Genomic DNA, 143,479 nt, shown 5'->3' with positions numbered 1-143,479 from the left:
CATTCGTGCTGGAGCTGAGAAAACTTTTCTCCAGGAAATGGTCGTCAAACTTCTTGCATTTTTCTGTAGTTTATTATTGTGTAGTATTGATTGTACTGAAACAGAATTTTTCTGCTCATCCTCCTTGAATAACCCCCTGCATTTTTCAGATCATTTCATCACTCTGTGGGCTGTTCCTGAGTTGCTGTCTTCTCACCCAAAAATGTCTGCAGGCAGGAGATGGACATGGGATGAGGGGAAGCAGGCAGGACACTGTTGAAATATTCTTTTTTTTACATGATGTACCTATGGCCTTTGACTTTCTTCCTCTATTTTCCCCACTTCACTGCTGCCACCAGCTCCTCTGCCCAAAAGAAGTGTTTTATGGCTTTCCTCCTGGATTGTCCCTTATCTGTCCTGAGGTGTCTGCTGGACAAGCTTCTCCCTAAGGTCACTGCAGCATCGTGGCTCGTGTCCCAGCACCTCTGGGCACAGGCAGCCGTGTGGCCCAGACATCTCCCCCGAGGCGGTGGCACCACGGAGCTGCCAGCTCCTTCCTTCTGGTGCCCTCCAGTGCTCCGGTCCCTTACAGGGTGCTGCAACAAGTCCCTGCAGGAAGGGGACAAGTCCCCTGCCCATGCTTTCTGATACTTCTCTGGACACACATGAGGGTCAGACACTGAATTTAACTGAAGTTTCAGTGCAGTCTGCTAGAGTAAGCAGTGTACCATCTACTAAAAGGAAGGAATTTAAGCACCCAACTGGCATTAACCCAGGGTAAAACAAACTTTGCTGCATTCACTTTAATTCAGGAAAGCAATGCAGTGTTTGTGCTAGCTGAATGGCTCTTCTGGGGTGCTGCCTTAACAAAGATGTTCACTGTACAATCATTTTCACTTTATTTAAAAGATAACATTAGGATACACAGGATGAGAAGCAGTGATTTGTTCTTTGCCTGGTTTAAATGATAAGAATGTGAGTTACAGGCTGCAAGACTTTTATTCTGTATTTTTTTTTAGTTTGGATAAGTAACTTTGGCTCAGAATAATCCCACACATAAACAGCAAGAAGATAAAAGCAGACTGTTCCTTTTGATTGTTTCTAATTAACAGCAAAACTCTGGCCCTACTGATCCTCGTGGCTATTCCCACATTGCCACAGGGGGATTCTGTGTAAGGAATGCAGGATGTCCTTCTGATTTTTTGTCTTTCATTTCACAGAAAGCAGAAATATACCAATTTATACACCTTTACAAAGGCTTTTAAGTTGGCATAACAGACACCACAAATCTATGAAAGACCTGCAGCTAAATTATGGATTATTTAGGGAAAATCAGCTTCCTCTAAGTGAATGTTTCACTCATATTGAAGGAAAATGATGGCATAATAAGCTCTGAAATATATCTGGAATACAGAACAGTAAGTTTTCTCAGACTCTCAAGTAACAAGGCAAATGCTATAAGAAATAAAGGATACAGCTAATGTTTACTTTACTACATGCTTTTTACTTTAGTGGTGCTGCCAAATAATGCATTTGGCAAGACTTACTTAAAATCTTTGTCTTTTATACCATGGTTTATTTTCAGTTATTATTATTTTTATTTTTAGTAGCTTTTATCACAGAGATCCATGGCTTGACACAGGCACCCTGTTTTTTGCTTCCTCAAAATTATCCCTGGACTTTGATCTGCTTTACTTTAGCTCCTGGCAATGATCTACATTATTCTTTACTTTTTTTTTTTTTTTTTTTTTTTTTTTTATTCTTTACTTTAACACTACTTAACATCATTTCTACCCCAGCTACTTGAACTATTTTGAAGATTACAGCCAGAAGACAAAGGCCCTGCCAATTCAGAGACAGCTTCTAAGCTGTTGTGATGCTCTGTTAGTTTCTATCTTTCCCTTTACAGGCAAACCCCAGATGATCATTTTACTCTGCTCTTACCAACAGATCGTGGATAGCTGCAATGCTGTAGAGGTTCAGGTTGGAAATTTAACATTTCTTTCCTGTTCCCCTCTCTGGCTTCAGGAAGGAGTCATCTAGTGGTAATTCATGCCAGCAGCATATTTTTTGGCTTTTTTGTGGCGGGGGCACAGCAGTACCTCACTGGCCTCACTCCCTCCTTGAGGTCAGGACCGGTGTGCTACCAGCCCTGGCAAGAGGTCAAGGGACAGCCTTGCTCTTCCCATTCTGCACAAGAACAGGTCGTAATCCCTGTCAGGCTGCTGCGATCTCGGTTATGTTTCTTTACAAACAAATGGTAAAACTTTATTTTGAATAGATTAATAACACATCCTATACTGGGTCTCTTTCTAAAGCTTATGCCTCCATACAAAGAAATCTCCTTATGCCAAGCACTGTCCTTTTCTCCAGCAACATCATTCACACAAAGAGACAAATCTGAGACTATCAAAGATTCAAGGCCAATATCTGAGGATCACTGGGAAATGCTTTACCAATAAACATCAACACTTCATGCTTGCTGGGCAGAAGAAGTTCTGCGCCCACGTTCCCTGAATCTTTTGCTTTCTGCTCCACACCATTAGCCAGGTGAAATAAAAGCTGCAAGCTCTGGGGATACATTTGTTCCCTGAGAACTGTTTTCACTGCTTTATTTACTGTGGTAAACTCAGATATCATCACTTTGAATAGATTTCTCCCTGAAGGAAATAAATGTAATGCTTGCACTTAGCATTTGAAAAGCTTTCTTGTTAGGATTTGAGATAGGATGGGGGGAACAGCAATGCAAATTTTGATGATAGATTTATGTAGCGTAATTACAGTGAGTTATATTAATTATAATGCATAATTTAGCAGACCTTCTTGCATAAGAGCTTCAGCACATTTGAAATGCTGTAGTTACCAAGGACTAGTGGGACATGCCAAATAGCTCTGGAGGGAAACATTCAGACACTTGAGTCCTGACCTTCAGGCTTGATACACAGCTGAGCACACCTGCAGTCAGGTAACATCTTTTCAGGCGACCTAAGGAGCCCAGCTGCTGCTCTAGATGTGCAGGGGTGCTGGTTCATGGTCAGCAGCCTCATCTGGGTGTCTTAGATGCTCCACAGAATCCCATCCCAAATCATGCTTTGAAGCAAGCTCTTGGGGTCAAAACACAGGGAACACTCTTTACCACTTCAAAACCTCTCATCAGTGGCACAGCTTAATTGCTTTTCAGAATTGTGACTAATTTTTTTTTTCCTTGAAACTTATTTTTTTTTTGTTTCAATTAATATGACTTAGACAATCAAAATGAAAGCATGTTACATTGCTAATCAGACATCTCATCTGTTTTCATGTCTTCTTAGACATTTTGATGATGAAAAATGACTGTGAAATGCATTGTTAAAAGAAAGTTGTCCTTGTGAAAAAATGAAAAAGACAGGATAAAAGTGGCTTCACTGTCATCCTGTGTGGCTCATTGTGACGGTGGTGTGACAGCCAGGGTCTAACAGAAATGCCAAATAGCTGCTCTGAAAACAGTGACCAGCACGGGGCTCGGAAAACAAAGGAGATTTGAACTGCAACCAGGCGTTAGCCAGGCAGAAAGAGAGTCTCAGAGTTTCAAACTGATGTGACAACAAAAAATAATTTTTTTGCTCTACATGTCAACAGTTTTATTTAAAGCATACAATGAAAAATACTGACATGCTGGTTTATTCCTCTTAACAACAACTGCCGCACCACATATTTTAATTTTTAAGTAGTAACATTCTCACATGACATGTATAGATTTTCCTGTTGAAATATGTTCCCTTGTGTTATCACAGTCCATCCTTAAGGTGTGTGATTAGAAAACCTATTTGTATAAGCAGTATGTCGAACAGTCAGAAGCCAGGGAAATGCTTTACACAAATAAGTTGTATTTTTAACTTTTATTGTTGACAACAAAACTGCCAAGGCAGCACCTAGTGTAACATCCAGTGTATCTAAATGTGTGTGTTCCCATTCTTACCAACAGATATCAACTATGTCTTCCTCGTAGGTTTACCAACTGCCTGTATTGTTATTGAAAATTTCATTTCCATTGACACAATGAGCTCATACCAGTCTTTTTCTTGGTAAAGCTCTCACTCAAGCTATATTGAATTGCACGTGTTTTATTTTTTAGGGAACTGCTGGGAACAGAGCTCTGAGCAGTGCCACTCTTTCAGATGAGATCCAGCGACTCGCTGTTCACCCTTTTTTCCCAACGGGCATTTCAGAATGTGACCTTTTCTTTACTGTGGCTAACAGCAAAGAGATTTTTTGCATTAGATTCACAGATGAGCTTTTATGAGCTCTACAGCTCCATGCACTACAAATATCTGCTTTGGTAGACTGTGAAAGAGTCACTCAGTTATGGACAAGAGAAGAGAAAATGTAAAGGATAAGGCCTCATTGTGGCCTTTCAATATAATTAAAGGGGTCTTATAAAAAGAATGGAGAAGGACTCTTTGCTCAGGTGGATAATGATAGGACAAGGAGGGGTGGTCTTAAACTAAAAGAGGATAGATTTAGACTACGCATTAGGAGGAACTTCTTCAATATAAGGGTCGTGAGGCACAGGAACAGGTTGCCCAGAGAAGTTGTGGATGCCTCATCCCTGGAGGTGTTCAAGGCTGGGTTGGATGGGGCCTTGGCCTACTCGATCTAGTGGGTGGTGTCCTTGCCTAAAGAAGGGGGATTGGAGTTAGATGGTCTTTAAGGTCCCTTCCAACCTGAGCCATTTTATGATTCTATGACAAGAGATACTCCTCCTGCATGGAGGAGTCAGAGATACAAATCTATTCATTAAAATGTTTTTGTTTACTTATACAAAGTAGGTCTTTGACAAAAGGATGAGAAGATTCATTACAAAAAGGCCAGGAGACTGTAAGGGAACTATTGAATTCTCCAAGAAGGCAGATTCAGAACTTAAAAAAAGATCTCCCAGCTTGGGTGGGCCCAAAAAATAATGAAGTCCCTGGAGCCTACACAGAATTCTACTGAGCAGTTAACCCCAATTAAACAATCCTTATGGGGAAATCTAGTCCCTAAAAATTTCAGGTATAGCATGATAAGTAGGTAGCTGAATGGTAATATTGAGTATCAGTCTAATACCTCCATGCTGGCCTTCCTCATGTATTGATGCTTGTCTCCCCATGGATGTAGTTCTTGTTTTTTACTTTGCAAATATAAGTGCATAAGAATAACTGTATGTAAGAGAAGCCCCACTGAATTCAAGATGGTTTGCATGCTCATACGATTACATGTATGACTGTTGGGTTTGCAACCAAACCTAGCCATCAGTAGGGAAATACTCCCTCTAAACCCAGCATGAGTTTTGAGAGTTAAAACTGTAGGCTCAATGAATCTAGGTTTCAGGGTAACATAGTTTTACTCAGTCATTTCATTCATTACATACTTTTCCCTGCAAGAACTGCTTTTTAAAAATCTCAGCACAGAACACTTTTTAACACTTTGTAGCTTTGGTTGATGCTAATTTTGTCCACTTCCGTCTTTGATCAGCTGGATGTTGGCACTTTATCTTACTGAACTCTTCACTCATACATAGATGATCTTACAGCTTAACTACAGGAAGAGATTAAACAACTGTGGTCTCATCTTGATTAAGAACTATGCACAAAATATTCCTTTCAGCATAACTTTGCAACCCCATCACACACAACCTTATAACACACTCTCCCATGCACCTATACAAGCACAATTAAACAAGAAAGTAAAACATTATCAAACTGTTTCATTCACAGGCTGAAAAAAGATCATTTTCAGATTTGAATTCCTTGGAAACACAGATGTTGTAGACCAAAAAAATGCATAGGCATAGGCATAATTTTGAAGATTTTTTTTTTCTTTTTTCTTTTTTTTTCCTTTTCTATACATATAGCATTAAAGCAGATCCATATAGTGTTTTAGCAACCTGTGTCTCATACAGTTGGAAATTCTGCTTTACTTAATATTACCATGTCCAGTACTTCCTAAATTGCATTTTAAAATTTCTTTTCAGCATATACAATATTTTAAGTTCCAATGAATAGTTCTTATTAAACATTTGGAGACTGAAAAAATGGTACTGGACAATGGAAGAGCACTGTCCCATAACACATAACATACAAACCACTTTTTACAGTTCTAACAAAATGAGATTGTACATAAAAATGTCACACTTAGCTCAATACATTGGTATGATCATAGTAACATTAAGTTCAGCTGATATTGCCATATATTAAAGGCCAAATCCTGGCTCAATGTGCAGTTGAAGCCTAAACAGATGTTTAGAGAAAATAATGAAAATAACACACTGAAGTGCTATACTGCTAACAATACCTTTTCTTAACCTACCTAAGATTTTTGGCCTATGGTGTGTTACCTAGTTTGTGCAATAGAAGCAACACGTGGCCAGTGGTGCTTGACTCCTGTCCTAGGACACCTCCTTACGGATTTGTCGTGGCCAAGGGCAGTGAGGGCTGAGATCAGTCTTCCTTCTGGGTATGACAGTTTTGGCAGGCAGCTCTATGTATTGTTCTGCCGGAATTTGGCCAAGAGTCTGAAATCCTATACATCTTATTCAACAGTCCCAGTGAAGTCAGTGGAACTTTTTTTTTGAATAAGATGAAAAGGATTTGGCCCCCAAAGTTTTTAACCCTTTAAGTAGTTAAGAGAATAGTTTCATTGCACTTAGCCCATCATCCGCAAATAACTTTATATCCAAAAACAGAAGATCAGTGTTGATGTAGAGGAAGCATTGGTTCATAGAAGAGGAAAGTGTGCAGCAACACCTGGCTACTCATACCATTTTGGAACTGAAATCCTAAAGGAAAAAAAGTGGCACTTGCATATGACACAATCTTATCCTATATTTTTCTGAGGCCAGAATGACTGTTTATTGAATTCCTAAATGCCATCTTAATGGGTATCTTAGAACCACTAGTGTATAAGTAGTAGTATGACTATACACCATAACTAGTGTATCTAAACAGATATAAATGAATTTGTGTATATGTGTCTTTATTGACCTGGGTAGATAAGCAACTACATCTAATAGTATTACAATATTACAAAAATTATTGGAGCAGATGGATATTTTAAAGAGCACCTCATGTATTTCCACATAGAACATGTGGTCGTGACTTTGGGAAAGGTTGGACCAGGTGAACTGCAGAGGTCCCTTCCAACCCCTGCTATCCTATGAGTGCTTTTGACTGGAGTGGGCAGGAACAGCATTTCTGTATTTAAATCACATTGATCGTACATTGTTATACAATTCCATGTTTTGTTCTGTGACTGTAGATTTGAATTACTATTATTTGGATTAGACAATACAAAGGATAACTATATGCAAATTAAATTAATCAAAACAATATGACTGCTACTCTGACTACAAGTCATCGCAATGCAGTATGATCTAATAGCATGCAGTACTCAGAAATAGAATTTGGGATTTAAATTTGTGTAGTCAGGATGCAGACATGAATTCTAAGTCAGAACTGGAATAGGACTGAGTACCATGCAGTGCAATCCCGAAGGACAGGTGAATCACATCATCTCTAATACTGTGTCATGCTCCTTGCTGATGCTCAGTATGTAGCTGTAACAACTCCTGTAAATGTTTGTCTCAACAGAAGTATGCACATACAGACAAATTTATAGCATTTCTCTTTTGCAAATGACATGAAAGTTTGGCTGTCTTGTAAACACTGCAAAGAGTATGCCTTCCCATTGGCACTGGGACCTGGAGGTGTCAATTATAATCCAAGGAAACTGCATGAGAGGCCTCTATGAATTGGTTGAAATGAGTGAACTTCTACTGTTTTGGTTATATTAAACCATCTTAGTTCCTTGTATTGCCTCTTTCCTTCTCAAACAGAAGGATGTGGACATTTTGTACTGACAGCACTCCCTCGGTATCAAGTACTAAGGGGACATTATGGGCTGTACGTCCCTTTGCTTAAGTGAATAGGATTAGGTTTCATACTTCACTCCTCCACTGCATGCTGAGATTAGGAAAAAAATGTTCTTGGAAAATCATCTGAGTTGATCAGAGACTTCACTCACCAGGAAAACTCCACAGGATTCAACAAGCACAGCATTAGTCTAGCCTTTGGAAAAACCTGAGTAAGAGCTCCTCAAAATACAAATGAGGCTTCAAAAGGAGGTACCTAACAGTATGTCTAGAAAAAGGTTAGTTTGGGTGATGGTGTGTCTACACCTGGTAAGAAAGGTGTTAAGGTACCTCTTTGTCACTTCTAAGGAAAGCCTCTTTGATTTCATCCACTTTTCCATTATTCACTGTTCTCCATATACATACCCTATGCTTAAAGGCAGATCCTGCAGTCTTTATTCAGACTGTTCCTCACTGCACTGGGAATTTTTCAGAATACTACAGAGTAGGAGAGATGCTCTATGCATCTTCTCCACCCTCAGAAACCCGTGAGCCTCGGTGCCTCTGGGCATGAACCCAGCTTCTAGATTTTGCCCCTCTTGTGGTACCTCCTGGCTTCTGGCTTCTCAGAAGAGAAGATAACCCCGAGGTACATTCCTACACAGATGGGTAGAGAAGGAACAGGAGACAAACTGTGTGGCCTTCACACCTTCCTCTGGGAGTAACAGGAGAGCCTTCCTGGCAAGAGAAGAGGACAGGGTGGCGGTCTGCTCCCTGGTGTACACATGGGGGTCAGAAGAGGTCTTTGGCACCCAAGGCAGACCTTGGGACTTGCCCATAAGGCTTGCAGGAGCTAAAGTATTTTGTGGATTCAGGTCTTGAAAAAGCCATGCTACAGCATTAGAGAGGAGGATTAAAAGGTCTCATGGCAGAAGATAGGGATCTCTTTCTAGCTTCTGAAGGAGAAAACATTGTGAAAAAAAATCTGTGAATATCACTGCCCCAAAAGGAAAGCATGTATATGTTATATGCAATTTTTTTTTTCTTTCTTTTTTTCTTTCTTTTTTTTTTTTTTTTTTTTTTTTTGTTTATTTAAGAATAAAATGCTTAGGAAAGAACAAAACTGATAAATTGTATAATGACATGGCACATTTCCAATGTATATTGAGATTTATTACTACCAATGTTTGGCTTTCATTTTGAGTTCTGAAAGCGTTTAAAACTCAGTATTAAAAAAGCCTCACAACAATCTTCTGAAGCAACTTTATCTCTATTTTACAGGTAAGGAAACCAAGTCACAAATAAATTATTTGCCACAGATAACACAGTGAGTCAGTGGCAAAGTCAGGAACAGAATAAAATTCTCTCTACTGTTATGGCTTAACTCTTTTCCTGCTAAGAAAATTCATCTTATCCCTAGTATGTTGTTTCATGCCACCTGTCTTAAAGATCAGGAAAAATGGCCAATTTGCACTGTTAAAATTGTTGCAAAGCCAATTATTATTATTATTATTTTTTTCCACATAAGCACAAAAATGCTACTTAAAGGGTTAATTAAACTGCTGTGCTGGTAAACATTTTTACCGGTTGCTGGTCTGACCAGGGTTTAGATACTGACTGGTACAGAAGAGACTGAGCTCGCCCTGGACTCCCTTGTCTTGGTGTTGGGCATGGATATAGTACAACAGGATACTCCCACAGTGGCCTCAGGCAGCTCGTCTTCCTCTGTCCACTCATTGAGATCCGGGTTATAGCACTGAATGCACTTCTTATATTTTTTCTCTATCTCATTCCAGCCCCCCACCAGGTAAATCTTCCCGTTCAGCATGGAGGCGCCGGCCGTGCTCACTCCAGTTTGAAGGGGCGCCACGTAACTCCACTGCCCCGTGTAAGGGCTGTAACACTCCACGGGGAGGACATCCACCCTTTCCCCTCGCCCGCCCAGCTGCGACCCACCCATGACATAGACCCTCTCCAGCAAGGACACGGCGCAGTGCCACCCTCGTGGGGTGCTAAGGCTGGACTTATCCTGCCAGCTATCGTTGCTGGGGTCATACATGCACACTGAACGGGAGTAGGCGCTGTTAATGTAACCTCCTGTGACCAGGATCCTACCATCCACCACAGCGCTGGCGTGGCAGCAGCGGGGCACCTCCAGGGGTGCCTTCATCTGCCACTGGTTAGTGGCAGGCACGTAGCACTCAACCGAGGAGAGGCAGCCCTCTGAGTTGCGACCACCCACTGCGAAAAGGAGGCCATTGAACACGTTCAGGCTGAAGTGGGTACGCTTCTGGTTCATGCTTGCCAGGTGAATCCAGGTGTTGAAACGGGGATCGTATCTGAAAGCATTAAAAACAGAGGGTAACCATCTCACGTGCAGCTATGGTAAGTTCTACAATCCTACTTCTGTCCCACTACTACAGCAGCGGAGGATTGCTAAATCTCTATTGTGTTCAGCTATTTCTTCAGCCTTGCATAAGTCAGCGGAATGACACTGGCACTCCTGATAAATTTAAAAATAAATTTAGTTCTTTATTGGAGAAAACTGTGTTTGTACTATTCACATCCAGTACTATTTCAATAAAGTAATTCTGTCTCCTTTCTGTAATTTGAGTTTGTACAATAACCTTATAAGAATATTGGAAAGCAATAATTTTAACCTACAATAGAAATTTTAAAATGTTTGCAATTTATGTCTACAGCAAAGATGACAAAATTTACTCAGACAGCCTTAAAAAGTGATTTAGGTGGTGATTTATACTTGCACATTTTTAGTACTTTCTAAAGGGTAAGTGATCTTTCCCTGCCACTCCTACCAAGTAAGATTTATGTGGAGAGGATATCTTTGTTTCTGAACCTATGTGAAATAATATTCTCTGTCCTTGACATTTCAACAAGCAATTTAGGAGTAGCAAATAGAACATAACAACTCCTTTGGACAAAGGAGTTGGGTGAGGTGCATTAGTAAACCCATACATTTTTTCCCTTTGCATGCTGAGGGGACCAGAGAATCACACAAGAAAGAGACCATGAGAAAGTGAAGTGTAATTGCTAGCTGTTATATGGCATTGTTATCAGTAGCTCTGAAAGCAAGTTCACAGACAATTGATGTGAATTGACATGGCCAAGGATAACGGCAGAAGAGGGACCAGAACACCAAGTGGAGCACAAGGATTCCCCCACCTCCTCCACACAACCTGGGTGTGCAGCAAGCACACAACTTGCTGGAGAATGTGAGGCTCAGCTTCGAGGCAGAAGATTGGGAGAGCAACAGTATCGTCTCCTTTACGTGATGTATTTTTCTGACAAAGTAGATTACAAGACAGAAATGACCTATAGAATTTTCCTTATTCATTATCTTTGTGTGTTAGTGGACCTCTCTGGGAGAAGTTATCTTAATGTTCTTTTCCAGGAGCAGAAAAACAATCACTGGTAGGCTGCATATTGGCATTGCTTGTCCACAGTCTGTTACATGGCCTGTTACTAGATAAACGATGAGTTTTCTCACCTCCAGCCTTTGCTTCAAGCAACAGTGTGCCATCAGCTTTTAGCCTGAACTAATCAATAACTAGCACCATTCATCTGACTGCTGCATGTTAGGCTATGGACTCTTTTGCCCTTGCTATCACCAGTACGGTTCTTAGATGATGACTGATAAGAATCGTAAGCAAGGTATTGTTTGGAGTACCTTGGAGGATAGAAATGTAGTCTTCAAGAGGCTATGATGTAGTTTCTAAACTCGTCATAAATAAAAAAGCCAAAGGATATGAAATGCAGTACAAGAGCTGTTAAAAATACAGTGAATGGTGCACAGAAAGGCAAGATTATAATAACTCAGAGAATTTTTTAGAACTTTCTGTGAGGCATCATCAGCTCCTGAAATTTAAAAAATCTTGCCTGATTTCATGCATTTAAATGTTACCTTAGAAACTCCTAGAACTCCTGTTTATTCTCCTATTTATTTCCTCCACTTGGAATAAGTTTTCTCAGTCTGGCCACTTCCCATTGTGCATGGGTAACCATGGTGAAGTTCTTACATATTTCGGTTGCATTTTTCTGTTCATTCAAACTTCAGTACGGAATAGCGTCCGTACCTCCTCCACCCTGTCCTCCTTATAGGTACCTGATCTGATCACATCGCACATCACAACCCAGCTCAGTCTTCTCCCTGCACTGTATGGAATAAATAAATAAATAAACATTTTTAAATAAATAGTTACCTGCAGAAATTGCTGACTGCATGCTTGGCTTGGTTCCTGGCATCGTTCTGGTCTTCCCCACCAGCCACATAGAGAAATCCATCCATCACCGTCACGCACTGGTTAAAACTTTTAGCAGGCATCTCACTAAGCTTCTTCCATCCCTTTTCAGGATCTCTGTATAAGATGTCTCTGCTAAGAGACTTCTCTGTTAGAGCAGGGCGTCCCCCAACAGTAACTAGCACTCTGAAACCTCCACGAATCCTTGTTCTTCTGGACTGCAGTGTATTCTGATGATACGGAAGCAAATGATAATTCATGGCATCCACCAGGAGCTTATGGCAGTCGGCATCTTGCATCATTCTCGGAACAGTTTGAACATAGTTGACAAGGTCTTGAGCCGAGATGGTACCAAAACGGATGTTGCCTAAGAGATCAGCAGCAAACTTTACTCTTTTTTGGTCAAATTCCAGCCATTTTATTGCAATCTGGAATGCAACAATTTCAGAAGGAAGCTGTAAGTCATCATCTGCAAGAAGTTCATTAATCTGATCAAAAGTAAGTTTTAAGAACTGATCCGTTTCTGAAAATTCAATGAAGTTGTCTCTAATAAATTTGTGTGCCGCCTCCTTGGTCGTTTTTAGTCCGTATGTTTCTGCAATATTGGCAATGTACATACAATTCTCAACACTGATTTCTTGGATTAGAAAATCACAGCACATCTTTACAAGGGAGTGAATCTGAAGATAAATTGCTGTGGAAATAATACTACCTATTGTATAAAGCGAGAGCGTAAGTTTTCCAGTGTAAGCATAGGTGATAACAGTAGCTAGACCCAATGGGGACACATCATTGAGGTCTACTCTTTGGGTGGATGGATCTTTCTTCAAGATGTTGTGAAAGTAGTCACTGATTGAAGCCATCACCACCTTATGAACACTGAAGGATTTGGTTTTGGTACCGATAGTCAAATCACAGAGAAAATTTTCTTGTCTCATTCTGCTTAGACCTTCCAAGAGATTTGGGCTATATGATAAGTCAGAAACTTCAGATGAGATGCAGCTTAAACCATTGCCTCCTTCTAAGAGTCCATTCAAGCCATTTAGTTTGCTGAGGGGACCGTCTTCCACAATGATAGTTGTTTCATTGATATCTGCTTTGTTCTTCTTCACATTCTTCTTCTTAGGTGCCATGACTGCAATGAAATATTACAGCCACGAGCTCGCTAAAAATAAAATGAAAAAGTTTAGAGCTACACTGCAGTTGTGAAATATAATATCTGAGTGGTTATGCAACAAAGCTAACCTTTGTCAATACATATAAATGCCACGAAAATAAAACTCGTGGGATAATCTACCTCTCTAAAAGCTATTTTACGGTCCTAAATTGTAATGTGGCTGCTTATTCATAACAATGGATGCTCAAATTATGAAGAATACAAGTAATTCCAAAATTCATTTTTTTAATAACAAGATCATAAAAGTAATATTTCCATATTGTCATCACATTCAAAGAATTAAATTCTCTTCCTAAACCTTAAACAAGTTTGCCAGAGTGTAAAATTTTGGAAATATATATTTAAGTCAGCCAGGCTCTAGATCTGAAGCATAGGAAAGATATGCTCCAGCTTTGTTCTAGGGCTAATACAGATTTACAGGTAAGTGAATTCAGAGTTTGACCAAGAAATATGAAGAATGGGGGAAATTCTTAAAGAAAGAGTAACATAAAACGTAAAGGAGAAAGTGAATTTTGGGTATAGTTATCTTGATTTTAGATTTAGGATCTGCTCCAAATTCCTTCAGTTTTTTAGACTTTAAACTTTAGATTTATGAGACTAATGATATTCTGTTTCCCATGACAGATTTGCAAATACCTTCTACTCATAGACCCTTTGCTTGCTTTTCAATGTCAGTAATCTGAAACTATTTAAACTTAACCTTCCTTTTAGGATTTTGGGGATATTTAGGGAGAAGAGATGACGTCTAACTTTTATCTGAAAAAATGTCATGAAAACTGTAGTAGAATGTATTACCTTAAATGCGTTCTTCATGTGTGAAGGAAATAATTGTTGACATATAGTTATCTTAGAGATAGGGATTTGAACCACACTTATCAACTCTAGGCAAGTTCAGCTCTTGCTGAAATGAAGACCCAGGTTTTTGTCAAACACAACATGAGATGGCTCTTAAGTAATTCTCAAAGGGCCTATTTCAAAAAATATGTGTAGGCAAACACACAGTGAAGGAAAGTGCTGATCTTCAAGAACAGAGTTAAAACAGAATTGCTGAGATCAGCAAGCAACATATTCAAATATAGCATTTCTCTTTGATATATTCATTGATTTTTAAAGAATTTACACAAGCTAAAATTCTTTGTGATCCTTGTGCTCAGGAAAGACAGAAGATGAAGAATTGCTACTTTATGATAAAACAATCTGGACTACTTCAGATCAATTTTCAAAAAGTCATATTTCAATGCAGTCACACTTCAATCTGAAATCTCAGCACATCAATTTTCCCTTAAGCCCGCAGCCCGTAACAAAACGGTAATTTAATTATAGAAAGGAATGGTTGCTGCCTGTGAGTACCAGGATTTTTTTTCTTCTTTTGCCGGGTGATGACTGCGTGCAGAGCAGCAGAGGGAGAAGGCCATGTGTGCTGGAAGTGTCAGTGTCAGCGCAAGCTGACGTGAGCTGCGGGCCCCGAATGTCTGGGTGCCAGCACAGGGGTCAGCTGCTCCCCGCCTCCCCCCGCTCCGGCTGCATTCCCAGAGCTGCATCTGTTGAGAGCTATCAGAGTCACCTCCGAGAATAGCAACCTCCTAGCAGCTTGCCATTTTAAGACAGGTTCAGGCAGAGGTGCATCTGGCGCTTCAGTCTACTTCGTTGTTTAATGCAACTTTTTGCAATAAAATTGTGTTATCTCCCCTGCACTGTATGATTCCTGACACAGAATAAAAGCAAACCAGAACTTTTGGATGTCTTTGTATGTCAGCCACATAGTTATAGCTTTTCAAATTAATAGCCACAACTTCATAGCTGGCAAGGGCATATTTGTTTGGCAGTCATATTGTGGTTTTATGTATTTTTAGAGACCCGTAACTTAAAAATTTTAATGCATGCACCACTTAATGTTTATTGCCTCACTAAATCATTGCGGAGCACATTTAAATATGTGTCATTTGAAGCTCTCTGTTAAAAAATGTCCACTTTCCCAAGTTTTTTCCTGAGCACTACTTTTCTGTCAGCAGAAACTGCACTAGCTAGTTTAGTGTATAAGTGCATAAGTGACAGGAAATGCAAAACCAGTGAAACAAATTAAGCAGTCCTGTAACAAATCCAAGCTACTGAACTTTGAAATCCCTGGATGGTCTGGTTTCCTATAGCTGTTTGCCTTCCCCTAATTTCCTTTTGCTTTACCACAACTTATTCCTAAGGAGATTGAGGGTCCCAAACCAATGCATTCAAACACACAACCTTCCCCCCTTTAATATGCTATCTTCTAAACACTAGCAAAGTGAGGCGTTAAAAACCCCTTACCCTCCTCAGAAAAATGTTGTCCCAGAGCTGTCCAAGAAGCTGTCAGTGAAAATGCCTCTTCCTAAGAAAAATGAGAAGACAAAGAGACGAAAAATGGTAAAAAGAAGAGAGAAAGATCGGAGGCCACTTGGTATGTCCCAGCTTGTGGTTTCTAGTGTGACCCTTTGCTGTCACCGTGAGCAAAAGAGACCGGAGCCTGCGCTCGGTGCTCTTTAAAATGACCCCTCCTCTCAGTGCCTTGCTCTCTGCCTCTGCCCAGCCACAGGAGTTAAGTTTCCCTGGCCTGCCTGGCCTTCAGAAACTAGGGGAGCAAACCTGGGTACTTGAAATGTTCCGGTATGAGGCAGAAAAGGAGGCAGATGAAAATGGTGGACCCACAGCAGGCAATGATTGTGCTGAGTAAGCGTAGGGTGGACCATCAGATGCCCCATCTTTGAGTGCCTGGGCTCCCTGAGCAATGCTGGGGGTGAAGTCTAAGGGTGGGATGTGAGAAATCCAGTATGCTCTGGGGGACACGTCTAAAACAACCAGCAGGTAACACCACAGAGAAGGTGGCATTTCAGTTCCACTTTTATTTGGACTGAGGTGCTTACCCCTGGGCAGAGGGAAGGAAACTGACAGACAGGGATTCACAGTCATGTCCTATTTCTCGGCGTTAGCTCACTGCTTTCATATAGGCTTGTCTCGGCTTTCAGGGATACTGGCTCACAACCCCTGATACATTTACACAGAGATCTGAGCTCTGATCTGTCTCTCAAGAAGGTATCCCGACTTATGGGTTAGAAAATACACCGGGGTGTTTTACCTTCAAGACCTCTGGCCAGAAATCCCCAGGCAAAATTTAAAGCCAAGTCTCCACATCCCAGAGGAATTTCATACCATGGGGGTGGCAAAGGGGGTGGGAGTGACTGCATGGGGAAGGAGGGACATCGGGGGATACGGACAGCACAGAAAGGGAAAATTTTCTCTTGGCTGGACTTCATGTAATGCTTAATCCGATAGATTTATTAGATTACCTTCTGGCTTGGATGGGTTTTTACAGCAACTGCTGCAAAATAACACTTGTCATTTCGAACAAAAGGGCATTGCTGCGCTAGCGCAGTTACATGACAAAAATGAAAAAGCAGAATGGGGACTGGGATGTTGTCAAACTACTTCTAATAACTCATAGCCATACTTTTATCAATTTGTATAATTAAATGATGCCCTAAAAAGCCAACATTTTTCAGAGATGGAATATCTTCTTTGTTATTTTTCAGTTAGTTAGTTTGTTAAAAGGGGCATTTATGCTCCAGAATGAATATGCTATCATGAGCTGTAGAAAATAAAAGATCACTCTAATTTCAACACCATATCATAAAAACAGATTTGCAAGTTGTAAAATAAATTTAAGTCTTATTCAGAATCTAAAAATATATTTCCAGCATCCTTATATGATTCACCGTGGAAAAAAAAAAAAAAGCACACAAACTACAAAAAGGAAATATTTCCCCCGAGAATACAAAACTAATGTCTAATTTCCGGAAAACACTGAACACGCTTTGAGCTGTGCTGTGCCGTATGGAGATAAGCATCACATGAGGCATGCCTCAGCATTTCAGTGTATTAATGCTGACACAGTCAAACATCTCCCATATTTCTGAAACTCTGGTTGTACCTTAGGGCAAAAACATGAAACTTTAGTTACTTGGTCTTCAAGATCAGAAGACAGCTGATACCACATGTAGCTGTTACACGGCATGCAAGCTGATCTTGGAACCTGTCATTCTCATTTTCCATTAATTTGCATACAGAAAAGTCTTTTCAAAGGTAAACTGTACTAGAATTAGCCTGGCATTGTGATATGTTTTTAAAATACAGACTTTAATATTTTTTTTTAAATGCTGTTATAGTTAAACAGATGTTCTTAATATTATTTCCTTCAAATAACCTGCTATCTTGCTGATTATTTCCTTTCCAATGGGATAGAAATTAATTACTATGAAAATATTTTTATTGTCTACAGGAAATCTAAGTCCCTGCAAACCAGTTATAAATTATTTTCTCATTTAAAAGAAAGGATAGTACATATTTGGCAATATTTTAAGCTTGTCAATATGTGTCTTTTTAGCTATAAGTAAATCTCATAAAAATTGAACAAAAAATAAATAATTGCTTTATAATCAGCTGTGTGAGTGACTAAGGACAATACAGTCAATCCATGCAGCAGTAGCACATCATGTAGTAATGTTTTAACATTCTTTAGGGAAAAAAACACACAAATGTTTCAAGAGATTTGCTCATAGCCCAATAAACAAGAATAATTGTTATTATCTGCTCCATGCACATGAGCCAGAATTAGCAATAGGGAAGGATCTTTTATCAGCAAACATAAGCCTCAAGGCAATTACAGCAATTATATCCTTTCTAATCCATGTGCAATCAGTACTGCACTCTTTCTGGTAAATGTAAAGCCTTCTCTCTAAAGTCAGCATGTCTCAATGTGTTTGTGGAATGCTAGCACCACAGCCATGGCTACATGGAGACCTACCTTGTTCAGCTAAAACTGTTAATAAAATTATGGCTGAGCTTTAGATTATTATTGCTTTCTTGGCTCTGAACCATTTGTGTATACTCAGCCAAGTATTATGCACCTCAAAAGCCCATATTTATTTAATGATGATAATTAGTTACAAAAGATATCTTTAAATGCAATAATCTGAACGTATTGAGTAATCATAATGCCTTCAGGAAGGCTGAAGCTCCTTCTGCAGGTATCTTTCTGGAGATACCATGAAAGCATATTGAATTTCTGTTGCAACTGCAGTCTTTTTAATAAAATGATGGAAAAGAAACATACATTTTCTTGGTTAGCAACAGAATAAACATAGGATAAACCATCATAGTGTAAAATCAAATAACCAGGCTTTGATTTCATGGATGGTGGCTCAGAGAAACCGTGTGCAGTAAACCAACCAACACCTATTTGGTCAGTCAGATCTCCCTGACCACACAAAGCTCCCATAATACTTGATCATTGCCTAATTTTGCTCAGCCAAATCTCTCACATCATTTTCAGCCCTTGGTACTCCTCCCTAGCTGTTCTTAGCTCATACAAAGCCAACTTCTCTTCCTGATTTCACAGTTTGCTCAGAGCACAGCTGGCAGCACACCACTGTTCTCTGGCAGGTAGTGACATGGAACAATTACCAGAGCAGCTGTGTGCAGCACCCCCCACTTCTTCATTGCAGGAGCTTCTCTTTGCAGTCAAATTAATCTTCATGACAGTTGGTATTGGAGGGCTTTCTGAAGGACCAAGTAGGCTTGTCACTTCTCTCTGCAAAAGTTATGACAAGTAATATGAGAAATTTTGCAGTTACACCTAGGTACGACACATATTTCTTGTTCTATTAATGTTTTTGAGATCTTGCATATTTTATTCTTCACTGGCATGAAATTGTGATCTTTCAGAAGACTTGTGCAGAAACACAGGAAGGAGATTTTCTTCATTCCACAAAACCCAGTGGCTTGATAATTAAGGCTTTCATACAATGTACGGGAAACCCAGCTTCAATCACATCACTCATGTGATGACCTCAGTCTCAACTTCCCTACTCAAAGATGACTTTAACCATAATGCTGCTGTGGGTTGAATCTCTTTCAAGATTTACTTCTGCATAAATTCCACTTTGTGTAAGTAATTGAATATTATTAGGGGAAAAAAAAAAAAAAAAAAAAAAGAGAGAGAAAGAGCAACCAGTTGTGGGTGGCTGATTCTAGGGCAGGGTTAATGAAGCCTGTGTGCATAATGAAGATGAGCTGATTATTTCTGCAAAATAAAAGATGAGCATGTGAACTGGAGAGCCGGTCCATGATAGGAAAGTGGATCTGTTTTTTCCATATACAACCCGAGTGCTCTACCTACTGCTTTGCACTACTGCCTGTTTTGGTTTCTCTACTGATAAATTTGCTACATGCTGTGCCAAGCTGTAATGAGATCTATTTTGCAACGCAATGTGCAAATACCAGACATAAAGGTAATCCTCTTTTGCCTACTTAAAATTCCCCTGTAATTTAGACTGGATACACTTTTTTAAACACTTCTCCCAAATGCTGTTTTAAGGAGTGAAAAGTGACCTACATATCTAACTATTCTAATTATATCTACAATAACCCCTGAGGAAATATGGCAAACCCACAGATTTTTTTTCAGAAAGACTCATTCAGCCTCAAGTCTTTCAAGTGCTGAGCCCCAGTAAGCTCTGTGCCAGAGATCCCATTTCACTTTCGCAGTAGGCAAAGACAGATTCCCTGCGCAATGTTTTTTGTGACCTTATGTACCTTTCAAAGAAGCCATGCTTCAAGCTGAAGGGCCCAAAAGTGTTTTGTCCTTCTGCAACAGCTGCATTAACTATCAGGCTATAAATAAGGAAAGACAGAAAGACAAGTACGATGCTTTCTCCAGCCTGGCTGCTACCTTTACCTGGGGGATAAGCCTGCAGCACTGTGCCTGCTGGTGCTGCGCACGTCTTCATGCACTTGGCCTTGCTATTGCTGTGTTTGCCATCATACTTACCAGCCACTAAGCAGCCTTATGGCCACACACACACAACAGACACACCACAGGCCTTGAAATGACCTGCAGGTGACCAAAGAAGTTTGTGTGGGCAAGTGCAACTGCCCCAATGCTGCGTCCCATCCATCAGCTGGTGCAGTGGGGACTACGACCACGCACCCCTGCAGGGTCTATACTGATGTATTCGTGCTCTTGGTGCTCTTGAAGGACATGTGGAAGTGCCACCATAGGTCATGGGGCAGGCTGCTGCTCTCCCTCTGGCTCAGAGCCGCAGGCATACTTGAATTATAACTTTTTGCTAAGTACCAACCATAGTGTGTGCTTAAATAAAGGCAAAACTGAGAGAGGCAGCACAAAGCAAAGCAGCTAGTCCATATTACATGCTGATAACAAATATGTGCTGGTAATAGCACAACCAGGTCGACCACAACCACCATCCCTGCAGCCAGCCCCGCGGGGCTGAGGTGCTTTGGGCAGGACGCTGTCGGCTGTGCCCTCAGCAGCAGGACAGGGGCATGAGACCCTGCAGGACACGAGGATGAGACCCTGCAGGGCTGAGCCTGGGACAGCCGAGGGCCGGGGCATGGCACTGGCAGCTGACTGAGGACATGGAGGAGCGGGATGGCGGCGGCGCTCCCCCCCTTGGCCGGGGCGGGCACGGCAGGCAGCCGGCCGCGGGACGCCGCCCATGGCGCCGCTACAAGAGGCCCGAGATGGCGGCCGCCAGGGGCTGCGGACCATGGCGGAGGGGGCGAGCGCGGCGGGGAGGAGGAGGAAGATGGGGACGAAGAGGGTGATGGAGCTGAAGGAGCGCCTGGGCCGCGCGGAGCAGCCCGCGGAGGTAGCGGGGGGCCGGTGGGGGTCCCCCCGGGTGGCCTCGAGGCTTCGTCCCCGGCTTGGGGCGCCTGGAGGGGGCGATGTGCATCAGGTCCCTTTGGCACCATGAGGTCGGTGTATGGCCGGGCTCTGGCTGCGTGGTGTTTTAAATAGGAGCCTGAGGGGTCCTGTGTAGGATGAGGTGACAAAAATCTGTGTCTTAAAGGTAGATATAACACTGTGCACCAAACCAGCTGATGGATGGTGCTGGGTGTTACGTGTCTTGTCCTGGCCAGAAGCTCAAAGCTGAGGTGCTGAGCTCCAGAAGAGGTTTTTATAGTGGAAAAGGTGTTCCTGCTGTGCTGCAGTGGTGCAGGAAGGGCACCGCATCCTGTGCTTTGATTCCTGGTAGGAGAAGAACTAAGCTACGCTTATCTGAAATAAATGAAGCAACCTGTAGGAGAGCAGGGCTCTCCTCGGGAGCTGCAAGAAGTAGATAAGGAGGGCTTGAAACAAGAAAACATCCTCTGTGAGGTGGGGCAGAGCAGCCGAAGGAGGCTGAACCTGGCACTCGAAGGTACCAAGGTGCAGGGAAGGAGATGTGCAGGAGGGAAGGCACTTTGCTCCAGCAAAGAAAGAAGCCCCAAATTTGACATACTGTTTGCTAATGAATCGTGTTTGACCAACAAAAATATATTTTAAAGGGCTTTTTTTTTTTTTTTTTTTTTTTTTTGAGGGGCTGAATTCATCTTGAAAGTACAGAACATGCTTAGTGTGGTAGATTTCCTGAAGCGTTATAACTTGATGCAAGTTTGTGGAAGTGTTTGCAAACAGAGGGCTGGTATATCATTTAACTTGCTTTGTACTTTGTGGTTAATAAAACTTAAAAAGCATCATTACTACATTCATATTTATTGTGTGCTTTCTAAGTGTGTGCTTATACATGTGCAAGAAATACCGATTTTCTTACCCACTAATGGTTTGTCTTCATCTGCTGGTGCTGTAGGCTTTATCTGTGCAAAATACAAATACCAGAGTGCAGGTACTTCTTGAGGTGCTATACCTTGCAGTTCAGTAAAACTAAAATTTCTGGTGTTCTATAAGTGGTCAAATTTTACTCTATCTCTTTTACTCTTTTTAATCTTTTAATACTAGTGTTTGGTGATTATATGCTATTATGAACAGGAGATTGAAAAGGAAAAGAAAACAACAACAACATCTCTGGAATTGTTTCTAAGTGCTCCCAAAGCATTAAACTTAAAAACACATTAATCCAAGGAGAAAAGCACGTCTAGTCCTGGCAGGTTTGCCTCTGTTAAAGAAGGAGATGCCCTACGTTTGTAACATAACCAAAAGCAGGTGCTGCACAAAGTAGGTCTAATGGTGGTGCTGTAGCACTTCCACTGTTCCTGGTAAAGCTGTGTCTAGTGAAATAGAAACAGTTATGGGTAAGGAGTGGAAGGGAAGGGAGAAACTGATAACTAGAAATTGGCAGTCATGAAATGCACTACTAATACAAGATAAACCTAGTGTTGGAAAACATGTAGTTATGTTTAAAGGCAAAGAGAGGCTTCAAGGATGTGCAGAAAGAATAATAAATCCTTATTATTGATACATATGTCAGTAAGTGTTTGTGTTGTCAAATATTTCTGCTCTATAGTTGAGAATAAACTTTGTCTAATTGTGTCACATTTTTTAATAACCACTGGATACTTTGATAGGCACCAGGGAAAAGATACAGAACATAAATTGTTCATATCAAAAGCTTCTTAATATGCAGGGTTTAATAGCTACCTGGTGAGTTTTCAGAGAACTGACCGAAATTAACAGAACTGATGATTTAGAAGTTGAATGATCCTCAAGATACTAGGGAAGTTCAGCAGCTCTGGAAAAAAGGTTACCATGAAATGAAATGAGCCCTGTCCCTGAAGTCCATGAAGCGCTGCAATGAGCAGCTGCAAAATCTTGCATGTAAGATGTAACTGGTGTAGAAATAAAGGATGGTACCATGAGCCAGTGCACTCAATGAGACTTCATGTAGATATGTACTGCTAAATTTAGCTTGAATTTATCTTAAATTATATTCAGCTGACACTAGCTGTCATAAATATACATAAGTCTCTTAAGGAATTTGACTTGCTGCTGTATGATGCTGATTACAGCAGCAATGTTACGGGCCTGATGTAACATCTACAAAATGGATTGAAATTACAGTCAGCAAAAATAAGTGACAATCCTTATCAGAAAGCAATGCTGTTTATTTTTTGGGGAGGGTGGGAATAGGAGGGGGAGCAATTATCCATCTCATCTTGACATGGTGTTACTCAAATCTTTCTTAATTTAGAAGACAGCAAGCAGTGCGGGGAGATGTCACAAGTACCAAAGTAATTTGTGTCAGATGAAGAGGACTCTTCTAGAAAAGGCAGCCTTGGTCATGTGCTAGGCTACATTCATTTGAGCGGCCTGCGTTTCAGCATGGCTCAGTGGAAAGTCACAGCTAGGAGCTGTGAATATAGGTCACTCAGGATAGGAGCCTGTATTTTGGAAAGCATTGACTCAGAAAATGATTTGGAGCTCTGGTGTATTACCAGTTGAGCATGAAATTGCAGTACAAGGCAGTGGCTTATGGAATAACTGCTATCTCCGGGTAGCTTAGCAGGGTTGTGTTATTACAGCGATGTAGTATTAGAGGGGCAATTACAGGAATATTATGTCCTGTTCTGGGGGCTGTTCTTAAAAACAAGGCTGCCGAGCAGGGAAGATTTTAGGACAGCAGCAGAACAGCCACAGCTCTGGCCAGCGTAACTTACCGAGGCTCAAGAACTTTGTCTGGTTGGCCCTAAAAAAAGACCAAGAGGTAATGTGTGATTAGTGTTTATATTTGAGGGTTGCATAAGATGTTTGAGAGAGGACTCCCTTTAGTTAGCAGGAAGAGATGATGAGATTCAGTGGCTGAAAACAAAATCAGACATTTTAAAGGAAACTTTTTAAAGTGAGGGCAACTGAGCATAGCAGTGACTCACTTAGGGTTGTGTTAGACTTTTTAAAAGTGCTGTCTTCAAAGATCTGATGAGGTAGCTAGCTCAGCCAGGAGTTAGGGACCTGGTGGGGTCTCACCACCCAGCTGGGTCCCATCCTGCCTGAGCAAGGGCCCAACTACAGGAGGCGAGGTGATCCCAAGGCTCACGCGGAGAGGCTGGAGCAGCACTGGTGCAATGGGAAGGGACAGACCTGGCACAGCTGGGCCTCTTCTTATCATCCCTCTGCTTTCGGCTTTCACTCTGGAGAGCTGCTTGCTTGCATGCTTCTTGCCTGTTTTTCATTGCTTGGACCCTCTGCTTTCCTTCCTTCCCTTCATCTTATCTTGCTCGTGCTCCTGTTGGCCCTGTGCTTGTGTCTCAGGCTGGTGTGTGTGTGCTTGTCCGTGAGGCTCTGGTTATGCTGCACACGGGGCTGTCTCTCCTTTAGCATCCCCGAGCAGATATGACTGCTGGGCTCACTGCAGGCTGAGCTGTTCCCAGCTTTTGGGAGACGGGGATCACTGCTTTTAACGGGATTGTTAGTGTTTGATCAATGCTTTCTACCTAACGAAACCCTTCTGTTTGTCTTAATTTGCCAAATGGGATACACATTTCAGGAAAGCAAAATGAACAGTGTGGGCTTTGGTTTAAAAATTGAAAGTTTTGTCTTACATTAAAACATGTTGACTGCTCTCAGACATGCTTGTCATCCAGGTACTTTTGTAATTTACCCCCCTGTTTTGAAGTTGCATGAATAGTAATTGCTTGCTTCCTGAACCCATTTTAAAGATTCTTCTGTAATGAACTCAGCTTCATGAACTAACTTGGTCCAAAACCCATCAAATCCTCGTTGTTTCTGTAGCTTGATGAAAGCATCGTTTAGCATTCTTAGTGCAGGACTGTCTCTGGGCTGTGGGATTTATTCCCAGTCTGTTTATACTGCTTGAGTAGCCAGTCATCCTACACGGCAGAGCCCATCCACTTAGCAATGGGCTGATTCCTTCTGATGGCAAAATTAGTTAAATGCCTGGGAATATCACTTTAAAAACAAAATTAACTAATTTGACACTGATAACTTAGTTTCTGATGCTTGTGATTAACACTGTGGTCTTACTAATATTACTTTTTTTTTTTTTTTTTTTTACTTAACTTTGTAAGCATCTTTGCAGCATATTTTCTTCCTGATGGGGATTAGTTTGGGAAAGCCTTCATCTCATAATATGTGTAGTCTATGCCTGTGAAGTGTCTGGAAAAAGTTAAATGTTAAGCTACTACTGCAGGGTGGATGCCTCGCAGGAGAACCACATGCCAGGCATATGGATGGAGCCCACTGTGCACAGTGAGATTTAGGAGGATTCAATTTTTAATATATTATAGGAACAGTGAAATTTAGAACTGTTGCAGAGAGAAGTGACTATTATTAAAGCAATTACTAAAGTTTAAGAAGTTTTGGGGTTGTCGTCCTGCATCCCAGCAGGTTTCTGCCATTGCATTTAGAAGTGGCAATGGTCTGAAAAAAAACAGAAGTATTCCAGGCTTTGTTAGCGCCCTATGAAATGCTGTTACTTTAGTTGCACATTAATTCTGTCAGCTAGATAACATAACTTACATAACTGTAGAAATCTGTCAAAGATGATGCAAACTGTGTGTAGTCAACTGCAAGACTCAGGTGTGCTGCACTCCCGTTGCCAAATAAGTTCATACTCTATTTATAAATGAAACTTTTGTATTATTAAAAACCTCTCAGAGTAAGATAAGCAGTTTCATATTTGAAAAATACTCTTCTGTTTCTATGAAACTCAACGTTTTAATCAAAGATGTATATACTTTGCCCGTGTGAAACAAAGCAGCTGTTCTAGCTTGATTTGGTCTTGTACAAATAGCAGTGAAGGCTTCAAAACCTGACCGTCTTCACAAGCTGAACTCCCATGGGCTTTTTTTTTTTTTTTTTAATTCTTGGCCTTTAGTGGTGCTGCTGGCTGGGAGACCTTGTGGGAAGCTTGCCTTTTTTTTTCTTTTTTTTTCTTTCAGGACGCTGCTTCTGCTTAATTCAGCCTTTGAATCAGTTCTGTGCTGATCGGTCACTGGTACACCAGGAGTGAGGGCATATTTGTAGCCTGAACTGCTGCACTATTGATTTATTGATCTTTAATGTAATCTCTGTAGCAGTAAAGTCAAACCTGTTGGGGTTTCTGCTATTACTGCTGCTAGGGGTATTGCAGAACAAATTTCAAGCATAGCACTTACGTATAGTGAAGGAGGGCTTACGTTTTCCTGGAGTTACTGGATCTTCTTCCTGTCAAGGTTTTTTGGATAAACATGGGAATGAGGATGAGAAAAGCAGGATAGTACTTATGCATATGTTATCTAATTAAAAAAAATAATCTGCTTCCTTTCAGATTCTAAAAGCACTTAAGGTACTACAGGATCTGGATATATCACTGGATATTCTAGTGGTAAGTGACCAATAATACATTACACAGTCGTTCACTATGAAAAGAGTTTAAGGGGTCTGCAATCCCAGAAGCAGTGGGCATTGCTGCATTTGGGAATTAGGACTCTTAGCATGGTTCATTTAGAGCTCTGTATAAGAAGCCATGGAGCCTTCTCCAAAAAGAAGCTGGGCTTAAAACCTAACAAATTCAGCATTGTGACAAGTGTTAGTGGTGAGCAGTGATCTGAACATATAGGGAAAACTCTTACTAAATCTGCTTTCAAATCAGTGCTTAAGATACCCCAAATATGGGTGATCTGTTCTTTGGGCCAGTTGTCTAAATCTTCTGTCTCTTATTAGCTGGTCAAGGTGAGTTTCTTGCATCTAAAGAGCAGCTATCCCAAGTTACAGAGTAAGAATACCTGTGATTTGTATCCTTTGCCAAGGTGCACCCTGTAAAGTTTTATATCTGAAATTCTTAGTGGTTTGGGAAGCTTCGGGTTACTGTGAATAATGTATCCATGTTTTGGGAAGAAGATTTTGTTTTTTTAGATAGTTCTTTGCAGAGCAAGAGAAAAATATGGTAATTGGAATATTTGGCCAGCTTATTTGGGCAAAGGCACTTGCCTGCCTAAAAACAGATGGGCCTCTATTATAATCCACCAATATTTTTACTGAGAAATGAAGTAATCTCATCTCAGCTGTTAGAAACGACAAAGGGCTTCCTCAGATAATTGTTCTCAGCATACTTGCATGTTACAGTGTGACAGACTATGATGGAAGTCTTCAAGTGAGGCAGAGGAAGAGATGCCTTAAAATTGAGGTTTCTGCATATTTTAAAGCACTTCTAGGAACATAAATTTCTCACATGGATAGCTTTAGGAAATCCTCCCACCAGTTTTCTCGCGTGTATTGCAATACACTGAACCTCCAAACCAGTGCTCCTGAATGATACAGAAACTGAATCTCTAAAGCAAAATTATTTTTCTGAAGCTTTAAGGAATTCCCTTCTTAGGCCTGAGCTGAGCCCGGAGGAGTAGTACATGCATAGTTCTTACTCACACTTCACAGGAGTATAATTTCACTGGCTAGTGAGAGCATTAATGGGTTGCTGTTGGCTTCACAAATTCCAGGGTTTGCACACAAAAATGTATCTTAAAAGTGGGGGTTTATGAATTGGAGATACTAATAACAGGATTAAAAAAATTCACCTGTGATATTTATATACCCGCAAAGTCTGCAGGGCAGTTCTACTTCTACAATGTAGAAATCAGAGCAAGATTTGAAGACACAATGATAATGTGAAAATAAATTTTATGGTGGGTGAACAGAACAATGAACACGACATCTTAAACATCAGGGGATTTTTCCTGTGGCTGAGACTTGAGTTTAGTTACATGAACTCTGTTCATCTGGCACCTCTGCCCCATGGTACTTCATGTTGAGGCTTTTAGATTACAATACACTCATCATTTGTGCTCTTTAATATGCTAAACCGTACCTGTATAAATAGAAATATATATAAATTGATTAATTCACTTTAGCAGTATGCATTTTGTGGGCATAAGCATTCAAGCCAAGTGAGGTTTCTGGATTACATACATTTAATGGGGAAAAGTAGCTTCTTTTATGAATTCAGGCTGCACTTTGTTCCCAGCATTTGGTTATAATTATGATTTTCTTTCAGTCTGTTTGTAGACTGAGAACTGTGTTTACTTCTTTAGCTGCTGTAAGACTGCTCAGTCTGCTATGCTAATGCTGCTTGTAGCAGTTTTAGGGAAAGCTTTTCTTGGGATGTTAGTTGTGATTTATTCCGCCCATCTTTCTTGCACCCTTTTCAACAGGAAACTGGCATAGGCAAAACAGTGAACAGCTTTAGGAAACATGCCACTGCTGGGAATGTAGCTAAATCCCTGGTGAAGCGATGGAAAAAGCTTATTCCTCCAGAAAATAAAAGGTAGGTATGGACTCTTTCTACAGGATTAATTGTGGTGTAGCATAACTTAATAAAATACAACTTGGAAATATTAGAATAATACTTGGAATGACAAATATGTGTTATGAAATATAGATGAATGGTAGGAATGAGTCTTTTATAAATTACTAGGAGACAGATCAAAGCAACCAGGGTTGGTCAATTAGCCAGCCAGCACTCAGACTTCACCTGCCTTTTTGACCAGCACAGGTTCTTAGGTACCAGCCGATGTGAGCAGCACTAAGCTGGTGATGGGCAGTGCTCTCCTCCCCTCTAGAGAAGTAGGAAGTTTGCTTTTTTTTTTTTTCTTTCTCAGCAATGTGGCTGTTGTTAAATGAAGCATCTCTTTAGTGATCTGGTTGTGTACAGGACTTCCCTATGGTATTTCTGCAGACTGAAAAGGGTTTTGTGTGTTGGAGCAGGTACACTCGAAGAGATGTGATTCCTTCTCAGGAGTCAGCCTCCACCACTGCCATCAGCAGGCTGACTGTGCTCTGGATGTTTTGCAGCCCTCTTGACAGTGGGAGAAGTTGATCTGAGAAAGCTGAAGCTTCAGATTGACTAAGCAGTGCATGTTAAATTTGAAGCTGTTCCCACAACAGGGAAGTGGCATACCAGAGCACATGGGTAATAACAAAGTATCCAGGCTGATGTTTTGTACTCTTACCAACCACAGAACATGTTTTAAATTCTGCCTCCTAGTTACTTCAAGTACCATCTCTGTATTATAAAACTTGCAAGGAAACTTGTATAAAAGCAGTGGTATCTAAAGCATTTTGAACAAATAGCACTATGTCAAACATGTTTTTCTTACTGATGCTTATGTCCCTACTCTCCATTTGGGTTGCTCTCAATTTCTTGTTGCAGTAGTTAGTGATGCTGGACCAAGAGCGACTTCCCTCAGATTCTGTGCTGATGTGGAAGCAAAATTGGAGTGCCGTTCTGGGTCCTGTAAGAATTATGCCACATGGTGTGATTTAAAGCTTCTGGTTTCACTAATGTAAATAAAAAAGATTGATTCTTCAGGAATGTAGCATCAGATGTAGTGTGGGATGTATTTTTTTCCTTTGTGTTGTAGTGATCACAGAGGAAGAAAAAATGCTGAAAAAGATGAGACAAAATCTTCTGTTTCCAAAGGAACTAAGCCTTCAGAGAAGCCCAAAGCATCTGTATTGGCCTCCAAAAGTTCCAATAGCTCTCCCATTTCGAAGGAGTTGAATAAGCAGCATACTCACAGGGAAAAAAAGCACCGACATACAGGTTCTGAGTCTCAAAAAGAACGTGATAGTAAAGAATGTAGTAGCAGTAGTTCTAAACGTGGCTCCCAGGGTACTGATCCTCAAGCTAAAGAAGGAGACTTGAAAGAGAGAGCCTCCAAGGACAGCAAGGAAGGTTCAGAAAAGAGGTGTTCCTGTGTGGCCAGTAAGGACATATCCCCCACAAACGAAAGGCCTGGTAAGGATGCTCCCAAACAGGAAGATCCTAAGCATGTGAAGAAACCAAAACAAAAACCTGTCACAGGAAGCAAAGCTAAATTACCTAGCGATGAGGAATTTGAGCCCCCTACTATGTCTTTTGAATCTTACCTTAATTATGATCAGGTTACAAAAAAAAGAAAGAGGAAAGCTTGCTCTACAGGTGAACGTCCAAAGAAGTGCAGCGAACAGAAGAGTAGCTCAGTACCACAGAAGACTACAAAACTTCCTCACGCAGATGAGGGAGAAGAGAAGATCCAAAACTGTGAGGATGATCAATCAGAAACGCCCAGTAAAAAGGTAAACCACTGCATGCTTGGAATAATAGCAAATAAACTGCGGGCAAAGGAGTGTTCTGGTGTCTTACTGCCAGCAAAATTAATCTGTGCTTATTTTAAGCAACAAATGTGTGGCTTTGACATAGGCTGCATGGCAATGGCAAATAATTTTAATTGGGGCAAAAAAGGTTATTTACTGCATACTGACAGTTTACAATCAGTTTCTTATGTTTTTTACGATAATTTTGTATGCAGCAGTGGTCTTTGATTGGTATCAGCTAATTGACTTTTTACCTGTAACTTCATTCTTGACCAGCTTGTTTTCTGACTTAGCAGATGCTGGCATAGCACAGCTGTTTTGTTGGAAGCTGTGGTCTGCTCATTACGGTCTGTAGTGGAAATGAACAGACTCTTCTTTCAGTGCATTGAAGTAAACCACATTATTGCATGTAAGGGTAGCTTATATGAATTGTTAAAGTGAAATACCCTAGTCCCTTGAAGTGGCAGAAAGCTTAAGTAGCTCCTTTGAGCTGAGGTAGAGCTAAACGTGCTTACTAATTAGACTCTTTAAATGAAGCCCTTTGTACGCAGGGAATTAGAGGTCTCTTCAAGTCTCTTATCTTTGCTGTGACGTGAAAGCTCCAGGCTTTATTTATTGTGCAAGGTCTGCGATAGGAATGTCTTCTATCCCAAACAGAGGAATATTAACGGAGGGGCTTGTACATGATAGCAGCATCTAGGAACTAGGGAACTGAGGGGAATCTTGGTGAAATGGAGAGGAAAATGTTGGCTGTTCAAGTTGCAAAAAGTTCTTTCAGATACCAAAATGAAGTTTAGGGAGATGCAAGTTTTATAAGTGCCTGGCTTATGACTGGAAGACACCCAAGACTTAATTTAGATACTGTATGCAATGCTGAGCATTTGCAGGAACACTTACCAGGCTCCTGGAATCTTTAAGTCACTTTTTAAGGGGATATCTGGAAGAGTGTATTGCTTATCCAGCATGATGCAGGAGACGAGGTAGAACCAGGTATGAAGCTGTTTCTTGTCTTTCAGGATAACATTTAGCTTGCCTTTAAACATCTAACTCTGGTTTTTGTCATCTTGCAGTTTTGTTTCATTTGCTGCATGCCTCTAACCTCAGTAGTGATTTATCTGAAAGCCTGTTAGCTGAATACATCTGCTTCTTCCTTTAATCCCTATTATGCACTGATTGCAGATACCCCACTAAGTTCCTTTTGTGATGTAGTACTGGCAAGTAGAAGATGAAGGAATATGCTGAAATATGGGAGTAAATCCTAGTTCAGAAATGCAATAGTTTTGGTTATCCTAGGTAATTTTTGGGCTTGCTTAATTTATTTTGTAGTTTATTTTAAGCCTCAGTAAATCTGAATTTTTAACAATGAAGCAATATTTCCTTGACTGTGTGCAGACCAAGGTGGCGTCCCTTCAAGATCTTCTTAATACTCCACTGCCTAAATCTCTGCCAGGCATTTTAATCTCATCTCTCCCCTATGCTGCTGACTTTAAGGGTAAGTAGCATGTGAGGCTGGTAAATGTGAAGCACTGCATGTTTTTACAGCTCTGTCTAGGGTAGTCTTCATCCCATTTCCTAATAAACTATAGTAACTCATCTGTCTGTGGCAAAGAAATGTCTTCACTTGCTCTCCTGTAGAAATCATTTTGAATCTAAAGAGATATAAAGGCTTCCCTCTTACAGCTTGCAAGTAAAGAAGTGCTGTGAAAGGTTTCCACAGATGTAGAGGAGGTGTAGATCCTGTAGTCGTTCTCTGGGCTCCACTTATCTTTATTCCTGTCTAGGCCTTATGTAACTGGAGTAGAAATTGTCACCAGCTGTAGCTTCAGCCTAGAAACTTGCTTGCATTCCTATTCATAGGTGGCACAAAGTGCCAGTGGTTTTCCCTTGCAGCTCCTGTGAGGTTTCAGTAGTTTCACATCTCTGTAGGCTTGAGACATCATTGCTATTGCAGTTTCCCTAGGATAACCCTGTAATGACAGCAGCATTTGGTGGCCTGGTAACTGAGGATATCTAGATCTCAGTACAGCTCATGTAGATCAGAGCATCCCTGTTGCAAGGGGAAGGAAGGCTCAGAGCCCAGTCTAGCTGTGGATCCAACTCGTGTAGATCTGAGGTAATGTAAGGCTGCTATGGGTACATGTAGATTAATTCAATGTTTTGCTTTACATTTGCAATGTACTTGCTGTATTGCACTTGTATGAGGGGACTTCTGTAACAGAGTACCTGTAAGGGATCAAACTCTAGCAGAACAACATTATATAATCTTATATTTCAAGAAGCAAAAATATATTTGTCCTGCCAGGCATGTTCCTCTGAATGTTTAAAGCCCTGTAAAATGTCAGGAGGCAAAGAAACCCTGCCTGATGTTTTGTTTGATTTCCCTAGCGCCTGTTGTGGAAGCACCCCAGCAAGTCAGCGAATCAGTTCAGTTCACGGGACGGAGACAGAACTCTAAAATGCAAGTTTACTCTGGCTCCAAACAAGTCCATCTTTCAAAGATGCTTACACTGTATGAGCAGTGCATCCGTGTGCTTCAAAATAATATTGATTGTGAGTACTTCAAGGGCTTTGTAGCAGGCTGTACTGAAAGACTATTTGATTTCTTTGTTTCTTCCATGCTGGCCTACTAGAAGGTAGTGTTCCTCCCTACAGACAGTGACTCAGAGCTGGTCAAAAGGCATTTATAAAACCAAACTTATGATCATGCTGAAACACAGTTTTGTTTGGAGGCTTACCTTTTTTAAAGCTTCAACTCGTAGTTAAAATATAATGTCCTATAAAGTATAAGCCAAAAATCCTGCTGACTTTTTTTGCCCCTCCAAAGTGTGTGTTCACGTAAACTGGAATGAGTGATCAAGAAATTATTTATTCCTTTTGTGTAGGCAGAGAGGGGAGTGATACAGATCAGTAAAGATGGGGCAATAGCCATTCCAGGATGCTTTCTCCATCCTCAGATATAACTGCCAGTTATGAACTGCTGATTTGTAGCTTCATACCCTGACTTCAGAACATGTGTTCTGTAGGTATTTGCTGAAACTGATGTCTATTTTTATTTTTTAAACTGTTGTTAAGTGGTATTACACTTACCAACAAACAAATGAGCTACTAAAAGTGCTGTCCTCTTTTGTAGCACTGCATGAAGTAGGAGGTGTGCCCTTTGAAATTCTTGAGCCTGTGCTAACACGCTGCACACCAGAGCAGTTGTTTCGAATAGAGGACTGTAACCCGGTAAACTCTGCCTTGCTAAATTCAGGGAACCACAGAGGACTTTAGGCACCTGTTCTTGCTTTCCTTGCACCCCTCTTGATAAAGATTCTAAGTGTTACACTGCTTTTGTGTCTTGTATACCTGTTTCTTTGAATTCAGCTGTCATCAAGCCTCCCTCTCTGTCAGGATGTAAAGCATCTGGGAGGTTATTACTGACGACTAAGTGAAAGCCACTGTGGGTAGAAATGGTGCTATTTCTGAAAACAAGAGAAAACAACAAAGAAACAACATTTGCCAGGCACAGTAAGAACAAATTTAAGCCTGTTTTCAGGCTTAAAAACGGTTGTGGCTGCAAAGCGTACATGAAATCTCACCCCAGGTATTTCTGAGTTTGCATCTGGTAGATTTTTTATCTATAGTGTTAAGACTTCAGCTCCATGATGCATTTGAACACTGATGTTCTGAGTGTGTGGCACTCCCTAGTGCAAGCTGGCCGTTTCTCTGCATGCCTGAAGTTGAGAGCTGGTGTGGCCTGAGCCTGTGCTGAACACACACATCTACCCTGTAAGCGTGGCTCATGAGCTCAAATATAGAGCTCTGCTCTCTGAAGCTACGTGACTTCTAGACTGACGTTGACATCTCTGTGTGGCATTGTATTGCTTCATGGTGGAGGTACCAGCGAGGGCACCTGGTGGGATTTGTTCTGAACCTTCCTCCACGGGGTGATTGGGCTTTGTCGGCAGGCTCAGCCAAGCAGGTAGTCTTGGAAATGTTACTCTTAAATCCTTGATCTTAAAATACCTTGTGTTCAAACCAAGACGTTTACAGAAGTGTCCGACCACTTGTGGAAGAAACACTGCCAGAGGGATTTTAAAAATGAGAGGCTCCTGGAATATGAATCTTGGCGTGAAATGTACTTGAGGCTCTACAATGAGAGGGAGGAGAGACTGAAGACGCTTACAAAAAACATTCTTTCAGCGCAGGCTAAGAAACCAAAAGGTAAAAAAAAAAAAAAGTATGTGAGTAGCCTTTTGGTTTTCAAAACCCAGTCTCTTCTGTTCTTCTTGACACTTACTGTGTGGTGTTTAGTGGTCTGTTTGCACTGATCACTGATGCTGTGTCTCAGGGAGAAGGCATCAAGTAAGGATGCTGTTCCTTTTAACTTACAGGTTGCACACAAAGTGAACATATACATTAATACAGCACATTAATGCATAATCCTTGCAGCATGCTGTACACAAAGGTTACCTTACTGGTTAGAATGAGGGTTCTAGGCAACCACACAGTGCAATTTTAATGACAAATACCAAAAAATACAGATGCAATTGCAAATACCAAAGTTAACGTGAAGGAATGCTGTATGTGACTTGCTGTGGTTCAGTTACTACTTTGCTATCATTCTTGTTTTTTGAACAATTACTTTTTGCAATTTAAACCTAGAAATTGCCACATAACCATCTTCTCAACTGACTTTCAAACATAAGTAAGGAAAAATCACATCCTCTGCTCCTTGCTTCTGTATTAGGCCGGCAAGTAAAAATGGCTTACATGACTACTGCAGCAAAACCACCCAGGAATATTCGCCGAAAACAAGAAATCCATGGGACAGCAGGACCTGTCACCCAGCATCATCCCACGGAGAAGTGCAAGTAAGTGTCCTGTGCTGTGCTGCGTGTTTAATTTGAGATTAAACATCTCTGTCAGTGCTAAAGTTCGCTGGTGAAGTATTTTGCTGTTATAAGTAGCTCTTGGTTTACTCTACTTTTTTTTAAGTAGCTAGAAGCTAAGTTGCCTTTTAAGCCTTGTGTGCTCCCCTGCTGTGTGTGTATTGTCACCACGTGTTTCTCCAAGTGCCAGGGATGAATTCATCTTCCCTGCTAGTGAGCGAGCAGCCACTCTTGTTTTCTTCCAGATCACATTAATGCTGCTTGACATCCTGGGGAGATCCCAGTGTTGATGTTTGGTGTTCATAAACCTGCCTAATAGTTTCACATGTTCTCCTGTTTTCATCAAATCCCCAGTGAGCTGTCCAGAGTGATAGAGCTGACCAGAGTGAATCTCAGCAACTGTTAATACACTGGATTGTGGGCTTCTACTTTGGCAGCTTGAAGGAGTGTCTGGAACAGTCAGTCAGTGGCAGTAGCCAACACTAATCACTGGAGGAACACAGAATTGGGATTCCTCAAATATTTTCTTCGTACAGCACAAACCCAAGGTCTCCTCTTGACAGCTTAATTCAGGGTAGTTCAGCAGCCATGGGAACCGAAGCAGAGATGTGGGATTTGTGCTGTCCTGATGAACTCCTCTTATACCCAAGAGCATGCAACAGGGAGAAAAAACAGCTGTAGCACCAACTTCCACCCCCTTTTCCCTTCTCAACTATGTGGAGAGACTTCTTTATGTTTGTATATCTGTTCTAGTCCAAAAGAAAATCAGCAGTTTGGTTTAAAAGCACCCCATGGATTGATAAGTCTGTGTAGCAGCAGATGGACTGTAAAAACAGTGGAGACTGCTCACACTGCCTGGATGTGGGTGTCTTGTGCTGTGGTCACTTACTTCCATGTGAGGAGCACCGTGCCTTCCCTTCTCCCCATAGCTTGTGGGTGTTCCCTTGTTGGCATAACTGCTCTGCAGCTGCCTGCCTCAAAAATGATCCTTTTGAGGGGGGGAAACTGTTTTAATTGATCTGGGTTACTCTTGAATTAGCAGTTAATGCAGGCTGACAAATATGTAAGTGGAAAGTGACAGGTAGTTGGGGAGTATAAAACTTCAGCTGTTGCAAAGATGATGCAAAACTGACTGACAGTTACTGAAAATGTCAGCAGTCATTGTAAGTAGTTTCTGTCCTCGTGCTGCAGGGCCTGCAGTTGTGCTGAGTAATTCTTCATGTGCCTAAGGCTGAGCTGACCTGGGCTTATGGGAGAGGGGAGAAAACACAAAAACAACAGAAACTTGTGGAAGTGTGTGTATAAATATATATAAATATATTTTTATATATATATAAAATCAAAGCCTGCTGATTTCAGGAACTTGATTTACAGTTTAGCTGTCTACTGTATTGCTCAAGACAGTGGTGGTATGGGGCAGGAATGACAGCCCACATGTTGGAAACCCTTAAAAACAGCTTTTACACTGGAGATGTAAAAGCTTTTTTACAACTGATTTTACAGCTGCACCTTTTAGGTGATCAAATTGCGAAGCTTCTTTCCAGAGTGTTGCTGTTACTGATGCAAAGATGGTCCAACACCAACGCAGTAGCTTAAGGCGCTTCAAGTTGGGCTTCTGCTTTCGGTTACCCTGTGGGAGGTTGTATCTGTTGTGACAGACTAGCCTTCCAGTTTGTGCTTCAGTACAGTAGTTTAAGTGTCCTATCTGTCCTAGTAACTGAATAATGTACTCGAAGACAGCATATTTTTTTTTATGCATCCTAAATTAGGACAAACTGTTGTTGTGTGAAAGGAACTGCAAGGAGGGTTTGCCTTCTCGAGAAACAAAACTTTGTTCAGGCATGATGAGTTAACTTAGCTTCTTTGAACATGTCCTTTGAAAACCTTCTCTCAGCTTTACTGTGTACAGCTGAAATTTTCACTAATGAAGCTGGTCTTACAAGGGCTAAGAAGGTCCTGTGGCACACATGCAGGTCCCTAGCAGGCTGTTTGTTGTTTGCCATGAAGTGCTTTATGTTAACTGGCAGCAGGCCTCAGTGACTGGCTCCAAGGTGTACAAGGCTGCCCAGATTGCTGGGCAGTTAAATGCTGTGTTGATTTAACTGTTCTACACAGAGCTGATGCCTACTGCAACCGTCCCAGTCCTTGTCCTATTACTTGGTGTTTCCAACCTAATATTTAGGGCTAGTTATTGTGCCTTTTCCTGGGCATTTCTAACTTAAAGGAGAAAAACAAAACAGACCTGAAAACTCAAGTGTGAATTTTTCCTAATTTTCTGGCAGAGAGACAATTAGTAGTTCAGCTGTATTCAAATCCAAACAAAAAAATCACAGACCAAACTAGAACACAGGCCAACAGCTTATTAGTCATCATAATAGCTCCATCTGTCGTAAATTCAGATCATTTTACTTTAAAGACAAATAAGAGGTATCATATCTAATGAATGGAAAAATTGTGCAAGAATGGAAATGGACTAGATGACCTCAAGAGGCCCATTTTAACCTGAATTATTCTATAATTTTAAACGTATCACAGTACTGATAAGGAGACAGACTTGTTAAAACACTGTGATAGTTTTTTATCAAAATGTGATGGAGTGAATGGCAGTTCTTCTTTTTAAAAAAAAAAAAAAAAGGGTAATCTCTTTATTTCCTGGTTTTAAAAGAACACAGATTCCAGAAAGCAGAGACAGAAACAATAATTCATCAAATCTGAACCCTACTAGCTACAGTGGAAGCTCTAGCTCAAGTGGAACAACTCAAGATGGAAAGAAGCCTACCAAAAGTAAGTGGAATTTCCTGAGGTTATCAGGATAATTGCTTTAACTTGCTGGTTATCAATGTATACCTAATATTATGCTACTATAACTTTGTCCTTCACATTATGCTGTAATCCTAACTTTTTTTTTTTGTTAAAGAAGTTGCACCAATCATGAGGAAAACTTTAAGAGCACTGAAGAGTAGAGCTGGACGACGATGAAATGAGGATGCGTATTAGAAGCTTATCTGAATATTTGTATATCGTGCTATAGCTAATGGAAGTAACATTAATGTAAACCTTCCCCAATTTACTGTGGATAAAATAGTTATCAAATGTTACAGGAGCAAATGACTTGCAATAAAAAAAAAGCCCTGGAATCCCTTTGTAGTGCTGCTTCCTTCCTCATAAATAAGGAAAACTGAATTGAAATAAGCTCAGTACATGCTAGTGACCAGTCAGTTCGTGTGGGCTTCTAGTGATGCTGTCTTTATCAGTTTGTTGACACATTTGAATGAGCTTTTGATGAAAGCACTTAAACAACCTTAGCAAAATACATCTATGGCTTATCTCTTAGGAGGAGCCACAAGGTATACTTAGATACAACTGCAAAGAGGTTTTAGTGTCTCCAGCACAACAGTGTTTTGGAAACTTGATATTTGTTGCCCTAAAGGTTTCCACAGGGAGCCTTCCATATGTTTCTTTCTGCTAACACCTGGTTTGGTTGGGTTTTAATTTTTCCTCTTCTGGATAAAGACAACCTGTCTTATAAGATGCTCCTGGAACTCTGCTTCTGACCTGGTAGAAGAAACTGCTCAGGATGGTATTTTTTCAGAATGGTATTTTTTTCCTAGTTTCTATGAGACAATGAGCCTGTAAAGGAGAGGTGGGAGGAAACAGTGTTTAATTTGAATTGCTTTTTTAAAGCAGGATTTATAAACTGCTGGGGTAAATAGGGCAGGCCATGACAGTGAGTTAACGAAAAGCCACATGTCATTCAGGAACTCCTGGTTTGGACATTGTACAATAATGAAATACAGACCTCTCAGTGTAAGACCCACTATGGGCGCTAAGACCTTGTGTTGTGAGGTAGTGTTTTTTTTGGGGGGGAAAAAAGCAGAAGGGAGGGAAGCCATCACTGTCATCAGCTTGATGTTACAGCCATCCTGTAGGAATCTCACTGACTTCAGAATAATCCCTTTGAGTCTGGAGATCAGAGAAGATCTGTGTTATGCTCCAATCTGCTACTCTGAGTATGCTATGAAGAGACCTAGCTCACAATCTTGAGGATGGGCCTCTTGCGTTTGAAGTGAAAAGCTGACAGGTGTTTAATAGCTGTCCTTTCAGGAGACGCAGGCTACTGAGGGTTGGTCTATGAATGAGCTTGCTTTTAGGAGTGGGATACTTTCTTGTTGCTTCATCTAAAACAGTTCATTTGCACGAATCGAAAGTCTGACGTTGTCTTAAGGACATGGCTGCCACATGGAGGGATTCTTTCTACAAACAGTAAGCAGGCTTTGTTTCTAACCTCGTACTTCTGTAGGACTCTGCATTCTGAAACAAAGGGTAAGACTGTCATGAAACCAGCAGCTGTCTCTTTTTCAAGAATCCTTGTGTGTGAATTTCCTCAATATTCTATTTTTTAATAAAAGAAAAATGTTGCTACTAAAATTGGCTCTTATCAGACTGATAAGGTAAGTCACCCATACATAACAGCTTGTGTAAATGCTCTATTTATAGAGGGAGTTGAAGTCAGCAGGTGTGCTGGTGTGTCATGGTTTATTGGGCAAAGGAACAAGGACAGATTTTTCTTTGTGTGTTATAGTTGCCCTTTTTAGTGCAATGAATGAAAGATGAGAACAGGAATGTTGACCTGCAGGCTCTTGTGCAGAGTTTTTTCCATCTCTGGACTCAAATAAGCATCGACTAGTAGGAGGGCTGTAGTGCTTGTCATCCACATCAGTAAAGAAAACCTCTGGGAGGAGCTGTTCAGGATTCAAACCCGGCTGAACAGTCAGTGCACTGCCCTTTGTCCATCCAGCACTCTGCTCATCATATGGTTGCTGATCAGTTGGTGGCAGAAGTTTAGCTCAACTCCAGGCTTGTATCACAGGTAGAGTGAGTTGTTGGAAAAACTCTGGTTTTATTTATGCATTTTTCCTGAAGCACTTTTTATTTGCTATAGATGTTAATGGTATCCTTTTATACAAGAGACAAGAATGCCATAACAAAGCCTTTTTTTGGACTTGAGCCTTAAAGGACACAGCTGTTAAGCCAACACTTTGCACAGCTGTAGATGACAGCACCGCAGCCCCAGGAGATTGAAGATAAATGGTTGTTTTAACTGGTAAGCCTGTTAGTTGCAGGGCTAATTGAAGTAGGAGAACTCTTCCTATGCTGATGGCAGAGCTGTGTGGAGGGCGAATTTGACTTAGTCTTAAATGGCATTTAGTCCATCTTTACAGAACCTCTATGGAGATCTCGCTTTCTCTGACTTCAAAGGGCATAGACCCATCTCTGGTAAAAAGGTTATGTACTTTCACTCTTTTCTCCTGAACAATTTGTATATTTGAAAATACTGCAGACAAGCAAGTCCTTTTACAGCAAGGTAGTCGGGTGCTACAGTCACTTTAGACGAGGGTTTTTGTTCCACTTCAGACTTGCTTTGATCTGTTCCTGTGGACTGGTTGCCCAGCTCAGACAGGTGCGCTCTTGGAATGTGTCTTCCTCTTTTTGTGGTTTGACACTGCTTCATGGTGCAAATCAAAGTTTGCATGGAGGTAAGTAGAAAGCTTACTGCGAAAGCTTACCCTCTGAATCTGAACTAACATGCTGATGTTGATGTTTTCTTAGTCTCTTACCTTCCATGCTGTTTGCAGTTATGCTAGTAAAGAGTAGCTCCTAGCTCTGCATATTCTTAGCATCTAACGTACCTAACAGCACAGTGTTACTGGAGTATATTGGCCTGTGGCACATCATCTTCCTTCTGCTGGATCCATGGAAAATGTTGTTGCTTGTTACCTGCTCCCCAGTCTGGTTGTCACATCTCTCTTCCTGGTAAGTCCTGTGCTCTCCTGTTGTGTGTTTGACCTGTTTTGTGTTCCTGCCTATGGCTCTGAGCTCCCAGGTGGAGAGCTGAGCCTGACTGAGGGCAGCTTGGAGGAGGAGACGACCTAAGGTCCTCATCAGGTAAGCGACTGCTTTGATGGAAAGTGGAAGCATCCTGAGTGTGACGTTTCTAAGGAAGAGAAGGACACTGCAGCTCCAAGTGCTTCTGGAGTTTCTCAGCAGCCTTTCGCCTTTCATCCCAGCAGCAAAACTGCTTTTTCCTCCATGTCAGGAGCAAGTTTCAAGTTCACTTCTGACAAAAGTAAATGGAGAGGAATAAAAAAAAAAAAAAGTTGCAAAAGGAAAGCCCCGTTGTTGTGGAAAAGACCACAAATGAAGGAGGCTTCTTAAACTGTCCATTTCATGCATAAAACCCACTTTCCACATCCTGCCAGTGTTTCACAGTATTTACAACGTTTGCCTTCTGTCCTGTTAGTGGTTGAGCCCAAGCAGAAAGCTCAGCCTGCCTGCTGCCCTATTTTAAAATAAGGGTGCTTGATCTTGTAACAGACCTTATGGTAGGAGGAGAAAACACAAGTTTGAGGTGGAGTCTTCTTTCTTAAGAGACCTTGCTCAGGGGGGGTGTAAAGCTCTGGGAGCCGAGCTCTTCCAGGGACCACAAATGTTCAAACTCTAGGTTAAGTCCTATCCTAAAGCCAGGAAGAGATTTAGGATTTGGCACGGTCCTTCTGGAAGAATTTGGATGGTTCAGCAAACGCAGAGCCCTGTGTGTAGTCTCCTCAGTTGTTACTGTCCCAAGGATGAGTGTTTGAGGTGCTGCTAATGTGCTGCACAACTGCCATTGTACCTGGGGATTTTTTCAGATCTCTGGTAGCCATGGGATAGTCTCATTGGAAGGAAAAGGCTTCCTTTCATGCGATGTAAATCTCAGACCTGCCCTCTGAAAGCTCAGGATAATGTCTATAATGTCTGTGCCAGGATTTAGTGTGGTGCAAAATACTGCTGGGTTGCAGAGAAAGAGAGCACCTTGGAGCGTGTACTGCAAGAAAATGTGGCTGACTTTTTTTTTCCTTCACTGAAGGGAGAAAAAGAAAAGATAAAGTGAACTGGCTTTGCCTTGGCTATCTGCCCTTTCCACAAGACCACCAAGGTGTTTGGGAGGGCAATGAGAGGCTGTGGTTAGATGGCCTCCAATCTCCCCTGCAGCAACCTCCACTGCTGACCAGAGGTCTCCCTCCTCCCATAGAGCTGCTGAGGTCCCTGCTGTGCTTGCAACCCGTATCACCACCAGAGGAGTCAGGTCTGTTTTTTTTTGTAGTTGCTTGTGGCATGCTTAGTCCTGCCAGGCAGCTAAAGGAGTAGCTTATTCTCCTGGTTCACCAGCAATGAGAGAAATAGCCTGCCTTGTTGTTCTTTACAGCCTGAATATACAGTGTTTCCCCCCCCAGTAAAGTTCGTATGAACAATTCTTCTCTCTAGCCACCAAGCTATTTCCCATCTGATTTGCTGACTCAGGCAGGGACACACTTTTGACTTGGAGTTGCAGGTTTTTCAGAAAATTGATATAATTTGTGGTAAAATGGGATTCAAAGCAACAAGAGAAAAAACCTTTGCAGCTACGCAAAGGAGTGTGTTAATCCCAAAAGCCTTGAGAAGACTGCTCCTGCAGATGAGTGTACAAAGCCTAAATCTCAGCCTGGAACCAGGTAGAGCAGCAAAAATTGGTCTCTGTAAAATGGCACATCCCGGGAATGTCCTCGGATCTGGTGGCTAAAGGTCATGTACATCCAGCCTTCCTCAACTCCCTCAACAATGTGGTCCTAGACAAATACAGCATTAAAGCAAAGCTCAGAATGGCCAGGACTGTCAAATAAAATATAGCATGAGGCTGTCAGTTTTCCAGAAATGAAGCATCTAACATTTAGAAAATGGCACAATTTTTAAAGGTTTCAGCATCCAGAAGTCCTTCAGATTTAGAAGAAGAAAATATTCAGGTCAGGATAGTGGGGAAGCCTTCTTCCTTTTTTCCCCCCTTGAGATCAAAGACTGAAATCCCTGCTTTAAACATGAAACTAAAAGTCACGAGCATCATCTTTGTAGATTAAGCCCCAAATGGTGTGCTTGCTGTGGGAGGCACCAGAGGAAGCGCTCAGCACAGTATGTTTTGTGAGTCCTGTTTACAAATAAATTGCCTATTCCCCTCTCTGGGGACAGACCTAAAAAAGGCACTAGCTCAGGGAGAGGGCTGCATGGCTCTGGAAATGCTTACATAGCCATCCTATAGAACTGCAGGTGGGAGATGGAGCTCTTTGCCACTTCTCCTGTCCCTATCCCTGACTCTTTGCAGGATGCTGGAGCCTGCAGGAAAGGAGATGGTGCTTGCCAGAGCCTGCAGAAGCAGGGAAATAGGTGTGCGGGCAGGAACAAGGAGGAGCAAGCTGCTGCTTGCCTCGGGGAGAGGGAAGGAGCCTTCCTTCAGGACGGGGGGAAGCTGCTGAGACACAGCAGGGGAGCTGTGTTACCTCTCTTTGAGGTACTGACCTCTCTGAGGGGAAGAAGTTGGAGCCATGTCCTCATGCTGCTCTGTTCCTTAAATTTCCTAAGTCCCTTTTCCCCACGTGAGGCACTTTCCCTTCTTACAGCTCTTCACAACACTCGGTGAGCTCTCTGCTTTTCTCTCCCATGGCTGTGCTCCAGCCAGGCAGCTCTCTGCAAAATACATTTCCCATAGTTACCTATGTTGGCGTGCTTTTCTGTGCTTTCAGACCTCTCAGGCTGGAAGTTAGACAATTAGTCTGTCTGAAATTTAGATAAACACTAAAGTGGTGCATTAAAGTGTGACTTCTCAGAGCATTAGTATTGTGCCAGAGTGGTGCTGACAGCTGAGATCTGGGTTTGGGTGTTCAGAAAATCGAGGCAGAGAATGAAATGCTGCAGAGAAGTCCCAGGGGCTCATGCATGAAGCAGCAGCTCCAGGTTTCCAGCGAGCCTGAGACCTCAGCTTGCTTGTGCTGTTAAGGGGTGACCTGAGCGGGGCATCAGATCTCCCTGGCTTGACAGGGAATCACGGAATTGTAGGGGTTGGAAGGGACCTTGAGAGGTCATCGTGTCCAATCCCTGCCAGAGCAGGTTCCCTAGAGCAGGCTGCCCAGGTAGGCGTCCAGATGGGCCTTGAATATCTCCAGAGAAGGAGACTCCACAGCCTCCCTGGGCAGCCTGTCCCAGTGCTCTGTCACCCTCACCATGAAGAAGTTCTTTCCCATGTTGGTGCGGAACTTCCTGTGCTCCATCTTGTGGCCATTGCCCCTTGTCCTGTCCCCACAACCCCCTGAAAAGAGCTTGGCCAAATCCCTCTGCCTCCCACACCTCAGGTATTTATACACGTTGATGGGATCCCCTCTGTCTTCTCCAGGCTGAACAGACCCAGGTCTCTCAGCCTTTCCTCATAGGAAAGATGCTCCAGGCCCCATATCATCTTTGTGGCCCTCCGCTGAACTCTTTCTGGGAGATCCCTGTCTTTTTTTTTGTACCAGGAAGGATAAAATACTCTGCGTGGCTCTGAAGCTGTAGGATGAATACGTTGGTGACCTCATTACAGCAAGGAGCTAGGGGCCCTGTGGTACAAGGTTGTGATGTTACCTGGATGGTCACGAGCCAGTTCATCACCTGGGCAGCCTTCTGAGCTCCCCTCTTTGGTAAGGGCCATTGCATTGTTGGGAGGCGAGCAGCCTCATTGACCTGTGTTTTCATAACACAAATGATTTTTTTGCTTCAAGGAGGGGAGGAATACATGAGGAAATAAGGCTCACGTTGCTGCACAGGCCTTGTCACTGACTCTTTTCTTCCAGCCTAATGAGCTGGGGAAAGGAATGTTTTCTGAAACCTGCTTTCCCCGCAGCTATTTGGAGGGTAAATACTTTTAGAAGAGGCAAAAAGCGGAAACATTAAGAAATTGCTTTATTCTAGGAGTCCTAATAAGGGACTTGGATTCGTAATGACCTTTAGAACATGTTAAATTTTAATGTTCTCAGAAAGATGCTGGTGCCTAACAAAGGCAGTGTCCTCAGTCTCTACCAAATGCCATTTCCAGGAGTCGCCCCGTCTGGAGAGCTGCACCAGTGTGTTTCCCCTGCTGTTGGATGCAGTACCCTGCTTTTCATTACCAAGGGCTTGAAGCTTTGGCCTGCCTAACAGGAGAGGCTCAGGGAAGAGGTTGCTTGAGAACACCTTGGGCTGGGTCTGCTGCTGAGTTTTACTTCATCATTCAGTGTTATCAAAACTTCCAGTGCAAAATGCCAGAGCATCTTGATTGCAATCTGTATCAAGAGTTCTGTGGAAGAACTCATGTGCTGTGCATTAAGCATTTGTGTCAGCTGTTTAAGACAGCTATATTTTGCATTTAACATTAAAACCAGTATAATTTCCTCTAAATTATGGCACTTACGGCACAGAGGATTTTCTGAGGAAAAAACAAGTATATGACAGACCGTGCTTTTGGTGCTGTGCTGTGCCCGACACTCTGCTTTACGTTCTTCATGGCTTTTGGTAGTTAAAACCCACTGAGATGCTGAGCTTGTATGGGATAAGACACCCATTTGTCCCACCAGGCTTTTAATTCCTGCTCTGAACAGAGAGGGGCTGCCAGCCCATTGCAGTGACCCATGTGATGGAGAAGCTCTGCCCCGTGGGCTGCCTTCTCCCTGCAGCCTCAGCTATGGCCTACTTACCTAAGCTTAAAGGTGATTTTATTTTTATTTTTAAAGGCTGTCATACTCCAGTTTCCAGGCAGCAGAATTTGGCAAGGATTACGACAGCAGGAAGATGACTGCGCCGCTGTGTGAGCACAGCTATGAGGAGGATGAGAAGGGAGGCTGGTGCCTCTAACGCCTCATGAAGCCCACCTCGTGACTCTGATCCTCTGTCCTTCCACTTCCAGCCACTGCCCCCAGGGCCTGCAAGAAGGGCCTCCTGGGTCAGCAGGGCCTGGGTGTCTGCCTTCTGCTCGAGCAGTTCAGGAGAGCTGGCAGCTGGTGTCCCGCTTCCTCCCGAAGTTTGTCAGGGTTTGGTTCTGCAGCTCCCTCGAGCAATTAGGCAAATGGAAGTCCACGTCATTTCCTCCTAACAACCCCCTTGTGAGCACCCTGGCGTGCAGCTTGTGAGTTGTTTTTTCCTCTCAAGATAGATGCCAAACCACAAGCATGGGCGATCTTAAAAATCAGAGAAACATCAGGCTAATCCCCAGCCGTGAGATTAAAAATAACGCTGTTTTTTTGGTCTGCCATCCAAAATGCTAATGGAGCTATTAGCAGTGCCAGCTCTCCCCATGGCACAGAGTGAGATATTTTACCTCCTTTCTGCCCAAAGCCTCCTGGCATTTCCAGCCTCTCTGGGGAACCCAAATGCCGATTAACCCTTGTGGTGCCGTCACCTTTACCATCCTTGTTCCTCCCTCTTGCTCTCTGCCTCTCCCTCGTATTGCAACCCCTCTTCGTGCAGCTCCTGGTGCAGTACGGCAACACAATGCCATGTGAAGGAAAAACCTTTGCAGGGTGCCCTAGTGTGTATTCTACCTCTTTTTGCATTGAGCACAGTTGCTTTTCTTTTAAATTCCCTCATTTTCAGGGTGCTGCCTTAGCTCCCGTGTTGAAAACGTTCCCTGTTCCACAGCACGGGTAATTTTACAAATGTGTATCAAGTGGCATTTCCCTTCTGCAGAGAGCTCCTAGAGGAGGTCAAAGCTTCCCAGTTCAGAGGCTCAGCTGCCTGCTGCATAATGTATCCCAAAATAATCAGGATGCTGTTGATGTTCTCAAAAGCCAGGGTATGTTTGCTATCTCTGAGTGTTTGCTCTTACTTTTCCAGGCTGCTAAATTAGTTTTCTTCACACTTTGGCTAGCCGGTTTGACGTTCAGCGTGAAATAGGTGGTTGTGTTCCTGAGTGCAGATGCCAGGCTCAAGCTCAGACTCAGAACATCTGATTTAGTCTTTGAAAATGGGACTTTTTTTTTTTTTTTTTTTTTCTTCTTCTGAAGCCTGTGTGTGTAGGCAGAAGAGGAGCTGGAGCTGTGGGGGAGGCAGGGAGGCTGAGCCGAGCATCGCCAGCATCATACTGGGAGCTCGGATGCCTTTTTGCAGCTTTTTAAAAATACTTTTTCCTCTATGCTGTTTTATTTAGTGGGGATGAGATGGCTTGGAGTGGTGCTAGCCAAACTGATCTCCCCACAAGAGCAGTACCAGACCAGTTTTTTGGAGGTATGGTGGCTGTGGCATGTTCCTTTCTGGACATGTAGACACATACAAGACTAGAAATCATCTTCTGAGCTCTAATCAGGTATCACACCAGTCTGTTTCTCCATCACTTCTTGTTACTGTTAAATAGGAGGAGGATTTGCTAGGGGGAAGCATTCCTCAAATGCCTTCCAAGAGCATCATTGCTTGGCACCTGGGGTACCTAAATGCATCCTCTTGGCACACCTGATCCTGTGGTGCAGCCCTGTGATTTGCAGTGTGGTGCACCAGGCAGGAAAAGCCTTCCCATCTCCTTCAGGGTGAGGCAGCAGTTCCCTGGGGAGCGCTGAAGATGCTCTGCCACTTTCCACTTAGGAAAATATGAGCACAAGAGGCTGAAGGAGAGTGAGGCTGCTTTCCAGATATGACACCATGCGTTTGTGTTGGGGCTGTGAGGTTCACTGCCTGTCTTCGTGGGGAGCCCCATCAGCTCTCTGTGCTTTTCCTCTTCACCAGATGCTGTTTGCTATCCAGAGCAGAAAGTCTCCTGCTTGCATGTGACAACGCTATTGACAAAACAGGCGGCTCTGAAAGTCAGAGAAACCTGATGCTGCCAGGCCACAGAGGTGGTCATTCTCACTTTATGGGAATGTCCATGGGAGTTATCCATTAAATCTCCCAGACTTTGCAGATTAAATGCGAGTGGAGATGTTGACTCCTGTGCTGTGTTGTGGATGGATGGGGGAGGGCATGCAGGATTGAACTCAAAAAAAACAAACAAACAAACACAAAACCCTAAGCAGAACCATTTCATTCTGTGCTAATAAATTCAGCACTTGCAATTTATTCCGCAAAATTTGCGCTGGAACCTGAGAAAAATAGGAATAGCAACATCCACTTAGGCAATCAGGCAAATTGTTTATTTTGCAATATTCGCAGCCCATTAAGTCCAATAGTTGTACAAAAAATCCACTGTCATCGATCTGGAAAAAACAAAGCTCCGTGATGCACATCTGTTATTTCTCAGCATGGTAAGGATGGTTGCATTCAATAGGACTCCAAAATGCAAGCTGCTCTGGTCAAAGTTAGATAAATCTCTTCAAAACACAGCATACATCCCTTCACTAGTTTCAGACCTCAGCAGGAACCAGCCAGCAATTCTCAGCCGTATATTTTTTGTCTTATTATGGACAGCTGGTTTTCATCCAGCTGATGGGCTTGGGGTGGTTCAGAGAAAATGATATTGTAGAGTCTGGCTTGTTTAAAAAAATAATAATCCAAATTCTTCCTTTTCAACCTATGGAAGATGAAGCATGAGTTACTATTTTATTTTTTTTTAAGGTATTTAACTAAAAAGAACATTTGAATGCCTTACAGAGCAGAGGGAGGAGGTGTATTTTGGTGCCTCCCCAGACATAAGAGTTTTATGCTAGTGGTAGTAGTATCTATGTCGATTTTGTGCTATTGGTAATACCAAAATACGTATTTGCTGTTGTTTTTTTACCTATGGTACTTACGCAAACAACTTTTTTTTAACTTGAAGTAGGAAGGAGAATATTTTCGCCCTTTTGCCTCACGGCTGAAAGCAGGCATTTGAGCAGAAATTACACAGATGAGAAGGAACTAATGTGGCTGTTTTGTCGTTTCCAGTCTGCGTACAGTAGGGCTTCTGTCTTTGATGGACTGGTGAAAGGAAGGGAAGGATGAATTGCTTGTCACCGTGTAATCTGTCAATATATAATTTGTCAACATATAATCTGAGTCAGCCTCTGGAGAAATAACTACATGCTTCGTGGTTGCATTCATAACGAATTGAATGAAATGCAGATATCTTGTACAAAGCTGGAACAATCCAGATGTAAGAGTAAGCTAATTGAAAAGATCTCTCTAATTTCAGGATGAAGTTCGTGTGTGCGGGCAGGGGCTCTGCATCAAAAATTCAGCAAATGGAGCCATTGTAGGACAAAACGAGCCCCGAAGCTCCTCTATTGGCGATATTCACTGACTTTGGCAATTCCCTTGCATTGCAGCACAGGTTGCAACACCTCTCGGAGCTCCGAGCCACTTTTCCCCACCTGTCCCTGCCTGCTGTCTGTAATTTAGCTGCTCCTCATGAGCTGCTCTGCGAAGTTTATGTAATTAAAATTACATTTGCAGGGGAACAAAGAGGAAAGGCAAGCAATTCAGTTTGACTGGGAACCTTGACTCGACTTTGCTTAGCACACTGTTCTAAGCATCTGCTCCCAAAACAACGTGACTTTTACCAATAAGTAAAATCAAGTCAGTAGCTGTGTATGGCACTAATGGCCCAGAACAGATATGAGATATTAGAGAGGCAGAGAACAGCACCAGTAATGGGGAAAATAACCTGAATTTCTCACTCTTGCTCTTTGCTTCCACATTACGCTGTGAAGGATGTCAAGAGTTTATGTGCTGTTAGCCAGAAGGCATGGCCACCCCAAATACTGCCTGTAACACAGGAACTTTTAATATAAGGGTGCAAAAATCCATAATGGGATTCTCATTCTGCTCTTCATAAGCCCCAAGCGAGAGAAGAAAAATGTGCTGTAATCCGGGAAGTCAGTCCTAGAAAACTACAGCTCTTCTTCAAAGAGAGTAATGGGAGTGCTCACCATGCTTGTAGCTCTTTTTTTTTTTTTTTTTTTTTTCCCCTGAGCTCTAAATAGTTTCCAAGTGCTAAAGCTGTACATTCTTAAACTCTAAGATATGGCAACGTGAGCTCATCAAAACTGGCATTGCTGCAGTTTCTTCCCTCTTGCCATATGTTCCAGGGCCCCTGTTTGCATCAAGTTGAGTGTTTTCCTGATTTAGCAGTGAGCCAACTTGGTGGCATTTTTTTTTTTTTTTTTTTAAACCCTCCCAAACTGCTGACCAAATGTTTCCACCTCTTTTCTTGAATCAGATCTAGTGCGCTTGTACTACATGGTATGTTGATTCAGCATTCAAAGTCAATGAAATAAAAAGCTCTCTTTTTTTATATTTTTCATACTCATTTGAACTACTGTGCTGCTTCAGGCAATGCCCAGGAAAGCCTGGGCAAGGGGAGATGAAGGAGAAGAGTATTTTGTTTGGCAAGCAGCCTACAACTGAAAGGCTTAGGCTGAAGTCTTTGGATGGCCAAGTGATCTGAAGCCCTGTGAGAGGTGTCCCAGCTGTGATGGCAAGCCTCGGGGCTGTGCTCTCACCTCTGCTGACCACACAGGTGTTGGGTTCAGTTTCTGACAGCAGTTTGCACCTAGCTTGACCGACTACTCTGGTCAGCCCAAGTGAAAAAGAGAAGTGAGAGAAAGTGGAGACCACACGAGTCCATATAGCATATGACTGATTGTGCTTTCAGTCATACGGCATGAATTTTTGGGTGGTGCTGTGTGGAGCCAGGAGTTGGACTCGATGATCCTTGTGGGTCCCTTCCGACTTGGGATATTTTGTGATTGTATGATTCTGCCCTCTGACCCGCACCACACATGCCATGCCAAAAGCTGCCGCTGGGACAAGGTCTGGAGCTCTCTTGTTCCCTGGGCCTTCAGTACTGGACTTTGTGGGTTCAGAGTTTCAAGTTGTGTGAAGAGCTACCTGACAAATCTTCAAGGAATTTATCTGGGACGTATAAATATAGTCCTACGTGACGCTAGGTCAAATCAACTTTTGAAGAAGTTGAGGGTTTTGTTTTTTCAATTCCGCAATATCTGTTTTTAGGTGAGCTGTTACTGCACACGATATTGTACAGCCAATCTCCAGGGAAAATCAAGGCCTGTAAATGTGCAAAAGTGGTCTGCTTTCTGTAGAAGTGGCTCTAATTTTTACATATCTTCATTTATTTCTGCTGTGGTTCACACAAGGCACAATTTTCTTGTCCCGGGATATTTCTGAGGTATCAGTCACTGCAATTTCATGACGAAGCCTGAATTTGATCTATTAATATTTTAGTTTCTCTCCTACAACATACATTTGGAAATGCGATTAATTGCTGCAATTGCTCTATAAATGTGACAGTAGCAGGAGCTAGGTGTAAATATTCCAGCTGGGGTACCTAAGGCTAAATTATTCACCCTGTGGTGCAGGTTGCTTGCTGTACTGATTGGTTCCAGAGGGACTGGTTACTTACTAAGGGATTTCTAACACTCACAGCCATGTTTACTATCTGTAGCTAAATAAGAGATTTAGAGGCTAGAAACATGATGGGTTTTTATTATTATTTTCTTAAAGATGTAAATAAAAGTGCAAGTGTGTTGTCATAGCGAAGCAGAGAAAGGAAGGTGAAGCAATATTCTTGGCAATTTCTCGGCAATACGAGACTGCCCCAAAAAGCTTGCTGCAGCCACAAGCCTTTTATTATGAGGAATTTACCCCAGTGCAGAGAGTTTATGTAAAAGCCTTTACTCCCCATGCGACCTACTTTAGGTCTCTGTGCAGAAATTTGGCATAAATGGTCAGGTGTTCCTGCTACGACACAAATCCTTCATGAAAATCCCTGCTATGGTGTTCAGCCACTGGATGTCCTCGTTTTCAAAGGCCTGCCTCGGCTGCTGGGCTGGAGAGCCACATGTTGTTGACGGCTTGCAGAGTGTTGCATAAAGATGTTCTGCGCCTGTTGCACATTGCCAAACTCCAAGCTTACCACCCATAAAGCAATAAACTGGGTTTCACTTCTCAGGGCTATTAAACTCCTACTGCATGCAGAGCATGTGTTAGTCTGCTCCGACTTTCTCTCTTTTTGATGACTGAACTACTTCTTTATGTAAAAGCTTGCTTTGCAGGACTCTCGCATGCTTAAAGCTCTACATTTCTTCCTCTTTGCCACGCTACGCTTGCCAGAGGTTCCCACAGCTTTTACCATGCATTCTGGCCACAGCTTGATTTTTCCAAATTCCTTTTCAAGGGTGTACCTTGCTGCTGGCAGAACCTGGTGTTGCTGACAGCAGCAGCAGCAGTGCCGGCACCCATGGGCAGCCCTGATCTGACCCCACAAGGACATCTGCACCGATAGGTGATGACTTTCTGCCCATAGCAGAGCCTGCTTCTGCCCTTGCCATGAGAGCCAGGCCTCTCTTTTTCTCAGAAGGCCTCCTTCCTCCTGCAGCTGGCAAGACATCACCACCCACCTTTTCTTTGCTTCAGGCTCCCGTGCCTGCACCATCATGGAGGGTGCTTCAGCCTGAGCTTCCCCTGCAGCTAAAGCACCCACCCAGCCTCCTCTTTCTCTGTCTTGCAGATCTGATGGGATCATCCTTCCTGCCAAACATTCCTGTCTCCTGATTATTATTTGATATTGCTTGTCAAACGCTCTCCAACAGTTTATAATAATCTAAGATGGGGGAAAGGTTGGCAAAAGGATGTCTGTAGCTGCGTGTGGATTTCATGTGTGTTCATAAAATGTGAAGAACATGCTCATGAAAAACCTCACTGTTGTTTTTTTCAGTATTAAGTTGCAAGGAAAAAAAAATCTACTTAGCTTTCAGCCTTTTAATTTTTCTAACTTAAGCCACTGTTAAACCACATTGTCTTCCCAACAATGGGGAAGCTTGTGCTATGTAAACACATGCTTGAAATTGTGACAGCAAGTTTTGCCAGAGGACAAACTCGGTAGGAAAATTAAGGCTGGACTTCTTTTCCTTATAAAGAAAACTGTTCTATTATAAACAGACATACTTGCACCAGCTACGTTTGCTTCATGTACCAGCATGGTAGTTCTGCTCTTCCCATGCTGGTGCATGAGGCTTATCTCCTGTAAGCATCAGCCTCCATAGCTGCTGAAGTCTCCTCAGGTGACTGGCCAGGCGTGTGTTTGTTTTTCTACTTGGTAATCACTCTTTTTGGTGTTCAGCATTTGATGAGAGCTTCAGTAAGAGGTAAACATGTTATCTTTCCAAACACAGCTCTGCAGGACTGCTATAGATCCTTGTGGAGACTCATTCGTACACACTGGAAGAAGAAGAGTTCCCAAAGCTTCCCATGTGGGCAGAGACTTGAGGTGCACCTAAGAAGACTCTGAATCCTGGGATTTTTCCCAAATCAATAACCATGCTGGTTTCCAGGCTCTGAAACAAACCTGGCATTCAGGGAAGCAGGGAGAAAGATTCAGAAGACTAGAAAATACAGAGGAAGAGAGAAAATTCCCATGGCAGATCCGGGGGATGTGATGCTGGGTCACGAAGTCATTGCCTTAACCCCCAGTACACACCAAAACTTCCCTAAGGTGGAAACTAGCAGAGTGTGTTAGGAGCACACTGCTTTGCCAGCACAGCAAAGGAGCAGCTTCAGAAGGAGCTGTGTGACAGACAGAGTCACAGGATCACAGAATGGCTGAGGTGGGAAGGGACTTCTGGAGCCCATCAGGTCCAACCCCTGCTCAGGGTGCCCAGGCCCATGTCCAGGTGGCTTCTGAAGATCTCCAAGGAGTTCTCCCATCCTTTGGTAGCTGAGGAACAAGCAGAGTCTCGTCACTGTGCTTGGCTGGAAGTGAGCCATCTCTGCTTCTGTTGTGGGACTAATCAGGCCAGGGGAACAAATTAAATAACATGTTTCTGCCCTAGAAACTGTGATGCTGCTGTGAAATTTGCTTGCCTTAGGCTAATGATGCTGTAGGTGCATCTAAATATTGTCTCAGAAAATTCTGCTTTTAAACTGCTTGGGAAGTGGTGACAACCTTCAGCACACTCAGATGAGGTACTCTTGAAAGAACAGATTTATTGAACCTTTTCTGCTGTTCTCAAGGGCAATTGGGGCCATGCTAGCAGTGGTGGTGAATATGCATACAAAGAAGAAGTGGGGCTGGAGCCCATCACCAATGTTCTGAGAACAGTCTGTGGGCAAGCTGCAAGCTTTTCCTTGTTGCACCCATGGTCATCCCTGAAGAGCTGAAGCCCACTGCGATTTTGGGGGACCCACCTGCTCTTTCTTCCTGTAGCTTTTGAAGATTCAATTAGAAAAAATGGGATGCTGTTTTCAGTCATTTTGAAATTAGAGAAATGATTTGTTGTGCTGGAAAGAAGTAAAAGGTTTTGCAAGCAGCAAACCCCAGATGTACAGAGAACACAGGATTTTTTTTCTGCTTACTATGAGAACTCAGATGCAGCTGAAATGAAAAATCAATAATTGATCTACATCCATTTACAGATACATCAACATTTATGTAGGCTGGGAAACCTTATCCCTGTGTGCACATTTTCCTTTTAAGCAGCTTGTACTCCGTCTGCCTGTGAATACATCTGCTCTCATCACACAGGGGATGCTAGGTTCCTTCTAGGAATGAGCTGGGGGCCTTTTCTTTTTTCCCTCCAGTAAGAGGACTGACAAGATAAGCTGCTGAACTGCTACACAGCTCGTGAGATAAGTGTGGAGTCCTTTAAAGCTCAGGATGCAACCAGGATTTACCACTTGAAACACAGCAGCTTGTAGCTGCTGTTTAAACAGCACAAAGTCACTTGCATGGGTAACAAAATCTGCCTCAAAACAAGCAACACAGATGTGACCTGTAAGGTCACAAAAATCAAAAATAACCCATTTCTTTTTTCTTTTTTCTTTGGTTGAGATGCTACAATATGGAATGAGGCTGAGGAAATGTACTGTGATTCCCCATTTGCTGCTCGGTGTCACAGATCACAGGCTGTGCAGCCACGCCAGGCAGCAGGTCACGTGCCTTCGTTCCCTAAATAGAGAAAGTTCCCTGCTACGTTGTGACATATCTGAGAGGACTTTCACTTTTGCTTCGTCTGGTTAATGAGCAAAGTGTTTTGCAAGGAGCACATCCCAAGGTCTCCTCTGCTCCCAGTGCGGTGCTGTGGGACACTCCACGTTCCCCAGCAGAGAGCAGGTCCCGGCTGCAGGAGCCCGCTGAGGCCTGCTCCAGGCCCTTGGACGTGTTGCAGGACATCTCCTGCTGCTGGAAACCTTGTTCTGTGGGGAGCTACAAGCACACCCAAGTTGTCCCCTTTCCTGGGAAGGAAGAGGTGGTGTCACAGACTCACAGGATGGCTGAGGTGGGAAGGGACCTCTGGAGGCATCTGGCCCAACACCCGCCCAAGCAGGGCCACCCAGAGCAGGCTGCCCAGGTCCATGTCCAGGCAGCTTTTGAGTCTCCCTGAGGAGACTCCACAGCCCCTCTGGGCAGCCTGTGCCAGTGCTCAGTCACCTGCACAGTAAAGATGTGCTTCCTGATGTTCAGGTGGCACCTCCTGTGTCCCAGTTTGTGCCCGTTTCTTTGTCCTGGCACTGGACACCATGGAAAAGAGTCTGGCTCTGTCCTCTTGCACCCTCCCTTCTGGTATTTAGAGACCTTGGTGAGATCCCTTGAGTCTCCTCCAGGGTGAACAGTCCCAGCTCTCCCAGCCTCTCCTCACAGGAGAGGTACTCCAGTCCCTGTTGTATTGGAAGCTCTTTGTTGGACTCTCTCCAGTACATCCAGGTCTCTCTCAAACTGGGAAGCCCAGAAACAGAGCCAGCACTCCAGGTGTGGCCCCACCAGTGCTGAGTAGAGGGGAAGGATCACCTCCCTCAGCCCCTTGGTGATACCTTGCCTAATGCAGCCCACAGTACCATTGGCCTTCTTAGTGACAAGGGCACACTGATGGCTTATGCTCAAGGAGCATTTGGTGGGTTTTAAGGTACTAAATATTATGTGCTGCTGAATATACGTGAGCTGATTTTTTACTTTTCTATTTTTTTCAGAGGGATCTTGACCAAATTTTGTGGCTGTGGCAGCAAAAGGCACATTGCCAAGCTAATATTAAGCTACCCTCTCTGCTAAAAGGACTTTTTCCAAAGTAAGTGATCTTGTTAGCAAGATTGCCTGCGTCTTTTCAATGTATTGCAGGCTGTATTTTCTGGCAAATGTTCTCAGAAACAGGTGATTGTTTTAGTTGACACTTTCTTGAAAATACCTAAATATGAGTCAGGCTCATGAGGTAAAAAACATGATCCTGACAGCCAGAGTCTGGTGAAGTTGTAAGCAAGTAGAAACTAGATCTCACAAAAGGAAGTGCTGGGCCAGATAGTAATAGAGATTATCAGCTCTTCTCATCATTCATGATGACAGAAGGAGAAAAGGCTCCCATTGCTTCAAAGAGGTTTCAAAATGCGAAGAAAGGAGTTTTGTGTTCAGTCTGAGGGAACTTCAACTGAGGAAGATGAGCAGGGAAGCAAATGGAGATAAGAAACCTTCAGCATTTGGGTATTGTGGGTGAGGGGAGAAGCCACTCTTTCAGTGTTTACTGTGTTTCTCCAGAAACTATAAAATGTAAAATACTTCCATTTCTGGCCTCACTTACAGCTGCTATAACCTCTCACCTTTCTGCCTTTTCAGCTTCCAGCCCCAAGGTTAATTCAGGCTGTTGAGTAGAGTCTCACAAGGATCTTGTAGGAGAAGTACAGGGAGGAAGGCAGAGAGAAACTGCACAAACCAACCAGATCTGCAGTGGGCCCAACACTGAGTAAACCATGTCTGTATGACTCCAGGCTCAAACCTGACGACATGTGAAAGGCTTCAAAGAATTGAGCCCACTAAAATGAATATGAGTTCACGTGGTCTTGTCCAAAGGTTCAAACCTGTGCAAGAGTACCAGTAGCTCCAGGAGTTTATGAAATGTTGGTGCCTTCAAGCAAGCTAACAGATTTTAATTTTCTCCTCACACAGGCAACAAGGGCCACAAGTGGAAAGACACCTGTATGGAGATGGCTGGGCTGTGTTTGTACCTTGCCTTCCTGCCCATGCTGTTTCCACAGAGCCCATCACCATGCTCAGGCCAAGAGATGCTTTTAGCTGGGAGTCTTTAGCTTTTTAGTCTGGGCTGGGAGGTCTTGCTGTCCCAGCGAGACATTCCTCTGATGATACAAACAGCCAACATCAGGTAAGTGAGCACAGCTCCTTCCAAGATTGCTCAGCACCTCATGCTGACAGGGTGGATGTGTAGCAGCAAAATTACTATCTCTTGCCAACTGTGTGGATGCAAGGAGCACATGCCAGGAAGGAGGCCAAGGTGTTGCTTTCAGCCTTGTCTATGAGGTCTGTGGGGCATCTGTAAACTGAAAATATAAATAAATGATGAAAAGCTTGAATAAAATGTTCAGGCTTGAAGTCAGTGTTTACATATGAGGTAAATTAATTAAACAGTGGTACACCATAGTGAACACTGAGCAGTATCCACCGTCACCCCTGGCTGATGGTGTTCCCACGTGAGGGTTCCCACAAATGGGCAAGACCAGGTATACTCAGCATCCCTGATATCATAGAATCAGAGTCATTAAGGTTGGAAAAAACCTCCACGGTCATCTAGTCCAACAGTCCCCCTACCACCAGTATCATCCACTAAACCATGTCCCTAAGCACCACATCCAATATTTCCTTATATACCGTCAGGGACAGTGACTCCACCACCTCCCTGGGCAACCCATTCCAATGCCTGACTGCTCTTTCTGAGAAGAAATTACGCCTAATTTCCAACCTGAACCTCTTCTGGTGCAACTTGAGGCTTGGGAGAAATCTGTATTTTAGTTTTGAATCCAAGAGAAACATCAGACCTTTCTCTGGTAGACATATTTTCAAGTGTTTGCAGTCATCTCTTCACATAATCAAATTAATTTCAGTACTTCAAATCCAAAGCAGTGCTTACTGAGTGCATTGGTACCTAAAGAAAACTTGTCTCTCATAGAAAGGCTGATGATGGGTATAGGTTCCTTGCCTTTAGGAGTTCATGAAAGGCATGCTGGGGTCCCCCTCCAGCACGTTCTGCTTTCCATTTATTTTCTGTTGGCCTGCAGAGCTTTTGAGGTGCCTTCGTAAACTTCCCAGTCTACCGCACGATGTCTGTTTGCTTGACCTGAATTCTTCTGAAAACAATCATTTCTGACAATTGTAACTCAGGGTTTACAGAACTGGGTAGTTGGTTAATAGAGGCTGTCACCTGGACATGCAAGCTCTGCCATTTTGTTATCAACAGTAAAGGCATTTATTTTTCTATTTTTTTTATTTTTATAACATTAACTGTTTTTTTTTTTTTTTTTTTTTTTTTTTTCCAACTGTATCTCGCAACTATAAGATTGAACTGTTGTATATATGTCCTAAATTGCTAATTTGCCCTTAGGTATGCAGCAGGATGTCTCTTCAGCAAGGCATTTAGCTCTAAAGACAATTGTGCTTCTCATTGCACTGCTGTATAACACCTAATCTCTCACTGGATTCAAATGTCTGCTTTTAACTGCAATTGTTGCTGTGACATAATTAGAGGCAGAAGGAATATTTTACCTGGTGCAGCTGCTCGCTACAATTTTTCTATTAGGCATTCTGAATAGGTTCTGGTTATATTTCCTTTATCCAGAGTCTGATTCATAAAATAAGCCACTTTCATAGTCTACCTGTTCCTCTTTGTCTAAGGAGAAACATCAGAAATTTCATTGTTCTTTTTACTGAAGATCAATAACACTTTTCTAACGTGGTATTTTATAATGTGAAAAAAAAATATCCTATGGCAAAAGTCATTAAAGTACAGCAGCCTAATTAACATGCACTATATGAGCTAAATAACTATTATAGGAAATTAGTGAAGAGTAGAATCAACTTTGAAACTTCCCTTTATGAATACCAAATGTGGAATTGTATGTGCTTCTGCAATTGTAGATAAGACCCCATGTGATTACTCGAAAGGCATTAAACTTCCCTTCCAGCTATGATGAGAGGAAGAAGGAAATTAGCAACCACACACCAAAAAGTAAAATAAAAATTAAGAGCCAGTTAAAATATTTTTCATTGTCGTCGAATCTGCTTTAGCCCCAGTGCTAGCAGCTCAGTAAATACAACATTCCCATCGCTCAATAAATACAACATTCTCCACTGATCAGCACCAACGCGGTGGGACGTGAAGATGGTCCTGATATGAGCGATGCTCCTCACTCCTGCAAGGGCATGGACATGATCCTGCCCCATCCCTGCCCTGAGCCAGCTCCCCAGAGGAGCTGATGTCTTCTTCTGCCCTGGGTGATGCTGAGTGCTGGCTTGGAGCCCATGGGGAGCTGGTGGTCCCTCCTCGTCCAGAAGATAAAGAGCACGCAATGACGGTGTGGTGTAACGCCTCCCGAAAACCTTCTCTGACAGGTCTGAAAGGCAGGGTGAGTTACCTGCTTCTGGTACCTGCCTTTTCATTTTAATGCCAAATCCAGCAGCTTGCTGGGCATGGGAAACAGAGCACCAAACTTGCGCTCAAACACAGTGGAGTGGTATTTAGCTAAATTATGGTGTTGATTCAGAAAAAAATAAACACAGGCCTGAATTCGTGTCTCTACTCGCTCGCTTCACAGTGGCTGGAGAAGTGAAATTTGCTGTGAGAGGTTCATACCTGTTATTGAGCCTAGCGAGAATAATGAAAACCTGAAAAAGTAGTCGGTGCTCAAAATCTAACCATCAGTTGTGATAGCGAGTCCAGCAATCAGGAAGGGTAAAAAAAAAAAAAAAAAAGGGAAAATAAAGGAAAAGGGTAGAAACCCATCCCAGCCACTGGCTCCTCCTCACCTGCCAGAACCTATTACTTTGTTCTTCTGGCCAAAGAAGATGATGGGTGTCAGCCCTTGAGAGTTGGTGTGAAATAAGAAACCGTAGGATACAACACAACCACCTATTACTGGCCACTCCTTGCAAACCAAACTGAAGCAAATAGGATTAAATCAGAGTAATACCTCATGTGATTACAGCTCATTGTGTTCAAATAAAAGGTGACGTTATCGTCAGCGATTTGTTTGGGGGTGGGGGTGGAGGGATGCTGCAGCTCTTGCTCAAAGTGGCTGCTATTTATAGTGCTGCAGGAACACCGAATGTGTTAAACGCCGTGCCGCCAGCGTGTGCCACCGAGGCTGTGCGTTACAGCCTGGTAATTCATCGCAACTCTTAGGTAGAGCTTTATAGGAATAACACGTTCATATTATTCCACACCAGTTACTTCAGACCCACAAAAGCTTTGTAGACGTGAGGCCTGTGACTAGGTAACCAGAATTGGTAGCTCGGCAATCAATAGAGGAATGCTTCGTAGTTACACCTACCTGCTGCTTGTACAACCCCCTCTAAACAATTTAAACAAAACCTGAAGAATAAATGTAGTTGGCGTCCTCAGCCAGCAAAACTGAGAGGGGAAGTATGTCAGTGCTAATTAACTCCAGCACACTGCCAGGCCTGGCTCTCAGCAGCTCTGCAGGCTTTCTGCTTGCTGGTGCCTCCGTAGTATTCACGTTTAATTTGGTCGGAGGGGTGGGTAGATACTTTCCAGCAGCAATCAGAGGCTGCGTATGGAGAGTACCACTGGGTTGTTGCACCCCAGCCTGCTCCTGTCACCTGCAGTACTTGAATCTTTCCTTCTTTGTGCCCTTCTTGTTTTGCCCCAGCCTCTTCGTGCTCTGTAATTGCATCTCTGTTTCTCTAAGGGCGCTAGGGAAATGTGGCTGGGGGAGGGAGAAAGTCCCTAACGCAGACGAGACTTCAGGAACTTGCCCTGCTTTTTTTTTTTTTTTTTTTTTTTTTTTTATAATTATTTTTCCTAGTGTTAATTTAAATGCATTTTGAACTCTGAACTTTACAAACTACTTAAACTGTATCGATGCTAAAAACTGCTTCTCTCCATTCTTTTTCTCTCCATCTCTGCACCCCAGAGTGCTCCTTACTGCTAATTTCTAACTGAATATTCCTGTCTCCACTGGAGCAGCACTCACCTCCTCCACACTCACCCCAACCCCTGGGTATCTGTGCTTTATGGCCTTTTGTAAGTATCTCAAAACGTGATGCTGCCTGCTTGCACTGCAAACAAATGGGGTGTTTCTTTAGAAAAAACAGAGAGCTTTCTGCCTGATCAGTGCTAAGGAGGGAGTATCTGCAGTGTGACCTTGCTCTCGCTTCTTTTGAATAATAACTTTGGGGAATTCTCCCTGAGGTCGGCATAACCTAATCTATATTTTACATTTCATTGTCTGAGAGCCTTAAAGCTCACATAAAAGTATTTTTTCTTGAAGAGCACATAGAAGGACAGCGTCTAGAAAGAGAAACACTGATTTTCAACACTGATGTTCTTGCCTCTGTACCCAGACCAATCCGGCAGTGGCTGAAGGATGGCAGTTTGATAGTCGAAGACATTAAGTTTTCGGTCATGACCTTTCTCCCACATTTAAATTATGATGTGACTATATGAAGCTGATACCCTGCAGAGTGGGGTGATCCATCACAACCCCACCAGCAGTCCTGCACAGAACTTGTACCTGTGCTGTGAATATCCAGATATTCACATGGGTACAACCAGCTCTCAGAAATCAATCCTCTCTAGAAGAAGGATGTGTTTGATAACAAATTCTTCTGTGTTTATACCTTAATGGTGTTTAACAAAGCAATGGTGAATGACACAAAGCCTGATGTGGGTTGCCCAGCCAGAAAGAGACGTGAACTGTGGCACCATGGTGAGAGCAGACTTCATCTATTCCCCTCTGAAGCTGAGTTCAGAGAAACCTGACTGTGTCCACCTGAGGCTGAATAAAGCAGCCTGCCAAGAACGATCCATGAAGCTGCTCCTGACGTTAATTTCTCTAGCAAAGGAGGCAATGGGATTACCTCTCTTACAGATTTCATACAGGCTCTGGGCGTTGTTGGGAGAGTTGTAAAATAAAGCCTGTTTGTCCCAAGGAACTGAAATTAAGCCAACCAGTATACAAGACCTCTGAAGTACTTGGAGAAGCACTAGGAAGAGAGAGAGAGAGAGAGAGCGAAGGAAGGAAGGAAGGAAGGAAGGAAGGAAGGAAGGAAGGAAGGAAGGAAGGAAGGAAGGAAGGAAGGAAGGAAGGAAGGAAGGGAAAAAAAAAAAAGAAAGAAAGATGAAAAGACTTCAATAAAAAAGGTCAGAATAAAAGTGAAAATACAACAAACTGAATGGCTATCAAATGGCAGTCTGGAGCCAGGTAATCCCCTGCAGAACTGGGAGAGCAACAGCCCTCACTTCCTTCTGTAGGCGAGCCACACCTTGGCTTGTCATGGATCTGTGTAAACCAGCAGGATCGCTGGTATCAGAGAGGGCAATACTTCTCTGAACCCTAGGGGGGACAATTGCCCCAGGTAAGAATTTTGTCAGATACGTGCACATACAAATCCTGGCAACCTGCTGTCCCCCGCTGCTTGCTCACTGAGGCATGTAGCTTCTTCCAAGTGCTGCTAATGAGTCTCCTTATTAGTTCACAATTTTCCTTTCTCACCCCTTTTCAAAGACCTCTCACACAACAACTTACCCCAACATGAAGTCGCTTTTCTTCTGGGCAAAGGGGATAGAGAATTGGCCTCATTTTAGGGAAGGGTTTTTTATTGCTGCTATTTCTTAGCACAAAAGGACAATAGAGACTAGTAACTCATTACACCTCCCAAAGCTGGACGGGTTTATTTACAAGCTGAAGTTCAGGATGATGCTTTCAGCTGTGAGAATAGTGTTTCCTCAACAAAGGTGCTGGTTTGCCTCTCAGCCTCCTTGATGCCTGTTTCCATACCATGAGTTTAGCCACAGGCTATATCTTCAGGGCCACTGGCACAAATGTGATGTCCAAAGCTCCTAAGTATTATATGGTGAAGGGAGAGCTTAACAGTATTGAGGCATTTTGTCATCACTCTGTCCCCTGGACCGCCTGGCACTCATGAGAAGCATGCAAACACTTTGCTTAATTCTTCAGTGAAGTACCCAGGCTCACCCCACAGTCACTGTCACCCTCCCATTACTGTCCAGACTTGTCACAGTGAGACCCAGTCATGAGACACATGACAGCATCTGCACCAGTGACACTTCATGCCAAACTGTGTGTCCATGTCACGCCAGAAAGGCTCGAGCCCTTTACAAACCCCAGGGGCAACCAACGTGTCCTCACGCCAGCCTCTGTACCCACCAGCTCCGCACTCCTGCAGTGATTCCCACAGGAGAGGCATTTTCTTTTGTTCAAGTCCTCTGCTGCATGGCTCCCACTTCGTCCTGCTTCTTTGAAGGGTTTCCTAGAGAGAGAGCCAGCGAGGAGCCTCCATGGTCACTAATTTTGGTTGTTAGTGCCCAACTGACCACCAGCTGAAACCCACTTAGTACTACAGCCGGATGTTCTTCCTTCCACCTCTGAGATCTTGGGGCCAGAGTCCTGGATCCCTGCTTTTGCCAGGCCCTGAGCTGGTGCTCAACGCGTTTGTTTGATTTTCTCCTGTCTTCTATGCCCCATGGTTATCTAATCTCATGGCCAGGGGTTGGGACAGCCTGAGAACACTGGTGCACACCCACCCTATTTACAAGCACACGTGGACACAGATTTATTGTTATTTATAAGCACACGTGAACACAGATTAGCAGATTTCTTTACATACTTTATTTAGATATTGGGAGTTTCCATGGATTTTTTTTTTTAATTACTGAATGTATTGGTTGAAGAAATTCTTGCTTCTGACAGCCCCTTAAGGTACATGTGTGAAATGTGTTATTATACAATAATGCATATCAGTGGTAACTTTTAAAAAGTTTCTTAGCAATCTGTATAGCAGTCCACAGTCCTAAAATGTCCTTTTAGCAACTAAAAGTGGGCAGACCCCTGCAATTCCCACAGAAATTACCCAAGTTTATCTCGCAAGATTTATCAGGTAAGAAGAAAATTGCCCTTTTATGACTGGGTATTCTCAGCAGCATGCAGGGGCAGAGGCTGCTGTGATGAACTTCCCCCTTTGCCCCATTCCTGTATCTGCATGCAGTGATAATTAGGCAAGAAAATAGGAGCATTTCAGAGAAACTCTGATGTCGAATGCCTGTTTCCGAGCACGTTGTATGTCCCTGTGGGGCTCCCCAGACCAGCGCTGGGCAGCAAACTGGCGGGGATGCTCCAGATGGGGGCTGAGGGTTTGGGAAGGGGATTTTAGAATCACAGCATCACAGAGGTTGGAGAAGATCTCCAAGATCATCTGGTCCAACCATCCCCCTATGACCAGTGTCACCCACTAACCCATGTCCCCAAGCACCATGTCCAACCTTTCCTCGAACACCCCCAGGGACGGTGCCTCCACCACCTCCCTGGGCAACCCGTCCCAGTGCCTGACTGCCCTTTCTGAGCAGAAATGTCTCCTCATTTCCAACCTCAACCTCCCCTGGTGCAACTTGAGGCCATTCCCTCTGGTCCTATCGCTGGTTACCTGTGAGGAGAGGAGACCCCAGCTCCCCACACCTCCCTCTCAGGTAGCGCTTTCAGGAAGCCCTGAGGGTAACAGCATACAGATAGATATAGATATATGGATATTAATGGCACGGTCTACCACAGCAGCATTGTCCCGTCCCTGCAGTCACCCTGCCTGGCACCCAACCACCGGGGAAAAGCCAAACGCGACCGCGACCCCCGGGCAGGGCAGGGCGGGCCGGGGACCCCCCCGGCAGCACGGCGCGGCCCCGGGGCGGGCCCCGCTGATGTCAGGCGGGACGGGGGAGGGAGGGAAGAGGGAGGGAAGGGAGAGCAGGAGGGAGGGCAGGCAGGGAAGGAGGGGGAGCGGCCGCCGTGTTCCGGGTCAGGCGCGGGAATGCGCGGCGGCCGCCAGCAGCGCTGCGCCCGGCGCCCCGCGATGCCCCTGCGGGGACGGCAGCGGCCCCGCGCCCAGCACTGAGGGGGGGGCGGCCGCTCCCGGCTCCTCGCTCCCGGCTCCGCGGCTCCCTCGGCCGTCCCCTTTCTGCCAGCCTCCGGCGGCCGCCTCGCTCGCCCCGGGGGCCCCGCTGCTGGCCGCTGGATGCGGCTTGCCCGCCGCCTCCCCCCCGGCGGGGCGTCGCGGCGATGTTTCACTGCATCCCCCTGTGGCGCTGCAACCGCCATGTGGAGTCCATCGACAAGCGGCACTGCTCGCTGGCCGCCGTGCCCGAGGAGATCTACCGCTACAGCCGCAGCCTGGAGGAGCTGCTGCTGGACGCCAACCAGCTCCGGGAGCTGCCCAAGGTGAGCGGGGCGAGCAGACAACCCCTCGGTAATCCCCCGGGGGTGTTCAGGGCGTTGGGGGTGCGGGCAGGTGCCCGGGGGCAGCGGGGGGCGGGAGGGGGCAGCGCGGCCATTTCACGCCGGTTACCGCTCGGCTCGGCCCGGCCCGCCCCAGCCCGAGCGGATCCTTTTAACCCCGACCCCATAAAGGAGGGGAATGGAGCCAGCGTAGCCCTCACCGCTGTAAAACACCCCCCTCCGGCAGCTGGCACCGTGCACGTCCCTCTGCACGACTCCCAGAAACTACCTTGCGCCTCTGCCTTTCCATCGCCACAGCCCCCCTTTGCCTGTCAGCGCCTCGCTTCCTCCAAAAAAAAAAACACACCACAAAACCCATCCAGATTCCTGTTTATGCAGCTTTCTGATAATAAAAAGCGACGCTGCTCTCAGCCCAGCTCCACGGCGCTTGGGACGTGCAGGCTGGCACCTGGTGGCTTTGCTGGAGAAACTTTATGGCAGGATACCTCAGCGCGATACTCGGCCACCCGGCCGCCACACAGCGCGATCCACGCTGGGCTTGGTAAACCAAGGGCGTTTTTCAGAGCTTCCTCTTTAAACTTCAGGCTCCTCGCAAGCCTGTGGCTGGTAACACGAGAGGGGAAGCTTCTCTTATCGAGAAGCTGGACCTCGGAGTGTGAAACTCACCCTGCCGTGGAAGCTGAGCAGCCGAACTTGGTAGCCAGAAACACGTTCAAAAGCACCCTTGTTTCTCCCTGAACCAAAGTGGGTCTGTTCACGCTAAAACTTAAACAGCATTACTTTTTTTTTTTTTTTTTTTCCACACTCATTACTCTTACGTAAACTTCTTCTCACGTAAGGAGAGTAAGTATGAGGAAGAAGTCCTTGCACAGGCAGCAGTAAAGATGTTTAGTTGAAATGACTTATTATGTACTTGGCTTTTTCTTCTGAAAAACCCAGAAACAGGTTTGTGCCTTGTTGTGACTGAGCTCTTTATCCTTCTGAAGTAGAGCAAAACTGGTTTACATAGCCTCAGTGTGGGTGCTATTTTTACTTCCAGCAATTTCTGCTGGCTTTGTGCACAGGCTAGGCGCATGAGCCTTTTTTTTTTTTTTTGCGTGTGTGTGTGTACTGGACTTTTTTCATAGTGCTGGCTTTTAAGCTTGTACCCTTTTTATTATAGGACTACTGAATGTGTGTGGTTTCAATCCCACTGCGAACTATGGCTCTCCCTTTGAAAAAGAAACCAAGCCCCCCATACTGGTGGCTGTGTACAAATGTAAATGATGAATGCGGATATGTCTGTTGGTGGTGGTATTACATACAATTTATTTCTGAAAACAGACTGCAGCTATTCATTGTTTCTCTTCTTCCTTGAACTGTAACTTACGAAGTGGCCTTTTTTGTCCCATGATGACTGAAGAAGACCACTTCTTCCCATTACTTAAATATGTGTGCATATTGAGTCCCATACATGTGAAAAACAAACAAACAAACTGGAGGGGGGATCAGAGCATTGTAGTAGAATCAAGGAAATACAGTTGGAGATTTTTTTTCTTATGTGCATGGATCACATTACAGTAGTGCCTAAATATACTGTAGGAATATGTTTGTGGGGTTTTGGCTGTGGTAGGAGGAATCCAGTGAAATACATTCTGCCTTCTCTACAACATAGGAAGGCATTTTTATTAGGGCTTTCTGCAGTGACCTATGAACTTTCCTCATCAGTTCCTTATTAGTGGTTTCTGATAAGTGGAATGTAGTGCCTTCACCTCGGATAAATGTTGACTCTGTAGGTGTTTCAGGTACAAAAATTACAGCTGCAGTCCTGGATGTGATGCCAATCTACTGAAGCTGGAAACAGATGGGAAGAACCTCGCGTGAAATTTCTGCTACAAAATTGTCCTCTAGGAGCCTGGCTCGGGAGAATAATGGAAGATTTTTCTTTGAAAGTTAGCTACAGGATAAACTGTTGGTTCTCTGTATTAGAAGGTTAGTGTGATGAAAAGTGCAGAACTGGAAATATGTACGAAAAGCAGGGACACACCATGCCTCCTGCACAGAAAACACTGGGGAAATCATGAGGGTGTGTAATTAACAAACTGTTAGGTCAGCATAGATCTTAGTAGTCATGAGGCCCTTAATCTCCTGCGGTGCATTATAATGGTCTTACCTTGCTTAAGTTTCCTATCTATGTGGATAAAGGCAGCAAGGCAAAATGAAGCCATGATTAGGCTCAGTTCGGTCCTTAGCACATCCGGAGACTTGTTTAACTCTCGGTGACTTGCTCGTTAGACAGATTCCCATACTTGACAAAGTCCTGAAGTTCACAGCGATCTGTGCTGATTCCCAGTGAATCATCTGCAGACTGCTGATGCCGTCCGTGATGTGTTCCGTAACACCAGTGAGGCATTCGTGTTGCTGAGATGTTCATGATCATCCTCAGGAAGTTTCTGCTGTAAAGGCTCACCGTGAAATAACGAGGAAGAATCACTCTGTAGGCTGTTTGACTCACAGTGGAGGTTACAATAGCGGAACGAATGAGCAAAACCGTAACTGCTGCCCTGCTCTTCATTCTGTGCTTTGGTTGTTTAGACCTCATCTTCCTAATGTGGGGAGGAGTGCTCTGAAATGGCTGTTACAGCAGGCAGGAGGTCTTTTGAATATTCCTCTGGAGCCAAGCAGGTATCAGTGAGATCTTTTCCAAGCTTGGCCACGCAGCAACTCCGAGACACTGATGCCTGTTTTATCTCTAGACATCTGTTTTCCTTCCACTTGTGCTTTTTTTTTTTGCCCCTTAGAGCTTTCCAAGGCAGATAAATATCAGCGCGTGGCACATTGGAATAGATGGACTTTCTGCGTTTGTTTTCCTTCCCGTGGTATGTACCAACAGAGTCTACTACAGGAGGGTGTAATAACTGCTGGAAGGCTCTGCTGGTTGCTCTCAGCTTGTGTTGGATGCACAAACTTCCCCCTTCTCACCTGTTTCTCCTTGACCCCACCTGTGTTAAGTACCAGCTTTGGTTGGTTGGTTACACCAGTGAAAGAATACTCTACAGCACACCCCAAAACCCCTGTTTTGAGGTACAGAAGTAGTCTGAGGCTTGTTTAACATGCAATATTTGCTAATGTGCTTAGTACTATTCTTGTAGGGCAGCAGGGCATGGCACAAGCTAAGATCCTATGCAAAACAAACAAAAAATAATAATAATAAAAAAATATACTCAAAAATCCCCCAAAAGACAGAAAACAACTTTAAAAGGTGCTGTAGTGTCACGATTGGAAAAGACCAGCAGAGAAACTCGGCAACACTGGTGCATTATGAGAGTCATCTGAGCTATCCCTAGGAGAGGAGAAACAGGAAATAGTCTTGAATTATTTTGAAAGAATTACTTTGTTGGGTTTATTTCTGTTGTGTTGGCTGGCCAAAACGTGTGGTAGAAGCCTTCACTTGTTTGTGAGGGGACAAGAAGGGTTGATCTGGAAAACATTTGCAAAAGTGATGTCCAAGAAGAGATGTCTCTGCTCCACATTATTTCCGTTCCTCACCTTGTTGTCTCCTTTGGGTGTTAATGCACACATGGACCGAGACAAGAATGGGCAAACTTGGCTTCTCTGACCCACCTTTTCCTGCATATTTTTTTATATATACCAGTCATCCTCTCAGGAGTACAAGTTAGTCATTTTTATTTGTACTGTAACTTAAAAAAAAAAAGCTTTTTGCTACTGCACAGCGATGCTTTTGGTTTCCCCTTTTCGGTAAGTACTGCTGACCTTTTCCCAGGCCTCCCTAACCGCTCTGCCCCATTCCCCAGATTTCTTCTTCCTTCCACTCCCCAGTGACCTGACAGAGACCTTGCCTGTGCTCGTGCTGACAGCGCCCTTTCTTCTCTCTTGCCACCGGTGTCCCAGGCTCCTTGCCCTTGTACCTTCCCTTCCTCCCCTGCCCTTCAGTGTCCCAGGATCTTGCTCACTTCCTAAACAGCCCTTTCTGCCTTGCGTTCCTGCTCCTTGCTTCCTTTCACATCCCTTCTGTGCCTGATTCTTGGCTGCCCTTATTTTTTTTTTCCCTTTGGACTCTGCTCTCTCCCCTTCCTTTCTCCAGCCTCGCAGACTCCATCTCCTGCTCCTGCCCTTCCTGCAGGATGAGCCAGCCTGGTGGGATGTGCTGGAGGAGCAGGCTGTACTATTAAGCTGCTGGTGGTTTTCCACAATACTGAGGTCTCTATATCCCTTCTTGGCAGATGTGGCTATTTTCCCACAGAACAGCAATTTCTAGCTGTCAGCACGCTTCTCACCGCTTCTGCTTTACAAGACAAATTAAAGAGCTGCGCCCTTCAGTCTCCAAAGGAAGGCCTTTGTCTAGGGCCAGTTTTGTAGAGGGTGGCTCTCTTTTAAAAAAAAAAAATCCTCATCCGTGTTGGATGTGGGATATCCTAAGTGCCTTGCAGTGAATGTTTGGTGGATCTGATTTGATTGGGAAAAAGCGTATGTGGTCACCAGCGCGCACAGAGCAACATCAAGGTGTGGTTTGTGCTTTTCTCTTCAGCCTGGATCATTTTTATTTTCCTTGAGTGAAAACTTGGAGGCTAAGCTGTGATGTGTATTGTGTCATTTGCTATGTGTCAAGAACTACACTTCACTGAGGAACAGGCTTTCTGGCAAATTGCTTTGATGGAAGAAAATAACACATTCTGCATGCTGCATTTCAATAGCTAATCTCATGAAAAGCATCAGGTACAAATAGGATGCTTTCAATGCTATAGATCAGTCTGACATCCATTAAATGTTGTCTCCTACCTTAGAATTTAAGGGCCAGGACATGCTGTCAGCTTCATTTCGCTGTCCAAGGAAATTTCTGCATTGTTTTTGTTTTCTTCTTCCCTGTTTTGCAGAAAATTGCAATTTCTTACGAGCCTTTGAATGCAGTATTCCATTGTAGCTTTTATCTTAAATCACTCGCTTGTTTTGTTGCGTTGGTGAGTAGTGGAAATAGCTTGACTCTTGTTTTGCTGCTGTTTTGTCTCGTGACTGCTGTGTTGTTTTCCTCAAAGGATAAAGACCACTTTCCTATGAGACTTTGTGCAGATGTTGTTTATGTGAAAACTCCAGTGGGAAAAGAAAAAGAAAAGGAAAAAAAATGTTATGTGTGCACTTAGTTTAGCTTGAGAGTCTGCTGAGCTCTTTCTTCCTTTGGAGATTATTTTTCTGTAGTGTTTGTGGACATAATCTGATAGGACTCGGAATCGTTGTGCTTCTCTGAGCTTACCCATAACTGTGTCTGTGATTTTTATTTCTCGGTGCTATATGCTAATGCTTTTCTGTAGGGTTCCTTGGCTGATGTGGGACTGAGACCTCTTCCCCAGGAGAGCTGCTGAGGCCCTGGCCACCTCCCGTGCCCCAGTTTCCGTCTGAGAGAAACCCAAGCCGAGCGCTCGGCTCGGCAGCAGCTCTGCGTCTCTTTGTTACCTGTGGTGTTGAAATCCCGGGTGCTGTTATCGTAGCAAAATCTTCTGAAGGCTCCCTAAGGAAAAAGTCGCTCTGTTCTTCCCACACCACACCTTGTTTTTTGAAAATACCTCTTTTAGGCAAAATTTCACTGTTCTACCATAGTTTCTTCCATTATGCAACCACGGGCCTGAAGGATGCTTGGTTGATGGCCAGTAGGCAGCTGTGGAAAGAAATGATACACTAAACCTCTTTTAGGTTTGTGCTTACGGGTTGTAACTGTCCCTTCTTAAAATGTAAACGTCTAGAGCATTTTATTTACTTTTTTCAAATTTATAGATCTCATTGGGATTGTGGAGCTGTGGCGCAACAGCTCCCATGGCTGGAGTGCTGCAAGGAACAGATGTTGGCTCTGGGAGGAGAAGAGACCAGGAAGGCAAAGAGGGGGAGCGCTGTGCACTGATGATAACTCCTAACACAGGTGGTGGAGGAGTCAGTGAACAGAGGTGCTGTGCTGGGCCGCTGCTTATAATCAAGAAAGGATAGATCAGGATGTGAAGGTCAGGGGCACCGTGGCTGTAGTGGCCATGAGATGGTCGAGTTCGGGATCCTGAGAGGAGGGAGCAGAGCAAAAGGCAAGATCACAGCCATGGGCTTCAGGAGAGCATATTTTGGCGTGCTCAGGAATCTGCTTGGAGGAATCTGTGGGATACTGTTCAGGAGAGCTGGCTGACTTTCATCAGTTGCCTCTAATCTCAAGAAAGACCATTCTGATAAGCAGAAAATGAAGCAAAGGTGACAGGAAGTGTACAAGGATAAAGAAGAGCTCAATGACACTCAGACAAAAAAAAAAAAAAAAGTGTAGAACAGGTTGGAGCATGGACAGGTGACCCAGGGACACTGTATGGGGTTGAAAGCACCAAAGCATGTTTGGAGTTGGATGTGGGAAAGGCTGATAAGGACAAGAAGACAAGCAGGGACCTCAGCAGCAAAAGGAAAAAAATGTGGTCCTGCATTTGAGTGGGGCAAATGACTTGATGACAGAGGACACTGAAAAAGCTGAGGTGCTCAAAGCCTTCTTCATTTTGGCCTCTACTGCTGAGACTGGCCCTCAGCAATCCCACGTTCCTGAGACACGTGAGGAAAGTCTGGAACAAGAAAGACTTACTTTTAGGTAAGGATCAGGTTAGAGAACATTTAAACAATGTGAGCATATGCAAATCCATTGGACCTGGTAGGAGACACCCATGAGTGCTGAGCGAGCTGGGGAATGTCACTGTGAGGCCACTCTTGATTATTTTTGAAAGGTTTTGGTGACCAGGGGAAGATCTGCAGAACTGGAAGAAAGCAGATGTACCCCAGGTCTTCCTGTTAGAAATAGGAGTGACTACAGGCTGATCAGCCTCACCTCTGAAGGTGCTGATGAAAATCCTCCTGGAAGCCAATTCCAGACATGGGAAGGACAAGAAAGAGGTTGGAATTAGTTACTATGGGTTTATGAAGGAGACATTTGCTTAACCAACCTGATAGCCTTCCAGAATGAGGTGAGTGGATGAGGGTGAAGCAGTGGATGTTGTTTGTCCTGCCTTTAGCCAGGCCCTCAGCCCTGTCTCCTGTAACACCCTCATAGACAAGCTGATGAAATATGGGGCTGGGTAGGTGGGCAGTGAGGTGGACAGAAAAAGGGCTGACTTGCCAGGCTCAAAGGGTTGTCATCAGTGGCACAAAGTCCTGACAGGTCCCTAGTGGTGTAACCAGACATTGATACTGAGGCCAATATTATTTAACATCTTCATTAATAACCTGGGTGCTGGGGCAGAGTGCTCCATCAGCCAGTTTGCAGGTGATACAAACCTGGGAGGATACATCAGGGGGTTGTGCTGCCATTCAGAAGACCTTGGCTTAGGGGGGATCTGGTTGGTGTGTATCCCACCTGATGGGAGGGACAGAGCAAAACTTCCCTTGGTCACAGGCCCAGAGTTGATAGACACAAGCTGAAACACAGGCAATCCCATCTCAAGTAAGAAAACACTTAGGTGAGAGTGGCCAAACACTGCTACAGGTTGTACGGGGAGATTTGTGGGGTTTCCATTGTTGGAGATGTTCAAAATCTGATGGGGCATGGTCCTGGGTGACCTGCTGCATCTAACCCTGCCTTGGAAAGTGGGTTTGGACTAGATGGTCTCCGGAGGTCCCTTCCAACCTCAGCTATTCTGTAGAGAGCCTATCAAGGATTCCACCTATCCTTAGTTAGCATGGGATGTTTTCCACGATGCAGATAGATTTGTCCTGTTTTTCACTGTTTGTGCACCCTTAAATTTTGAGCTTTACTTTTAACAGTGATAGCGCTGTGGTGTTTCTCACATCTTGCTGTAAATCCTTGAAGAAATACCATCACTATACAACTGGAACAAGTGTGTGCTTCCAGTTAACATCAGAGAATTATGGCAGTCTGAAACTGTGCTCTGTGTGCACAATAAAGCTAATGTTACTGAAAGTTTAAGAAGTGTTTTCTGTATGACAAATGCTACGTAAAATAATTTGAACTTACAACTTTTCAAGTCGGATGTCTTGAGAATACTTAGTTTTTGTAAAAAAAAATTGTGAACATAAAAATATTTGTGAACATTATTAATTACTACTAGTGTGCAATGTATGCTTGATCATTAAAATAATGTTTTGTAGAGAAAAATCATTGGATCCTTACATTAGCATTCCTATAAACACAGACTGCTGTGTTGAAGGATCCACACAAGTTTACTATCAGCTAATCGTCTCTTTATTTATATATGCTTAAGACTTAAAATAAGTACTGTGCCTTTTGACATGAGATTTGAAAGACTGATCAGATGGGAACAGAGGAAGAGCTTACTCTGGTGCTCCCCACAAAATCTGACTTTGCTGTTATTGACCATGAGGTTGATTTTGGTACATTTTTTGGCAAATTTTATTAGAAATCTCCTTGGTTGAAAGTATTTCCTATCAGCATTTCTATTTGTTTATTTATTAAATTTATTTCTCCCAGCATCAGCAGAGCTCAGCTGTTACTAGGTGTGATTTTTGACCTCAGCTGGGAGAAGGTAACAAGGTGGTTATGTTTCACTACTTCCGACGTTTTGTCCTGTCAAGGGTGTTTTGCTGAAGAAGATTGGTAGAGCCCCTTCTCTGTGTGATGTATGTACAAGGATAAGGCAAGGTTTGGGGGCAGAAATTATACAAATGTAGCTCTGAAATAAGTTTTATGATAATACATAGTTATTTTTCTAATTATATCACTTGGTCTAATAAAGATGTTACCTCCTGCCAGCAATCTTGTATACTAGAAAAATGCATGCTACAAAGTCATTAGTGAGATTAAATGCATTTATTTTTACCTCTCTCTTCAAAGGGCAAGTGCATTTAACTGCAATGAATCTGTGTTTTGTCGTAGCAGATGCTTTCTGGCCTCTCTGAAAGGCAGAGATATTTCCTCCTGTCTTGGTACTCTAATGGCCATGGCATCACATACTTGCTAAGCTGTATTGCCTCTGCTTTATCAACATATAGGAGAAAATAAATCCTTACCAACTAGAAAACAGTACGAGGCAACCCGTTCATTGCTTGGTGGAGCAGCATTTTGGTTCTCTTCTGTAGAGCAGGAAGAGAAGGTGAGTGGTAACAACCTAGGTGCTGGAACCAACCCATCATTGACTCTATTTCAGAAGGTGGCAGACCCTTTGAAAATAGGGGCCAGAAAAGGGGCAGGTTGGTGTTGAATGCCAGCTGCAGTGAGGCAGCTGTTGTCATCTATGCTCTTCCTCCTGTAGACCCTTCCTCACCGCACCCCTTCTGCCTGGCTGACCCTTCATACAGGGCTTTGAAGCCTCACTGGAAGGGGAGATAGCAGTTGTAATATCTGGTTCTGCTTAGGATGGGCTGTGAGCTTTCATTAATCCTTTAGTTTGTCACAAAAATTAATCATTTTACTAATGGTTCTTGGGGATTCCCGCCTGAATGCCTGCCCCTGTGCTTTCTGCCATTATTATTCATGATGGCAGACTTGGTGCTAGGATGCTGCAATACCAAAGTGCAGTTTCAGCATATTCCACAGCTGTGGTTAGCACATATGAAACAGTCTTTCACCATGCCAAAAACCTGTAGCAGTTCTGTTTCTGCAACGAAACACGGGAGGACAGAATGAGAGACCTCAGGTGCGTGGAGCAGATGTACTTTTGCTGTCTTTGCTGAGGGGAGCTTCATTGCTCGAGAGAAAATCCAGCAGCTGCTTCCAGAAACGCTCGGAGATAGAGGCATCAACTGCATGGTGACTCTGCACTGCTAATTAGTCCCTGTCCTCACAAATCGTTTCAGTAGCTTGCTTGGTACTTAAGTTGAAAATTAGCTTGTGTTTGTCCCAGAGGAGCAAGAGGGATCAGTGTTCGTGAGACCGCTTAGGAGCTGTCCCTGCTCACAGGTGAAAGCAGCCGAGGTGACTGGAGGGATCCTGATGTATATCCTGATATATCCTGATATATCCTGTCTATCCTGATATAGCAAGCTTTGGTAAAGTTTAAGGCGAGGATGTAGAGGGTTAGTTAGTTAGTTGAGAGGTAGTGTTGGTTAAGGTATGGCATCGATGTGTCCTGTTCTCTTGGGACCTGTAGTGCTGAATCACCTCTACGTGTGGTCAAAGGATCGACTGCAGACGACTTCTTTCCCCATCTCTCCCTAAAGGGTAGTGGAAAAGGAATGAGGAAGAAGTTGCCCTTTCCTCCTCGTGCTTGCCCTGCTTGCAAGCACGAGGAATGTGTTTGTAGGTGTGCCTGTGCAAGAACTTACTAACCACGTCCCTGGGAAGCAGCGCATTCAGTGCTGCTTCTGCCCCAGGAGGTTTGAACCTTTACCTCCTGGTGTCCTGACCACCCAGCTCGTGTTAGCCTGGAGAAAGGTTGTGTTTCCCCTGCTCTCTTGCTGAAACCCTGCAATGGTGCAAACAAAAAAGTGGCTTCTAGGGACCAGAAACTAGTGATTTTGTAGGCTGGACTTAGGTTGGGTATTAGGAAGAACTTCTTTACCGAAAAGGTGGTGAGGCATTGGAATGGGTTACCCAGGAAAGTGGTTGAGTCACCATCCCTGGAGGTCTTTAAAAGACGTTTAGATGTAGAGCTTAGGGATATGGTTTAGTGGAGGACTGGTTAGCGTTAGGTCAGAGGCTGGACTGGGTGATCTTGGAGGTCTCTTCCAACCTCGATGATTCTGAGATTCTGTGGAGTGGTGGAGAGAGTCGTGCTGGCCATGTCATGAATTTATCTCATGGGTTTATTGCTGTATCGTGTTTGCTGTTTTGTTACTTTACCAAAAATGAAGTCTTTCTGAAGCAGTACAAAAGGGTTGGAGGAAATTGATTTCAATTTTAGCTATCTGCGTATTGAAAGAAGACAGTTAACTCATCAACAGAGATGAACAAATGCAGCCCAGGCTTTCCCCCTTGATTTTGTTTACAGTGTAGGAGAAGAAAATGAAGCCTGAAGACAGATTTGAAGCAGGAATGTAAATAGGTGTTAAACTGCCTTTAAATTACTCCGTGCTACGTTTTAGTCTAACATGCAGATACGCTTTAACTGGGCATTTACACGTTTGGGAAATGCCTGGAGTAAATAGAGGTGGTGGGTAAGAATCGGGACCTTGTCATGTACCGTGGCTTGGTAATTTACTTACTGTTGGAGTATAATACTGGAGTTACTTTAAAAAGCCTTAAAGACTGAGGCAGCATGCGTGTTTTGAAAGTCCTCGTTGGTGTCAAAGGAAACGATGACATAAGAGCAAGCACTTAGAAATTTTTAAGCTTTTCAACAGCAGCTCAGCTGCACATGTCAGAAAAGAAAAAAATAATCTGTCTAGCCTGTGTAAATACAACCCTGGAAATAGAGTTAATTTGCAGTGTTCCTCCTCCTCCTCTCTCTCTTGTTTCTATTTCTGCTAAAGATTAGGCCGTAGATTATGTTCAAGTCTCTAGTTTTTGTTCTCTTTGCTGCTAGTAAACATTTGCCCTTTAAATAGAAACATTTTGCTTCAGACAGCAAACATTTATTTGTGCCACCTGTGCCAAGCCGTTTGGAGTTTTGCTTTGCTGTGTCTCCAGCACTGCTATAGCTGCAGGTAGGTCTGCATGCCCTCCTCTGGTTTTAATTCCAGTTTCCAGTTGTTTTCATCTATTTCCATTTTATTTAATTATGTATTTTTGCCAGGGAAGGTGCCGAAGCATTCAGGCAGCATTCTTGGGCACTCACCTTTCTGTTCCAGGAGCGGATCATTCAAAGGAAGCCAACAACATGTGTTGGTTTGGCCACTTTCCCAGGAGAAAATCTTGAGTTTTATCAATCCAACTGGCCTGGCTTAATTCTGTTAACTTCGGTTTCTGGGATGGAGAGTGCCAATGGTAATTGGTGTTTGTAAAAGAAAGAAAAATAAATTAAAAAAAAAAAGTGAAAGTGAGGTCAAGCTTTTTTTTTTTTTTTTTTCAATGAGTCATTTGCTCATCTCCTTTTTTGTTTTTTTTTTCTCCTTCCATTGCCTGATATTTACCCACTTTTGTCAGAATGAAGTTGTTGGGATTTTTGTTTTGTTTTAGTATGTGGCTGGGCGGAGACTTGATCACTTTTCCAGTGGGAGAAGGGCTCTGTTCAGGACGTGTGTTCTTAGAAAATCCCCATAAGAGAAACCTCTGTGCATTCTTTGATAGCAAGAAAAGCTTCAATTTAAGGCTGGAAATTGCCTCTAAATAGAAAGTTGTAGGCTTCTTTAGTGCTGATGCTCGTGGAATTATTTGTCTCATTGAGGCCCTGCTAATTAGGCTGGCTGAACCGAGCAGCATGAAGAGGGTTGCCAAGCTACCCGTGGAGACGTCGGGGCTGCAAGCAAACCCTGCTATTACAGCGTGCGGGGTGGATGCTCGCCTGTGACCCGGGTCCAGCTGTAAGGCGCTTTGCTTCTTGCTGCAGCTTTTCAAGCAGGGGCCGAGCTCTGGCCAGTGCATCAGAGGAGGAGCAGGTCTCTGCTTGGCGTGTGCTGGAGCCCTAACAGATTGGAGCTGTGTGTTTCCACTCGCTGATCCCTCTTCAGTGTGCTCCCGGTTCTGTTTCTTCCCCGTGGACTTTCTGACAGGTAAAACAAATACAACAAAAAAAAATTATTGTTTGGTTCGCCAGGAGCGCTCGAGAGCATTAGCACCGTGCCTTGGTAAAGGATGGTGAGATGGGATGTACTAACCATCCAGGAGTGATTAAGTTCTGTAGTTTAAAGGAAAAAAAAAACAAAGCAAGGAGTTCAAAGAAATGCCATTCACCTAACTGCAGTGTATGATTTTATCTGGCAAATGCTGTCATTCATTGAAAATTGTTATGCAAACTGGAAATAGAGCTCCCGGTTCACGTTTCTTTGAAGCAGTCTGTTACAGAAACAAGAATGCCTTTAAATATCACGGAGTTTGTTCCATGTGTGTGCCTTGCACCCCTGCACCACCTGATGCACCGAGAGGTGAGGGCCCTTACACCTGCCAGGGGATGCCCACCTCCTGATAGCTTTTTGATCACCGTTTTGTCTTCTAATCGCGTTCCTGCCATCTTTTAATCACGTTCCTTCTCTTTTTTCTCACTTGCAATTGCAAAGGACCTCTGGCAAGGACAACCGGTGCTTCTGAGAGGGCTGGTATCAGCACAGCAGCGTTTGTACCTGGGCTGCAGTTCAGCAGCTGCAGAGTGCCTGGGAAAATCTGTGCAGCGAGACACCTTGTCGGTGCTTTTTGCGGAGTATTTATTTTGGCCAGCGCTGGGGCAGATTAGGATCTCCTCTGTGGGATGTACTCCTGTATGTTAACAAAAGTATCTTGAAGTGCTTTTCTCAGCTGTTGATGGATTCTTGCTTTCGTCATATTAACAGGTATTCAGCAAAAGGGGTGCAGTTGGTTTAGAAGATAATGTGTTCACAATAGGAAAATGCAGGTAGGGATCTGGTGAGGACAAAGAAGGATTAAAAAAAAAGAAACAGATTTGTGGCTATTTTAATTGTAACACATATTTTTAGAGAGCTTAAAAGTGCTTACAAGTCTACGTTTCATCTTCCTCTTACAATTTTAACTCCGTTATCAGAGCCTTTAATGCTTTGGGGGGAGGAGTGCCGTTCTCAAAATGCCTTTTAATTGTCCTGCTCACATCTAGTGCACCTTCTGCTTGCTGAGTGTTTAGAAACTTTTCAGAGCTCTATCCTTTTTAATCCCTGCAAGGAAGCCATGGTTTTGAAGGAAAACAGTAATTTCCATCATGTTCTGTTTTTCTGAGACAAGGAACTAAAATGTGTACTGAAAGGTTGGTGCTGGGGTTGCAAAGCCTTATACCTGAAACCTGATTTATGATCTTGGGCATAAGACACTCAAACTAAGATTGAAAACCTTTACCATGATTAAAACTTAATCTGTTAAAACCTTTAACAGATTTAAAAGGATGTCTTTTACCTTGTATCTTAGTAAGGTGCCTGTCTTACTGCCCCTTTTCATGGCGATTTAAGGTAGAATTGGCTGATAGTCAGAAAACTCACTTAGAGTACCTTTAAAAAAAATATGCTGATTTCTGAGAATGGATTGCAGATAATTAAATATAAGATGGTATCTAAAACCTGCTAGCACCTTCCTGTTGCCCCAAAAGTTTCCTGAGGGGAAGAGAGCACGAGGGTGCAGGCATCCATGTGTGCTGCTGGTGGATGGGATGGGCAGGCTCTGAGGGCTGCGGATAAATGCCTGTGCAGCCCAGAGGCCCCAAACCCTCCAAATATGAGGAATCCAGCCAGTCGTGGTCAAGACTACTCCTCTTCATGCTGGAGAGACTTGAAATCGTGTGCATCACACACAACTTTCATTAGTCCTTCTGAAACTGGGCCGCTCTGCAGACAGGAACACGGGATTTATGAGGCTGGCAGGGAAGTATTCCTGGGGGATGCTCTGTAACCTAGTTGGTTACTGTGCTCGCCTGCTAAGAAGACCTTGGCAGCCCCTCTGTGGGTTTTCTGGATCATCCTTTAGAAGTGTCTGTGTGCATTAACTTCCCAGTGACCCCAGTGTGTAATTAGGATGCTTTCAATTACCCTGATGGGTAGCTTCACCCCGTTAATGATTTTGAAGCAGGCACTCTGGATTTCGCTAGTGTCTGTCTGCTGTGATCTTTAATAGCTGGCTTTACAGATGCGGTGCTGGCATGTAGAAAATAAAACAAAATGTTCCTTCTGAGGCAGTTCTCAAAGAGGTCTGCACAACTGATTTTGAGCAATAACTTTTAGCTCAAATTCTGCAAGCGGCTTCCAGTTGAACTTACGCATTGTGCTGATGTTTATCAGGTTTATGTGTGAGTTTTATGGCTATCTTCTGACATGGTATTTTTTTTTCTTTCAGCCTTTCTTCCAACTTGTGAAGTTACGGAAACTTGGACTTAGTGATAATGAAATCCAGCGACTTCCTCCAGAAATAGCAAATTTCATGCAGCTGGTGGAACTTGATTTATCTCGAAATGGTAAGTTACAAAGTTAATTTGTTTGATTTTATACTGTCACATGATGTGATCTACAAAGCTGGATTAGTAGGGCTTTTCTGTCTCTGAAGCTGCTATCTACATCCTGCAGAATTCTCTTCTGTGTAATGCATGGATTTGCCTGTAGTTCAAGATGGGAAGGAGGGAAAGAGCAGAGGAGAGGCAGTGGTAGAAATACAGTAAAAAATAATGCTTAACTGTAGTTCTACCTTTCTGAGAGTTTGCCTTATTTTCCAATTTAAAGAATGCTTTAAATCCGATTTTTATGTGTATCTGTCACTATGTTGATTCCTTTCCCTGAGCTCTCCAAAACGCCTAGCATTTAAGAAAAAGAGGTTGAAAGAATAAAGCTCCTGTCTGCCCAAAAAAAGGGGTGCCTTTGGGTTAGAAGTTGAGTTCTGTATTTCTGCTGTCCTCTTTACCTGTGATTAGCAAGAGGCAGAGTGCTTGCGTTTCTAGTTTTGCTTCTGGAAGAAAAATCAATCTAATCACTTGCAGAGAGAAACTCAGAAAGGGATGCTAGGAGGAACTGCATTTCAAAATATGTTGTTGGAAACCACGTGGATTTACCACTCTGTTGTAAAGTTTGCTGCTTTTATGGTGTCTTAAGCTGTGAAGGAATGAAATCAGCTTGGGTTTTGCCCTCCTGCCCCCCTTTATTTTTTTGGTGGCCTGGTGAACTTAGCAGTTCCAAAAGAAGTTGGGGCCTGGTGGGTCACCTTTAGGCAGCCTTATGACCCAGTGGTCTAGAAAAAGCGAATCAGTGTTACTGAATTAGAGCAACTGTCAGCTATTTCTGCCTCCGTACATTCAGTGGATACGCACAGAATGCTCTCTGAGGTGTGATGGATGGGGTGGGAGAGACCAAGGCTGTGCAGCCTTGTAAATAAGGGAGGGATGTAACTGAATATTAGAAGAAATAGTGCATTGGGAAGCCTTTTCTTGTGATGGTTTAACATCATGTTGACTCTGTGCTGCCGAAGAATATTCGGTGGTCACCTCACCTTCCTGTAACTATTGGGGTTTTGCATCTTGCCTTTGTGTTTGTTTGGTGCTTCTAATGCAATCTGGTAATCTGATGAAGCATAATGAGACTCTAGGCAGTGTCTAAAAAAAAATCTGTGAGCCATGTAATGTTATGCACATTTGCAAACCTCATAAAAGAAGAAAACTGGAAAGAAATCACCTAAGAAACAGAAGAGACACATTAGTTAAAATATTGTAGAAATACATGAGAATTAACCGACGCAGTATTTTGGCTACTGAGTTTGGCTGAGATGGGTGCTGTCTGTGACAGATCTTGTAAAAGAGGAAATACCGTGTTGGCTTAGGAACTCTTTCTGCGAATGAATAACTAGCTGCAAAAGAGCTGATGGATCAGAGCCACGTGAACTATTGTCAGCCTGACTTGAAAGTTGGCTTGGGAGCCGAACTGTAACAAGAACAGATGGTGCGAACATTTATGGCTGGGCAGATGCATGTGTCATCAGAAGTTACTGCACCAGGAAGTGTTTTCTGAAGCGATGTGTTGGGCTAACGCAGGCTGCAGGAAGCAGTGTCTTTGCGATGTCCAAAGTCCAGTGGTAATCGTGCATTTTATTGTGTTGTTTATTCTTCTCCGTGGTTCAGTGCAGAAGGTGACTGATAATGCCATCCTCTGCTTAACCACGTTGCAGATACTACACGACTCAGACTGAACACAAAACACGCCCTGCGAGGTGATGCGGGCAGTCCGCTGCAGAAGAAGTTACTGATGTTACTTTCCACTGTTTAGCCTTTTTTTGGTTGTCTCACAACTCCTTTGGCTCTCCGAATGAAAAGGCAAAACACACACCATATGTGATGCTGCAGGGAGAAATTCTCACATGAGGTTTTGGCTATTCCAATATTTTTGTTTCTTCGCTTTGTATTTAGAACCCAACTTCCAATATGTTAGATTCGCAACCTGCCAAAGATTTCTCCTGTTCCCTGGTTTGCACTTCATCGGTTGCTGTTTTTCTAATTAAAAAACTATTTAGGAAAAAAAAAAAAAAGAGAACTCTTTGTATTCCTTTCAGGCACGGAAAAACAGCCCAGCTTTTCAAAATTCAGTATGCAGCATGAATAGGAAAGCGTGATGGTGACATCTGAACTTGGGAAAGAAGAGATCATTGTTCTGTGTTTTTTGTTGTTTTAGCTGTCTGGTTCGCTGTACTAATTGCTTTCAGTTCTGGCCATTCTGTTTCCTCAAGAGCTGAAAAATGCAAATATAAGTTCATTTAGTGATCTGTGCGAGGAGTAGCCCTCTATATTTGAACATCTCTTCAAAGGAGGAGGACGAAAGGCTTTCGAATAAACAAAGCGCTTCCGTTTCTGTCTTAGTAAGACGGTAACGTGCCCTCCTTTCTCATCGCCTTCTAACCCTTTGGTCTGCGTGTGATCTCGGAAGCTGCGTGAGCTGGTGCGTGTGTCGGGTGGCTGCACGTGGGGATGCTTCCAGCAGTTTTGAGGAGCTGTGTCTAGAGGTGGGTCGATGCCCTCCGGCAGGATCCCTGATGACCCTTTGGGGCCAGCTCTGGATGCCTGTGCGGTGTTATATTCTCTAAGTGTAGCTCTAGATCATGGGTCCTCAGTAAAAACAAACAGGGAAAGTCTTTGAGTGTGGCTCTCTTAAATTCCCAGGTGTTTTAAAATGCCCCAGACACGTTCATGTGTGGTAAGAATGTGCTACAGCTAATCTTATAAGCAATTTTTGGGTAATAAGTGAATATAGGACTACAAAAATCCTTCAAAAGGCAACTTCAGATTCTTCAGCAGGTGTAAACTTGGTGTTCTGTTGTGGGGAGGTGTAAATGAAGGAGGTCTGGTGACAATAAGGTGAGACAGCAGAGTGCAGAAGGAAGAGGCTTTGGGGAAGGCCAGGAGCCACGTGGTCTTGAACTTTTCCTCGATTATTTGCATGTTGATGCTATTTCATACTCCTCTGCGAGGATGTGTTCGTGTAGGTTTCATAGGAAGCATCCCCACTGTGCTTTTTTAGTCTGGATGAGGCGGGTATTTAAGCAAAGGCTGAACGGGTGAATCGAAGATGGGGGTATCAGAGGGCAGAGGAAGGCTGTGCTGAATGAACAGCACAGCGAGGGTGAACACTGAAGGTTATTTGGCATGCACTTTATCTCTGCCTCTGGGTCTCAGGTTGTTCAAAAAGCTGATGGACCGGGTCTGAAGCTGAGGAAAGCTGATTTATGGGACTTTGACAGCAGATGCTGGAGCTTTTGGGTTGCTGGCAAAGTGTGTCTGAGACTAGGAGTATTCCCTGTAGCATCTTGTGAGGCACAGGACTCTGCTGCTCAGCCGCTGTGTGTCTGAGATGTCTGCTGGTTCCTTCAGCCTCCCCACGGTTAGGTAAATCCCATCCAGGATTCTCACCTCGCTGGTGAATTTGGGGTTGCTGAAGCAAGCATATGTAGTTTGGGCAGGGCTCCTGTGTTTTGCATCAAGTTTCAGAGCAAGTCTTTGCTCTGTGTGGTACAGGAGAGATCCTGCTCTAGGCAGAGTAAGAAATATGTGTGTGCTGTTTTCCCACAGCTCTCAGTCTCTGAAGACCCTGTGATTGAGAAAAGTGCGATCCCAAGGAAGGAAGATGCTATGAAATTTCTGCAGCTTTTCCTTGGAGCCTCAGCAGGCACTGAGCTTGAGCTTTCCTCTCTCCAGTGCTTGTTTGAAATCCCTTGGAAGTGCAGCAGGCTGCTTGCTGCCCATGCTGTTCCACCCGCAGAGGTTTCCTGCAGCTTCTCCCCACCCCCTTTTCTGCAAAATCCCCCGCAGAATCCCCTGGGGGCTAAGCTTAGGGCCCTGCCATCCCAGATTCATTAAAATGTTAATGGATTTTCTTGTTCTGTAGCTTCTTGCAGACAGGAGGGGTGCAGCACCAAGTTTCTGTAGTTAGCGTAACGCATGCTGATATTTGGGATTATGCATGCCATGTGTGTGTGCTGCGCTGGTGCAGAGGTGGTGCATTCCTTTTTATTGTCCCTCTTCGACAAGAATGTGTTTTTATTTGGTTGCCTTTGATAAGTATTAAACCCTCTAGATTCCACTGATATGTTTCTGTCACTGAATATTCCTTAAAACGCCCCACAGGTGCTAACTGATTTGTAGTATTTTCGTCTGAAGGAAGTTTCTACCCCACATGCTTTCTCTCAGTAATATATGTAGTGTGGAGTTCGGGGTTATTTATTTTCTTTTCTTAAAACCTGTGTAGTGGGTTTGTGCTGGTTCTGTTTCTGACTGGTCTCTGTGGAGCTGTGATCAGTGACGTGGTGAACCGAGGAGTGATAGGTTTGCTGGGGCAGCTACTAAAGAAATCCGTGCGTGGGCAGGCCTTGTCAAGCCGTGTTTGACTCAGCATGATGCTGGGTACCAGCATCTCAAAATGGTTCTTGGCTTTGATTTCACTTTATTATAATAATATTCAGTTCAATGTGTGAGCATGGATACATACTTTAGAGATAGACTCTGGCTATATGTTAGTAACTACCCATTTCTGCAGCTTCTGGTTAAACTGAGCTCATGACTATAGATAGGACGGTTGTTTTGGATACACGTGTCATGAAATCAGGAGCTGCTTTCCAAAAACCCTGTCTCAACACAGTTGCCACATTATGACAAATATGCTGCTGTTTCTGTGCAAATAATTGCATGTTTCACAAATGATAAATCTGCTGCTTCAGGATTACCCTAGCAGTAGAGATGGTTCCTCAGAAGCATCTACCAGTAAGTAGTAACACTGTAGTATAAGGAAAGAGCTACTGCTGCTAAGGGCTGACAGTCTGACCAGAGCCCAACATCCCTCAGGTCAACTTCTAGCAGCTGCAGGCCAAATGCATTGAGCCTGATTTTACCTTTTCCTTCCTTCCAAAATGCATTGTATTTGTAGATTTGGAAATTAGTTGATACTGTGTTCAGTTTTCATTGTACTTTCAGAGATCAAGAGCAGCAATACTTAAACTCCATTTTCAGTTGCAAGCAGTTTGATATCACTGCTTTGTATTTGAACTGTTTATTCTTTTCAGCTGCTTTACAGCCTAATTAAAAGTCTGTTTGCAGGTCTTAGTCATCCTCGGAACACCACATTCATTGCATGCTGCGTGATATGTACATTTATTCAAAGAAGTGTTTTAAAGCTTCCTTAGGGTGCTTGTGGAGCACATGTAGCTGATGTACAGAGCGTCAGTTAATGCAGCAGGAGAGTGGCGTGTAATCCGTGCTTCACTTTCTCTCAGTGGCATCTCACTCGCTTGTATTGCAGCATGCACACCCATGCTTTCCCTTTCAATTCAGCTGACTGCTATCAAATACATACCTGTCATCCCTACTCTAGAATTATCTTCCTTCTGCTTGTAAAATGGGTAAGTATCCCCCCCCCCCAAAAAAAAAAAAAAAAAAAAAAAAAAAAGCAAGATAACCAGTGTTTTCAGACTAGAAGTACTGACTGAGAGGAAAGGGCTTCAATGCTCGTTTCAGTACAGCCTGGGCTGGTGACCCAGCTGTTTAATAGTGAGAACATAAGCTAATTAGGCAGAAGCACTCTAAGGCTTCTGATCCTGTCCTGCAGTTCCACTCAGGCTATGCTCCCTCATCTACCAGCTGCTGCCTTTTGACCTCTGGTCTAACCTCAGATTTCTCTCTGTTTGCCTCTGCTGCGCTTCTCCAGCATCTCAACGAGACCTCCTCCGTGAAGCCATCTTCCTCTCAGCCTGGCACCAGCTGCCCCAACACAAATGTGCTGGTACAATGCTGGCAGTAAATGGTAAAACTCAGACTGCTGGGAAGTACATGTAAATTGACACTTGCTTCATGAACAAGAAAGAAAAAGAAGGAAACAAGATGTGTGGTGAGGCAGTAGAGTTTGCAAATGGATATTTTTTTGGTTAAAATATGCAGCTGCTAGATTCGGTAGGCTGCTTGTTTGCCGTCAGAACTGCTCTCTGTTCAGGTGAGCACTTAAAGACTTGCTCTCCACTTCCTGCCATAGATGGTTCGTACCTGATACCAGAAAGCATCCTATGAATACTCTCACTGTAACCCTCATCGCGAACACCTGAAATTCATGGGATCAGAGACTGTTGTTGTTTGTATAGTGGCAGAACACTCGTGATGAAAAGCTTTAGCCTATGTCAGGCTAGTGACTTAAATTTGTGTGTGTGCTAATGAAGGTAAGACTCCCTTGTTGTAGACTAGCAGAAAACAGAATTTTTCACTCTTTCAAGTGGTTGCTTGCTGGCAGGTGTGTGTGTTAGTACTAATTTCTAGTGACGTTTTCTTTGTATTATCTCCCACACCTCCCTTGAAGTTAGTTTAAAGATACCGTTTAAAACACAGTATTGTCTTTGTGTCTTAAATGTGAAGTTTAGGAATCGATACACAAATGAGTACTGAGGAAGAAAGACATCTACTGCAAACTGCTTTCAGATGTGGAGCACTGCTGAATCCCATAGACGCATAGAAATTCTTGCTCGCTTTGAAGAAGTGATATTCAAGTTGGAATTTGTGAATCTCTGTCACTAAAAATCAGATGAATATGATGTCTGTAAGTTGCAGGAGGAGGAGGTGAGCTTTGTAAGGTGAGAGAGACAAGACCTTACCTAGTCAGTGAAGAAAGCTTGTCAGGGAAAGGGGAAGAAGAAACAGCAAGTGCTGGCTGTGATTGGGAAAGAAGATAAGCAAAAGCTCATGATGGAATGATCTAATTAGGGAAATGTAGAAGGTGTTATTTCTAAATGGATTACAGGAAAGTAGATTTTTTCCAACACGGTGATTTTTCTATCATGGTGTACTCTGCCAGATTTGGCTGTTTTTCTAAGGGAACCATGCTGAAGTACTTGTGTGTATATCTAGCAATTTTCATCCCAGTTTTTGGCATCCAAATTCAAAAGAAGGCTGTGGATGATTTCTAAGTATTTTTATTTTGAAAGCAGCAGGAAAGAGTTGGAAACAGAAACCTTTGGTCAAGCATTAAACATGAATTCATGTGGGAGTGACATAAACTAAATACTTCAATTTTCTTTGCCATTTTATGATCTGTAATCTAGATTTAGTCTGCAAACAGGCTTTGTTAGCTCTTTTTCTTCCAGTGTTACTTGGGGTTTTTCTTAGGGAAGGTTAGATGTGAAGACCATAAAGTTATTGAAGAATTGATCCAATAAATGTGCAACTTCGCTGTTGCAATGCTTACGCAGTATCTGTCATCCACAGCTTCATAGGTAGAAAGCTTTTTTTTTCTCTTTTATTAAGTATTTAATTCCTCGTAGCTTTGAAGTCCAAGACAGAAATCCTCATAAAAATGTCTCCTAGTCTTGCTTAACTCTCTCTCTCTCTCTTTTTTTTGGTTAAGTGCTACTGAAAGCTAGAAGACCCAAATTCCTTGCTGAACTCCGGCTGTTCCACTTAATTCACCTGGACCTGCTGTTTCCCTGTGCTCTAATCTCTGAGCGTTCTCCCTGGCTCTTTTCCTCATGTTTACAATTAGCAGCTCGTGATCCTATGTTTGTGCTTGCTTCTGCAGCTGAGAAGGACAGGCTGTTGATTTACCGCAGGCTAACTATTCAAGAAACAGCTCACTTTTAAGTCTTTACACAGTAACGTGCCTACTATCTATGTATCTGTAAAATGCTCTTTTGTGAACATTTTTTTTTCATGCTCCACTCCTCCCTTGAAAAAGGGAAGTGAACAGAAACCAGGAGGAGGAGGAGGAAGGGATTTGCTTACCTCACTTCAGTTTCTTGTTAATTATACGGTAAGAGTTTTGGTTGAGAAAATCCAAACTGAACCTGTTTGTGTATTTTCTGTAAAGCTGTGAAGGCGGCTCCTAAAAGAGCAATCTCTTCTGTTCTTTGTGTATCCTCCGCCTTAGAATTTGAAGAGGAAAATGTTACAACCTGTACAAGAGCCACTTAATCATAATAGTCTTTGCAAGAACAAGGACTCCCGTCACATTTTGTCCCAGAAATTGTAACACTTTAGGTAAAGAGGTTGATTACTTCAGCCTTTGGGGCTAGCAGCAAAACCTTCTGGCTTTTGGAACAGAAAACAACGAGAAAGCCTGACACATCATGGTGAATGCCATGATCTCAGAGTGGAAGTATAGGGGAGATTAACCCTCCTTCATCCCCTTGAGGAAGCAGACCTTCTGGGAGCTGCAGGTCGCTGCCCTGGGAGAGGTGGGGGACGTGATGTTGGCCTCTGTGAGGTACCAACCTCCTCAGCTAGGCTCTGCGGCTGAAGAGCCCTTTGCAAAGACAAATAAATACTTGCAGCACAAATTCTTTCTTGCAAGGCATTTCACTAAGTGGATAGTTTCCTCCTCTGTCTCAGTTTGGAAGGTGGAGGAAGTGGTGAGTGGGGAGGGAGGACTTTTACCAAGGGCAGGCGTCAGCCTGCTCAAGCCAGGCTTCTCCGAGTGCCTCTGTGCCATGGATGGCAGCAAGGACCCCCTGGAAATGGCAGGAGAGCCTTGAGACTCCTGAATCCCTCATGCACCATAGTGCTTCAAGATCTAATGGGCTAGCTGGACCTTTAATGTGTGCATGTAACATATGTATTTTATACAACACTATAGTACATACTCAAGAGGAGGCAGGGGGAAAATTCTTCCATGTATCAAACTGGTTGGATGTGGTCTGGATATCTGTCCCTGGGGGGATAGTGCCGCGTTGGTTCATAGCCTGGAGTGGCCTTACTGGGCAAAAACTTGGCATAAACTCCTCAATACAGTAAGGAGTTAGCAATCACTAAGTGTTACGCAGGGTACATAAGGCAGCGAGAGCCTTCAGTTCTGGCAGCCTAGGCCAGTCTGTGGGGTTCCCCTTGCTGGGGAGTGTGCAGCACTCCTGGCAGGGCGCCATGCCAGGCTGCGGCCTAGGTGCCAGACATCAGTAATTATGTTCTCTGTTGCACAATATTTAAAGAATGCCGGCCATGTAGGCTTTTGGTAGAGAAAAGAGTATATATTTTTTGAAATTTTATAGAAAAATGCTGTAAAAATGTGCCATATGAAAAGTTTTATCAGTTTAAAATGAAGGCTGCCTCCCCCTCACCTTCCCAGCCCTCAGAGGAAGGGAATAGAGGGAAAGGGGACTGAGGCATGTTACTGTTATAAAAATCTTCAACATATATAAATTAGCACCAAACAAAAGGATATTTGGAAATAATTTTCTCATTCAGGCAGTACAGAATTCCCTAGTATCACACTTGATTCTTAAGTCACGTGTATGGGGCTTGAAAGATCATTACCTGATACCACAAGTTCTTGTGCAAACTAGAATGATAAATATCTGAAGAGGTATCTTGAGTAGAAATATGTTTGCGTGTATATATGTATACACCCTCTTATGTACACGACTGCCAAGCTTGATTATTTTTTTTTTTCATCTACTTTGCTGGCATGACTTTTTTGCTGCCAGTATATTTGTATTGTCATACGTCACAGGGCTTATGCTTGGTTTATAGCTTTATTATTAGCAATGCTGCACAATCTGTATGCCAGAACATCTGGGGCATCCTGTAAATGTGGAGCATTCGTCAGTATGTGGTATTAGAAGAATCCTAGATATTTAAGTAGGATTTGAGTTGGTTATCCAGCAGTGGCAAGAACAGCATTCAACCTTATTGCTGCTAATATTGGCAGAGATGTATGTGTTAATGTCTGTAGCAAAATCTAGTAGTAAACAGTAATGGCAAAAGCTGCTTAATCCATCAAGAGGCAGAAGGACTTCTTTATGTATTTTAATGTCCTGTGTTGCATTTCAGTTGATTATGTCAATGCTTCTATTATGGATGATCATCTCCTTTGCTATAATAACCACCCCAGAATTTTTGTCATATACTAAAATGCTCCTTGCCTTTCTTCTTCTGAGGTCATTTATTCAAAACAATGCTACAGTAGTCTTCCCGTGATTTCCATGAGTTATGAAGTGTCATAACTTGGTTGTGTTTTGCCTGATAAATTTCTTTAATCTTCGTGCTTCAACTGTGTTTTTCTTACTAAAAGTAAAACAAAACTCAGCTCAAAGAAAGGCACACGATTTATGTCTGTCCTTTGTCTGGTTAGGCAGAGTAGAAAAAAAAATAGTGAAGGTACCGGTGTGTGTGTGGGGGATTTCCCTTTTTCCCTGCATCCATTACAATTTCTTATTGAACACTTTTGCTCATGTAATGATTTTATAGTCTGGAATAAATAGGCTGGGAAAGCACACTTTACTTTCAAAACAGATTTTGTCATTTGCAAATGCGTCCAAACTATACACAGTGTCCATGCTGCTTTATTGCAAGTAGTAACCTATGCTGGAGTAATTTTAACTTAGTTCAGATACTTAACTGTTATTGTAGATAATACCCAAGCCTTGTAAAGGAAAGAGGGTACAAAAATAGTTTGGTTTGAGAATGTGTATATATATATTCTTTTTCCCTGTAGCCCATTATATAGCAGTAGAAATTATTTACAGTACGACAGTGAAACCACACATCGGTAGAGGAAATCAGTAGTCTGATTAGTTTCAGAAACTTTGTGTCATCATCAAAAATTTAAGTTTATATTCTGCTTTGTATGTTTTATATGTGTGTGTATATGTGTATGTATTTTTTCAAAACAAATTAAGATGATTACTTTAGCTTTTTTTTGGTTTGTTTTTTGTTTAATCCAGGAGAAGGATTCACACAGCAAGTGTGCATGTATATCTGAAAGGTGTGTGTCTGTGTGCATAAATGCATGTATAGAAGTTGTGGAAACTGGCTTGGTTTAAAGACACAAGTTATTTAGAGTCCTGTGAAACTTCAAGATAGCAATGTCCATTTCAGGACTCGTAAGGCAGTGACAAATACTACGTGGGTTCCTGTGGTTCAATACAAAGATCAGCTCTGAACTAGTTAAAGCTGATGTTAGTTAAGGCTAATGTTAAATATAATTTTGATGTGGGGAGGGGGAGAGGGTAAGAAGAGAGAGAAAGATATTAAAAAATAGGAGAAGTGAGCCACTGCTTTTCTGTTCATTTCCAACTATTTTATCCAGAGGAGGATGGTAGGAAGAATAAATAGACAATGAATGACAAACTTCTGTACTTAGTGCTGATAAATAGGGCTCAGTATCGGTGTTTCTCACTAATGCAGGTAGAGGCTCCAATGTCTGTTGAGTGTATGTAGGACCTTTGTCGTCAATAATCCATTAGTGTAAATTCAGTCTTATGCAGACAGTGCTTGCATCGAGGAATGGAATGAATAAAACCTTTGCTGTCTGTGTCTCTAAGTGCAATTTTGATTTTGTTTTGATTTCATGTGTCACATATAGGGAAGGGGAAAGTTTCTAGGTCTGTGTACTGTTTGAGTTCTTTTAGAACACTCTTTTAAAAGTGAATGCTTTTTACATGAACGTGTGGGTGTTTTTTTTTTTTTCATTCTTTTTATTTATTTATTTATTCTTAAAAAAAAAATGACTTGCCATCTGCTTTGCCAGACAGAGCACTGTCCCTGCAACGACTTCAGTGCTTTTACTTTCTGGAGTATTAGTGGCATGCAAATAGTTTTAAGTATTTCATGTGTTGCAACAGTTCATCACTTTATCACAGAATTTATCACACGCTCATCATTTAATCTGGCAATCTTAATGTGGGTTTCTTTTTTTTTCTCTCCTTATGGTTATTTAGAAGTCAATATTCATAACTGTTTAGTCCTTTCCTATGGTGGGGACAAAGTGTGAGCTTTTGACTCAGAACGAATGTCAGCAGAGATGGGTGTGCTTGTGGCACTTAGACACAGGCTGCTCGTTCCAGGCGTCCCTTTGCATTCAGCAGCTCTTGTGGCTCCTCCTGAAGTAGGTTTGTGGCTGCTTCCAAAGTTCTTGGTGAGGAATCTGCTCACCGACTGTGTCACTGAAATGTATTCCGGCTGGGCATGGATTAGTGAAACCCATGAAGAAGCTTGAAGAGTGACCACGAGGTTTGGTCCCTCCTCTGCCTCATGTCCCCTGTACAGGCGTCTGAGCCACGGCACCACAGCCTCCTACCCATTTTTGCAGGCTCCTGCATGGCTCTTTGGCAGGAGAGTTTTGTCTTTTTGTGAGGTAAACCACTACAGAGGAGCAATCTCTTCTTAAACCCTGATTTGAGGACTCTGTTTTACCCATTCTTTCTAACCTTAAAGGCCTCGCCTAATGTTTCACGCCGACCTTACAGATGCCTGCCAGTACCTAAAGGGGGCCTACAGGGAAGCTGGGGAGGGACTCTGTCAGGGAGTGTACTGATAGGGCAAGGGGGAATGGCTTTAAACTGAAAGAGGGTAGGTTTAGATTAGATACAAGGAGAAAGTTCTTCCCACAGAGGGTGGTGAGGCCCTCGCACAGGCTGCCCAGAGAAGCTGTGGATGCCCCATCCCTGGAGGTGCTCAAGGCCAGGCTGGATGGGGCTTTGGGCAACCTGGTCCGGTGGGAGGTGTCCCTGCCCAGGGCAGGGGGCATGGAATTAGATGGTCCTTAAAGTCCCCTCCAACCGAAACCATTCTATGTTGCTATGACTTATCTTGCTGTTACTGGATTTCTAATATCAAGGGTTTACCCTCAGGTATCCAAGTTGTTACGAAGGAGTTTTGTGAGAGATACAAAGCATCTCTGACAGGAGTTTGTCTCTAAAATGATCTGTTTTCTTGTATGGGAGAGCTGGTGCCATTGGCAGACCTTAGGTTTGTGTAGTTTTTAAAGGAATATATTTTCACCACCTCATAAATCCAACTATACCCTGTGTACCACTTCATGTAAACCTAGTACTGAGCGGCTTTGGCCCTGCGGTTTGGTGTTGTGGAAGAGCAGCTTTGTTGTTCTTCCATGTGCTGCACTGTGGATGTTCACCTCTGTTGCTCATAAACTGTTTTGATATTTAGTAATGCTCACAGTGGATCCATCATCTGAAAGCACAGTGTGTTTTGGGGGTTGGTGAATAGACCGCTCCAGAGCTATGTGTAAACTTCAGGAATTTTATCCAACTGCTTAGGCTAATTTCAGACCTGTGCCTGGTGAATATGCAGGGAGCACTGGGGTTTGTGACACAGTTTATTTTTCCTTTGGGAGAAGGGGATGACTCTTACACTACTTGAGATGCAGTGAAACCCACTGGATGGTGCCTGTCCACCTCTGTCCCTCCAGCCCTTCCCAATCACTTAAGAAACAGAAGAGGGTTCCCAGGAGATGTTCTTGTACTAACCTTTCGTTGACCATTCACACCTGGTGATGGGGGGATTTGGGAGACGTTCATACTGGTTTGGGATTCAGTTCTGAGCTGGAATGAGTCAGAGCAAGTGCATTTGCTCAGATGGCCTGGCAGGAGATGGAGCCTGATGGGCAGGTACTTTCCTCCTGCTGTGCCTCCCATCACGCTGCTCAGGGGGAGAAGAGCTGAATGAAATATATAGGCGTTCAATTCTGAGCTACTCAGCTAGATAGGAAGAGACCTAATTTCCAAATATTTTTCAGCGTATTTAGGTCACTGATGGCTGCTGAAGTCAGTGGTGCTACTTACATGAGGAAAATTTATGAAGACATTTCCTGAAGTATTATTTGCAGTGAGAATTGCAGGAAGGGGAGAGGGAATAGATGTAATACTTCGTAGAAAGAATGGAAATAGGAAAACCTGATCACAAGACTCCTTTTTATTATAAGATTTACCGCCTTTTCTGTTGAATTCCTTTCCAAATGAATCATAACAATCTGAGTTGTTAAACAAGGAAACCAAGCGTATTTGTTCCATTCTTGCTGGATCTCAATGGCAATAAACAAGGTCTTAAACAGAGGGCTCACAGGCTACGGATAGAAATATAGCTGGAAGTAAGAGGCCCAGAACAGCATTTTATTTTTAACATGGCATTGACTAGCTTCAGTAGACAAACAAGTAGTATTGAAGATACCTCAAAAAACATCTGTTTTCACATAGAAGTATCTCTGATTAGTTTCTGGCAATCTGAAGTAGTATGCTAGCACTTACTTGGGACCTGTTGTTTGAATAAATTGAATAATATTTTCAAATTAACTGTCTTTATTGTGAGAAAGGCTGGTTCTGTTCCCGTGTGTGTGTGTTATGAGCAAAGAGACTTGCATGTTCTCTTCTTCCCTTCCTTGTTTTCCCTCCCCCTGTACTTTCTGCCAGCACAGATTGTGGGTGTGTATTGATCAAATTACAAGAAATTCAGACTTTAATTGGTTCTTTAGAACAGTCTTAGGACATGGAGAATCTTTTTTTTTTCCTTCTTTTTTTCTGGACAGAGACTGATAAAGATCAGTCCAAGGACAGGTGAGTAGTTTAGACTCAGTAAAAAGCATGTGGAGCAGGAGAGGGAAATGGGATTTGCAAAAGCGCAAAATGGCTCTGCCCTGCTAGTTGCTCTTGCTCTCATTTGAAGTATGAGTACTTGGACATGAAGCAGGCTTGCATGTTGAAATGTCTTGAAAGATACCAAGATAACTGCTTGCAGTAGCAAGTTACTGAATGTAATGAGGCAATAGTTTCAGTGTAGATGCAGTACAGTTGTTGATGATGTTTGTTTTTTTTTCCCTTTTTTCTTCCGCAGATATTCCTGAAATACCAGAAAGCATCTCATTCTGCAAAGCACTACAGGTAGCAGATTTCAGTGGGAATCCACTGACTAGGTAATTTCCACCTTCTTCTTAGTACTTGCCATACCAGAATTACAATCTTGCTGTAACAATTACAATTTTAAATAAGCCCTTAAAAATTGTGATCTAGCATCTCTATGAAATCTTGCCAACAGCGTCTGTCTCTGGCAGTGATTGTAGCAAAAGTTCAGATTTAAAAAGCGATGTGCTGGGAGGGGATGAAATTTGTTAGCCAACCAGGAAAAATGTAAATCTGATTCTCTCCATTTTCGTTTCTCTTCTTAAACGTGTAGGATAACCACGCTCGTACTTGGGAGAGATAAGGCCATGGTTAGCATGAATGTGTTGGCACAAACCCAGGTGCCTGACAATTTGGAATAGAGTGTAGATCAGCCGCTGCAGATAATGGCTTTTTCTAACGATTAAAGCTTGGACTAGTGTTTCATCACTCTCCTATCAATTGGGACACAGTGACATGCAGTAACATGTGGCAAAAATGCACCGTGTACATTGGTGGCTGCTACTGCAGCTCCTGGTCTGTGTTCTGACGAACTGGGGCACGAGGATTACACACATCTACAGAAGAGGAGCTTTGTTTATGTTTCTCTGTTCCACTTGCTGACAATTTGGAATGTATAAAGTGAAATGAGACTGGAGATAGCAAGGAAGAGAAGAGGTGATCTGCCAGCTAAGGCCTTTGAACGCTGTTTGGAGAACGATTTCCTAAACCAGCCTGTGCCACAGAGCTCCTTTGTGATGCTGAGCAATTCACATAAGCCGGAGTATTCACAGTGGGCATTAACCGACTTGCTTTGCTGTGCGCTGAGATAGGCTGGGAATACTTGCATGATTAGCTGGCTGGCTGGAGTGCATGAGTGGTAACAAACAGCTGAGTGTCTGTAATATCTTAAGCCGCTGCAGCGGTTTCGCAGGACAGCTTCTCCCACATAGGCAGCTGAGATTCTTCAGAGCTGCGCTTTGAATATAGCGCATAGTGCATGCTAAGTTCTCTGGAAATTCGGATCTCTAAGCATTAAAGGGACACTTGTGATCTTAATCCCTGGGCCTCTGTAGCCCATTTATATGCTGAGGATAATAATACCACAAAAATCTGGTAAAGCAAACTGAAGCTGAACTGGTGTTTAGATATTAAAGTGATGAGGGTCACTGGGCAGCCTTTTCCTGGAGATGAGTGTGCTGTACATAAAGCACAGAGCTGCATCTCATGGTATTGAAATAAAAATAAAAATAAAAATAAATAATAATAAAAAAAAAGTAGCAGCATGTTAGCTGTTGTTGTTCTCCATTTTGTGCACTGAATAAGGCCTGAGGCCCAGCCGATGGATCTCCTTCGACAGCATCTGTAAGGCATAACTACAGCTGAGAGGAATTAACAAAAGAATTGAAAGGCTTTTTAATGGGGTTGAAATAGATCTCATAATTCTTTGTTGGTGGTTGCAGGAGAACTTTAAAAATTCTTGATAGAGTGGCTCCAAAGTATGTGTGTGTCCTGGAAAATATCACTCCAAGCAACCTAGTAAGTTAGAAAACAGAGATAACAGAAGCTGTTTACACACGGTTGCCTGGTGCTTCCTATGAAGAGGCCCAGAATTTCAGTTTTACCTGTGTAGCAGCATGTAGGTCTTGGCACTAATTAGCCCAGATGGGGTGATAAAGCCTAGCAGTCATTTCCTTTTATGTGTGATATGCTGGAACTTTTTTTTTTTTTTTAAGCTATTGATTCTTGCTCTTATTTTCACTGAGCTTAAAAGCCAGTCAGAGGTCTTCCCAATCGATGCCCTTCCACTAATACAGTATGTTGCCTCATTGTCAAATTTAATGGCTGGTGAATCTGCACTATTAAAAGTGGCTGCTTTTCAGCTGCTTTCAGATGATTTGGAGCTTGCATTCATAAAAAGGAGGCCCATTTTTTGTAGGTTAGACCAGAAGACCACAATAGATATACACAATGCTACAGATAATCAGATCGTTTAAGTCAAGTCTTAAGAGTATAAGAGCCTAAATGGTGAAGATGCTGCTTCCAAGCCTGTTGCTATTGTACAGTTAGGGGGATTGTAGAGGTCACGTTGTAGAGACCCCAAGTGAGTTCTGTTAGTAATGTACAGAAAATAACAAGGCAGTATGGAGTTGAGCACATGAGAAGTCCCCCTACTGTCATTTGTCTGCTTCCCTTTCCCCATCATGTGCAGCTGTTTGCCTGCACACCACGTCTCCTGTTAGAGGTCTGCGGGTTGCACCACATACCTGGAGCTGGGGGACGTGGGGAGCAGGAACCAAACCGAGTGCTACGGCCTGGGCTTAGGTTGCAGGCTCTGAGGATCGTGCAGAAGACTTGGGGAGCACTTTGCATATGCTTGCATTTTATAGTGAAAGAGGAGAGGGATTACGTGCTGTTGTGTTGTGAAGCAGTGCATGTGGAGGGCTGTAACAACGGAACATTGTCCTGATAGCGAACAGACTGTTTCTTCAAAACGCAGCAGCTGAAGAGCAGCCTAGTGGCCAACACAAAATGGCCCAGCTCTGAGCATGTACGCAACCGAACGTACTGCATGAAACTAATTTGCTTGATTATTTTACCATATGGGTGATGCAGGATAATACCAATAGATTTTTTTTTTCCTATTTAATTTTCAATTTATTAAAATGCTTTGTATGTTCTCAAGTCATATGGCTTTTTGAAGCTGTAAATTGGAGACAGGGAAGAGAGGAGTCAGGAGACGGAGTTATTACCTGCACTTTGACACAGAGGAAACTTTAAAGTTTGTCAGCTATGTTTTTATTTATTTATTTATTTTACTATGATCCCTAGAATTTTTGGGAGTCTAGGCATTCCTCCCCTCTCTGTGTACATTGGCTAAATAGGCTCCAGTTTTCTGCTACACGATCTCTTTTTTTTGCTGTGTATTATATTAATGTGAATACTTACACTGGAAGTCCTTGACTTGAATTAATATCTCCATAGGTTGCCTGAGAGCTTTCCTGAATTACAGAATCTAACATGTCTATCAGTAAATGACATCTCTCTGCAAGCACTACCTGAAAACATTGGGAAGTAAGTTTTTTTTTTTTTTTTTTTTAACTTTATTGATATCTTTATTTTTCTGTCTTGTTATACATACTGTATAAATGACTTGTATAACTGTAAATAATATGATTACCTATACAATTATTTACAGGTTGGTTGGTTTGTTTGTTTTCTTCATATTGATCTGTTTAAAAAAATCACTTTGCATTTTCACTTACCTTTAGCAGGCTACCGCAGAAACTGAATCATGTATGTTTATGCTTATGCTCTGTTCTCAGGGATTTGGAGTAACTTGGATTTTTAAATGCAGAATTAAATAGGTGTCTTATGATGCAGAACTGACCTTTTACTTTCCTTTGCTGTGATAAAGGCCATTGATCCATTATTGTAAACATGTCAGCCAGCTTGCAGCTTAGCTCAAAACCAGACAGTGCTGGCACAAGAACAAACGGGTAAAAGCTGGCCATGATCAGGCTGGAAATTAGAAGGTTCCTAATCATAGCAGCAGTCTGCTTCTGAAAAAACTCCAGCAGGAACTGTCGAGATGGAAACTCAGAAAACAGCTCTTAAGGTGAAATTTGATAAACTTTTGAGATGTTTGTTAGCTCTGGAAAGCAGAGCATGATTGCAGGGACAGAATTCCAAAGTGGAGCACATGAAAAGTAAAGTGTACTTTATGTCTGTCTCATTCTGATTGTAATAAACATCCACGCTTGCAAACAGGAATGTCTTCTCTCTTAGTGGAGGCAAGGGTAGCTCTTCTGATTTGAAGGAGAAAAGGCATTTCCGTGTCTCAATTAAACAGGTGAGAGTGGCTTTGCTCATTCAGTTTAAGGGCCCATCTAACTTTCTTCTCTAGTTGTACTAAGCAGATGCCTAGTGAGGATTAAGAAGTAAAGTGTGTGTTTGATTACTGCTCTTACCGTCCTCTGGTTCAGGGAATTTCCTGAGTTTTGGGTTGTGGTTTGTCTAATGGCAGCAATAACGAATCCCTCTTCCACTTACTAGTCCAGTTTCTCATTGAGTTTATGGAGACATCTTTAGTATTCGCCCCTGGCAAATAGTTGCAAAAGTTTATTACCCATTGCATTGGTTTTCTTTTGTTTGTTTGTTTTTGGGCCTGACTCCACCTGTCTGACTGCTTTTTTTGCTAGTGTTGGAAGAGACAGTGAACAGTTGATCCCTATGCCTCTTGATCTGCCATTGACTTTGTAGATCTCTATTATATCCCCAGGTGCTTTTTTTTTCTTTTTTTTTTTTTTTTCTTCTTATTTTTTTTTTCCAGGCTGAAGAGTTTCGCTCGCTATTCCAGCTTCAGAAATAGTTTTCACTGAACTTAAGAGATCTGTGCTTTAGCTCAACTTTATTACGTTTATTGGGAAACTCACCATTTTAGAGAAATAGAAATTTCCTGCAGCCCCTGATAGTTCTGCCTCTCTGGTTACTGTGCCCAGTGTGGATGTTGAGTTGTGTAACAGTAGAGACCTGTTAATCTTGGACATCCTTTCAAAAAGTGGAGTATTTTTAACATGGATTTTTTGGGGAGCCAGCATAGTCCCTAACAATCATCAGAAGCCAACTGTTTCTAAATAGAGGACTCCTCCAGAAGGGATCTTATTGAGAGCTCCTGCAATGTAGTCAAGTCCAGACCAGTACTGCTTTAGCCACTTCCTGTGTGTATGAAAGCTGTCAGCTGGCACCAGGCCCAACAGAAGTAGAAAATACCTTTTGAAACCTTCCACAAGCACTAACAGGTACAGCTAATGTGTGCCCACTGACTACGGCAAAGTCTTACTAAAAATTGCACGGGCTGGGGCTTTTGTGACATTCTTTCTTTTCTATAAAAAGATCACGAAACTTTTCTTGCAGCTTTTCACAGCACTGGCAGCTAAGAACAGGCTTGTTCGGACTTCTCAGTTACTGAAAACCTAGGGATAAAATTCCGCATCCTGCCTGGTTTTGAAAATGAATACAAGAAACATGACAAGCTGAAACAATTCCCAAAGTATAAGGGGGACTGCTGCTTTGCAAATAATAGCTGGAGGAAGGTCACTGGCTTCCCTGTCTGGTCACTGCCTTCTGTGACTTGACCTCCTTGCTTACCCTGCCTGTCATTTGATCACGTGGCTCACGGTGGCTCTATTTTGGAGCAAATGAATAGAAACAGTTTTGGTTTATATGGGGATACCAGGCATTTGCAGAGATGTCAGTTACGTTCAGTTCAGCTATGCAAGAATAAATGTAATAGTCTTCCGAATTTTGATCCTAGGTAGTCCAAGGAGATGATGTGAAACTATTTCAACCTTATGTGAGCTGTTGCATACAGGTTTTGAGGGTTACGCTGCTGTATTCTGCAATTCCCAATATTGAAGCAAAAAACCAGGAATCTTCACTTGCTTCAGGAAGAATTATGCTTGTCTTGGTGTTCCTGGTAAATTTTCCTGGAGGGCTAGACTTTTATTCAGATCTGATAGGCCTGCTTTGATCTGAAAAATACACCCAGCATAGCTTTCTAAGAATATGCATAGTTTATTTATACAAACCCACATTTTTTTTTTTTTTTTTCTTTTTAGCAAATATTTCTGCTAATCAGGTTTATGCTTAAAGACAGAAGTGTGTTGGGCTGTTCTCTTTGGCTCATCAGGTATTCGCAATAGATAGGAATATGGCAGTTCGAAAGTAAGCTTTGGCATTTCCAAAACAGAAGAATATTAACATAACAGGAAGGGAACTAATGACAGATCCCACAGAAATGTAACCATTCCTGAACTCTATTGGGGAATGTTGATCTGCATTGGAATACATTGAACTGACCTAAATCCTACCCAATGACTTTTTTTTTTTTAATACATCTCATGTGTGGACCAGTAGCAAAAGTGTAGGGCTCTTTTTCTGTCTGTTCTCTCCTTCAGACTACAGAATTTCAGCCATCAGTGATGAAGAGAAAGGTATTCTAATTATAGCTGGAAGTGATTGAGAAGTCTTGTTTATAGCTAATTAGGACTGCAGCACAAAGTCCTTACATGACATTTACCACTGAGAGTGAATGTTATCAACATTTCTGAATACTTCTACATCTATAAATAATAAATTATTATTTTTCCGTCTAGCTACCAACAGGTGCAGCTTTCCTTTACACACAAGCTTCATCTTTTAAGTGTGAAATTATAATTTAAGTGAATTTGTTTGTCCCGTTGATTGCCTTATGTTTGATAAAAGCAGTGAAATACTCAGTGGATTCTCCAAATGTCGTATACTCGTGTTTTTTGTTCCCTTCTCTGTTTTCTTTCTTCTGCACTTTTTGGGACCCCCAAAATGCTAGGTATTAGGAAGAAGATAATGCTAATTGTCTCTGTGGCTGAAGAGACCAAAAAAGGCTCTTCCAGGTGTTGGAATGTTTGCAAATGCCTTACTGGAGTTCCTGGGTGTTTTGGATAATGATCCATGGTATTATTTGATGGAGTACAATGGGCTTTGTGTGAGATGGTCAAATAGTGAGCAAGCAAGTACATACTTGGTGAGTTACTCTGCTACAGCTGTATTTATTTTGGGGAAAAATGTGACATCCATGTGCTTGCTACTGGTCTTCTGGCCACTAGAGTATGTGAAAATGTAGGGAAAAAAACATGCTAAATTATTACAGTCCTAGAGCCTTGTCTGGGAAACTGCCTAATACAGCCAGTGAAATCTCTAATTCACCTTATAGCCATCACTATGCACTTAATGAATACATGTATATATATATATATATATAGTTAAACAACCTACTTCAAATGTGGTGGCACAACAGATTTGCCCTCCTGCATCATATAGGGAAAGCAGCAAAAGTAACAGCTCGTTTTTTTTTGAACGGCAGCACTTGAGAGGTTAGTTCAGAAGTTACCTACCTGGCAGTAGGTAATAATCTTCTATTTCACTCATTTTGAGCATTTTGTGGACGTGAGTCTTCCAGATATTCACTCCAGTTTTCCCATGCTCTGATGTATAAGATGAATACCAATGATCAGCTTCACTGTCTCAGGCGAGTATCTTAATTCATTCAAGCTTTTGATATGTAAAGTTGCTGTTTATATTTTTATTGTGCCTTTAAGAATTCCTCTGCGTAGTCCTTTTGAATGTTTCTTTTCCTTCGTGCTGCCAAAGTGGAGTGTACGTGAGGCTCCCAGGTGGGCGTTTGAAGAACATAGGCAATGCCTCTCTATTCCCTTTTGTCTTCTTGCTTGTACACAGCCATACTCAGTGTACATCACCTCGCCTTCTTCTCTGTGACCAAATCAATCTGCATATCCAGTGCTGGTACACGTGCTACAAGTTTTCCCTTGTCAGATAAAAACACTTCTTTTTTTTTAAGCCCTTTCCTCGTCTGTAGTTTTAGTGTGTCACAGATCTTTTTGCTGTGCTCTGCTTTGGGACTTGGTAATGCACTAGATATTTTAATATTAGCAATGCTATTTTTTGAGTGTTTCTCTGTGGTCTTTTTAACTCATGGTGTGGAGTAAAACAGTGAATGTTAATGCATTAAGCTAATAATTAGTTGAGGAGGAATAGGAGTTGTCCTGTTATCTAGTTGAACCATTCAGAGAAACAGGTTATACAATTTGAGCTGTTAGTGGGAGTGTCTTTTTCAGTGTTTCTCAGCCTAATGAAGCAAGTCTAATTTCCCTGCCTATTCTGCAGCACCAGGACTGTGAATGCAGAGCTGTCCGACGAGCAGGTGTAGTCTGTTCCTCCCACCACGGGTAGCATTTAGCAATTTCCATTTGCTTCCAGGGTTTTTCTTCAATAGCTCCTTACTTAACATCCAGAACACAGGGCATAACTTTTTCCTGAAATTCAAAACTCAGGGTGTTTCTTTGTACCTGCCTGTAAACCTTCCTGGGGCATGCCTTACAGTGATGAGAATAATCAGGTGCACGTCCATCCCGAGCACATTCTGTCCTTACGTGTTGGCTTCGGGGTTAGTTCCCTCCACCCTACAGAGTGATGTTGGCTTTTTACCAGCAAAGATTTGGGAACTTAGAGATTCGTGCTGTGCTTAAATTGTGATTTAAGGCCTGCTGCCCATCAGCATACAAAACATCTCTCTCTTATCCAATCTTTAGCTTTCACCATTTTTTTCAGCTGTCTTGCCCATGTCTGAAAAAGGCAGACATGATTGGTAGCATCCCCACGATTTGCAACCTTTTCTTTAGAGAACTGCACAGTCTGTGATGCAAGGAAGTAGAGGAGCTTCATGTTGGCTTTAGAAACCTTTAAAATGGGGAGGTGAGAGTTTCTTTAGATGGGAGGGATATTCTTCTGATGGATGCCAATGACTGATGAGTCTGGTTTACCCCCAAGCTTGCAAGCGGGCTGAGTGGATCTGTGGGCCTTACTACTGAGAGGGAATTACCAGGTAAGCAGACAAATTCTCCTCTTAATGTCTGCAGCTAGCATATGCATTTCATAATGCAAACAAACATAATGCAAAGAGCAGAACAAATGTTAGGGCACTTAGGAGTATTGTTGTGTTAGAGGTGTGCTTTTCAAGAGTCACAGAACCACGAGTATCCAGAGATTTCGTGTTAGGGAAACAAAGTTGCTGAGCGTGACCTTTTAATATATATGTTTTTAATTCTAGATGTTTGGAAGTTTTCAGCAACTTTCTGAATTCAGAATCTTTAATGTTGATCTGAATAGGAGTAGCTGGAGAATAAAAGGTGTTCAAAGGCAGGGGCGATACTCTTAATGCAGATGGTCCAGGAGCAGATCAGAATGGCGTGCTTATTTTGCTAATGCATTCCTGGGCCAGTCTTGGGCTGTATTTTGTTTAGTGTATGCTAGAACATCACGAGTGTGGACTGTGCATCTGGCAGCACTGCACAGAGTGGGAAAAGCTCTGGGAGTTGTCTGTAGCAAGACAGCATTCAGGTTTAGCATAATATGGCCTTACATGATAACAAAAGTCGGGAGGCTTACCTTGCAAACACATAGAAGAACTATTTGTAGTTGGCCTGACTAGGCTGACTATATATAGGATTAGAAGTTTGCACTCTGAATTTAGCATGACAAGGAATATTTACAGTTTGAGTAGGAGGAGTGTTTGGTGCTAATCACAGCTGTGTGCTAAATGGCAAAACTCAATGTTAAGGAACTCGAAAGTTTATTTCAGGAACAATGAAATAGTGAGTGCGGTACCATCTGGCCTTTAAAGAAGAGAAGTTACATCTTGTATGCTGTACAAGGAAGAAGCCCTTAACATATATTTAGCAATTATTTTTTTGTAAATAAAATAATAATATGCAATTTTGTTTAAGGAGTGGGAAACGTATGTTGCATGAGTGGAATGGAAGAGATTTTGAAAATCTTGTTGTAATAGTGAATTGGCTTAGCTTCCCCAAATTGTTTCAGTAATCTTGATAAGCAAATTGAAGAAAGCATTCAAAAGTGAACAGACTGTGCTGTAATTATAAATCTCTCTTATCTCTTAATAATTCCTTTTGAAGGTCATACTGAGTTCAGTTTCCCTGTCTGTCTTTTGGACCATGCTCGCTGCTGTGTGTGAGAGAGAGAATTGAATACAGCATCTTAGAAAACAAGCTTACATAGAAAACTCTTCCTAGTTAGCAGCTTAGACTACCTCTGCTACAGATCTAAGGAGCTTCTTGGTCATAAGCTGTACTACTCTGCTCCTTTTTTATAATTTGGATGCGGCTTGTACTGAATTGTCTGTTTAGTCTTTCCTCTGGTGAGTGGCTGATAAGATACCGATATTTTTCTTTCTTTCTTTTTTCCCTTGTGGCAGACCTGTAGCTCTTTTACAAGCCAATTAATTGTATCAACAGTTTGATGCAAGGAACTAATGATTCAAGTGCTCTTCCTCTGCCTTTAATGTCTTTCCTGTTTAAGTCTAGGAAGACAAAATTATCAACTTGGCTTTCTTTTGAGCCTACTCTAGATGGGTTCTCTGGGGAAGCCCTGACAGCCCTTCATAAGTTTACCCTTCATGAAGGGGAAACAAAAACCAACTTCACGTGCCTTTCCCTCATATATTATACATGTAAACTTGAGAGGAAAAGATAGTGTTTAGCTTAGATGCAAGTTGCTTTGGGTTGGTTTGCCTTTAGAGGGGAGGGGGGTAAATGGTCTCAAAGGTGACTTTCGGAAGAGTGGTCTTCAGGCCTGCTGAGGAGGAGATGTAACAACAGCTTCATCAAAACTGAAGCTAGCTACCTTGCTTTGTAGTTGTTTTTATAGCAGCCCTTATATTCAGAGGTAAAACAGTTCGACCTCAGGTGTGTGAAGATGGTATGCTTTGAATGGATAAGTGCCCTCATTTAGGAAATGAATTTGTGCTGTAGTTTCAGGCTCACCTAAGAGTTTGTAGGATTCAGGAGCTAAGACTGCAAAAAGCACTCTCCCTTATTGCATGATGTGGGCCTAAGGTCTCTCTTTAAATTCTCTTGGATTGGTCTTGCAAAAATTCTTCGTCGTTCACGTTGTACAACAGGTTTCTGTAACTGAAAGGGAACCAAACAAGGAGGCAGGAGAATGGTTAAACTGACATTTGGAGGAAAAAAAAAAACAACACAACTTTAAGCTTAAGGTAGAAAGGAAGCTAGCTGCAGTTCTCTACTATTTGTAGGTTACCATATAATGGATATAAATTTTAAGGTTCTTTCATGATAGCTTTGTCTAATTATGTCAGTATTAAGCAGTAGCTGGAAGGAAAATAAGTATCTCGTGTTTAGCTTTCTAAAAAAGGGGGGTAAAACATGGACTGGGAGAATGTTGACCACAAGCTGCATGGTTACATGTTAGTGGAACCTTAGGGAAGTTGAGAGACGTAAGAATTCCCTACAGAGCTAATATTGCTTCTCCTGTGTTGGAAATGTCCTTAAACTCAAGAAACCCCCTGAGTTTCAGTGAATAATTTAGGTGCAGGAGTTTGGAGACTGGTCTTGCCAGGCTTCTTCTGCAGCCCTCATATGAAGAGGGGGTGAATGAAGGATACCTCTTAAGGGAGTGACCTGGGACAGGGGCCCAGCTGAAATAGCCACGTGTATGGCACTACTATTTTCAGAGAAGAAATTCATAGTTTCTTCATCTGCTCCTTCTCCCAACTCTTTCTGAATGCCTTGAGTAATGCAACAGATCAGTTCTGAAATCGCACTATTTCCGAAGTCTATAATAAGACCATTCCTCTTACTGCTATGCTACAGAGTTTATTAAAGATAACAGAGCTCAAAGCATCTTCTGGACCTCTCCTTCTCCTTTTCCTGTCAGCATAATGGACCTTGCTTATGGTTGGCCCTTTGGTGACTCTTTCTGTGCCCAGAACCATCCTTACTGCCTGGGACTTGCCTTTGTTCCATATAAATGCAGGGACCGTGCCAACTCGCCTGTCTTTTCCTTCTCTTTTCAATCCTGGAAATGTGAGGAAAAGGTCGTTCTTTATAGGTTGCTATTACCAAAACTGCGTTGAGGATTTTGCATTCCAATGATGAGCTGAAGCCTGCTGGAAAGATGCAAATGGGGCCTTGCATTTCTGCAAGTCCTTTATATCTTCATCTCATGCGATTTTGCTCCACTATTTCCCAATGTCTGACTTTTCCCATATGCTCAACTGTGTCATGCTCCTCACATAGGATTGAAATAATTGAGACTTCTATTAATGAAATGAGACTGCTCTTGTTCAGTTTTTTTTATTAAGAACATTAGCTTTCGTATTAGTCCTTTTATCCTTCATTTTAATTTTCTCACAGCTTTTTCCACCTTTCTTTTTCCCACTTCTTTTTAACAAGAAAATACTGCGTGTCACCATGCTTCCCTTTTCTTTCCTCAGAAGCCTTCGCTGGTGTACCCAAGGGCTTGAGCGCTTCTGGTCCTGTTGTGGTGAGGGGTGAGATAAATTGGGGCAGATAATGTTCTCTTAAGGCTGACTTTCTGGTGTCTTAAGTAGGAGAACGACACGGCTGTCTATGGTGTTAAAGCACCAGTATAACTCTTCTCGGCTTTGTCTTTTATAACTTTACAATACAGAGTATGCTTAACATATGGGATACACTGAAAAAGTTGTGATTTCATCCAAGGTAACTAGGGAATGTGTCTGTCTTTTTTCTATTTTTTCTTTTGTAACTGCAGTTGATAGTGTTTTGCTTACTGCAGTGTGTTGCTGTTGTCCACAGTCATCTATCTGCTTTTGAAATGGTTGTTTTGTAGGCTATGTTGCTACTGAGGCTTTTTTTTTTTTTTTTTAATTAATCCAAAGAAAAATAGCCTTGCTTTGGAAGAACAAAACCGTGCTTTAATTCCACTGTTAGTGGCTCATTCTACTGTTCTCTTTATTTTGGAAGGGATGCTGTCGTTGACATAAAGGAGTATTTGCAGAGTTCCCTAGGTGTATCCTTTTCTGTGGAACATGTTAGGCTGTGAGTTTCTCTCCTAAATCCTGGCAAGTGTCATCAGGAAAGATGTTTCCAGCATTTACAGACTACTTTATTCCTTGTAGTTTTGTCCTCAATTATTGCTTTCACGTTTCTTCTTTTCATCTACCTCTCGTGATGAACAGCAGTACTTACAGTTACATTAAGTCCAGCACTGATTAAACTTACCTGGTTTGTACTGAAAATGGCATTTTTAGCCATGTCATACCTTCAGATTCTGCTTGGTTCCACCCTTAAACCCGTAATCGTCTGGAATGCTAAAATGGAAAACTTGGTAATTATTTCAATTACTGGATCCTCTGGCTGGGTTTGCTGTTGCCTTGTGCTCAGTAATTTCACACACATGCTCAGCACTCCGTGTGTGTGGTAGCTTTTGTGGTGAGAATGATTACAATATTAATGCTTTTACAAGTTTCGGAGCTTCTTACAATAGTAACCTTGGAAAAGCACTCCCTTTCCCCCCTCCCCTTTAGAGTGCAGATGACATTTTGTTTGTACATTTTCTGATTTTGCAGGGGGAGAGGACTGTTTGTCGCTTTGTTCTAGAGCAGTCTGCAACGCTCTCCAGCGTGTTTGTATTTCTAAATGCGGTTGGTGAGCAGCTGCTGCCAGAACTGTGTCTCCTGCCCTAGCAGGCTGCATCGCCTTTGTGTTTTACAGATCACAACAACAACAAAAAAAAACAACACACAGTGACTGCTATTGCTCTCCTAGATTAAAATGAGGAATAGGGAAAGATTCTGAAATTGTTAAGGTATGGCTTCTTTTAGTTCCTTTGAAAATCTTCAGAAAGACTCTTTATTAACAATGCATCCACAAAATTAATGGCAGAGGGAAAAGACAAAAAAAAAATCATTTGGTATACTGTGAAAAATCTGTTTGTACCTGAGAAGAGGAAAAATTACACTTTTCAAAGATAAAGTGTTATTTCATCAGAAAACGTATTTGAACAACAGCAAATGGCTAAAAATCCTGTCTGTTTACATAACTTAACAGGGAGAAAATGTTAGTGAACATAGAATGCACTAAGGAGCCCTTGGTAAGTATAAGGAAGAGCTCGATCTCTGCTCTGGAATGTGTCAGATCGGTGCTCTGGTACATCAGCACACCTTGTCCATTTTTGCCTGCTATTTTATACTCTACATGTTTTCCCATGCAATTTTTAAATTGCAATATAGGCTTGCTGGGAGCCGATCCTATAACTTGCAGAAATTTAAGGCTAATGAGTTTCCTCATATTTTCTGGCCTCTTGTTTTGGAAGGATCCACCTTAATCATAATACTTCAGTCTAATGGAACAGCTTTGCTGATGTAAACTTTGTAGCCTTAGTCTCTATTTTACATGACTTCATTGTGCCTATTGGGGGCTGCTTATATTGTGTTTGGACTGGGCTGGAGAACCTGGAAGGAGTACAAAGGATAGATTAAAGGGGTGGAGGGAAGTGTCTTTATTTTGTTCCAGGGTGAAGTTGTAATTGTAAGCACACTCGGAGTAAGAGCAGCTGTAGAATAAAGAAGTTCTCATCTAGAAAGCTGTGTCACTGGGCACGAAGAAATAATCCTACAGGTAGTGGACTCACCTAAGAAGTCTAACGTGGGCCTGTGGTCAGCCACAGTCACCGTAAAGCACACGATCAGCAGCTGGGGGCAGATCCAGGGATCTGCAGGGCCACAGCTACCCAGGGCCTACCACGGTCCTGCTGGCTGAGGCAGCACAGATGCCCTCCTTGCACCTTTCTGGCAGCTGTACTGGCCCAGGTGTTTAAGGGGATTTATAGTACGTTGGATTAGGGATCTGTATTATTCTTTTTTGCTGGGCTATTTTTAAGGAGGATCAATTGCCTGAGCCGATTCACTGCCCTGTCCCAGTTTAATGATACAGTGAGGCTGCAGGCTGAGGAGGTGGCTCCAGGTTCCTCCTGTTGAGCGTGGTTTTGCTGACAAAGATTTCTGTTTAACCACAGCTGAAGTGATGTCTGATGTAAGAAGAGAAACTAAGAGATTGCACCATTTTACTCATCGACACTTCAGCGTGATGGGGAGGGAGATAAGTAGATGAAGGATGCTTTGTAAACACGAGATTCCTTGCAGCTTGGTGGTGTGTGCATCCTTCTTGTATTCTCATGATAAAAGTGGTTCGTGGGGCTGACCTCATACAAGCTTGAATTGAGAGCAAAATCTGAAGGAATTGGAATCTATTGGAATAGATTTCTGGAAAGGAAACCAGTAAAGCAAATTGTTGTGGAAATCAGGAGGTGGTGGTTAACATTTTTACGTGAGAGCCCTATCTCATGTCACTGGAAAGATGTCTTCTTTGCAACCCAGTTTCTGTCAAATGAGTTTGAATGGCAGTAGTTGAGTTACTCTCACTTTTAATTGATTTTGTGATAAGCTTCTACTTAAATGTCTTCACCCATATGGCGTGTTTTAACTGTTTTTCTTCTGGAGGAACGCAGAGCCCTTCGGGTAAAATTTGCTCATTTGAAAAGCCGGGGAGGGCTGTTAGGGATGTAATCAAAGCTCCTTTGTGATTTCGTTCAGTGTTCTCTGAATGCAGTGGAAAAATGGTGCTTGAAGTAAGGTGTGTTTTTTTTTTTTTTTTTTTTCCAGACACCATCCAAATTCAATTTGTGAAAAATGTTCTCTCCCTTCTCATAACTCATTACATCGATTATGTTGCCTTCCCTGCTTATATAGCTGCACTGGAGTCACAAAATGAAGGCTTTTCTTCAGTTTTATTCAGGGTATCAGCAGCTTTTCTGCTGGAGCTAACTAGTGATTGAGTGATTCAGTATGTTGGTATTGTTTGAAGTGGAAACAAAATTCCAATTTTATGTGGCCTTAATGCATGTTTTTGTTTTCCTGAGGTGTACAAACAAAAACTTGGCTTTGAATTTAACAGGTGCTTCAAATTTGGTGGAATTGTTTTTATTTTCATCTAGATATCGTTTAAGGCATGAGACATCGTCCCCCTCCCCTGCAGACCAAGGCAGAACATACTCTGTTGTAGGGAACTGCTTATTTGTAGTCCCCATCTCTGATTTGTCTTTTTCCCTAGGACGCTGAAGGATTAGAGCAGATTATAGTGTTGGGATAATGTCTGACTCCTTGTGTTCCATTTAGTCATAAATAAAACCCTGAAAAATCTGAATGTTGCTATGGTGATGTTAGTAAAAGCCCGGGATGTGGGGTAGTGAGCCGCTTAGGAGCATAATGTCACTTACGTTAATGAGCGTGCTGTAGTTAGAGCAGTGATGAGTTTACCTGATGCCCTCCAACTTCTGTAGCCCGTGACAGATTCTGGAAGCAAAGACGTAAATTCGTGGCATGAATATGCTCCGTTTAGTAATTTGCAACTGCCGACCTTTTAACAAGTGGAAAATTGTGTTTTGTCTGTTTACTTTCTAGCTCTAGTATTTTGAAGTGTCGCAGAAAAACAAGCAAAGACTTCCCCTCTTGGTATGCTTCACTTCACATGATGGTCTGATCGAGTTAAAAACCAAACAGCTCACAGCAGATTTTTGTTTTAAACTATGTAAACACTGTTGTTTTTTTTTTTTTCTTCTGAAAGCGCAGAATAGGAAAAGAAAGACTGCATTAAAATATGTTTTTTATTTTATTTTTCAGTCTTTATAACCTGGCTTCACTGGAACTTAGAGAAAATTTGCTGACATATTTACCTGAGTAAGTGATGTTTTGAATGTTTGATTACGTTTAGTGTAAAATGTTCTTATTATAAAAATCTGCTAACAGCTGAAACTGAGTGACAGCTAGAAAAAATACTCAGTGCAGATTGACAACGTCTATGGGATACAGCTTTGTTTTAATAACACTTAGTTACATCCATTCTTTCTAGCTGTAATTGATTAGTTGCAGGCATCTGCAGTCTGTGTAGATTGTTTCTGCTCCGTGTAGCTATTCTGTCTAAAACACAGCAACACCAAACACTTCTTCCTGCATGCGTTGAACTAATGCTTCAGCAGTGGGAGGGGTGGTTTGGATTGCTCCCATGCTGAAATTTCATAACTGTGAAAGCAGGATAATGGGATCTCAGAGTTTTCAATTCTGAATTGGTCTATGGACCGTCATGAAATTTAAATAAGCATTCATTTGGGGACTTGAGTAAACAAAAGCTTCAAAAACCTGGAGATCAAAGCCTTTATGAAAAACCAGGCCTACTGATGTCTGAAGTCCGACTCCACCCCCAGTGGTTTTTGGGGAAAAAAATCTAGATGTCTCTATACTGTCTGCATTGTGGTCGAGGAGTTGGTGCTCTTTCATCAGATTAATCAGTTATTTAAGATTAATCAGTTAAAGTTTGGGGATCCATTTTGACTGCTTGGAAGGAGCTTTTTATTTCTGTAGTGAAGTGGTTTCCTTTCTTCACTGCCTGGCTGTTTCTTGCAGGAGTTCCCATGAATTCTGTTCAGCTTGTTTAGATCATCTAGAGTATAATGTAATAGATGTAAGCTATTTTAATCAGAATCTGTTCCCTAGTTACATTTGGGTCCCTTTTGTCCTGTCAGTCTCCCCAGTATCTCTGTTGCAGTTGTTTATAGCTGGGAGCCACAAGGAACTTTAAATGTCAGTGATCAGAAGTTATGAATTGCTAGCTAGGTTTCTCCATTCAGTGTCAGAATTAACCTGCCGTAAATGTTGGCAATTTTATTGCTACTGGATGGAAAATGTGGCGTGTCAGTAATGTAACTGACAGCTCTATGGTTTTTGTGCTACTGCAGCTTTGGAGAAGGTAAGCAAAAGCTCCACAGAAGAAGAATGCTTTTGAAGCAGGAAAGGATCTATTCATGTTCTCTGTGTCTGTTCATGTTCAGAAAACCTTTTACATCCTTTTGGGGTTTCCCCTGTTTGCATCTTCAAATCCAACCTGAAATTCTTTGGAAATTGACGTATCAGGTTGAGAAGAGAAATGATGCATTTGGTGAATCTTGATTAGCACTGGTTTAGATACCGTCACATGTGGCCACTATGTGGGATTTTAATTCAGTTGTGTAACCGTAAATGCTCCCTAAAAATAAATCTAACCAACTGTATTAATCTGTATGGCATTGTCCACCCCAAAGACTGAAAGATAAGATCAAGGATAATGATTTGGTTGCCTACACTAAGTTTTATGTTTCAAAGGCATGAGATTATGCTGACAAACCAAACTATTTTTTAAGATATTCCTCTAAGTAGTCCATGCCTGGTAAAATAACTGTCTGCCTACAATGTGTTGCAATTTGAAATACGAGTTTCAGTAAAATGAGCTCATTCAAATACATTTGGTTTCTGTTGGTTTAGTCTGATGCGGTTTTGTTTTGACTTATCTCACAGATCGCTTGCCCAGCTGCAGCGACTAGAAGAACTTGATTTAGGAAACAATGAACTTTATCACTTGGTAAGCGAACATGCCACTGAAAGTGCACATTGGTCTTGTTTCACGTGTAATTTAAATTAAACAGGCCATGAGATGTCCAAAATTGAGAAGAAAATGTGGAGGAGAGAGTCTTTCTCTATATGCAGATAAATTTTGGCAGTAAGATAGATTTTCCCATATCTGCTGCATCTTGTTCGGTAGAATAGTACTTTGCCTGAACAATTTCTGCATCTGTTCTCTAGAAAATGAATGCTCCACAGACTTTTTCAATGGAAAAAATGAAAGTGTAGAAGGGCACAAACTCTGCACTAGCAGTCAAAGTGAACACATGAACATTTGTTGGAAACTGGAAGGGGGGAGCACAGATAAAAGTTCCACTATATTTTCAGGAGTAGAATAGGAATCTGTGGGAGAGGGCAGAGACAAACTTTGGGGTTTCAGTGTCTTCAATTTGTGGCCGACAGGTCTACCAGAAGATACGTAACCTCCCTTAAGCTGACTCAATAAAATATTGGATTTGCAGTAGATGAAGAGTTTGCATGCAATTTGTTAGTGCGTGTCAGGTGAAGTATTGTAGGTTATTAACCTACGGCAGGTAATTTGTCTGGTGGAGTTCCCAAACGCTTCCAGTCACTCTTGCTGCATTGGACTGTAGTGTGTGTAGTATGGATTGGTTTACTCAAACTGTAATTATGGGATGGCTGTTGGGTTAAAAGTCCCGTGTTGTTTGACATTATTACTTTTTGTGTTATAGCCAGAAACAATTGGTGCACTTTTCAATCTTAAAGACCTCTGGTTGGATGGAAATCAATTAGCTGAAATACCTCAGGTAAAGACGGGCTCTAACGATATTGTATTGAAGATGTTTTTAAAACAAAACCTTGTCACTTATACCTAAAGGGAGACAATCTAAAACTGACTTGTTTTCGCAGTTCACTTTGCCTGGGTTTGGTTTTGGATGTTTAAGGGTTTTCTCTTCCTCTTTAAAGGATTACACATGATACTGTGCTATCAGACATTTTCTTTTAGATGTGTCGACAAAGGAGTTGTTTGATAATAGACACTTTGTTCTGTTTATAGAATGACACATCCTCTGTTTACAGTCCATGTGCAACGATCAGGGAACCACTAATTGGCTGAGCTAACCTTCACTTTTTAATTTTATTTATTTTTTATATCTATCTAAGCTGAAATCTTCAATGATAAAACTGCTGCCATGAATAGAAATTTTGATCTGTGCAGGCAAATCCCCCATCTGACATCAGCTGTGCGGAGAGGGGCCTTAGCATTTAAATCTCAGAGCACTCTAAATTCTCCTTCCTTAGAACAATGGTAACATGTGGAAGGGTTTCTTCTTCCTTTAGAGCCAAGTCAAAACCTGTTTTCTCCTGTTCCTTGAGCAGCTTGCTGTTATTTGCTGTATTGATCTCATTGTCAACAGTGTAAGTTGGAATTTGGTTATAGGTTAGTGACTTTGTTGTTGTTGGCCTGGCCTAACAACTTTGAAGTGCTCATTCTTAAACACTGATAATCATTCATAAAAGGTCAAGTCTGACTTTAGCAACTGTTTTCATTGAAGCTGGCCATAACTGTGTGTTTCGTGTGACGTCTAAAGGATGAACTTGTAGGAGCAAAGGCTGTGTGTTTAATGAAAGATTCTCTGGAGAGGCAAACATTTTGTAAACAGAAGGAGTGATCTTGGGAGTTAGGATCAAGGCTGTCCCTGTATGAAAATTGCGTATATGTAAGAGTAAAGGACACCCCCCTTTTTTCCCCTGCTGTTCTGTTCCCCTGCAAATGATTTAGATGACTAAAATGTGAACTATTCTAGAACATGTATAGGGGTGTGTGTGGACGTGGGGAAAGGGAGGGTGCTCTGATAGCTTATAGGGAGAAAGGTATTTCTCTGTCAGACTTCTAATTGTCAGGTTATCACTGTAAAAATTTAGTAATCACTAATAATTGTAGTGTAACTTGTCACTTGGAAGATGCTTGCTGGAGCAGCACTCCCATTCCTGTTTCTACATTCGCAGCAGCAGGGAGATGTGAAGATAGGAAATCCCTAGATGTCACGGCATGTTGCTGTATCAGCCAGGAGAGACTAATCCGAATTTGCCTAGGGTTAATTGGGAGGGGCAGACTTTAATTATGCGGAGCTTGATAATCTGTAGTTCTGAAAAAACAACTTTGCAGTCTTCACTTGAAGAAAACTCCAGTTTTGGTTGGTGCTTGCCTGGGTGTGCTTCGCACGCCTTGTCTGGCTGCTGAGGCCAGTTGTAGTATTTAGAATAAGAAACCCCGACTGAATCTCTCATTTGGGTTATCACGGAAAATTTACCCACCTCCTTTTTTCAGCACTCAGAGGTCACGCAAAGAATTGCTTTTCTTTCTGGAATTTCACGGTGATTGTACATTTTTCAAATTGCTTTGCTGCATGTTTGAACACGACTTAAATTTCATCTTGTGTCGCAGGAAGTAGGAAACCTGAAAAACCTGCTTTGTCTGGATGTTTCTGAAAATAAATTGGAATGCCTTCCTGAAGAAATTAATGGTCTGACTTCTTTAACAGACTTGCTTGTTTCTCAGAACTTAATTCAGGTCCTACCTGATGGCATTGGTAAGTACAAGGTGAACGTTGCCATGCAGAACCATTTAATCCTCTGCAAATTGGAAGTCGCTTGGTTTTAAGTCTTTTGAAGTCTTCTCTTTCTGTGTAAGAGATGAGTTTGTCTTAGCTTTTTTTTTTTTTTTTTTCCTTAGTGTGAAATACATGGCTCTATTAATTTCGCATTTTAATTGTCAGCATAATGACTACTTCTTAATTATTTTTTGGCCTGCACTTGATAGCTACCGGAACAAACTAAAAGTGAATGACCTCTCTGTTTCTACCGTGTCCACGTCACAGTCAGAACTCCCCAGCAGTGTAAAATTCTAGCTTGTAACATGCTGTAGGTCACTTGATAACACTGACCGACAATATCACTACAAAAAAGACATCCTCTTTAGTGGGATGTGTAATTATCTTGAACCGAACAACGTGGTTAATCCTGTGCTGAACCCAGTGGAAGGCTGTTCCAGCTTCAGCCTTCACCCTTGAGGATCCAAACTACAACCTTTCAGTGCCTGACCCTTTATAACAGGTTTCGTAATTGAGGAATGTTTCCTGAAGCATTACCAGGACCTGTTTAAAAGCAAATATTTTTGCCCATGCAGTAGTTAGTGAGGCATTATTTCTTTACTACTCATGAGCTGTTTTTCCAGAAGGTTTCATGTTGGAAGAGTATTCCTGGCCAGGTGCTTTTTTAAAAAACGTAGTGGAAGGAGGATTTGTGAATTTGGTTTAAATAAGAATGTGGAAAAGAATGGACAGACCTCCCCGTTCTCTCTGTATGCTGTGTAAGCCTGAGAAAAGACAAATATTTCTCTAGAAATAAAATTTAGAGGTGTGGGGTGAGTACTGTGGGTCCTCCAGTTGAGTAGTGTGTGCTTGGGAGGTGGCTGCAGCAGCCCTTTCTGATGATTTGAGCTGGGGAAATGATGCTTTATCTTCTGAAAGCATACAGAGCACACAGCTTGCAAGAGGGGAGCTTGTCTGTAGCACCAGTTGGTGGATGAGAGGAGCTGCCTGTTCCTGAGAACCCTGTTAAACGCAGGTCTGGTGCTGGGGGAGGTGACTGCAGAGGGCCAGGCCTCGTTTGCATCAGCTTTATGTTTTCTTGAATGTGCTTTTGTCATAAGCACAAAAAAAGTGCTACGTAGGTGACTATAATAAGTTACTTGTGTTTGGAAAATTGGGCAGGGATGTCTCTAACTCTGTGGAAGCTTCTGGGAGGAGCTCAGCTGATCGCTGAAGTGTTGGTTGGCCTGCTGAGTCTGGAGAAGTCACCTGGTGCAGGCTCCTGCTCAGAGCAGGGCTCTGACCACCGCCAGCCCCTCACACCAGCTGTAGCAGTTCTGCCAGGTCTCTGAAGCCCCTAACAGGGCTGCTCCAGCATCCCCTGGGCAGCCTGTGTCAGTGCAGCACCACCTCCTCCTGAGGAAGCTTCTCCTGATGTCCCACTGGGACCTCCCACGCTTGAATTTGTGGCCATTGCTGTCTCACCTGCCACTGCAGAACAGTTTGGCTCTGAGTAGTTGTGGGATGTTCCCTGATGCCTCCTTGGCTGCCTTTTTCTGTGGTAAACAAATCCAGCTCCCTCATCCTCAGCTCACATTGTATCCCTGCTGCCTCAGCAGCTTTGTGTGGGGCCCCCATCCCCTTCTCCACACGGCGACGTGAAACTGAGCCTGCTTTTACAGGTGTGGCCTCACCAGTGCCCAGGAGATGAAATACAGTAACTTCTGTTGATCTGCTGGCTGAAATTACCCACTAATGTAGCCCGTGTACTTTTAACTTCATTTCTGGTGCCATCTCACTGCTAAGCCATATTCAGCCTGGTGTCCACTGTAGTCCTCAGGTCGTTTCCAGCAAGGCTCCTGTACAGCCGGTCACTTCCCAGCCTGTACAGGTTATTCTGTCCAGGTGCAGAGCTCTGTGCATCACCTTGCTGGACTCCGGGTTTTCTTTTTACGTGGCTGCCTTTCCATACATCAGCCATGTCTTCACGAGTTAGCATCAGCAGCAAGTTTGATGTGCTGGCCTGTTGGAACTATTGTGGACAGTGGGGATGAGCAGGGAGGCGTCAACAGCTCATGTCTCCTGAATTCTCTGCCCTGGGCTCTGCCTGGGTCAGCTCTGCCTTGCACAGCTCATGAAAGATCACTGGCATAAAGGAGCTTTCTGCTCTGAAATAGTATTTTGGCCTTCCTGGAGAGAAGACCTTCAAAGAAGTTTGGTCTCTGTTCTAAAAAATAAACTTGGGTTTTGTGTTCGACTGACTGGCTTGTATATTAGGACAAAGACGTGATCCTGTTTGGGTTTGGGCAGTCGCTCTAGTGCAAGCCTTTCTTATTGTGGCTGAGTAGACTTAGGTGATCTTCTAAGAACTCCTTTATTAGTAAACATGGAATAATTTATTAGTAATCATGGAATAATTGAGGGGAAAAATATTTTTTTCCTCTGTTTATAGGCCTTTGGGAATACACTTAACTTTTAGTCCTTGCCTTTAGATGGAGTACCATTCAGATTGCAATTTTAATACAACTTAATATGCTGAAAGATGACTATTACATCATTGAATTCATATTCAAGATAAACAAACTTGCAAAAATATTACAAGTGCCAAGTGAAGCACTGCTTGAATTTTTATTACATGAAAAAAATATTTCATTGGGTTAGAGAATTTCTGAAAGGTTTACGACAGAATGCTTTTTCTATAATTAAAGCAGGGTATCTGAGGTCACTAAGCCAAACAAACGTGGTGTTCTTTCTGTCCAGGAAAATTGAGGAAACTATCCATTTTGAAGGTTGACCAGAACAAACTCATTCAACTAACAGATTCAATTGGAGACTGTGAAAGCCTTACAGAACTAGTTCTAACAGAGAACCAGCTGCAGGTAAGTGTGGTCGTGACTGCTCAAATTGCTGGCAGTAGTAAGACCTGCTGCGAAGTGTTGATTCTCTGAGCTTGTAAGTGAATCACCATCACTTCTTGCTAAGTAGCAAGCTTCCTTTAGATGCGTCTTATTTCTAACCTGTTAAATGAATGCTGAAGATCAAGTTGTGTAGTAAAAATTCTCTCCCCAAAGGTCTAAGCAATTACATATTCACTCTTGAATCTTTCATGATCACTAAGGGAATTGGAGCACCTGGAGTGCAGATATCATTTACTTTGTTGTGTTTTTAATGTGGAGTTTGTGCTGCACTGTATTTTTGCCAATTTTTGTTGTACATTACCTTGATCAGACTTGTTGGAACTGAACAGAAACCCCAAGTGCTGCAGAGCTACTGTTGCACTGTTCCTTGCTCTGCTGTTCTACTCCAGTCAGATAAATATGACCAATATGACGTGGTCAATTAAAATGAAATCTGAGACTCCTTTCCACTAGGTGTTTCCTTCCATTGCTTTAAAATTGCCTTCACGTGATGCTGACATTTGAAATTGAAAGTAGAAGTGTTTATAAGATTCTGACTTTGAGCATTTCTCAAGTTATGTTGGTGCTTGGTGAAATTAGGAGCTTAAGCCTGTTGGAAAGAGACTTCTCCAGAGGTCAGTTCATGGCACCTAACTGAGAGGTTTGCCTTTCAATTAGCTATTTAGTGACACTGAAGTTAGATAATATGGACATCCTGCATACATGCTTCTGTTAACAGCTGTTGTGCATCTGTCATCTTACTGCAGAGATAACACAAATTCACTCATGAGTTAGAAACTGAAATTCTTGAATGTTTCCTCTGCGAGATAAGACCTTGGAACAACTTTGGAAGGCATGTTAATAACTGGGGATAACTATGTGCCAGTTTTGAAAATCAGTCAGTCTCTTAATTCGTTTTTAAAGTGAGATAAGTTTTTTGTTCTGACTTTGTGAATTTACAAAATTAATTTGCTTATTACTTTGTTTTTGTTGGCACAGACATTGCCGAAGAGCATCGGGAAACTAAAGAAGCTGAATAATTTGAATGCCGATAGAAACAAATTAACATCTTTGCCCAAAGAGGTAAGTCTTGTGCAATTAACTTTAATAGATGTGATTATACAAACAAAAAACTCTGATTTCACATGCCTACAAGAAGTAACAGGCAGCTTTGAACCACTGGATATTCTTCCCAGAAAGATCACAACTAGAAACTTGTCCATTAGCTCTGAACCATGTAAATCTGAACAGTAGCTGTGGTGATTTGGTGCTTTGGAAGTGCAAAATGTGTTTGCACTTTAACAAAAAGGCCCAGATCTAATCAACTTGTAACTAGTAATTCCCAGTGTGGATGTCAGGTCCAGCACTATTTGAGGACTGAAAGTTCTGTTTGAGTGAATACACTTAAACGTAGATATGTTTAGTAGCAGTATAAAAGTACTGCCAGGAGCCTTCCTAGCCTCACTCATGTGAGCAGGAGTGGAGGGAGGTTTTCTAATTCTGGAAAACATTTTTTTGGACAGTTTTCTTGGGTTTGGAGATCTCAGGCTAACTTTACCTTTAAATGTGAGGACCTGAAATGACCCACATCACTGATACCTGACATCTTACCGCTATGATCACTAGGACTTCTTCACAGAAACACAGAACGGGTGAGGTTGGAGGGGACCTCAGGAGGTCATCTGGTCCAGCCTCCTGGCTCAAGCACAGAAACCGAGAGCAGGTTGCTCGGGACCTTGAAGATCTGCAAGGGGGGAAACTCCACATCTTTGGATCTCAGTCACTCACAGTAAAGAAATCCTGAAAGTGCTCCCTGAAGTGCTTCTTGTCCATCATAACAGTGTATGGAGTGAAATGAGGCTAGAATTTCTGATGTGAAACTGAAAACAATAATGGTCTTATGAGCATTGTTCAACATTCAGTTCTGGAAAGAGATAGGATTGATATTTAAAAGAGAAAGCAGCGTAATTGTGATAGGTTGGAGCATGTGATTGAGAGTTAGTTCCTTTTGCACCACTGTTTCTCTGTTGTTTTTCTCCAAGTAGTTCTCCAATGACCAAGCTGTGAGCTTCCTTGGGTTGGTTACAGAGAAGGGGCTACACGATAGCCCTTACTGTTTTCTTGTTTGGTTTGTAAATGTGTGGTGGAGTGGGGGTGAGGGCGGGAGGAGAAAGGTGTGAGTACTACAGCTTCCCTGTCAGGACAGTGTCTCCTCCGCAGAGGTGCTACTAGCTCTAAAGAGAAAATTACCGAGGGCGTACCCAGACGGATTGCATAAATGCTACCAAGTGACGGGATCTTGGGAAAACTGTTCCTGGGTTGGGATCTAATGACAGTTTGATCTTGTGCTCATTCAGCAGAAAGCTTTCCGTGTCTTCACAAAGACCTTAATACATTTCGTGAGTGGCCAAAGCAATCTGTACATGAGACTTGTACAATTTTTTGTCTAGTGTAGCTGTAAACAGAATTGGGCTGTTACAGCATGGAAGGTTTTGCTGATGTGCTTCAGATTCAGACATAAGTCAAACAGGATAAATATGGGATACATCTGTTTGGGAGGGGTGACAGAACTGAGGGCTTGGTACAGGAAAAAAAAAAAAGAAAAAGTATTGATGCTGAACAAGAAACAGGGGACTGGGAATCAGAAGTGGATGGCAGAGATAGAAGGCATTGCCCAGTCAGTGAAGGAATGGGGATATGGAAGGTGAAGAACAAGAATGTGTGTGGAAAACATTGCTGGACGTAGGACTTCTGGGATTGGAGAGAAAGGGGAGGGGGCACTTGCAGAAGGAGTGGCATTAAGTATGGGACAAGTTGGTGTTTGAGGGAGGTGGCTGATGAGGAAACGAAAGGTGGTACCTGGAATGAGATGAGCTGAGAAATTGTAGAAAGCCCATGAAATAGAGATGGGAGGGGGTGATTCACAGCGAGCTTGGCAGAGAAACAGAGGAAACGTCTCCTTGGCATCCACTTCTTTGAAATAGATTGTTGTGTTTTTTTTGTTTGTTTGTTTTTCTGGAAAGGTCTCCACACCTAAATGGCTTTCTCATTTGAACGAACACTTTGAAATCGCATGTAACAGAACGTTTCATTAAGTTTTGTTTTGCTTTTTTTTAAAGGAAGGAAGTTCTCAAACTGGAAGGTTGTATCCACCCTCTAGATCAGTGGGTTTGAATTCTGAGCTAGTAATGGTAACATACATCAACAGCTGATGCAGTGGTAGAGGCAAATGATCTTTTTCCCTTTGGGTGGCAGGGAGGAACAATGTGGTGTTCTGGTGACATGTTCTGTTTCTACTTTCCTTCTTGCGATTACTGACTTGGAAAAAAAAAAACTAAAAATGCATCAATAGAGCACCTAAACTGAAAAATACATCACCATTATCTGTTTCTTAGAACATTCTGCTTGATAGTGAGAGAGCATACTGTCCTTTCCATTTATTTTCATCTCAAACTGACTAATTAATACTTCAATCCAGCCAGTAGCCTGCTGTGTGTTGTTCAAGATGTCTCCTGAGATGGTGTGGTGAAGATTGGGGTCTCAGACCTTTACATGTCCATCAGTATTAGTAGCTGTATGCTGGTTCCCCCTTCACAGAAGTGGAGTGGAGTGTGCATAACAGATAATCTTGCTTGGTATCTTCCCCTGTTTTCCTGGCTCCTTTCTCTCTTCCTTCCTGTGCTTTACAGAACTGCTAGACCACCTGTGCAGCTGTGGTCTTCGTCCTTATCAGAAATGGGTGTGCAACGTGGTTTTACTGATTTAGCCTGGACAGGGACAAGGATGCAGGGTCTGGTAAAATGCATGTAGAAAAAGTGGAGCTTTATGTTATAGAGAAGAACACATGCGACTGATACCATGTCTACACACTGGTACCTTTATTGGTCCATCCAGAATTATTCCTGTAGCAAAGGGAACGTTTCTAGGTATAATGGCAGAAATTGTGTGCCTGCTGTAATATTGTAATATAGTCTGGTGAGATAAATTCTGCATTTTAGCTTCTTTTTTTTTGTTTTCTAACTGGTACCAATTTACTTGGATTGGATTTGGGGTCAGCCTGGCAAACCATTACACTGTCAGATTGCTTCTGTGCACGCTTGTAAAACCAGCCTCCACCTTTTGGTGTAACATTTCTTGACTTGGGGTTATTGAGGAATTTGCTTGCGATACCCCTTCAAAGTTCCTGGTTCAAAGGTTCTCCTGGATGTGGTGTTGGTGTATAAGGCAAAATGCGAAACAGCTGAACGCCTGACAAAGGCTTGAGTCACAGTTTTCATCTTCAGTATCTCATCTTGCAGCTTGATCCCTCTCTCGGTGAACTGAGTAGTGAAACAGACTGCAGCAAGAACCGAGTATGTCCAAACCTGTTCGTAGTTACAAATGTTTTTCCCCTTCTACTTGAAAGACCTGCCTGGTGACTCTTTCGTATTGAAATCCCACCCTGGCACTGGAACGCTGGTGAAACTGGTGTGTTGATTTTGGCACTTACATAAATAACCTCCTTGGAATGTTTTCCAGTTCGTGTGCTTTCATTAATGAGTCTCTACAACTCGCAGAGATCTGGTAATGTGTCCTTCCTGGCCCTGAGGTATATTGTGGCTGAGAATTAGTACTGCAGGAGGTGAAACTGCAGGGTTTCTTTGGCAATAACCGTGCTTTTTACATTTCTATTTTTTTTTTTAGCAAGTTGGGGCTGTTCTGTTGTTTCTGTTTTTGACTTCCTACATCTCTTCCCTCGTTTCTGTACATGTGTTTCTCAGAGAGAAAAAAGGCATTAGGGAAAAATGCAGGAAAACTTGTCTTGAAGCAGAGGGCAGGGAAGCTCTGTTGCTGTGCTCCTCGTGCACTATTTATTCACTGGTGGTGCAGGAGATACTGAACTGTGTTTGTAGAAGATTCTCCTAGCCAATTTAGGGTTAGTAATAGCTGATACTGCCCCTTACACTGAATTGGGCAGTTTCTTCCATGTCTAAATACATTCTGTGCTTGCAATTAAGGAATTAATCCATGTTATCTGGGGCCAAGGAAAATTCTGACATTATTTGCTCTGAATCCAAACAAAATTTTGGTTGTGACACCCTGGAAAAGGTTTTACAACAAAACAGGAACTGTGTTTAAATTTCCAGTACACAGGATACAAGGGTAGAGTTCTAAAAGCTTGGCGAGAGGTCTTGATGCTGACAGCTGTATTGAGAGTTAAATAAGAGATGTCACTAGGCCTCAACTAGTCACGTACTAAAACATAATTGTGATATTTGTCACAACGGTGTATCTTTTGTATTTTTATACCCGTGTGAAAGAGCCTAACTGTTAAAGGACAGTGGAATTGAGTCATAGCATTTAAGTAGTTAACAGATGCTGAGACCAAAAGGTGTTATTCAACTAAAGTAACTTCAAGGTCTTGTAAGTTTCCCACCTTTAATCTGTGCTTTGGTTTTAGAGCAGTAACAAGATGAGGATGTGTCATAACAATCAGTGAGATTCAGTCAGTGATGATGAATGGCTGTAACTGCGCAGTTGGACTTGAGAGGAACCAAAAGGGAGTTCTTGGAAGGGATCTAAAAGGGAAGACAGGGGTGAACCTGTAAGCTCTTCATGGGTTTATCTACAGAAAGATGCTATTCAGGTGCAGTGGTGTCACCAGCAGGAAAAAACAAATGGCAACCACAAGGTTATCGTGACACAAAAGTGCAGATAAAGACAGATGATCAAAAATGTGCAACTGATGCAGGTGTTGGAACAGCAACCTGTCTGCAGTAGAGAAAGGGAGCCATCAGCAATATCAGCAGAGAAGTGACGTGCTGAATTTAAGTTCTGGAGGATTGTTTAAGATGAAGTGGCCCTAGGTATGTAGATGACAAAAAATGGGAAGCTGAAGTGATGGATGCTGGTCGTTCTCAGAATGTAGAGGGGAGTTATAGCAGCCAACTTGTTCTCTGTGCATATCCAAGTCTTACTGTTTCTCCAGAACAAAGAAGCTGATGAAAGATGAATATCAGAGTGAGATAGAAGAAGAACAAGATAACCAACAAAGCTTCTCCAAGGGTAGAGTTATGTGTGGAACCAAAAGAAATCTCTGAAGACTCATACTCTTCAGAAAGCCCCACAGATGCAAATAAGCGGTTCTGTTGAGAATTTACAGTACTTTAGAATCAACGATCTCAAAATTAGACCTTCATATTAACCATCATTTTCTACCTTAGATTCAGTCTGACCATTCTTTTGTTGTTTTTAATCTGGAGTTTTAATTTGCTGTTCTCTGCAGGTGGTGAGATGATACAAGTGAATAGCTCTTGCTAAAGTGGCTAGAATGAAACGTTTACTTAAAGACTTAGACAAACACAAGTCATTTGGGACATTTTCCTGATGTCCAGTTCCCCTCAGAAGGAAGTGAGGACCTATTAAACCTCCAGGCTTTGGAGCAGTTATTCACGTGCCCAGACCTAAGCACATGCTTGTCCATTAAGCAAAGTCTTGTGCTCGAAATGAACGATGTGCTTAACTGTTAAGTGGGCTTGTGGTCCAAAATGTCTACTTGGTGCCTACGTCACGGTTTGGCGAGGTCTGCTGTAAGCATGTGATCACACCCAGGGAAAGCATGAGCAGAGTGTGCCTGGCTCTTTATCAGTCGATGACTCTAAGCCAAACCAACAAAGTTCCTATATTGTGCTACTTCAGAGTGGTCACGGTGATGTGTTTCTTTCAGCTTGCCATTTGGTGTGTGTGTTGTGCCTCAATGATACCACTTTGGTTTTTCAAATGTTGGACCTGACGTCTTTCTGTACTGCTGAATGAGTCCAATCTTTTTTGAAATGACAAAGATTTAATTTTTTAAACTGTCAGTCTGTCTTTTTTTTTCCTCTGTGATACCTTGCCTGATGCTAACTGCTTGTTAGATGCTGCCTGTGTTTTGAAAAGGTTTCATACAAAGGTTTCTGTATTGTCTGTTATGCCCTTCAGCTGCCCTCTTTAAATAAAAAAAAAAATCACCAAAAAACCAAAACTGTACCTCTGAATGAACCAAACATTAACTTTAAAATAGCTGAAGACAGCAGCAGCTTGTGCATCCTAACCCTGTGTAGGAGTAGAATAATGTATGTTCTGTCTCCATTTGTTGGCATGCTCTTGTCCAGTATGGATAAAGAAACATGAATTGAACATCTTTTGTATTTTCTTAATTGTTAGCCGCTTGGAAAATTATGGGTCAGGTAAATTGATAACCCTGTAAGTATTATTCAGTCCACGGTTCTACTGTTACCTCTCATTAAACTGCTTTAAATGCATGACGACTCAGGCCGGCTGGTTCCACTGCTGCATTTGTCCATTGTCACACGTAACAGAAATTGCAGTCTCATCAGGGTTGCATGGCTTACTTCGTTTGTTTGCCTCAATTGTTTGGGTCTTCATGCTCCAAGACTGAATAATGCAAACTTCATTCATAGAAAAGCGAGCACTGTGTATGGTTAGGGCATCACTTGCCAGCTCATCAGCATCCACACAACTTTATCTTTTGCTTTTCACGACTCCTTGTGTTAGATAAACCAGTGAGACAGTTTATATCCTGTTTTTTCTGTATGGCACTCCGTATCCTGCGAATGTGTCAAGGCAATTATTTAAGAATCTTTACATGCTTTCAAGTGGCAAGCGGAATTCTTGTACTAAAAAGTGTTTGCTTGTGGTTTGAGTGCTGGTTTCTAAGGGCTTTGATTCACAAGCTAAACTAGCTAACAAGGTTGCTGCTCCTGTGTACACACGGGCTCCGAGAAGCTGCTACTCTTGTGAAATGGTGGCATCTTAGAGGGCAGTGATTGCAGAGAAACCAACCCAGATTTTGTTTTGTCAACAGAATGTTGTGCTGTAACTTGGTGCTCTAAATAGCTTGTGAATCAGAAACCATGAGCAGCTGATACCTGCTTTCTTCCATTACAATGTATTTATGAAATAAAGGAAGGTGAGTGGGGTATAATTGCTCCATTTGATTGTTTTATTTTCTAACTCACAGTGGCATCCTTTTTAAAATGCCCTTCTCCTTGGTAAATAGCATAGGTTAAATTGAAATAATTTTTGCTTTGACTAGGGGAAAAGCTTTTGTGGTATTTGCCTGTAACCTAAAACTTGATTTTGGACTAAGCTGCAGATTTTCCAGGGACAGATCTGACAGTTAACTTGAACACATAAGTAATTTCAGCTCAGATTTGGATGCTTCTGACTTAGACTAAATAAGGCATTGGCTGTATTGTAACAGAAGAAGCTTACATGTGAGTAGCTGTAGAAGTCCCTAATTTTTGAGCTAAGGTCTTCTAATAGGTTTGCTGTCTTTAGTTCAGTTCTAAGTCTGCTTGACTTGAAAGCTTCAAAAGGCTTTGAATATTTTTCTTCTAATATTTGAAGAAAGGGAAGAAACTTTTTTCCACTCTTGCGAGTTTTGTCACTGGAAAATAAACAACAGCTTTTTGAAGCTATATAAGATAAGCAAACAAAGGTAAGTTTCTTTTGTGACTAGGAACAAAGAGTTACTTGAGGCAGCTTTCAAGTTGCTAAAACTAATAATCTTTATGTTTGTAGAAGTAGTAATTGCCATCTGGAACAAAAAAGCAATATTTTAAAATTGAATTTAGAGGGTTTATTTTTTCTGAAAAATACGTACCTTTGACGTAAATTACAGATACTTCAAGGGTAAAACTGAAATCTCATCTTTTGCACCCCAAAACTATCGTGGGAATGGAGCTGCTTAGGTTTGGGTAAATTAGTAGAGACAGAGGATATTAGATTGAATTGGCCAGTTCAGATGGGAATTATTTTGAAATTAGATGCTTCTAATAAAACAGGGCGTCAGAGATGTTACTCATAAAGCCTACTTTCTGTGAACTCTTCATTACTCTTTGCTGACTCAATAAATGTCAGGCGTTGATTGGTTTATTTAGCATTTTGTATTGCCTAAAGCTCCATTGCACTCATTTGTATATAAAGTTACCATGAGGAAAGAAAGAATTAATATGTAAATACTGAGCTCAGAAATATGGAACATTAAAGCTGGTATTTTTTGTGAGGGTAGTCTACAAAGTGACATCTGTGTGGTTACTGACAGCTTCCTGGCTTGGAAGGCTATAAAAAGTAGGTAAAATTTGATGTATTTGTAAAGATACACATTATTCACAAATAAAGCTGTTCAAGAAACTGCTACAACATGCCAGCTTCAGGTCGGGCTTCTTTTAAGTTAACACTTGTTTGCAATCTGTACCCTTGGGTGACGTGTCTTGCAGGCATTGTAACTTGAATGTGCTATGACATCTTATGTGACCCATACTGCATGCCTTTGTTTGTGTTACAGTACTGCAATAAAAATAGTCTTTTTCTTTTTTTTTCTTCCCATTTTTTCTCTAATATAGATCGGGGGATGCTGCAGTCTTAATGTCTTTTCTGTACGTGACAACAGATTGTCTCGAATTCCTTCTGAAATTTCACAAGCCACTGAACTTCATGTCCTGGATGTTGCAGGAAACAGGTGGGATTTTTGTACTGTCATGTTCTTTTGCTGGTTTTACATAATTGTTTATAATGACAGAAGACATTAGGTCTAAGAATGAAGTAGCAAAACCCCAATTATAACTGTTGTGTTAGCATTACTGTTGAAACTGTCAAAGCAATCTTCCCCTCTGGCCCAAAGTAGCATAAATTGCATAGTGTTATGTGTACCTTTTCTGGATTGCTTTGACCCCAAGGAAGAGGTAGGATTTAAGGAAAAACTCTGGATTTGTGCATTTCTGAATTAAAACTGATAATCGAGGCAATTCTGTAGAGCTTCAGCTGAAACTGATGACAAGCATCACTGAGTGTCCTATTTTAGGCATAGCAGTGCAAGTGACAAACAATGCAACTTTGACTCTGCACCTTTTCATGAATCTTAGTTGATACACTTTACAAATCAAAGTTCAAAGAGGGGTGGATTGAAGCCTAAAACAGCAAATTAGTGCAGTTGCTTAGTAGGAAGTTAAAGATAGTAGAGGAAAAGCAAATGGCATTTTGTCTGTGCAATATAATTATTTCATAAGCATTTCTGTTCTGGGAATTGTATACATTAGGTTCCAGAGCAGGAGCAGCAGTCTGCCTTCCCAGGGCAGTTTATCACAGGAGAAAAAGCTCTGCATTATTTTAGCAGATATTCACAACTACAGAGAATTACAGTGTAAAGTTAAGCTACAGATTGTTTCCAAAGGAATAGTTTGAGTTGACAAATACTGTAATGCCTGTAACGTGAGGCATTATGTCACTCCTGCCTCTTCCAACTCAGGACTGTGTAGTTATGAGTCAACTTCATGACTATTGATTAAGTCTCCCGGAGATTACCCTGACTTTTTTCACTTTTCTTTTTTGAACTAGGCTGACGTATCTTCCCCTCTCGCTGACTACCTTAAAGCTGAAGGCTTTGTGGTTGTCTGATAACCAGTCCCAACCTTTGCTGACGTTTCAGACCGACACAGACCCTGAAACGGGAGAAAAGATTTTAACATGTGTATTACTTCCTCAAATGCCTTCTGAGCCTGGTTGCCAAGGTAAATGCTTAGAGATGGTTTTTGATCAGGTATAGAAATACTACTGCTTTGTTTACTGTGTTTTCTGTTCTGGAAAGGTTTGTAAAACAGACTTTCTAATCTCTATGTATTAGCTCTGTTGAGCACAGTTATGGCTGAATTTTCACTTGTAAATTTTTTTTCTTTTGTAATCATAACTTGAAAATGCTTCCAGACATGTTACTGAAAATAAAATGCAACCAGGTACAATACATAAAAATACAGACCAGGAGGAAGATGGCTTAATCATATCATTATTCCAGTGTTTGCCAGTGGGCCAAGTAGTGGTGTCCATATTTGTGTACATTGTTTATACATTTTAAATTACATATATATGGTGAAAACTGATGGTTTTCCAACTAGTCTTTTTATCAGAAAAATAATTGAATAGTTAGTAAAAAGCAGGAGATGTTGTACTTCTTAGCAAATGAATTTTCTTTCAAGCAGGCCTGCCTTACAGTAACTTTATTATATTCTTTCACAAGCACAGAATTGTAATTATAAGTTACTTTTACCTTTTGTGGTGAAGCTTGCCTCTTGGTCAGGTGGAACTGTAAACTCTTTCACAGTTTGCTCTTCCACTAAGTTCTGGGTGTTATTTGTCCTCCGAAGCTTTTATAGCAATGTGTGAACATTGAATGGGATTCATCTGAGCTAATATTTAAACTCCTACTGTAATCACTGGAGAGTAATTCATCCTATCCCAGAACACTCCACCGAGTACAAAGGGAGCCTGAGGAGAGAAGCTCAGCTGTAGATATCCATATTATAGGTATCCATACTTAGGTGAGAGTAATTTAAATACTTTCAGATCTTTCAGTATTGTGGGACCAGAGCAAATAGAAACCGTTAAAACAGTAGGAGTGTAGAAATGGCTGTTTTGTGCCAGTCTCTGGGTTTTAAGAGAATAGAAGTTACATTAAGAATTAAAAGAAGTAAATGAGTTAATGCCTTTAGGTTTAGAGAAAATTAGCAAGAAGAATAGTGGGGAGAGACAGACTTTAAAGGCTTGAGTAGTGGAAATCAAATTTCCTCCTCCCCAAATGAATCTTATGTCTTCAGGGATAGAAGATTGGAATTAAGATTGTTCAACACATGTGCATAGCAACAGTAAAAGGACAAGGTTGATAAAACTAATGATACTGTGATATGGAGTGTCATTTAGCTAAATGGCTAACATCAAGTGGCAGGCCTGATCTGAAAGAGAAACACTTACCAAGGCAAGTATCTTAAAGTAGGTAATCAACGCTGTAAAACCACCACAAGCCCGAAACAGCCCAGGTACAGAAACTTCTCATACAGAAACTTCTCTAACATGCTGGCATTCTAGACTTGCTGTGAATCTTCAGTTACGTTTGCTGTTTTAACAGATAACCTGCCACGATGTGGTGCGTTGGAGAGTTTGGTAAACGAAATGTCAGATGAAACGTGGAATGAGCGGGCAGTGAACAGAGTCAGTGCAATTCGCTTCTTAGAAGATGAAAAAGATGAAGAGGATAACGAAATGGTATGTTTTCTAAGTCTTTGGATACCTGCAGGCACTGTGACTTTAATGCAAAAGTGTGGAAAGTATGTGAGCTGTCTTGCTCTAAATTTCAGCTATGACTGCATGCATTTTGTACATGTTTACAGTGGAAACTGTTCATGTTGACTGCTGAAACTTTTCATATAAACTTAAAATGTGTTGTTTTTTTGTTTTGTTTTGTTTGTTTGTTTGTTTTTTCTTTTTTTTTTTTTTTTTTCTGTTTGAATTTAACTTTAAGTTCTGATGCAGGGCGATCTTTGTTTTGTTTTCTTTCCTGTGTCTCCTCAGGATGTTTTCTTTCCAGCTTTCCAGAAACAAGATAGGATCTTCCTCTGCATCTGTGAAGCTTTACTGCCTGAAAGTATATAGGGCCTAATTTAGGATTCCAGCACTCTGGCATGTGTCTCCACCAAGTTTGCTACCCTGCTACATTGTTTGTCTCTCTTGTTTCTATTTCTTATCTTTCTTTGTGTTTCTCCCTTTTTCCTTTTTTCACCATTTGCACTGAAATAACCATAATGTCCATGAACAGCAAGGATTTTGCTCATTAGTTTCCCACTTAAAGGATGTGGGAACATCTGTCACTGTACTTATCAGACCTCTCCATTAAGTTGGGCTTTGCATGTCCTGAATATCAAAGTGCAACAGTCTTTAACTTTACTAACTTCTATTAACAAATATCTATGTAAAGATTAAGACTGCTTCAATCAGATTTTCAGCATGCTTTTCTAATGCTCTAAAAACTTGCTGGTGGTCCTCGTTAGAGCTCAGCCTGAGGTAGTTCAGAGCACTCTCTGGATTGTAGCACACTGCAAGCATGGTCTCACTTTAAAAAATGACTATAAAGATTCTTTCTTGGCAGGGAAATGAATATTTAAGTTTTCAAGTAAGATGCTTAGTCTAAAGTACCAGAAACGAAATGTCTTTGACAAGCATGGTTTTTAGATTAACTGATAAAGGATTTCAGAATGGTGCTTGTTAACCACTGTGCCAACCTGAGAATGCCCTTGCCAGGGCTCAGGTGTTACTGATAACTGCTTTCAGTCATGGTATTACAGCCTGACCTGAGGCAAGAATATTTTTTGGAGAAAAAGAGGGTTATGTTCCTTTTTGAGGGAGGTGGGATTTATAAGGAAGTCCTGACCAATCCATCCATTTATAGGTGGCTTACCAGTTCCAGTGTACATAGTTTACATATATACCACAGAAAAGTGATTGCACTTATATATCTATTATGCTGATGCATATTGTGCAATTATTCCTGGTGTCCTGTGGGTCCCTAATCTGGACGCCAACTGAAGTTTTTGTAACTTTGGTTTTCTTTGCAAGTGTCAGCACAGTGATGTTAAATAGTCTTGGGTCTAAGATGCAAGAAAAATGTTCACTCTTCTTGCTTTCAAGATACTTGTTTTCAATGGATAAGAGAACCAAACTGACTGCAAAGCATACAGATCTCCATGCAAAAGTGTAATTGACGCTGTAAAGAGATCTTCTTGGATTCTTTGGATTCTTTCAAAACCAGCTAAATCTTTTTTTTTTTTTTTTTTTTTTTTTTTTAATCTTAATTCACTTGGATGGTTTTGAGAAAAAAAAATCCCGACTATATTAAAGAAAGTCTTAATTTTGGCAACTTGTACTTCATTTGAGTGGCTTTCAGATTTGTAGGTCAAGAGGAGAAAATATTTGCTCCTAGACAGTTCTTAAAACCTCTTTCACTGTCTTCATAAACAAGCAGCTATGGTAAAAACTTTCAAAATTAAGCTTAGTAGTTTGAAAAGGAAAAGGGGGGGATTTTTTTTTTTTTAAAATCGATAGCTAATATTTGGTATGTAAATGCTAAAGCCTTGAAAGTGTATGTTGTTTTTCAAAGAGACAAAGGCAAAACCACTTATTGCACTGTTTATTTTTAGAGAACACTTCTAAGGCGAGCCACTCCACACCCTGGAGAATTAAAGAACATGAAAAAGACAGTGGAGAATTTACGGAATGATATGAATGCTGCTAAAGGACTGGATTCAAACAAAAACGAGGTCAATAATGCCATTGACAGAGTGACCACTTCTGTGTAGAATTTCATCTCCAGGTTTTACCTCCTGTGTCTTCCCCTGCTGTTGAAACGTTCCTGTCGTCTCCTGGGACCTCACTGAACCCCTTTTTTGTTTTTAACCAGAACCTGATTCATCATCTCCATATATGTGAAAAGTGCGGCCCACTGGAAGAAAGTGCCTTATTTCATCCAGGCAGTGAACCAATAATTTCCAAATCAATATTGTAATTTTAATAGTACTACACTTTTTAAAGTATAATACACTACTGTATGCAGAATACAATATTTTTGTCTTAAACACAGGGGAAATAATGCTTTTCATTTCCAGAGTGCTGGGATATCTTTTTCCCAGTGGCTGGATGTGCTGGTGAGAAATTTAGTTTTGTGGAAAAGATACAATTTTTTTTATTTTTTTGGCAGCTCAGATGGTGTAAATTTTAAATTTTTGTATAGGACTTTCATAACAAAATGATGTATTTCATTTTTAAGAGAAAATTTATCTTGAGCGGTACATATTTTAGTATTTGTGGAAGAGAACAAGTTTCATGGACAACTGTACTCATTTGTTTGTACCACCCATTGTGCCTTATTGTGTCTTATATGTCATACTAGTCTTAAATATAGAAATCCTTGAAGAAAGTGAGTAGATCTAAACTTGGTCTTCTGTTTTAAATACGTTTTTCTTTTCAGACAGTAATTTGTTGAGATTTTTACAAAACAGAATTTACGTTTATGTCATGGGATTTTAGTTCGTGAAACACAAATGTTAGTTTTGTTGTGTACGGAATTAAGATTAAAATGACCAAACTGCTATTGTTTATTACATAATGCACTCACACTTTAACTTAGTTGTAAGGAAACATCTTGTTTTGGATGCAGTGTTGCATTGCAGTCACTAGAAATTCATGCTTCCATTGTTGTTTTTAAACGTGCCATCTGTAAAATAACTTGAAAAACAGCACGATAGACTTTCAGAAGCACAGTATGAAACTAGTTTTATGTATTACGCAAGAAAGCATGATTCTTTAAAGTGCTTTGGTGGTTTTATATACTTATATAAAACCATAATAAAAAAATCTTTAAAAGCTTCGGTATATTTATTGTATCATTAAAACAGCAATTAAAGTACGTATGGATTAATACTGGAATTTACTATCATTGTTACTGTGTTGCACTTCCAGTGGTCCAATGGTGATTTCAAGGTCTTATTATATCTGTGGGTTCTGGTTTGTTTACAACGGTAAGTATGAACTGAGCTGATTCAGTAAATAACAATTTTACAAAAGGCTGCTAGAGACTGATTTTTGGTGTCTACGGGGTTCTGTGTGTGCCATGAACTAACAAAGATCTCTGACTTGTTCAGCATGGGGACTTGAGCAGTCTGAGTTCAGAGCAAAGATTTGACGTGTTTTGTGTGAACTAATGCAACGAACCCAAATTTCAACAAAATGGAAGACAGGACAACTTCTGCATGTATGGGTAACCGCATCCCTCCTTCTGCCAGACATTTCTTCTACCAAGTGTTGGTTGCATAGAGTTTTGGGGAGAAGATGGGAAAGGAGGAAATCGAGGGAGTCACGATAACTTCGGTGTTAAAATTAACAATCTGTAGTGTTTGATAATTTTTGTAATTTAACTTCATAACTTTTAAGTTGAGGCTTTTACAAACATCGTTCCTTTCTTTTTGAAATCAAGCAGGGTATCAAGGTATTGCAAGCCATCACCAAATATTCAAATCTAAACTGGCAAAATATATTAGATTTTTCATTATTTCTTCTCACCCCAATCATTCCTCATTTACACTTTGAGGCATGAGCTCTTGGCAGGAGCTGCTGTGGTTTGATAGGTGTTAGGTTAGTTCAGGCAGGGACAGTGCAATTTCATTCTTCCCAAGGCAGAGTTCTGCCACTTGTTCTTGGTAAGCTGCTATTAAAGGAAAATGAGGAAGAAAATGAGGGTTTGGTACAGTTGACTCCAACTTTGAGTAGAACTTTCCTTTTAAAGTAGTTACTGGAATTGGCACAACCAAAAGCTTAAAAAGGATAGGAAACTGTAAGGAGAGTCCAAGTAAACCTCAGCAAATCCATTTAAATGAGAGGGAAATTAGTTCCTAAAAAAAGACAGACCAGAGACAAAGGCAACAAGACTGCGTACTCTGTGGTGACAGCTATAATGTTTTTCATTTAGAGGCTGTGGTTTGTTTTGTTTTTTAGCGTCTGCTCCAGATATAAACAAGAGAGCTCAATCAGCAAGATGAAATGAATGTGTAAAGCTTGGATTTGGGCCTTGCCTAATGCGCTGTCAGATGAAAATAATTAACAGCTTGTGTGTACCTACTCCCTCCTGCCGAAGTCGGAATAATCCGTAAACCTTGCAATAGCTTAATGACAAAGCACCTCATCATTATTCTCTTCTAAAAATGAGCTTTTTGGTCCCTCTGAGGAGACCTTAGAGTGTAGAAATGAGGCAGTTGGATTAGATGATCTCTGAAGGCTCCTTCCAGCTGAACTCTTCTATTAGGCAGTTTCTTTCTGTACACCCTGGCAGGCTTGTGGAGACTGTGCTGCAATCCAAAAGCTAGCCAGAAGGCAGGCAGCACTTGCTGTGTCAGCTTTGACATAAGTAATTGCTTTGGAATATTTCTGAGTAGTGGGAGGAATATTAGTTTTGGTTTCTCTGGCATGTAAGCTACATGTGAAAGGACAGCAGCGAATGGGAAATCCAAACCTGTTGCCAGAAGCTGGCTGGCTAGTCTAGTGTCCCTGTGGTTATCCAAGCCTAAGACAGGTGATATGAACTGCTTGTTGAAGGTGTTTGCCTCCACTGATTTGTAAGAAAGAGTAAAATGAGCTCCGAATATAATTCAACAGTTGTTTGGCTAGAGGTTAAAGGATTTGATGTCCACTGAGGCATCATCCTCTAACTGTCCCCTACCTTCTCTCTCCCTCAAAACCTAAATGTTTGATTGACAGCAGCTTTATCATAAAAGGGGGGCTTCCCTGTCATTCCACCTGATCAAAACACCAGCAGCCTAGACCAGTGGTAGTCCCTCTGATCTCTCGAATGGCCTGTATGCATGCCATTTTATAAAGCATTTTTAGGTACACTTGTACTCTACACAGTGTTGATAAGGTTCCTGGCAATTTTAACTGTGTTTTATAGGCAGAAAAAGCTGGTGCTGTTTATTATGCTGAAATTGTTCTGTCCTTGAGAGCATGAGCTCTCCCTTCCCAGTCTCTGGCTTTATCTTTCTGATGCTTTGAGGAGCCTGAGTAATGAACACAATTTTGTAAGCATAACTTTTTTTTGTTCCTCTTAAACTTTTTCTGCTTTTTAAAATTTCTTTGCAACTCTTTTGGGAGGTGGTTTAATGCCAGGGAAGGAATCCTGCAGTACTTGCATGCTGCTTTATTAGCCGAACAGTTAACGAGGGAAAACCAATTGACCATAGTGGTGGAGTGGGTTTAATATTAACCTGTCAGTTATTACACGCGAGTTGACTTTATTGAAAGGCACAATTGCATGGGCTTAGGAAAGCAGAAGCAGTAGTTGGTGTAGCAACAGATTTTTCCATCCCCTTTTTCTTGCCCCAGGCGTTTTCCACAGTTTCCATATAATTTATATGTCACGATTATTTTTCTGGCTCGCATTCCATATTTTTGATAATTGGTGTATTGTTGTAAAGCGAGTGCTGGAAACTTGCATACCGATGTTTTTTTCCAGGAAATGACTTGCCTGTGTCCAGGACAAGCTGATCAGACTGTTTTTTGTCTAATGAGAACAGTGCTTTACCACTGCTGGGCGAGCCATTTGTAGCTGATCAGCTACTTAACACATTTCACTGCTTGGTGTTCGCAGATTCTGCCATTGGAAGGAGAGTAATGACACTGGGAATTTAATTTTTGTAAAGTAAATTATTTTAATATACTTTAATGGTCAGTTGATATAGCCTGAAAATTGAATACACGGTTATCTGTGAAGGTGTACCTCCCTCTGAGACTGGCGTGCGCTCTTTATCATAAATCTCTAGACCTTGAGTTAATGGAGAACTCACTGCCTTTCTTCGCCTTGCATATGGAAAATAAAATTACTTCAGTTTTTCAGTTGTCTTGATGAGAATGTTTCCCACCTTCGGTTTCTGTCAAACACAGGAGTCGGTTCCCATGCTTAGGCTGAGGTCGGAGAAGATGAGTAAAGGGGACTGGTGTTGGCTATCAGTACATGTTTTGGGTGTTCCCTTCCTCCTGAACTGTTTGTGACGTTTTCAGCGGGATGTTGCCTTCCTCTTTCAATCTGAGCTCAGGAACATATTCAGCTTTGAAACAGCTTAATGAAAAATGTGAGATTTTCGGAGCGGAAAAGCAGACACCTGGTTTGAGGGCAGCTTTGTGAGCTGCTTTACAGGAGCCATCTTATCTGCTCTTCTGGTAGGTGTTGGAAACGCTATGCATTTTATCCCTTTTTATTCAGATCTTGTGCCATCAGGATGGCCAGTGCTGGATTCAGCAAGGGCAGAGGGCTCTGAGGAGCTCAGCGTGCGTGGCTGGGCTGTGCTGTGCCCGACTGAATCACCATCCCTGGAGGCCTTCAAGAAACGTGTAGATGTAGAACCTAGTAGCATGGTTTAGTGGTGGACTTTGGCACTAGGTTAAAGGTTGGACTAGGCAATCTTGGAGGTCTTTTCCAACCTGAATGATTCTGTAAACGAGGAGGAAGGATTCATAGCAGTCTGGTTTCAAATTTGTGACTTGTTCAGGGCGTGCCTGGTGATAGTGTACCAACATCAGTGTTAACACAGATCCTAAGAGACCACTTACCTTTATACAGGAAAGGTCTTTGGCTGGTAAGGATGTCATCAGCACTGTCTGTGGGAAGGACTGTAGCTCCTTGGTGATGCTTCAGGGAAGGGATATAGGAAACTTCCTTTTCAGTAAATAGCAGGAAGTTGAGAACTGATGTTCAGTAACCTTTGACACTTGCTGTCTTAGTGCTGATCTGTTGTTGTCTTTAACTGACACCTCTGGATTTGGAGCTGAAGGCATGATAATGATCAACCAAAACCAACTCTCTGTAGCAGATGAATGCTGACTGTGGTAATTTTCTTCAAAATCCATAGATGCACGTGCAGCTTGTAAATACCAGCAAATCATCAGCAGCTTCAATTTCAGTTTATAAGCATCCCCAGAACAATGCAGAGGTAGGACTTAATGCTTTGAAGTTAGTTTTGTTTCGGACTAAAACCACCTTATTTTGGCACTCAAGCAAACTATGGGACTGTACTAGTGATGCAAACAGTTTGATTCTCTTTGATCTTTCCCAATAACTTGCCATTTTTACCCAAACCCAGAATGAATGAGCTACATTAAACTATTTTGAAATTGCTTCTAGCAGATACAATTGTCCTGAATTTCTGGAATATTAAACAAGGCACTAGAAGATTATGGACATGAGTGAATTTATCTGCATGTATTGTTCATTGATGATGCCAGGTACTTCCACCAAGCGACATAAAATCAAAACAAAATATGAACCAAAAAAAGGGAGGAGTGATTATTTGAATATTACTGACCTTTGCTATTTAAAAAGGGAGAAAACTGCAAGTCTGAAGGGCGTGGATGCTTTCAGAACAACCTACAGCATGTTTTTTTTAGAATGGTATGTTTAGAAAATTGAAAAATGGATTCTGGCTAGTTAATGCTTGCACATCTAAGTTTAAAGTTATCTATTTACTGCTAGCAAAGTTTCCCTGTACAAGTCTTGCTTCAATAATCTGTCCAGGCAGCTGTTTTGCTGCCTCTTCTCCAGTGAAAGCGTATTCAAGTATGCCTTTGTTTCTGCAGCAATTTGGTTCGCCTTCATTCTTGTTTCATCCGAATCACACAAAGCTCTTTTAGCTCTTTGTACTTTGCAAAGGGAAAGAATCTGAAATAGTTTCCAGTTGCAATACTGAATGTTATGTGTAGCTGTACTTGAAAAGAGTGTTTATATTGTGGGAAATACATCTTTAAAGACGTTTTCTTTCCCATTTTTACTAATTACTTAAGGTGTTTATAGACAAGGATGTGTGTTTGGGGTTTCAAGTTGCAATGCAGTGGCAGGTGTATTGCCATCAATATATTCTGGGTGACGGAAAGCTCTGACAGTTTTACCTTGGGTTGTACTTGCAGGTGGTTACCTGGTTACTGCTGTAAGCATGGTGTTTCCTTGTCACTCTAGGGTTTCAGTATGGTTTTTAAGAAATGTGGGTGGTTTTCATTTCTTCTCTTCTAATATTAGAGTGTTTGGGATTCTTTTTCGTTTGCCAGAATGATTTAAGGTGATATATAGCATTTGCAAACCTTTGTTGCCTGGAGCAAATTCATTCTCTAGAGGATTTATTAGCAAGATCTTATCAGAATAGACACCTTGTACTTTATGAGAACAATTTGTCCTCTTGATATACGGGGGTATGATATTTATGTTTTGAAGAGACTGCCTTTGAAAACGTGAAAAATAGATTGGAAGGAGGTAAAAAGGGAGCCCACCTGACGTGCTGGTGAAATATCACAGGAAAATGATCTGTTTACTAATAAGATAAGATCGTTATTAATGAAGGGAGATTAAAAATGTATTTCCATGGAATGTAACAAGTGCTGAGGCTGATGAATATTTTTTTCCCCAAACATTTCTTCTGCATTTACAAAACAGCAGTGTAACACAGTCCAAATATCCAAGAAGCTTAAAGTCTTAAGTGCTGAATCCCTCTTCTCCATTTGTTTTATTCCAAATATTTTAAAGAAAATGTAAAAACTACATGCCTCACTCTGTATTTGTTGCTTATTACTTAAAATGTTTGCTGTCTAAATCCTTTTGGTTCTCAGCTTCCCTAGGTATAAAATACATAAAGAAACTTTCAGCTTTTACCTGAATAGTAAGAATACCAGTTAATACCTATGAAATTCTGTAAGGAGGGATAATGTTTTCTCTCTTAAGATATTTGTCAGTAGCCTCTTCAGCCTCAAAGCATGATCCTATAGTATTGAATCTAATAAAGAGTGAATTAATAAATTAGCTCTCCTGAAATAAAGCAAACCCAAACAACAGCAAATAATTTTAGCTAGCATATTTTTCACAATCTGATTAGAATTTCTGTCCTAATTAATATTCATAGGAAACAGAGTTTCTATTTAAGAGTACCCCGTGTTTCCTTATTCATGGCAAATGTGAAGAAATAGCAGGCCTTGTTTGGCATTGTCAGGAATGGGAGCTACTAACGTCTCGTGATCGTTTGTGCTGCTCATGCATTCAATTCACTGATGAACTAAATCTGGTGTCAGCTTGAGTGTCCCGAGCTGTGTGGTTTAGAATAACCACAAATCCTGCCTATTTATCAGTGAACAGCAGTATTGTTGAGTATCAGTGCAGTTCAAAATGTGATCTAACAGCAAATTTCTTACAGAGGCTGATCACTCATTCGATGTACGTTGTGAATAATCCTCTGGTTGGGCTATGCTCTTTTAAAAATACACAGAAAATTCTATAATTGTTTCCAAAGACTCGCTGGGATATTGTGCGTGTCCATTTCCTAGTTTTTTATAGTCATACTAAACCCAAAAGTGAATGAAGAATCCCAAGGGGAGCTCCTTCAGCAGCTGAAGATCGATCAACACATCCAGCATGGGCAGCCTTGTCCTATCTTCCTTTCGCATCCTTAGATCTAACAGAGGTGGTGACTTCTGGGGTGCTGGTCACAGCAAGAAGTCTGTGTTTGTGTGAATGTAACCATTTTGCATTAAAAAGGGAAAAAGCAGAGGCTTAAAGAAGTGTTAGATCTGAATCAAATATCTGTTTGAACAATATCAAAGTCACTATATGCTGCTGATTTCCATACCACAGGCTTGTTGATAACTTTTTTCATTACTTTGTGTTCTCCATCTCTTTGCCCTAGTGGAGCATGTGTGTTACTGTACCTATTGATAAGGCATCGGGCTGCTTTCTGCTGATGGATTTGTGTCACCTTAAGGAAATGCAAGAGAAGTTTAAAATAAAGCTTCAGAGAAAGCCAGAGGTTATTGTGAAAAAATGATTTCTGAAGTTCAGTGAAATTAACAATCTTGACATGACTTGATGTGTATGAACTGTGTATGAAGCAGAGTTTTTTGGATGTAAATAAGTAACTGACATTTTGAGGAAAACTGCACTGTAATTTGAAAATCAACAAACCCTAAAGCATTATTTTAGGATTGTGCTTTTGATTGGGACTGTTCAGCAAACAGAGCGTTTTATTCAATGAATACTGTAGAAGGAGGGGGGTGACAATTTTATTTTTTTAAATCAGGACGTGAGATGAAAGTCACTAAAGGTCTAAGAATTCTTGCTTGTTTTCTTAATAGTGCAGGGTATTACATTATCGGAGACTGTTGTTGATCATGTAATTCTTCTTTACGAGGCTGAAGGTGGGCTTGGCTCCACGCTCATGTAAGTCACTGGAGGCTTCCACTAATTTTAGCAGGCTTTGCTCTTTGTATCGCCAGTAGCACCATTAATTGTCCTCCTGGGACTAAAGGTACATCCCAAGGTAAAAAGGGGAAACCCAGTCTTAAATAAATAAATGCTTAAATACCTTGGAGAACTTGCCGGACAATTTCTGCATGCACATACCTCAGTCACTTTCTTAAAATCTATTAATTGCCTTTTTTTTTCTTTTCTTTTGTCCTCTTCCTCTCAGGACTCTGTTAAGTGGCTTCCCAAGTCTCCCAAACTGTACAGTGGCCATAACTGGAGCTCCCAGGGCTCTCGCTGGGCCTCGTTGAAAGGGAAGGAAGGTTTTCATGGTGGCAACCTGTACAAACTCAGCTCTGCCAATGGAAAGTGGAGGGAAGGAAGGATCAGCCCCGAGCAAGAGGCAGAGGAACTGGAGGATCCTGATGAGGATGTAGGTGGTTTTCTTAAAGTCAGGAAAGACAATGTTGTGTGTCCATTGAGAAACTACTAACAATTCAATGCTCTGTGCCTCTGACAGGAAGGCTAGGTGCTTTTAGGCCAGTGGGAGGCTGCATCTGCCACCTCCCTGAAGCTCTGTTGTGTACCTTCACATCCTTGCTTATGTTTTGTGGCAGCAAGGACAGAATCGTGTTCAATGTCTTATTCCTTTGCTTGCAACTAAAAGATCCCAACCCCCACGAGGACAGTGCAAGACAAGTAACAAGTGCAATGATGAGATGGGTACATTTAAAAAAAGATGTTACCCCTACTTATGTCTCTGGTTATCAGCATCCCTCCATCTCTCTCGGGTGAGCAGGTTGTTCACAGCACTCAACGCTCAGTCATGCCCTGGAGGAGGAGGTTGTTGGGGAGGTGACTGCACTTTCTCAGCCTTGCAGGGTGTTGCTCACAAGGCTTTCCTCCAGACATCTGCTGGGAATGAAGGGGGAAATGGGTTTCTTGCTCCTTTGCTCCTCTGCCACAACCACACCTCCCTTCCGAGCTCCTGGTGGCCACCACCGAGTCCGATCGGGTGGATCTACCTGCGCTTCTCAGCCCTGGGCTCTCTCTCTATTTTTTTTTTTTACTTATGTGACTTAAAACTAAATTAATTCCTTTATAATTTTAAATAGAAATAGGAAACAATCACTCCATGCTTGCTGTCCTGAGGGTTGGTGGTGCTTCGTTTCATCCCAACCAAAAAGGCAATGTGGGAAACCTCGGATGCAGACTTAAAGACTGTCCTCTGGGGTTTCTGCACAGCTGCTCGTGGTAATGCCACTGCTTTTGTAATTCTGTTTTAAACCACCAGGCTTAGAAAGGCATTTATGGGGTTTATTTTCAAAGGCGTTGACCTTTGTTTGCTGCATCATTTTACTGCCAGCAAAAGATGTAAGGATTATGGTAATATGAAGGTCTGGTTCAACCTTACCCATCAAAATTAAGAAGGAAAAAAAATCACTTAAATATAAATAAAGCACCCATAAAATGTGAACAGAGTTTGGAAATCATGGCTGAATTTCATTTAAACACCTTGCCAAACAAAACTGATAACTGGGAAACTTCACTATATTTTGCAGAAAGACTGGTTTGTGTATTTCTAATCTCAAGCCCTGATGGTTTTGCTAGGCATGGGGTGATGTTGTCTGTCCCTTTCTGCATCTCAGAACAGCCACATCCTACAGCCAGGCTTCAAGGCTGTCCTTGGAGTGCCTCACCTCCAAGGCTCCACTTCCACTGGACCCCCAAACCACCAGATAGTTACCAAGTTTGCAGGTCCCCTCCCACTGCTGTTTGAAGCTCAATAAAGTCAACCCAAGTTCTTTGTTTTCACTAAAGCATTTGAACAAAATCTCAGAGATGCAGATTCAAAGCTCAGGCTCAGCTTCCCTCTCACACCTGTACTCCCAAATATAAAAGATAAGCCTAAAAGAGGAGCTGTGAGAAATGTTTTATTTTCTTCATGGGAAGCCATTTCCTTTGCTGTATGTGTGGCTCCGTGCCCTGAGAAGTGGATTTGGTGCTGCTGAGCTGCTGGAGACTGCCCAAAGTGGTCTCGTTTCCACACTCCCTCCTTTTCACAGGGCATCACTGGAAGTGTCTGAGGAATGGTGAGGGTGCACGTGCTTTTGAGTGTCCAGGGACCTAGAGGAACGCTGTAGGAATCCTGGCCCTATAACCTTTGCCCTCATATTGAGGGAAAACCGTGCCCAGAGAAATAATTATACAAAAAGATAGTTGTGTGCATTTGCTTTAAGGTTACATTTTTGACTTCTCTGATGCAAACACTAGTGTGATAAAGAGGAACAAATCCAATTTACAGCATGTAGCACCCAGGTGTCAGACAGCTCTTCTCTTTGCTGTTGCTTTGTTTACCTGTTTGATCTTTAACCCCTAGGAACCTATTTCCAAGTTTTCTGGCAGCCTTTTTGATACTGACAGTAGCATAAGAGATCAGAGAAATACCAGAACAGCTCTTCAGGAGAAGCACAAGTCAGCAGCGAAGGGGAAAACTCTCCCAGGGACTAACAGCAAGGCACAGGTGCCTGTCCCAGCAGTGGGCAGCTTGTCCGGAGAGAGCAGCAGGTTTCTGGAGGACTCAAGAGCTGCAGATGGGATGCAGCCCCCGCTGAAGGTAACAAACTGCCTCATGTCTAGGTCTGTGCGCTGCGTGAGACACCTTAGCATCTTCACACAGGATGCAAAGAAGGGGGATTTTGCCTGGTAGTTGTTGTGAGACAGCCGTTCACAGAGTATATGTTGAGGTTTGCCCTTGCTTGCAGTGGGTTATCCTGATAAACCACCCTCTGTAGCCA

The 143,479-nt window shown here is 42.2% G+C and overlaps 3 protein-coding genes across 3 annotated transcripts; 2 read left to right on the top strand and 1 right to left on the bottom strand.

Moving 5' to 3' along the window:
* Positions 1 to 9,452: 9,452 nt before the first annotated feature.
* Positions 9,453 to 13,238, bottom strand: KLHL31 (kelch like family member 31). Its single transcript, XM_032183499.1, has 2 exons — positions 12,067 to 13,238; positions 9,453 to 10,185 (listed from the first exon to the last, which is right to left on the bottom strand). Exons 1-2 carry the CDS (start codon positions 13,236 to 13,238, stop codon positions 9,453 to 9,455), a joined length of 1,905 nt encoding a protein of 634 aa, XP_032039390.1.
* Positions 13,239 to 20,826: 7,588 nt separating this feature from the next.
* On the top strand, positions 20,827 to 38,116 carry LOC116487498 (elongin-A-like). The gene is made up of 11 exons (XM_032184492.1): positions 20,827 to 20,979; positions 26,374 to 26,430; positions 28,253 to 28,365; positions 29,462 to 30,158; positions 31,569 to 31,668; positions 32,562 to 32,726; positions 33,307 to 33,404; positions 34,202 to 34,382; positions 34,909 to 35,032; positions 37,716 to 37,834; positions 37,968 to 38,116. The coding sequence occupies exons 1-11, from the start codon at positions 20,827 to 20,829 to the stop codon at positions 38,027 to 38,029; spliced, it is 1,869 nt and encodes a 622-aa protein (XP_032040383.1). The 3' UTR covers positions 38,030 to 38,116.
* Positions 38,117 to 64,833: 26,717 nt separating this feature from the next.
* Positions 64,834 to 133,285, top strand: LRRC1 (leucine rich repeat containing 1). Its single transcript, XM_032185430.1, has 14 exons — positions 64,834 to 65,065; positions 79,929 to 80,046; positions 94,651 to 94,729; positions 97,680 to 97,769; positions 110,794 to 110,850; positions 112,501 to 112,564; positions 113,298 to 113,372; positions 115,016 to 115,160; positions 117,921 to 118,039; positions 119,057 to 119,140; positions 127,447 to 127,562; positions 128,438 to 128,610; positions 129,999 to 130,135; positions 132,064 to 133,285. The coding sequence occupies exons 1-14, from the start codon at positions 64,907 to 64,909 to the stop codon at positions 132,220 to 132,222; spliced, it is 1,575 nt and encodes a 524-aa protein (XP_032041321.1). The 5' UTR covers positions 64,834 to 64,906; the 3' UTR covers positions 132,223 to 133,285.
* Positions 133,286 to 143,479: the final 10,194 nt, after the last annotated feature.

The sequence above is a fragment of the Aythya fuligula genome, chromosome 3 (genome assembly GCF_009819795.1).
Source record: "Aythya fuligula isolate bAytFul2 chromosome 3, bAytFul2.pri, whole genome shotgun sequence".
Classification (NCBI taxonomy): domain Eukaryota; kingdom Metazoa; phylum Chordata; class Aves; order Anseriformes; family Anatidae; genus Aythya; species Aythya fuligula.
Note: the sequence above shows the minus strand (reverse complement) of the source record. Positions and strands in the feature narration are given on the sequence as shown.

Excerpts from the sequence above, each read along its gene's own strand:
- KLHL31 (XM_032183499.1), bottom strand. The coding sequence starts at position 13,238 with ATGGCACCTAAGAAGAAGAATGTGAAGAAGAACAAAGCAGATATCAAT. Across the intron at positions 10,186-12,066 it reads GCAGTCAGCAATTTCTGCAG|ATACGATCCCCGTTTCAACA; the intron begins GTAACTATTTAT and ends TAATGCTTTCAG.
- LRRC1 (XM_032185430.1), top strand. The coding sequence starts at position 64,907 with ATGTTTCACTGCATCCCCCTGTGGCGCTGCAACCGCCATGTGGAGTCC. Across the intron at positions 118,040-119,056 it reads TAACAGAGAACCAGCTGCAG|ACATTGCCGAAGAGCATCGG; the intron begins GTAAGTGTGGTC and ends TTGTTGGCACAG. Across the intron at positions 127,563-128,437 it reads CTGGATGTTGCAGGAAACAG|GCTGACGTATCTTCCCCTCT; the intron begins GTGGGATTTTTG and ends TTTTTGAACTAG.
- LOC116487498 (XM_032184492.1), top strand. The coding sequence starts at position 20,827 with ATGGCGCCGCTACAAGAGGCCCGAGATGGCGGCCGCCAGGGGCTGCGG. Across the intron at positions 20,980-26,373 it reads GCGCGGAGCAGCCCGCGGAG|ATTCTAAAAGCACTTAAGGT; the intron begins GTAGCGGGGGGC and ends GCTTCCTTTCAG. Across the intron at positions 37,835-37,967 it reads TGGAAAGAAGCCTACCAAAA|AAGTTGCACCAATCATGAGG; the intron begins GTAAGTGGAATT and ends TTTTTGTTAAAG.